The 144,179-nt window shown below is 44.0% G+C and overlaps 1 protein-coding gene across 2 annotated transcripts; it reads right to left on the reverse strand.

Annotated features, from left to right (window-relative positions):
• Positions 1-21,060: 21,060 nt before the first annotated feature.
• On the reverse strand, positions 21,061-78,811 carry LOC144769554 (uncharacterized). Of its 2 annotated transcripts, XM_078653706.1 has the most exons (8): positions 78,657-78,811; positions 63,755-64,099; positions 57,937-59,154; positions 35,856-35,911; positions 33,135-33,231; positions 27,436-27,475; positions 23,249-23,323; positions 21,061-21,640 (listed from the first exon to the last, which is right to left on the reverse strand). In XM_078653706.1, the coding sequence occupies exons 1-8, from the start codon at positions 78,730-78,732 to the stop codon at positions 21,556-21,558; spliced, it is 1,992 nt and encodes a 663-aa protein (XP_078509832.1). In that variant the 5' UTR covers positions 78,733-78,811; the 3' UTR covers positions 21,061-21,555. The 2 variants fall into 2 exon arrangements, with proteins under 2 accessions (XP_078509832.1, XP_078509833.1); XM_078653707.1 differs by lacking the exon at positions 23,249-23,323.
• Between the last annotated feature and the right edge of the window lie 65,368 nt (positions 78,812-144,179).

Consider the following 144,179-nt stretch of genomic DNA (forward strand, 5'->3'; position numbering starts at 1 on the left):
TGGTGTGCTGATACCCGTCTGCCTGTAACGCCATGTTATTACCAAGATCCATCAAAACTTTACATTGTCTCACAATGTTTACTCCAAAAACGTCCTCAGATCCACTCACTGCTATATTGTGTTGTATGGGATTGTGTTGGGGTATACATCCTATTTGCACAGACAGCTAATTTTGTGGCAAGGGAAATGTTTGTCCTTTAATGTCCCGCAGGGCTCCAGCATCATTTTGGGAAGAAATGTTTACATGTTCTGCTGAGTCGTTGTAATGGTGGCTCAAGTATCTACAAGCATGTTGACTCCACCACCCTCAATAATACATATCGCTTGCGATCTATGCTATTTGTCAATTTTCGCTAAGCTCAAAGTTTGCAATTTTGGTGCATTTACTGTGGCTAGTGAAAGGAAGGCTGGCTTGTCAGGGTCCTAGGCGTATTGTATTCCAGTTCAGAGAGAAAGGAGCTACTTCCAGACCTTTTCTCCATTGTATTGTATTAAGTTGAGGGCACAGATTTGCCTATCTTTGTCAGATTTTCACAAGGAATGACAACCATTCCTTGTAGGTGAGCCATCAGTAACTCAGCTGCTGTTTTTCTTTCTGTAATTACCTTTCACTTCATCAAATGTGATGTAAATGTATACAAAGCCATGTTTCTCTCTCTCTTCTAGGCCTTCCCATCTTTAACAAAACAGCCAGGGGACCTCCAGCACAAGCTGGAAGAAGGTTTCTTTGTTTCCACTGGCTCCTTGTAAATTTTGGAATTTACACCACTCCCTTCCATTCTTTGGTATGGGTAGGGGGTTGATGGGGTGGCATGAGAGCAGGGTGATCTTGGGGTCCAGAGAGCATGATCGTGGAAGGTACTTCTTTGTATACTGCCCCATTTTTTTGGGCTGGGCTGTCATAGTTCATGTATAGGGATAGAGGGTCCTCTCTCTATATTTTTGCCATATGTTGGGTAACTGCACTTACCCACCATATGAAAGTAGGGTAAAGTTGTTCTGTCTAAATAAGGCCTCTGCCCATGTCTTTCTATGCTCAGGGGCGAGGTTCATTGGGATAGGAGGGGAGACAAGTTTAAATATTCAGCCACAAAAGGGTTGCATTCTTGCATCCTGCTGTGAATTTGTCTATATAATCAAGGAATCTATGAGCATTTTCCTTGTATGCATTAATGCCCTTGGTTTTATTCACTTGTTCTGTAAACCTTCGTATACATTCTTTTCATTTAGGACTGGAGGGTGGAGTGGCAGAGGGTCACTTTGATGTAAAACCGCCCTTTTAATGTATCTAAATCAGGATAAAGGTTTCTTAACCCTTTCTGTTCTGGTTGGTCCATGCGACAGCTGTCAAAGCTGACCTGTAAATCATGGTATTTCGTTTTTTTCTACTCCAGAAGTTGTTCTTTCAAAATATCGCAATCGCGCTGTGTGTTGAGTTGAGTACAGTAGCTAGACGTTGGGCACCGTTTATTACATTTTGGGTGCTCTCGATTTTTATTGGATTCCACTCCTTTAACACCTGACTGCACAAGGTAGAACTTCCTAAGAGTCTAAGGATTAATGTGAACACATGCAGCGAAGCGCCCCAGTCAACCCTAAATCCTTTTGTTTGTTTGTTTATTCAAACTAAGGAGTTATCTATAGCGATGGCACATAACCTAGGTGACTTTAAGCTTCTAGAATCAGCCGGTCATTCCGCCATTAGTCAGATTGAGGTATAGACCAGTCCACTCTGTGCCCACGCGCGCATTTCTGGGTTGTGGTGGCTTCTCTGATGATATGTTGATGCTAACAGAGGTGGATAAGAGCTTAGGGCGTGTGCGCATGCGCGTGTCCACTGTGTGTGTGCATGAACCTTGATCAGGAGCCTGGCTGGGCCCAGGCCACCGTGACTGGACGCCCAGTAACATTACTTGCCAGCAGCATCCCTCGATGACCATCTTGGCAGGACAGGCCCATTCCGCCTCATGTGCAACTCCTGTACCCCTGCCAAGGACAAGTGATGCAAGAAGCCCACATAAACCAAAAACAGAACAGTGGACGGTCTAAAAAACATGATTCCCTTGGATCCACAGTCTATATTTATGTTTTGTGTTGTGTTACTTTTTCTGGCTTTACCCAAATCTGAACTCATTGGAAAAACATGCAATTTCCTTGCACTTTAAATGAGTGCATATATTTATCGTCCAGACATGTCAATAAATCGTGGTCAACGTTTGCAAATCATGGCTTTTTGCAGAGTACTGCTGGGAAAAATGCACAAGGAAAATGCCAAAGAGGGAATCATTGCAGGCAAAGTGGGTAACAGTGAGTGAGACCAAATGTAGATGCAGTACTTCAGAGGGTGAGCAGAGCCCAGCTGAGGGTACAGAGCTGACCATCGAAGGGTGTGGATCACATTTCAGATCATACGTGGAGTTCTATTGTGTAGGGAAAAATCGTCATTAAATACAAATGTCTCGTGAATTATGGCCCAACACATTCAGCTCAAAATTAATATGATACCACACTCTGTAAATTTGTATATGTTTGAAATTGTGCATTAAGGCCAAGGGTACATGTTATTATCCTTAGTCATCATGAAGACAGGCTGCAGGACATCTTGAGGCATTCATGCTTCCTTTTTTGTTGTTTTAGGATTTTGTTCACTTGCTCGTGAAAAACAGCAAAAGGGATTATCCTAACAACAAGAATAGGTAGTAGTGTTCCCATAGGGAAACGTCCGCACAACTCTCCTAACGATAATGTTATTCAATATGCAATTTGTACACTTTTACAGTCTGGTTCACACAAGATAAAGTTTATAGGAAAAGGGTGCTAAAGAAACTCTGGGCACCTACTACCTCAAGGTGCTATTGACATACATGGAAATGTGTGTCATATAAGCTACAGGGGATTGAGATTCTAATTACAGCACTCCTGATAGTTAATATTATAACAGTCTGGGCATAAAGTGCATAAGGCCCTAGATATGACATACTCTCGTTATCATAGAAAATACCACAAGGGACAAAAACCACAGTTCTATTCAGTGGGGGATTCAAACGAATCAAATAGAAGTTCAAGTATAGTCCAATTTTTTGGTTTCTTCAATCTTTTCTTTATTGGTATTCAAATTTCATAAAACATATTCTCCCAGCACGTAAGTCGCCAACACGTGTTTCGTCCTACACAAGGACTTCATCAAGGCTGGAAAATTTAAATAATACAAAGTATCAATATACAGTCAAATATATACATTTATACATATTTACAGATTGCCATGTTACATTACTATGTGGGATAACAGTAGACCTCATACATTGTAATGCAATTGGTGTGATAATAGATTCCCATATATACATACACAAAATGTATTATATTTACAATCCTGATCACACACCATCTTAAAATCAAAGCACATGGGCATCGTGCATGATCAGAGACCCAAATGAATACAGATAAGCAAACATTCCATATATCTGATTCAGACAAACAGTGTCACTGTGTAAAATTGAAATCTACACCCACCATACATGGGTGAAGTGGAGTTTTATTCGTTCATCAAGGTAAGAAACGCGAACTGTGATGTATTTGAAGCAAAATACCTAAAAAAGATGGAACATAGTTGTCATATCTACAATGGCATTAATAATCCAAAGGTTAGAACAACTGGTGGTATTGAGGAGAAAATGAAACACAAATCAATAGCGGAAGACATATTGTAGGATGGTAAGTGAATCCTCAAAGAGACATTCAACAGCATCAACATCTACATTAAATACAAGAGGAGCAAGAACAAACAGGAATATTCAGGCTACGGCGGTGTGAAAAAATATATAGTCCACAATATACTATTTTAAAGAGGACGGTTATGATGTCAATAAACCATGATTACATAGAAGGAACACCTATCATCAAACTCACCAAACAATAAAATGATCGAGTAGACACCTGCAGTATAGCGTAAGGAACTGATTAAATCTGTCAATCAATCGTATCAACAGTCATGTACGATGAGGCTATTGTATTACTATGAATTAAAGAAAAAGAGACAATATGTATCAGTCAAACAAAAATTTATAACAGGTCTGTGATTCACAAGTTGAGGTTGATAAAATATATATATTTCGCTAAGAATCTATAGCACGACCAGCAAACTAAGAATAAAGAAGTATTTATTCTGCTCGATATGGTACATGTCAACCATCATTACCCCACTCAAAGATCAAATTAGTTAATGTTATCCATGTATCCTACTATAATAACAGAAGTCAATATACAAACGTATAAAGATGCATACAGGTCTAATTAAATATGATAAAAAGCAGCAAGATTATATGAGAACAGTAGCCGAGACACTACCTTACTCCCAGTCAAACGAACCAAATACAGTTTACTGTACTATTTGGTAATAGACTAGTACCAGATTGGTATCATAAGTAGGATTCACCAGATTCCCCACAGAATGTAACAAAGGGTCCAGGCAAGACGGAGTATTCTAATGGCTCGCATAACTGACCGGTGAGTTTGTCCATGAGTGACTGGCCTAACTAGCCATACATGTACAGATACATCAAATGTCCCAATAAGAAACATAACCCAGATTTAGGCGATTAGTGAGCGAACTCACCTCACTGTATACAGATCATTCTGACATTAGTACATATCCTGTGCAGTGGAGATCCAGGTAAATGGTCAGTGGCTCAACCGTTTTCGTAAGCTACTCGTTTTCGCAACCCTGATAAGTTGCTTCGCTAAAAAGATAATTTATATATGAAATGGTAAGCGAAAGGGCCAACAGTTACACCGAGCCAGCTACCGCTACTGTTAGCGGTCCCCTATCCACTTACCCGTAGGTTAAAGAGTAGCGTTTCCACACAGGTCTGTTCACGCAGCAGAAAACCTAGTGCATACCACGGCGGCATTTTATATACTGGCTGCTAAGTATCGCCAGCCGCCGTGTACGGCATCGGCCACTCGGCATAAAAATAAAAGAGGGACTAGCCCTATCATAGATACCCAGCAATGATTGTATCGGCGTCCATCTTGGAGTGTCTCAGATCTTATCGAATACGCGGCATTAATATTGTTTGTACATGATAAGTCAGAACCTTCTAAAGCCAAATATTCACTGTAAGCGCTCGTACCTGCATTAATATATCGTTGATGCGTATCTGCTACAACTCAGCCTCATATTATATGAGGACGGGAAACATCAAATTTCACAAAAGCTATTGGCAGACATGTTGGAATGGGCAGAGAAAGCTTGGCCGAAAATAAGCCCGAAAACTAACCTAATAATACATTACGTTTCATGATCATAAAAGATTTGATCATATGCATAGGACACATAAGACATACAGCTTGTACATGAGAAGAAAACATTTTCAAACAATATGTGCAAAACCCAAAGAAGTAGATATTATTCAGTTAGCACTAGGTTTGCAGTGGACGGGGAGAGCGTTTAATTCCATAAATCAGTCTTTCAGGAAGACATGAAGTTCTCGATCAATATTAAGTCCTCTATCCACCGCCCTTAATTTTATTAACCATTGCGATTCACATTTTCTCAGTGCAGTGACTCTATCACCTCCTCTAGGATTGGCTCTTACCTCAGTGATGCCATGGAATTTTATCGCAATTATTTCAGATCCTGCATGAGCCGTGTTATAGTGGACTGCCAGGGGATAACTTTTATTGTGATTGCGAATCGCTCTTACATGTTCCTGGATTCTTTCTTTGAGAGGTCTGGTGGAGCTCCCAACATAAATCTGACCACATTGGCAAACAATACAGTACACAGTGAACTTGGTGTTGCAGTTTATGAATTGATCAATGTGGTGGGTTTGTTGAGTGTTGTATTTAAAGCTCTTCTTTTTGTCGTCAGCAAACTGACATACACAGCATTGAGTGCATTTAAAGAAGCCTTTGGGTTTGTTAGGAAACCATTGGTTGATATTGCTGGCTTGTACATGCTCATTAACTATAGAGGGACTTATGATATTTCTCAGAATTCGTTCTCGTCTATACACGACCTTAGGTTTGTTGGTTAGATAAGTTTCCAAATCAGAATCCATTCTGAGAATACTCCAGTGTTTATTGATTGTCTTATACACATGATTGCTATGGGAGTTAAATTAGGTAATAAAGGGAATTTTATCATTCCTCTTATCCAATATTTTTTTAGGTTTACGTTTCAAGGTTTCAGTTCTAGGTATCTTATTGTTACGATTATGGGCTTTGTCTAATATTGACTTATCGTATCCTCTTATGGAGAAACGTTCCTTTAGGTTGTCTATCTCATGTTGAAACTCAATTTCCGACCTGCAATTGCGGCGCAATCTAGTCATTTCCCCAAATGGAATGGATGTAATCTGTGATGATGGATGAGCACTGCTCGCGTGTAAAACTGCATTGCAGGCAGTACTTTTTCTGAATAATTTACTCTCTAGTTTGCCATTGTTGACATATAGAGTAGTGTCTAAAAAGTCTACACTGTTTTTGCTGTAGTGTGAGGTGAAGCTTAGGTTGTATGTATTCTCATTTATGTACGTAACAAATTGGTTAAGAGAGGCCTCATTGCCTCCCCATATCAGAAAGATGTCGTCTATAAACCGACACCAAAAAATGATGTGGTTAGACAGCTCAGGGGGACCATATTTCCAGATATGGAATTCTTCGAAAAAAACCCATGTATATATTGGCAAAAGAGGGCGAAAATTTTGCCCCCATTGCTACACCTGAGTGTTGATGATACCATGTTTTGTTATGGACAAAATAGTTGTTGTTCAAGGCAAAACGGGTAAATTCCAGAACCATTTCAGTGTGATGATACAAAGTAGCGTCACGTTTAGAGAGAAAGTATGTAAGGGCCTCCATACCTCTATCGACTGGAATACTGGTATAAAGGGCACATACATCTAGCGTGACCAGCAAGGCATCATCCATCCATACCATGTTTTCTAGTTTGTTGAGGAGGTCTTTAGTGTCCTCTATAAAGGACGGTAGATTACGCACAACAGGTTGTAGTGTGATGCCTATGTATTCAGAGAGGTGCTCTGTCGCACAGCCAATCCCAGATATTATGGGTCTTCCCGGTGGTTTGGCAGTGCTCTTATGGACCTTGGGAAGGATGTACATATATGCTGCCATGAGATTGGGATTATACAGATATTTGATTTCTAGATCAGAAAGAACCCCTGTGCTGTGCCAATATTTAAGCATTCTCTCTAAGCGATGATTAACTTCCTGTGTTGGATTAGATTCAATTCTAGTGTATGATCTGGTGTCCATAAGCTGTCTCTCAATTTCCAAGAAGTAGTCACTTTTGTTCAATAGGACGATGTTTCCCCCTTTGTCAGCTTCTTTCAGGACTGTGTCATTATAGCCAGAGAGTTGTTTAAGGGCTACCCTTTCCTGAGTATTAAGATTATCACATTTGGCAAGGGATACCCATTTCAGCTTGTCCTCTAATTTATAGAGTTCCTCTGTAACAGCTTTAAAGAAACAGTCGATAAGATTATCAGTGACACTGTTTGTCTGAATCAGATATATGGAATGTTTGCTTATCTGTATTCATTTGGGTCTCTGATCATGCACGATGCCCATGTGTTTTGATTTTAAGATGGTGTGTGATCAGGATTGTAAATATAATACATTTTGTGTATGTATATATGGGAATCTATTATCACACCAATTGCATTACAATGTATGAGGTCTACTGTTATCCCACATAGTAATGTAACATGGCAATCTGTAAATATGTATAAATGTATATATTTGACTGTATATTGATACTTTGTATTATTTAAATTTTCCAGCCTTGATGAAGTCCTTGTGTAGGATGAAACACGTGTTGGCGACTTACGTGCTGGGAGAATATGTTTTAAGAAATTTGAATACCAATAAAGAAAAGATTGAAGAAACCAAAAAATGTGACTATACTTGAACTTCTATTTGATTCGTTTGAATCCCCCACTGAATAGAACTGTGGTTTTTGTCCCTTGTGGTATTTTCTATGATAACTAGAGTATGTCATATCTAGGGCCTTATGCACTTTATGCCCAGACTGTTATAATATTAACTATCAGGAGTGCTGTAATTAGAATCTCAATCCCCTGTAAAAGGGATTATCCTGTCTGACGTCTCAAACCTATATTCAGTGGGATCTTAACTAAGCCGAAAACAACTGGAAAATGGTGTTAAGTGGTTGGCAGAAGGTCAGCAGTTACAGGATTGTAGTACACCTTAGGAGTCCACCAGGAGGTTGTGCCAAATTACAAGAAAAAGACTGAAAACCGCCTTTTAAATTAGGAATTTGAGAACACTCCTGAAAAATCATAATTTGGTTGATGTACCTCACACCCTTGCACTTTTCCTGGTCTTCTTTCACCCATTATTGCTTTCAAACCCTCTGCAGCTCTATGTTGGAAAGCAGTGATATCTGCTCTCGTTCGAAGCTCCATCACCAGACAGCATTTTGAATTCTGGATGGGCAGTCCAATTTCTGGGTGTCCTGTTCATCAACTCCATGCTGGGGGGGAGACCCCTCAGGACGGCACTTACTACTATTTTATATGGTACTGAGCGACCTGATGGGTGCGTGCACCTTCTAAGACTGCTTAAACCCCTAGCGTCTAGTGAGGATAACCCAGGATGGTGTGCTGGCTTCTATCAATCAGTCAAAATGCAGTCCTATTCACTAATTACCTTTAAATGGCCATGCTGAGTAGATAAAAACAATTCTCGTCTCACATCTTGCATCTCTAACAATCACCAACAGTAGGCATTCTATTCCTCACTGCTTTGAAGAGGTCAGTTGGGGATTTGAGGTGTACAGTGACGTCATTCACTGGAAGGCCCCTTTAAAGGTACTTCCTTATGTGAAACTAGCCTATGACTGACTTGTGCCTGGGGCCATTCGGTAGGTCCACAACTTAAGTAGAAGTGGACAGTCCATGCAAGGCTTGAGCCTTGGTCCATTAGGTGGAAATGAGTCGAAATATAGCTGAGCCGGGCATCCCAGGCACTACATTTTCCCCACCCCAGATCAGTTTTGAAAGGCCGACACCACTAGAGGCTTAAAAGCTGAGTGCCTAAAATATTTAAGGTGATTTTCTGCTACTTGTGTCTGCAGCTGGGCTGCATTTTGCATGTGTATCACGCAAGAAATACCAGGAGTGGGAACCCTCTTTGTATTGCTTATCAATGTAATTGTTGTCATTAAAGTGCTCAATCTCTCATGCTTTATAGTTTGTTAAGTCAGGGGAAAGCACTATTATTCACCTTAATAGTCTCCTGTCTTCTTACACTTAACTTTGTAGAAAAAACACATTTTGGCAGTTGGTCATGTACCAAACTGAATTTACATGTAATACTTTTGTCCATTGAAAGTTAAGTACTTATGAAGTTCATAAAATAATTAAACATAAAGCATTGCCTTTCGGTAACAAAATTGAGAGAGAATGAGATATTCATCCACTGGGTGAATTGCACAATGTGTACCAGGCAAATTTAAGCTCTAAATTCACACTTGACTAAACTGACTGCTGCTTCACAAATCACTTTATTTCACTGTGTCTCATTTTAATTGAGGGCCAAACTTCAGACCAACGTAAAGAAAATCCATTCAGGATGTACACTCACCTACATATGAGTCAATAAACAACTATGTTGCTCCACAAATAACAACAGTTTTAGCCATATGCACACAAAAAACTGACATTATATTTTATTGTATTGCACCGCTGCTCTGGAACCCAAGGTTCGTGATTAACCTAGTGGTTGTTGTTGGCTGTTGAGATTATTCAATACATTTATTTCAGTGTGGTGGATTAAATTAGTAGGAGTTATGTGTGGTTATTAGTAGTGGGGTTTGTGAGTTTGTGCAGATGGTTGGTGGTATTAGTCGATGAGTTGGAGGAGATTAATTATTACCAAGTTGGAGGATATGATTGTCAAAGAAGGACAGGGTATGAACCTTTGAGATGAGGTGTGAGCAACTAGCAAAAAAACAATATTGATATTATGTCAAATGTAATGATTTCCCTTCTGGGCCCACTTTGGTTCTCGCTTAGTTTAGCATTTTAGACGTCTTAGGCTCCCTCTGCTTGATCTGCATACCCACATATAACGCATTTGTTTTTGCGCCATTATTTTAAGAATACACGTACAAGTTGTTTGTTAATCAGGGACTCTTCTTAAGATATGTCTACATTTTTTGTATAAGGTTGCTGGGATTACATAACAACAAAGTGCACTGTGTTCTTTGCTCGTTCAGCAACAGCTCCTAACATTTAGACATGACACAGTAGCACAGCTGCATCTCCAGCACAATAGTTTTATAATATAAACGGTGTTCCATCTCCTTGGGGGGCAGAAAGGAGAATTCCAGCAGAGGTAACTATTCTGGAACGACAGCAGTGCCTGACATGCTGCCCAGCGTAAAGTAAGTGTACACATTAATAATACGAACCACCTAACGGCATACATTAGGTATGAGGTCCTAGGCCAATCCCAGAGATGGAAAATGTACCCCTGTGCTCACATAGTAAGGGTGAACCAAGACAGATATATAATTTGCAATGGTTGAGATGTTTGTCTCATACAGTCTGTTAGTATGCTAATTACTTTGTTTAGTTGCATCTTCCTAATGATCACAGCACACTTGCTTCATAATAGACTATGATAGTTTCAATAAATGTATTCTAAGCTTTCTTCATGTCTTTATTGTGCTTACTACAGGCATGCATGAGTTACTAAGTGAGAAAAAAAAGTGAGGATCTGTTTCCAAGGTTCCCTTGGGGAATAGAGGGTCATGTTTGAGGTTTCCAAAATCACCTGTTACTCTGGGAATGTTAGGAGTTTGTGTGAGGCACTGTGAGCTACCCAGGATTGGTCCGGCAGGTACTAACTTTGTAGAGCGACTCCGTCCCTACATTCTGGGGTCCTGTTGTCCGAAAACACAGTACTCCTTTCCCAGCAGAATCCGTGCAACACAAAAAGGCACATGACCTAGAGTAAGCTGTAATTAAAAAAGGAGGCATGCAGAGGATGGAAAGCAAGGCGAAAGTCAATCAAAAAAACAAAAATAAAATGGAGAGGCAACAATCTGACGATTTAAGTCAGGGTCAAAATTATATGCAGGGTTTTAGGAAGTTAGAGCCTGGTGTGCGATGTTTTGCAAAACGTGGTTGCCAATTGAGCACCAAATGTATGCAAATGGATAAAATATTTGCAAACCAACTTATGTACTAATAGATCTGTTCAGAAAATTCTGAATCATAATGGGTTGCAATTTGACCTTCCTCATTAATATGCATGAGGCAGGTCGCAAGTTGTCACTCACTATGATTGTAAAAAGCCACAGGCATGGTGACCTGCTGGGGTCAGCAGACCACAATGTCTGTGATTACTTTTAAACAAAGTCTGTTTTCCTAAAATGAAAATGGGACACACTTAAAAAACAGAAATGTTGAACAAACCTTTTTTAGGAGCAGGCAGTGGTGGACCACTGCCTTCCCCCAAAAAAGGTATTAGTGAACATTCTAGAAGGGGAAGCGGGTTCCATGAGGACCTCTCCCCGTTTGCAAATGGCTTGCCATCAGTTCTGAATTGATGGTAAAATATGAATGTTTTTCAGCTGGCTTTTGGTCACAAACCTAATACATTCCTTCACAAATCAGTATTTGGAAGGGACACCCTTAACACGCCTCTTCCGAATAGAGACTACTTAATGTTTATTACCCAATTTAACAATTCAGAAAAACATTATTTAGCTTGGCACAGGATGGGGTGAAGATAGTGTTCCTGATAGTGGAAGTATTGCCTGCATTCTTGTAGCTGAAGGGAATAGACCCAGATACTGAAGTAAAGAGGGAGTAACTGGGCTACCATTAGAAATTCTGTGAGTCCCTTTGTTTGACAAGGAAATGCAGATTGCTATGAATAAGAATCACCTCTATATCTGCCTAATTTATGAAAAATGTTCTTATAGGAAATCCAGCCTTTCTGCATGGTCACTCCAAATTTTTCACCTTTTGCTGGACTATATACTTTTGTTGTCTTTGAACTCTGTGCACTTTATCCCTGCTAACCAGTAGTCAATTGCCTGTGCTTCCCCTTTAAACATGGTTTAATTGACATATTCTTAATTGGTATATTTAACTTACCTATAAGTCCCTAGTGTATAGTACAAGATGTATGAAGGGCCAGAAAGTTAAATCTAACTAGTGGACTGCAGCACCTGTTGTGACATCTATTAAAGTGACATTGTAAACATGGCTCCAGGCCTACCACTGTAGCCTGACCATAGCACTGGAAAAACTGCAAATCGACCTGTCAAAACCTTTTGACAGGACAAAGCGTCCTTTTAAATATTAGTAAGTCACCCCTTAGTAAGCCTGGTAGCTCACAAAGAAGTTGGCATGGAACATAAAAATAGGATGTAGAAATGTAATGTTAACATGTCCTTACAGTGACTAGCTCCCAAAAGCTAATTTTCACTATGGCTGTCATATGTAGAAAAGCAAAGTCCAGTTAAACCCTAATATGGAACTAGCTAGAAAAAAATAACTATTTTTAATAATGACTAAAAATCCATTTAAATTGTGAAGTTGAATTTTTAATAGCTGTCAAGGAAGAGTAACTTTTAGGACGTGATAATTACATGTTTCCCTGCTCCAGGTTCCTGAAGGCTAATTTCCATTTGCTCTCCAACTTCTCTAAGCCAGTGATTAGAAGTTGGATAGGTGTGAAAAAGGGTGCAAAATACCTCTCAGGAGCAAATAATAGGCTGACCCGAATGAGCACAGATGGCTCCTGAACATCACAGAATGTGCAGGGTGGATGTTATGAGCATCCTCGTGAAGGAGTGTCAAATTCGGCTTGACAGACCTTCTGTCTTTAGATATAACACTTTGGGTGCACTTAAAAAGAAGGGAACAGGATGCAAAGGCAATTCTTGTGTATTAAGAGTCTGTCTGGCTGCTGGAAAACCCTGCTTTAGTCCTACTAGACTTCTGTCTCTGGGTTTATTGAGGATGCAGTGGCTGCTTTCATCTGGTGGGTTTTGGTGTTAGGTGTGGGAGATCACTAGGATTACCATAGTAAACTCCCTATTCACACCTTAGCCCCAGAGCCAAAGTTTAGCGTGGTCAAAGATTGTCTCAATCTTGAAAATCCCCAAAGAGAGTAGGGTTGAGCCCCCCGGATGTTTACACTTTTGGTTACGGTGTGCCCAAGTGTCATTTCACCCACTAGCTCATGACAGGCATAAATATGGCATCTCCAAAGACCCACTTTAGAACACTGCTGGACCAGAGAAAGTACATAAGAGGACTGAACCTTCGTCTGTGACCCGAGATGAGCCTTGTACCCAGGATAAAGTAGTGGACTCCAAGAGTCAGAAGGCTGATCTCCTGTTCAAGCTACAGGGATGCATCAAGCGTCATGTTCCCAACTGCCCAGCTGACCAGTGGCAACTGGACATGGACTTGACCCTGTTGTTGGCCTCTGCCCAACACACTGTGAGTCTCTAAGTGCCTCTCCTGAGATCCCGGAGTTTAAACAAGTGTACTCCTACAGTGGATTGAATTTAAATGACTTTGTAAGAAGATAAAATCTGTCACCAGGACGAAACTTGTTCCATTGCGGCCAGTCTCAAATTGCACCTCGGTCCCAGTTTACTGCAACCATTGACTGTCATTGGCACTATGTGCTTTTTGGCGCTATTTCTACTTAAAAAACTTTAACAATTCATATCTCCGGTTTCCATTGGAAGATTTTTTTTTTTATTTTGGTGTCATTTTGTTTATTACATTTTACTCTGTATAATTTGGTTTGAGATTTTTATTGTTATACATTTGACTAATACAGTTTTAGTACTGCATAAGTACTTTGCACATTGCACCCAAATTAAACATGTCTGGTCTGTGATACAGCTACCAAGGAGTTGAGCTCAGGTTAATTTAATGATGTTCAGGTTTCACCCCGAGAAGGATTATGATTATACCTTAAGTGGGAAGTCACCCACCCTAATTAGTAAGTTTTTGTAGTTCCACTCGTAAACCAAGTTTACGTGCTTAGAAGCTCGTTGAATCCTTTAGTCCCTGCTGTATAATTACTCCTCTGTACCGATTATCGAACACCGCTAGACACACAACATGCCACAATTGTGGTGGTTCAAAGCTCAACTTGAAAATACAGCTGGGAGATGAGGCACGCATGCCATCAGCAGCCGTGGTAATCTCTGCTAGAGGGGACCTGATCCAAAACTAACCAGTGTTTTATTGCATATATGACCTGACAAAGTTATTGCAGAGTGCTCAGTAGCAATAATACAAAAGATTGCTATTGGCTGCCAACTCTCTGTAAGGCCACAGCAGGCGTCTATAGATTGATTGTTCGAACACTTGAACTAGTACTCCTAGGTGCCCTAAGTTGGCATTCAGTACTTCACAATGGCCCATATTAAACAAGTAAGGGTCCATTCACATGCAGTGCTCCTGTTCCCCTCCTGACCCGTACCTGCACTTTACTCCCTTTCCCCAGACTCTCTCATTATCATGTCCATTGTAACCCCCTCCCCCTTCTTTCTGCCCCACACCCTACAACTGTTCACCTCTGCCAGACTCAAGTTTGACTGCTCACCCCCGCAACCTTGGTCACTCAATGTCACAGTCCATGCGCCCTTTGAATGTTTAGACTGCCAGCACCCCCTTGTCCCAGAATCCCAAGCCCATCTTCTTGTGGCTCAGGATGCTGCAAGGGCAAAGTGGACAGTTGCCTGGGGCTCCCACTTAACAATGCCCCCTCTGGGACAATAACGTTTCTTTCTGATTATCTATATATTCTATTCCCTTTCTAGACCCCTCTAATTGTCTGCCTATCTCTGTCTCTGACTTTGTCTTTCTACTCCATGCCATCTGAAGGATGTTTAGGGGTGCAGGCAAACATACTTCATCTTGTTTGTGTGACTCTGTTAAACTTTAACACATCATTTAGTATTGTTTGACTTCATATGGGTGTGAGTTACCAAGAAATGAGTAATACAATTTAAAAAATGTCCTTTATAGGGGCCCCCAAAATGTGTATTGCCCATGCCCCAAAATCCTTGAGATGACACTGGAAGGAAGTACTAGCTCCCCACAGGTGCAGCCGTGCAGGTAAGAGTGGTAGGGCCGGGTTAGAGGGGGATTCGACAGAAGACCCTGAGAGAAAATTAAATCAATAATTGATTTTCTCGCGTCCTTGTCTGTCGAAATCCCACCCCACTCGGCCCCACCGCTCTTACCTGCACGCCGCTGCTGGCTCCCCTTCTTCCAGACAGGATTTCTCTTTGAAACATAAACATTCAAGAAATAACCTTCAAAAGAGCCTGTAACATATCTATAAAGGACATTTGATGTATTAGTTGCATGCCAAATCTTTTGATGGCTCGTCTTGCACTTTGGCTCTTAGAATAAGGCCAGACCTGCAGCTTGGCTATGACCCGGTTCGCCCTATGAATTTCCTGCTTTGCTTCCTCTACGCTTAAACCTCAATGTGAGTCTGGCAATTTCACCCCAATGCATACCCTGCCCTTTTACCATTGTGTAACTACGTACAGTCTTTAAGTATTCTACGTGTGTAATGCAATGTCTTCATCTAAGAGTCAGCATCAAATAAATTCTCACTTTATATGTAACCACATTCTGGATGCCCTAGGCCTCTAAAGCCGTGCCCTGCATCCCATGGTAAAACATATGTATGCACTGGCAGGTCTGCCCACAGAGGAGCATACCTGTCATTAAGTCACGCAGCGCAGCCAGCCATCATTCTGCTCTGTGTGACGAGAAAGGGCAGGAATGTGCTGTATTTAACCCTATACAGCACATTCCTGTCTTTTCCTAGCACTGGCGTATAATGTGCTGCCTAGCACCAATGCAGGCACCCTTGTACCATGGTGCAAGGATGCATGCCTTGTTACCAGGATTGTTTTTGTACAGCAAGGGACACCTTCCTGCACAAAACAATCCCCTGAGGCATTTTCCTCTTTCTATATGTGCTGCAGAATGCACCATACGTAGAAAGAGGAAAGATTAGGAGAAACAAACATATTTCTCCACGTTACACCACCCCTAGGAATGCGTAGCAGCTTTGACGCATTCCCAGGTCTACCACTTATGGTAAATCTGGGAATACACCAAAATCCTTAGGTGTTACATGGGAACACCTATTCACCACCCATGGAATGCTCCTTGGGGCAGAGTAACGCGGTGCAGGGATTTGTTCAGAGTTGCGTTACTCTGGATTTCTCAAGCCACTCAGGGCCACGCAAGGTGGTCTGCGTGGCTTGATAAATCGCATTTAAGGGTTGCATTCCTTTTGCACCAGTTGCATGGTGCAAAAGTGACGCACCCTTTCATAAATATGCCTCAGGGTTTCTAGATCTACCACTACTGTGCTGGTGTCAGCAGTTCTGTTCTAAGTGCTTTCCAACTCAATCAGATGGGTCCTGTGCTCTCCATGCCACTGGAGTCAAGCTATCCTGGCTGATGAGGGGAGAAACCCCGAAAACGGTCCTAGGATGCTTGTTTCCAGTCCGGGGAGGACCTGGCCTTGTTGTCCGGTCCAGGTTATTCCCACTGGGCGCAGGGTCAAGACTCATTTGCATATTGCTGGATTCAAACTGGAATGCCATGGGGAGCAAAACAACTAGGGATTTAGGCCCAGATCTCTGTACTAGGGTGAATGTATGACATTGTTCTGCATTCTGTCCATCAATTGTTCTTTTTGCATTTGTCACTCCGAGTGGGACGGGTATGCCTAGACCTAGGTCCCGTGTTCTCCATGCCACTGGAGTCAAGCTGTCCTGGCTGATGAGGGGTAAAACCCCCAAACCGGTCTTAGGATGCTTGTTTCCAGTCTGGGGATGACCAGGCCTGGCGGTTTGGTCTGGATTCTTCTCATTGGGCAAAGGACCAAGACTGATTTACATATGGCTGGGTTCAAAGTGGAATGGCATGAGGACAAAATAAAATGGATTTAGGCCCATATCTACTGGGGTGAATGTATGACATTGTTTTGCATTCTGTCCATCAATTGTTCTTTCTGCACCCTAGCTTGCTAGCCACAATGATCAAGTGCATTTGCCATGCTTGCTTGAAAATGATCGAATGTTATGAAGGTTCATGCTAAAAGACGTCAAAGCGGTGACACAGAGGCCCCCGAATGAAAAGCGAAATAGCGATGTGTGTTTGACCACATTCCCTCTCCAACTCATGTCACTGGCTTTAAGCTAGGCACTGGCAGTTCTAAAAAATAGGTGCTGCGTGGGGTCCATATGGGGCTCTCCATTTTTGCCCTCACCCTCAGGGTGAAAAAAATCAATATTATATACAACAAAGCTATAGTTGTTGGTTATATATGTTATGCAACTAACAACCATTGACAAAGCCAATAGTCATGGCTTGTTGTAGGTGTAATGTTACGTGTTTTATTATTTATCCGGATGCAGCACAGAAGCAGCTAAATACCAGTCCAGCAGCACACTATGCTAAGCACAGATTTGTATCTTATGTGTTCTTAAGCCAAGCTCTTAATTTCTTTGATCCCTCCCTTTTGAGAGACCCCCCAGTTTTTTCAAACCACTTAACGCCCGGCTCATATTTATCTTCGCCTTCCACTCTATCCTGGCCAGACTAACAACAGTCTCTGGCGATAGCCTTTTCCTTGTTTCTGTCCTAGGACCTTACTCTGGCTGTGTTCAGACACCCGGGAATCATGTGCTGAGGCAGCCCAGGCAGCTGACAGTATTCCGAGGCCAGACATATGGTAGACTTTATGCTATACTCATGCCAACAACAATCATCACACCATCCATGGCCAGGCTCTGAGTCCCACGGCTGCTCTTACATCCCTGTGGCTGTGTTACAGCATCGGTCATCCCATCACTTCCCTCCCCAGCCCAGGCATGAGGTTGAAAGAAACAGCTCCTCGCGGCCTGTGACCACAACATCAACTAAGACGTGTTTGGTTGTATGTACACGATCCCACTGGCTCTGCTTTATTGTCATATCAGTATCTAGGATCCAGAGTGGAGTATCTGCTGGTGGCTGCTGTCTGGAGCTTAGAGTACATCCATCCCTCAAAACATCGCTTTGTTTATTGTTTACAAAAATATCGTCCCTTTCGGTGTAGATTTTCTGCTATTAATTCTAATGGGGTGATATTCCTGCAAACGATATTTAGAGCACTATATATAATATTCAGCCCAGGGTGTTCTGCAACCGAATACAAAGATAAAGTTACAAAGTAAAAAAAACAATAAAGTAAAGCCATGAGGGTGCGACCAAGAGTGGGGCTCTGTGGAAGGGGGACGTCATTTAGATCCCAAGACCCCGTCCACCTTGTGGCAGAGCTACAAGCGTAGGAGCTGCCTGCCATGCGACTTGAAGCTTGACCACTGGAACCATTGGATTCCAGGGCTTCCACACAAACTCAACATTTGACTTGAATTGGTTAGAAAAAGAAGCACAGAGAATTATCTGTGGGCCAAAAGGGCCCTGGAACGGCCCTACACTCTGCATTGGTACGGTTTAGGGTGGTATGTATCACATATAAAACCCTATCTGGAATTGTTGTCTCATGTCTGGAAGAAAGATCAATCCTTATGGTCTAGCAAGGTCTCCACGATGGGTGCTTAAAGCAGTCTTTGGGATCTCTTCACGTTTCTCTAGAGTTTGTGAAAGGCGTGGTGTTGTGTTAGTTATGTAGATTTGGCTGCCAATCAAATATGGTTGGTCAACAGTGTGCATCTGGCCAGGTATGTCCAAATTATTGTTCAGTCGATGTTTTTGAGGGCGGGATTAGGTGACTGGCTTCCTTCCTGAGTTGAGTAGATGTGTTTGTCTTTACTGTAAAGTATGGTGTGTGTGTGTGTGTGTGTGTGTGTGTAGGTATCGATAAAGCAGAGACATAGCTGTGATTCAATGGAGAACTGTACAGAGAATGCTAGTTTTCTTTATTATTAACCTCTATATCACATCCCTGCTGTTAGTATGCCCCAGCAGTGCTGCTGGAGTGTCTAGAATGTATGTTTACACACTTCTGTGGTTTCTTTCCAGACCTCAGTCTTACCAGAAGTCTCGGTACTGTGTTCTGGTCGGTTCCCAAACATTGTTGTGTCCTGTGTATTATGTGATGGTTGAGCATTGATTTCTATAGCAGGAGGAGCATGTCAGGCGATATTAGATGCTCAGATGCCAGTTGTTAGTCACCGTACTGTGATTGCAGGGTTTCGATGTGGGAGCAGCGTGGTCGGTGGTTCTACGGTTTGCTTATGACTCTCTGAGGTCGAAGGATGCCAGCTGTCTGGGTTGAGATACAGCCTGTGTGTGATTCGAGGGGGTGAATCTGGGTCTTGTGCAAGGGAGGGAGTCGAGGCAAAGACCAGGGGACAAATAAATCACGTCCAGGGTGACTCAGCAGCTGAGGTCATTATTAATGATGGCAAGTTGCCCCTGAAAGGGGTGAGTTTCCAATTATTTTCAGAGTTTCAGGGCTGATGTTCCAGGTCCTTTACGGTAGCAGGGAAAGTCTTTTTTTCCAGATTTTGAGCCTCGCAGGGTCCTTTCTTCTGGTGCTTTGGATGCCTCCACAGATGGTTAGTTATCTGCCAATTACTGGGGAGCTTGGGATCTACCAGCAGTATTTGCAATGCCGCATGTTTTAGAGATGCGAGTGATCAGTGGTAACAACTTTCTGTGTTTTGAGGGCGGAGTATTGTTAGCAGCCGGAGCATATAATGAATGTTTGTTAAACCTCTGGTTTGTTGGGAGAGTGTCTAACACGAGGCAGCTCCAATGAATATTAACGTGACTTGGTCACAGTGGATATTAATCAATGTGTGATGGGACTGTGTTTTCGTATGACTGTGTGAGAATGCGCCTACTTCTGTAAATGTGTCTGATAGAGGAAGAAAGAGAGAGAAAGAAATAGGGAGACAGCGAAAGAGTGAGAAAGAGCGGTTGTCGTTAGAATATAATTCAATATGTGTTTAATATGTTTAGATGTTGTGTATAGAGGTGTTTTCTGTTTTTTGTGATGATCTGAATGAGAGTGTGTGCATTAGAAGGGAACGACTGGCTGCGTGTGGATCATTAAAGAGGTATTTGGGGGTTGTGGGTGTTCTGTATTTTAATGTGTCTAATTGTGCAGGTGAGTGTGCTATTGAAAGGGAGAGGAAGTGTGCCTGTAAGTAGTTTTCTAACAATAACTATACATGCTGTTGTTCCAGTTGACGTCAGGGATGTATGGTGGAAGTGCGTGTCTGTGCATGCGTGCCTTCATTCGTTCAGGGTTATCTCTAGCTTATCTAGTAGTCATTTAATTAAAGTGATTGTGCAGGATGTGTGTGTGTTTTCGATTGGTGGGTATTTTTGCAAAAAGTTGGTGGATGATTGGTTATAGTTGTGCTTCTATAGGTGCAGGGGTTTGTGTGGCTGGCATTTCCAGAGTAGTGTAGAATTAATCAATATTCTGTTGCTGTCAGCTTCTGATTGGCTATGTGTGTATGTGTGCGTTTTTTTAGCATGATTAAGGGTCGATTGATGTGTCTTTGAGAGGTTTTCCATGCATTCACTAACCTTGTGAATGAGTGATGGTAGTTAAAATCTGATGTGGCTGTGAGTGTGTGTATGTGTGAGTGTGTGTGTGTGTGTATGGTTTTCTGTGTTAGTGGATGTCTGTGAAATATCCTTCTGGATTTGATTGAAGGTCTTAGTTGTCTATTGTTGTCAATTATTGATGGTGATTGACTGGAAGCGGGTTTATACAGCACTTGAGGGTTGTGCACGTTTAACGTTTCTGTCTGTGAAGGGATTCATATGAGATATCTATCAGGCTGTGACTGGAGCTTTGTGTAGCCTGGGTGTTTATGGGTGTTGTTTGCTCGTAGTCATCCTCCTGGGTATGGGTCAGCTGTTTACGACAGAAGGTAGATCTTCACCTGTCTTCGCCTGAGCTGTTATACTCTTCCTTAGCAAATGGTAATGTGGCATGGTAAACAGGGAAATCAATAAAGAGGAAGATAACACATTCTTTAAAAAACTCTATTTATATATTACAAAAACAAAATATACATCCCGCTGCAATCAAGACCGGAATGAGTGTGGTTTTGTTGAACAGTTTGAGAATTAATAAAAATCATTAGCAATATGAAATGCTTTGTATTTAATGATCCTTGAAATTATAGCCTTCCACTCATCACTGCACTCTTAGAGCTCCATAGGATGATATCCTCTCTGTGTGATTTGTGGCTGGTCACTGTAGATTTTTTCACTCATGCTGGAGTCCTTGGTAATTGAATCCTAGAGGTCCATCCCCAATGTGGCTATTGGGAAAAGGATCAGCAGGCTTCTGCCAGTCTGTCAAATTCATTGCCTGCTTTACTCCCCAGAGCAAGACCAGGCCGCTGGCTTTACCTTCCTTGTATGAGTTAGTTCGTGGTGGTACACGCATGACTGTTCTGATGTGTGGCACCACGTGCATATGTGTGACATTACTGACCACACTCAAGAATAGATGATGTTATCAGAGGCTGAAGATATTTTCTGGTTCTTCTCCATCTTTAAATGTCCGGTTGAAGAGCTCCACTGGCCTTCCATCAGCCCACAATCTGTAGAACAGAGAGAAATACATGGCATTAAATACTGGAGCACGACAAGATGTTAGGATTTGGAGATTAATGCTGAGTTGATAAGATCCTTTGCACTCTCAAGCTGTGCAATGTGTGTGTGGGTATGTGTGCAGCAGTACTGTACAAGTGACACCCCAAGTACAAGACTATTGTGTGCCATGTGCTCACAGCGCACTGAGGGCCCTCGTGTATGAGTCTTTGCTGTAGGGCAGTGCCACAGACCTTTCTGCTGCGCTGCCCTACAGCAAAAGAAAAGGCGAGGAATGCACCGTATCTATCAGATACAACGCATTCCTGTCCTTTTTCCCTGCGCTGGCGCACATTGGGCTTTCAACGCAGGCACCTTTGCACCATGGTGCAAGAGTGCCTGCATTACCTAGATTATTATTATTGTGCAGGAAGGGCAACTTTCCTGCACAAAAACAATTACAAGAGGCGGTTTCCTCTTTATTTGTGGGCTACAGAATACAGCACACATAGAAAAAGGAAAAACAAGGATAAATATATTTCTCCTCGTCGTGCCTCCCTTATGCCTCCCCTGGGAAGGCAAATGTTTTTGGTGCTGCCTCAAAGTTGCAATTTCTCGTAAATCTGGGGCAGGGTCAAAAAGCCATGAATGTTCCTGCGAGCTCCCCCAGCAACACCCTTTGCAAACCCCTTTAAGGCAGAAAATGGTGTTAACAGGAATGATACTTACAAGGCAGCATTAAGCCAAAAAAGTTTCATAGTGTTGCCTGGTAAATATGGAGCAGGCTCCTGCGCCATCTGAGCGTCACATAAAGTGACATCCCGGACGAGCAAGGGGTCTCATAAATGGCTGCCATAAGACCAGTCCAACACTGCATGGGAAACCCTTTTCACACAAAGTATTGTACAACAGCACAAAGAGCTACTTTCCAATGTTAACCAAGCGTTGCGCTAGAAAGTAAATCCCAGTTCAAGACTTTGCGACGATTTGTGTCACTTTGTGTGAGAATATACCAGCGCAAACCCTTTATAAAACTGGATCTTTGCATATTGACCCCCACCCCATCATTTTGAGATAGGAGGTTGAAGAAATACAGGCTTCCAATCCATTATATATGCCTTTGCTAGACAGACCCTAGTGCTGTCCTAGCTTGCCCAACAACAGAAAAATATTTAGGAGCGGCCTCACAATATATTCTTCAGATTCGCCAATCATGCCCAGTTCCAGCACAAGATAAATCTGACCAGTCAAAATTCATATAGGATTTTTAAATAGCAGGCTCTTACAGCTGCTGCTGCCTATCCCCATCACTAAAGCACTCACAGTAGACATCTTAATGCAAACAGCATTGGGGTAGAGGGTAGAGGGTAGAGGTTGCAGTCACTAAGTCAGAAAAAATTGCATTGGACAATAAAGGCAGAGTGGATAAAGGCAAAAAGGGAGTCGCGGGAGAGACTACTGACCCTCTTGCCCATTAATTCTATACTTTTTTTTACATGTTTTGCAAAAAAACCATATTATATATTCTACTTGTGTGTTTACCCGGGAGTGGAGTCACTAATGAGTGTAATAAACCCTCTTCATGAAAACCTTTTTTCAGCCCCACTAACATGTGGTACCTCATTTTCCATCCTGGACGTTTATTTCTTCTGATAATTTGATCACTTTCTCCTTGTCCTCGATCATGATCGCCACTGCCGATGAAAAAGCAAAATCATTTGTTTCCACGCCTTAATGCTAGGGCTTTCTTATGAACCCGCCAATGTACATGCATGCCTTAACATGTACTGATGCATTTCATGAGTCAATTGCAATATCGTTTTTATAATGCTCTGAAGTGCACATTTACTATATTACACTGCAAAGTTTCATGTGTATCTAAGGGCCAGAAGCCATTTTATTCAGCATTGTAAGATTGCACATTTTCTGCACTATGTAGTAAGAGTATCCTCATGTTAAGGACTGGCGCCACGAAGCGCTAATTGTGAAAAGCAGAGGGCTGGTTCTAGACATAAAATCCTGCCATTTGCATGTTTGTTCGATTTCTTCAGTAGTTTTAATCACATGCTCACGTTTCTATTGACTCGTAGTTCGACGAAATAGCATATATAAGTGTGCTGAAAGTGAATGGATTTCAGAACTGTATGCTCCAACTGGATAAAAGGAGGAAGCTCTGGTCTGTTAAATGGCATTGTTTTGCTTGCATGCTGGTTATTTTTTGCGTTGCATGCATATTAGCCTTTCATGATTCCCTGAAGTGTTGTGCTTTATTTTACGCCCCATTCTCCCTTCTTACTACCTTTATTGTTTTTTTATTATTATTGTGATTTCTGTATTGCTAAGATTGTATTATTTTAACAAATGCTGTGCGCCACAGACTCTAGCAATCAAAAAGCAGTTGAAAAAGGTAAAAGCTGACTTGAGTGCCCGCGTTTCAGGACTGGGTGTAGAAGTGTGATTGGTGGGAACTGGCTCTCAGCGGTACCCCAGCAGCATGATTCGCAGGAGTGTCCACATAGGATTGGTGGATATTGCCTATCAGGGATACCCAGCAGTACGCCTCGCGGGAGATCCAACGTATGATTGGTCGATATTAGGACTCAGAATTAGGATTACCCTATGGGTCAGACAGCATTAGGTTAGCATTGATTCTTTTATGGTACTCAATTCGGCAAAATGACACGGTAAATCTAACACAAATCATTATTAAAAAATTGCTTAAGGCTGGATAATATACATTGCAGCATGTAATGTCAACCCTGACGGCACTTAGTGGAATCAATCAACGACCCAGGCGCGTGCATGAAGATCACGAAACAGAAGTTAAAGGCTACCTTTTTATCTAAGTCTGCCTAAAACCTACAGTAAAATAACCGCATAAAACAAACAATTCTTTTATAGCAGTTGAGACCGCCCATCGTAGAAGGGGGGCACTCTTATCTAGAGAGTATTGGAATATTACAGCATCGATGTATTTTGCTGAGGTTCCGATTGAACCTAATCCCCCTGATGCTGGATTTTCCTTTTGAAAAAGGTTAGGCGCACTGAACTGACTCCGTGCCCATGTGGCAATAGTTCTCAGCACTCCGACCTACATATATTCCTATTTTGTGGGCTTTACAAGGAAGAACGAGATAATGTTATCCTCTCGATCTTAAGATGTCATAATTTTAGTCAATGCCAAATAGCATTATATTTTTTAAAGAATCGTTCTGACCCCATCACATGTTTCTCAATAGCCACATTCTTATGGGCATGTGTAAGGAGGAGGAAGCTTCTGGGTCCCTAGGGGCATATTACCAAGCAATAGCGATAATTATCGCTATTGCTTGGTTAGAGACAAAATTTTACCGCTGAGCTGCTGCGATTTTTATCGCAGATAAACCTTGGTATTACCAAGGTTTATCGCAAATGCGATAAAAAACGGCCGCAATGCATGAATATCGCTGAAAAGTCAGCGATATTCATACATTACAGAGCTAATGCTCTTAGCCATGTTATCCACCTCCCATTGGATAACATGGCTAGGAACTGCTCAGGGGAGGTGTTAGCTTTTGGAGATATTCGCGCTTAGCGCGAATATCTCCAAAAGTTGGTAATAGGAGATAGCGATGTTAGCGACTGTTTCCAGTCGCTAACATCTTGGCACGCCCACTTTGCATGTCATTAGTGATAAATATCACTGACATGCAAAGTGGGGCCCAAGATGGTCGCTATCTCCTACTAGCTGTCGCTAACTGGTGTTAGCGACAGCTAGGTAATAGGGAGATAATTTTATCTCTGCTTTCTTGGCTTTTAAAGCCAAAAAAGCGGAGATAAACCCCCTTGATAATATGCCCCCTAGTTTTTCGTAAGATTACTAGAAAGTACCCAAGCCGGAAGGCTACTTACCACAGCTACCACTTAGAGAGCTTTCTGAGGTTGTTTAAGACCTCTTAAATCACCATAGGGGTTATCTAGGCTGGTACAAGGTGCCCACTTACATTAGTGGACATCATATACCAGGCCAGCCTCTCACAACGTTGCGCTGCTCGTGCTGTGATTTTGCTCTGAGAGTGTGTTCCACGCTGAAAAATCAGCGAGAACGACATTACATGGTGCGCCAGAGGGCACAGCTACATGAGTTGATTTTTGCTGCCGCTCGATAGATTTTCTAGTAAAGTGCAGCCTTCTGCCGCCAATTTGGAAAAATCTTGCCGGATGTCCTCCTAGCGACCAAAAATTGCCTAGTGGACATCACATCTCACTCATGGTCACCAACTTGCTTTCTCCTTTGTCTGGCACGCAAGAATTAATTCTGCAATGTGGCGATTGGAGAAATTTAGCCAGAACTCGCCAGAATTCCACCAATTCTTCTGATAGAGGAGAATATTTTGTCATCCCTTAGATAATATATCTAGCACATCATGTAATATGCAATGAAAGATTTGTATTTTATGAAGCTAGGTAAGAAGTTTACTGCGTTTTACACAAAGATCCTTTTGTTACTTGCAGTACATAAATTTTAATCCTTCAAATATAGCACAATTAGCTTCTAAGGACATGTGACTCCTACAACTTGAAACCCCCACTGTCGTATGTAACACATCCTGTACATTAAGTTGCACACATATGTATTATTGTGAATGTCTAATGTTTAAGTGTGATGTAAAGCACTTTGACACCCTGCATTGGGTGTAAAAGAAATAAAACAAAACAGTGGTATTCAAATAGTTATTTGTGTAACTACTGGGACAGACCAACACATTTAATTTTGTTACAGTGCATGCACACTTCGTCTTTACGGGTACTGAACAAAGACATGCCTCTCTTAAGTACCTGTAAAGTGATAAGATGTGTGCCTTTGTTTCCCCTGCCTTGCATTTAGTTGTGAGGCTCCAGATAGTTCCCAGCCAGAACACCTGAACAAAAGGAGGCCTAATGGCCCCTTAACTTGAATTTTGTTTTGGGCCAGCAAGCCCCCTCCTCGCCTGCACGTTGCTGCTTGGAACGAAAGCAGACAACATGCAGGCACTGCTGAAAGTGTCCCAGTGTCTGAAACCTTCACCGGGATGAATTGAGCATATGTTAGTGCAGCCCAACTTCTTGGCCAACCTGTGAAAGTAGTGGGTGAATGCCATCTACCCCTGAGTTGTGCCCTGCCCAGCCGCGGCCGGTAGTGGGAGTACCTGCAGGGCGGTGACGTGGGGAGGGGGTGGGGCAGGGTGGGGTGTAATAATGTGTGGATTACGGACCTTAACAGGTAAGTAAACATATAAATAAATAAAACAAATTTTGTTGCGTGCACTGCATCACCAAATGCGATGCAGTGCATGCAATGGCATTCGTTTTATTTATTTATCTGTTTACTTACCTGTTAAGGTCCGTAATCCATACATTACTACCCCCCACCCTGCCCCTCCCCCTCCCCACGTCACCGTCTGGCAGGTACTCCCACTACCGGCCGCAGCTAGCCCTGCCCCTTTATCTCGCTGGTGCAGGGTCCTGCTTTCTCCCTTGGTTATGGGTTTCCTGTCTTTCTCTTCATTCTTCCTTCCCTTTGGTGTGTTTCTCCCTCTCTTGGGAAATGTCCGATGAGAAAAAATAAGTGCTGGTCCCCAAAAATGAGTGCCGGTTGACCCCACAAGGAACCACTGACTCAAATTAAGCACCACATTAAAACATTAAATGCAATATTGTTTATAAAAAAAACATTTGAAAATGTTAAAAGGTGTGCTAATGTACGGGTCAAAATGATAGATTGTGACCAACCAAACAAGTGCTAAAGCTGCGAGCACTTGACTTGCAGAGAGTCACTCCAGCTTACCTCTCAGTTTTATTCAGATGATACTTGTTCCATAATTTACCTAGGAGACAAGGAGGAGGGAGGTCAGTCATTTGAAATGAATAAACTGGGGAAAGTGAGAGCAAATAAACATGAGCTAAAAAGAATCAACTTTCCCAAAATGTATCTTATCGAATGAGCAAGGGAGTGTTTTCAAATTATTAAAGTGTAACATTAAATATCGCTGTCGGCTGCTGTAGATCCATCTCTTCTTGATTTCATTTTCACTGTCAATATCACAGTTTCTACTGTTTGTGGTGACACAGACCGGAAGCGCAAAAAGATTTCCAAGTTTGACATCCGAAATAGCAGTTTCCAATCTCTAACCTCAAAAGAAGCACTACCTTCATTCTAACCCTTTAGAAAGGAGATGTGGGAGACCACAGGCCCCGGCATTCCTTATCTGACGTCAACAGTCCTTTTGTGGTTTGGGTGGTGAATGTGACAGTCACATGGTGACACCAGGTGACACTCCGCCATCCCAGAGGAGACGGCAAAGCCTTCCATATTCTACTTGACAATGGCAAGAATACTCACTAATGGCAATGTCTTTTCTACTCTGGGGAGTGCAGAATTTAGGGACTCTCTCATTATAGATAGAAGCAACTTTATACCTCTGGGAGTCCCAGCAATATTGCCCAGATGTGCCCAGCTGGGCAATAGTATTGCAATTTGCAGTAGTGCACTGTTCGACGCTTGTTTGCGATGGAAGCAACGGATTTTGCTCCTGCCCACATTTCAAGCAGAATGGAGTAAACAGATTGCGAAATAGTTCCAAAAAAATACATGACACATCATTTGATTGTGGAGAAACAGCAATCTGGAACAGATGTGTAGCTTACATTGTTATAAGAACTGTATGTAAGGCATGCCCTGCCATCTAGTGGTTAGACTTTAACAGTTCTCTTGGTTCGGAGGAACAATGTTGATGGTGTGTGTCACTTGGGTGTGTGCTCCTCAAGGCCCAAGACGCTGTAATGTAACCAGACTTTGTGTTCGTGTGCCAGGGAGAAAACGAGAGAGGGAGAGAGAAAAAGAGAATGAGGAGAGATGGAGAAAGAAAGAGAGAAAGAGCGAACGAGAGAGAGAGAGAGAAAGAGAGAGACAGAGACAGAGAGAGAGAGAGAGAGAGAGAAGGAAAGAGAGAGAGAGAGGGAGAGAGAAAAAGAGAATGAGGAGAGATGGAGAAAGAGATACAGAAAAAGGGCGAACGAGAGAGTGTGCGTGTGAGAGAGAGAGAGAGGGAGAGAGAGAGCGATTGACACATACTGTAACTATTACATGTCACACTAGAACTATTTTAGCGGCTAAGCAACTGCTAGCATTAAGTAAATGTTTTCTCTTGCAGCATACATCTTTTATTAATGTGTTCTATGCCCTTGTGTTGCGGCCAGAGCTGTCAGCAGTGTCCTTAACTTGGTGGTGGGATGAGGCTGAAGCAGATGGAATACATTATTAAGTACAGTTTGTCTCCCTCCAGTGAATCCTTCCTAGTGCTGTGTCAAATGTTGGCAGTGTAAGTGCACCGATGTTATTAGATCTGGCAGCTGCGTTTCACCACTGATGCATCATTTAGGGACTGCAGGAATCCCCAACTCAACTCTCTTCCGGTTTGCATCTTGTCCTACAGGCCGTACCCAATGGGTCCCGCTTTGTCCTTTTTCAATCACATCTATAAATGTGGGGTCTCCCAGGGATACGCGTTCTCACTACATCTCTTTTATCTATGTGGTGGGTGGTATACGAATCTCGCTCACTACTGGGGTATGTACTTCCACACAGTAGCGGTCGGCAGTAGGAGTTACTGCAGGGCGGTGACGTGGGCAGGGGGAGGGGCAGGGTGGGGGGTAGTAATGTATGGATTACGGAGTTTTACAGGTAAGTAAACATTTAAATAAATAAAACGAATTTTATTGCGCGCACTGCATCACCAAATGCGATTCAGGGCACGGAACGAAATTCGTTTTATTAATTTAATTGTTTACTTACCTGCAATCATGCAGATTCCGGTGTTTATCACCCCCCACTCTGCCCCTCCCCCGCCCCGCCTGCCTGTCCCACCGCAACGCCCTCCACGGGCCGCAGCTGTAGGAAACTCCGGCATACGGCCGAACGGAGATAAGTACATAAATAAATAAAATGAAATACATTGCGCAAGCTGTAACGCCAAATAGCGAATGAGCGTGCACAGTGTAATTCGTTGTACTTATTTACTTATGTACTTACCTCCATTCCGCCGTATGCCAGAGTTTACTACCCACCACCCTGCCCCTCCCCCGTCCTGCCGCCCCACAGCACTCCCTCCAGGAGACGCTACTGCTCTGACCATCTCTGATCACCTCTGACCACCTCCGATCATCTCTGATCACCTCTGACTATCTCTGACCATCACTGACCATCTCTGATCATCTCTAACTATCTATGATGATCTCTGACCATCCTCCACTAATCTCCTGGCTATCTGTACATATACAAATCACTGATACGTGGGCACAGTTTCTATGTTTGAGGTCCTATAACCTGGTACCAATCGCTGGTAAACCTAGAATCTGATTGTTCTTGAAGCATCTTCTGGAAAACCTTATAAACATAACATAAAGTCGTCAACACAATAATAATCACTGAATGTACTGGGCAACGTACAATTTGCAGCTCTGAAATTACCCTGAGTGAGAACATTACCTACGAGGTGTAGATGCCTCCCCTGCCCATATAGAGTGTGGTTTTGGACTTACTTGGAAAACGTTCTCTGTTTAGCTGCAAAATGGATGTAGGCAGAGGACACAATTTGGTTAGTCCTGGTTTGGAGCTGTGTTTCCCTAACTGGATTTTTCATCGAAGATTGATGTCTTTTCTCTTGAAATGAATTTGCCTCGACTAAACACTAGTAATTTAATGCTTCCTTACGTTCGATATTTGCAAACACCTATCTGTATTCACCTGTAGATTCTTAAAGACAATTGGTAGGTCCATATTTTAGGCATGGACCTACCTTGAATGGGAGTATAGTTCTACCTTGCCTCACTGCAACTTTATTCATTGTGGTACTGTAGTCGGGAAGTATGAATCTATGCTTTTTTAAGCTATGCAATGACGAGCATTAAAGAAACAACTTTTGAAGTTAAGGGTTTTAGGTCCACCGTGTGTGTTGGCTTGAAAGGAAGGCCATGTGCTCTTAAAAATGAAAGGCAGCTCCAAGGGTGGTGGGGTATGTTAACTGTAATAGAATGTGTTTTCATTTGTCAAGAAAGACTTGCACCACTGTTATCTTGAATAAAGACTCACCCTGCTCTGTCTGCTTGCATGCTGTTAACATTGCCAAGTGTGCCTCAGTGACACATATGAGATCTGTCAATCAGTAAGAAGAAATATTTCACACCGCAGATTTTGTCAGCTCTCTTTGTTTATTCAGCCTGACAATTTTGTTGCTTTTGGCTGGTTTGGGGTGAGCAGGGGAGGGCCGAATTAAGAATGACCTGTAGTCTCTAGTTAACAGAAGTAGTTAATAATCCAGGTTGAATCATTTCAGGGGATCCCATCTGTAATGTGATGGAGTGGGGTGGGGTGATCTCCCTCGTCTCAGAGTATTCATTCGGTGATGTTGTTAGACCGGCTAGTGTGGGGCACTAGGCCACCATCTGCCTTGGTACAATAGTGTACGCATATGTCTTATGTCACTTGATCAGATATTAGAAAACTGCATTTAAATATTGTTTATGTGCAGGAAGGGTTACCTTTCTGTCCATAAACAATCTTCCCCCCAACGCAGACACCCTTGTACTCTGGTGCAAAGGTGACTGCTTTGGCGCCAGACAGCTGAACTCAACACCAGCGCAGGGGGAAACGCAGGGGTGCACCACATTCTTGTGAATACAGCACATCCTTGCGTTTTCAGAATGGAGAAGCGTGGCACTAGCAATGTTTGCTTAACACCACGCTTCTCCATTCTGCTGTAAATATGCCCCAGGGTGTTTTCTAAAAGCAGGATTTCATGCCCATTGAAGACTGGGGATCCTGCAACTGGGAAATGGCATTAAAAATAGGATGGGGCTAGTGCATCAGGTATGTGGTCGGGGAAGTACGAGGGTCTGCACTGAAGACTGGGAGACCATAGTTGGGGGGGCATACCAGGGGAGCTAGAGGGCAGTAAATCATCAGAGCACAGTGTCAGTGCAGGGGTTTGGTAAGGACGAGTCGGGGTGAGGACTCTTCTCGACGATAGCTGCCAAAAGTTCACCCCCTCCAGCAGCAGGAGGAGGTCTGCCACTGCCGCGAAGGGCTCCTGAGGCTGCCTTTTTTAATGTTGCAAGCTTTGCACTTTGCCACACTTGTGAAGCTTTAATAATGCTGCACAAAGTTACCAGTTGCGCAATATTTCAACTTCGCTGACTGATATTCCTTTTAAAAGGGCCGACATTTGCCGTGACATCTGTTTTCTGGTGAGGTGAACAAATCTGTTCTAGGATGTTGCCAGTCATGGGCTATTTCGTGTTCCATCCTTTGGTCTAACTCCAATTTATGTGAGTGTAACATAGGTCTGCTATGTGGTTATCTGTTTCTGGGGCATATTTGCTGTGAGTGCGATACATTTTTGAAGGGGTCTAAGTGTTTCATTTAACAGTTGGGTAGACCTCTTTTGCCATGTTTTACAATGGAGAGTTTCAGTGCTTAATTCATAAGAGAATAAGTGCCAGGGACCTAGGTTTTGCTGAGAAGCCAGCAGCACACCGAAACTTGAGGGGGACCTCACTGCAAACTACGTGGGGGGGGGGGCACTTTCTGGACCCAGTCAGGAGCTCTCAGGCCGAAGGCCTGCCACCTGTGCACATGCCGGGGGGGGGACCCCTGAAGCTAGGGTCCCCCGCACAGTGTGGCTATTGTTTCACCACTGGCTGGACATCAAAAGTGAGTGTTGGCGGCTAACCTCCAACCCCAACCACCAGCTCAAAACAAGCACTGCAGACATTGCTGATCTGTTGTCCTTGCAGACCAGTGTCACTTGCTTGTTGGTCTGAAAAGGCCTGAGTGCTGCATCTACTGTTTTCAGATCCAGCCCTTTTATATTCCCAGTTTTGTGATGTAGTGTTCTTAAAAGAGGTGCGTCTATTTTGTAAATGGCTGCTCCAATTTAAGAAAGTGCTGAAGACACACATCTCTATAGAACACTACATCACAGTCCATTAGTAGCCTAAAAATCAGCTACCTCCCCTATCACTTGTTAAGTTTATGCTTAACTTGTAAAGCACTCTGCCACCTTTCAGCTAGTTTCGTGAATATCGCCTACATACATGCATACATACATACACACATACATGGATCTATGCAGTTTCAACCTGATGTTCTCTTTTCACAGTGTCGGTGGAATGGCAAGTGTCTGAATCTCTAAATAACATATAACACGAGCTGAAAGCCTGCTTGGCCCATTCATATATATCACGGGGAGGCCATTTTATAGAACATGCAGCTCTCCAGCTCGGGTGGAAGCCCCAAGGATGGTCATTCATCTCGCCCTCATCTCCGTCGACCCCCATTGCATGAAATACTCATTCATGCGTGAACTTCATGTTAACTCTGTCAGACCCTGATAATATTTGGGGTTATATTCTGCAAGTTATTGTAGGTGTGACACTCCAGTCCCCGCCTCCCCCAATAGAAACATCTCCATCAAAAGGTTCACTTACTTCTCACTCTTAGCCCGAACAGCAGGATGAGCGCACAGAAGCCCACACATCCACAGACCACAGCAATGAGCGAGGCGCTAGAGAGGGCAGACGAACCCTAGGAAAAGATGGAGAGACATCAAGAGGTCAGAGAGGAGATATGTTCCATGGAAACAGGAAGAGACATCGGGTGTTTAGGAAACACAAAATGAGTCCAGAGAGAATTCATTGGGACTCTCTTCCGAGGAACTGCATTATGCATAGACTTCAGGGGCCTCGCCTCAAAGTCAGCGAAAACCACGGCCAAAGCCTCAGATTTGTGGCGAAGCACTATCCATATCTTTTCACAGACATTACAGGCAAAATAGCGATGATCAAATTTCAACTATTATTAATGAAAAGATTACGCCATTTTGGGTCCCTGTCACGTCAACGGATCTGCTCATGCCCGCCTATTTAATAAACATATCATTGGCGGTTACTATGGTTTTAAATTAATACACTTTAATAATGTGCCCAAAATGTATTCAGTTACAGTAACTAAGCAGGAGCCTGGTTGACTATGCAGCTCAGAATAACAATGAGGGAACGAGCTTGTCACCCCCTCATATCCACCAGTATTGAAGGCTCAAGGCAATAGCCCCTCCCACAGTGGGCACATGGGTTTTGGTATTGGGTCTCACCATAGCGACACTAGTTATCGCTTACACAACATATTCTGGGGGATATATGTCTTTTCAATCCGCATGGAGCAGATACAGAAAAATACACACCAACAGCAAACGGTCCCCTCTTCGTTAAAGAGAATAACTCCTGAATACACATCTTCACCTTTGACTGCACCCCATTATAAATATGCAGATTGTAAGGAATGTGAAATATGGTGGCACGTAAAATATTACTTTTTCACTTTAACAGTGCATATATTAAATTAACATGTTTCCTGTTTGAGTCATTATAAATAGACTTTTCTAATGTTAAAACATTTGAAACATTTAACCGAGTCGAACGTTTAGCTGTCAACAGACTTTGTTGAAATACTAATAAAGGTAATTGTATTACTATAGTATTTAAGACAAATTTTAACAAATTGTTAGGAAGTTTTGCAGTCATTTGAGGACAAATATACATGCAGCTGTGCAAAGAAAGTCTGCTTCCTTTACAATTTGTAATTGCCCAGATAGGTTCAGACAAACAGGCAAAGTTATTATTAGCAGGACTGAACCCAGTATGGCTTTGGGGTACTTCTAAGTGTCAAGGCATCACAGTGCTGGTTTACTGTTCACTGCAGCGTGCTGTTGCCAGCTGGATCAATTCTAAGGCACGGAGATCATGATGTTTTCATTTCCGAAATTTTACCTCAAGGGAGAATTTCCCAACTCCAGGAATTTTGCATGGTTTTTCTTTATGACCCACTTGACAACATCAAGTTTTAAACTTTGCGAGCTCGGACCCCAGCAACTTTACAAACATTCTGAGTGTTTCCCAGGATTGTGAGATGCACAGACTGTAGTTGCTTATTCCAAGACAACTGGTTTGCGTTCAGTGTCCCATGGATTCACAGAATGAAATGCTTTGACATGTTGCAGCCTTCAGAGGATACATTAGCGTGGTGGAGTTTGGAGATGGTCCAAACCAATGTGTGATATGTCAGCGCCGGGCCTTCACAGGCCTTGACATTGCTCCTAAACTGAAACTGGTTCCAGAGCACATCCAGGAAACAATGAGCAACTTCATTTCACCGAATAAAAATGCCTGGGAGCTAGAATGAGGTCATGCTCAGAGGATTGTAACAATCCGGTACATACAGTAAAAGAATAGAGTTGTTTAAGAACAATTCTGTGGCCACAATGAGTGCCCAATAAGGCATACGTATAAGCAATAAACACAACTTAGTTGGGAGTAAGTGTAGAGACCTCCTGTGTGGAGTCATGACATCCTTACACACAAGACAATGTCATCGCCCTAGCCATGGCACCTGGCACTGCCTGCAGACCAGAGAGTAGACAAACTACTATTCCCACCTGAAATGGGAATTTCAGGTGGGAAATCTCTTTGCCAGCCACTACCAAGTGGACAATTAGTGCAGTGAGATCTTCTTAGGAAGGTAGGTGCAATTAGCAGAAGCTTCAACGTCCCTGATCTGGGAATTCAGGTAAAAATCCTCGCTAAACAGAATTTCAGACTTAGGATCTCAAAGTTAATTGGAAAATAAATGTAAACATTGGAAATTTGACCAGTTAATCAATTGATGCTGTACTGAGCACAGTCTGATTGGGCCCACTTGTACCATCGGGGTCTGGGCATCTGAATTGACTTTACTTTGCTTATTCATATCATCCTATCACTATAACATTGGCAATGATATTGTATATGGTTTTTTCGGCATTGGTAGGACATTGATGCTGTGCTGTGCTCTATTAAGGATGAATGCCAGCTAGCCACATAGTGCAGAGCTATCCTAGACATTTCATCCAGGATGGGAGAGCTCAAAGGCCTGACACTTCTAGAAGGACGACAGAGTGGAGCCGCAGCTTGGTAGCGTTGGAAGTTGATAAATTAAGGGCATCATTGTCTTCACTCAACCTTCAAACGCATCCCATCATTGTACGTGATGCTGAACTGCGGAATGGTATGACCTAGACCACACTGCTACTGAGCTCACGCCAGTGATCTGTATGATGCTCGTCACAGTGAGGGCCCTTCAGGCGGGGATTACACAGTCACGTCTTTGATACTCACCTCCCTTTTCATCTCGTTTCCAGACAATGAGACATCTGATTTAGACACTGGCGTTTCTGTAAAAAATGGCAAACCCACATGGTATGAGAGACACCTAGTGATACATTTCAAAGGATTGGGAGATACAAGGGAACTAAGATGACTACAATAGTGTATAAGGAATTTCAGAAACATATTACCAACTTTTTTGAAAAATCATAAAAATGCATTTAAACCCTTTATTGTTTATAAATACAGCAGACCCTTGAGTGTGGGCTTAGGCACCATGCTTTAAGGCACATACATTGCACCCAAAGGTTATCACATCCAAATGAAGCAACGTTACAGGTGGCAAAGACACAAATGGGAAAGGTAGCGCCTTATGTAACAGGTGGAGATCTGGCATCAGAACCCTCTAATGGGGAGGGCCTTGAAAGAGACAGCACTAGTATCCGAGAGAGAGTCCATATCTACTTTCCTGTCGTGCAGAATATTCGAAGCATTGGTGACTGAAGGGCATTGTAAGATGGAGGCAAAGTGGGGGGCTGCCTTGAGCACAGGGAGGCGAGGGGGGGCATCAGCAAATTGTGCTAACTTTGCAGCTTGTAACAAGGGAAGATCAGAAAGGGGTTTTGCCAACCCAGTTTCACAGCAGCAGCGGCAAAAGCAGAAACATCAGCACTCCTCCTACCACAGCAATACCTCCACTTGGCCCAGATTACATTCAGAGTGCCACAGAATGGATGGAGAAAGGCGAGACATATCAGAAGGGAGAAGAGAAAGGAGAAACAAAGCAATACAGATAACACATGATGGAGACTAAAGAGAAAGAGTAAGACAGGATGCCTTGGAGTAAGATAGAAAATGGAGTAGATGGAGGGATGAGACGGAAGTGATAAAGAGATCAGTGATACACGAAAGAGCAAGTCAGAGGGACAGCACAGTGGAAAGTGTGACATGTAAACCAGTTCACAGAAATCTGTCTGAAATGGATGCTCCTAAGTCCGGAGTAAATGTCTGACTTTTTCGACATTCACAAAGGTCTGCTGGAGTAATCCTGGGACGATGCGACTGGTACAGTTTTCCTGGAATTCTTTAGTGAAGTTAATCGTGGGGAAATCCTCGGGCTAAAGTGCAAATACTCTTCTTACTTTCGCATTACTCACAGGGAAAATAATGTTCCTGTGAAGAAAACCTGTTACACCTGGCACCATTGGCGTGGATCTCCCTTGCATTTTTTGCTTTTGCCGCTTATGTTTTTGCTGGTTTTAGATGCTTTTGGGCACTATGCCATTGCTGTTCAGTGCCACAGTGCAAGTGCTCCCTATGGTAAATTGATGTATTGATTAGTGACTCCATGATTGGCTTGTTTGGTTTACTTATCAGACCCTAGTACAGTGCACTGCGTGTGCCCAGGGCTTGTAAAGCAAAAGCTGCTGGTGGGCTTGCAGCACTGATTGTGCCAGCCACCGGAACAGCTTGTAAAGTGTGTCTCAGGTCAGCCATTGCAGAGCCTGTGTGCAGTCTGGTACTGCCATGTTGACTGGGCAAGTACTCCCACTTGCCAGTCCCTGAACCTTCCCTTTTATACATATTAGTCACCTCTAAGGAAAGCTCAAGGGCAGGGTGCATTGTAGGTAAAAGGTATGACGTGCCCTGATATGTGTGGCATGTCCTAATAGTGAATTACAGCCATTTTCGTTTTTCACTATTGCAAGGCTACCTGTTCCCCATAGGTCAGAATGGGCAGTTTGATTATAACATCGTATAATCCTTACTCATTCAGGGAACTAGGTGGAAATTCGAGTTTAGTAGGCCTGAACGATAAAAGGCATCTTTTAGTGAAGTTGGTTTTAACATTCTGTGTTTGAAAAAACCACTTTTAGAAAGCAGGTATTTTCTTGCCTAACTATCCAAGCCTGCCTCTGCTAGGTTGTGTATTCCTTGTCTGGAGTTTGAGTGACAGGGGCTGGGGGATTCCAGGAGACAGGGTGAGTCAACACAGGGCTGAAAAGAGAGATCTGTATGCAGATGGGAGGGATGGGTTGCACCTGGGACCTGAAAAGGGCTGTGTCTTCCCTCCACAATGCTGGCTCCACCTCCTGTGGTGCATCTGATGTCCCTGGCCTACACTGTGAAAGGAAAGAAGGAGTCTTGTCAACAAAGTGTTCCAGGACTGACAAGAACTGGTTTGGACTAGGCAAAGGTCTCTGCCTTCTGAGAACAAATGAAAAATTAGTATAAATATTGGGACCCAGACCCAAGGACTTTAGATCACTTCTGGGAATCAAGACAAACCTTTGCTGAGGAGAAGAACCAGGAAGCTGAAGGAGGAGACTACCCCTGTGCTGTGTGTTTGGGGGTTGCCCTGCAGTGGTTCCTTCATTGCCAAAGAAAGGAGAAAAGGACTGAGTGTGCTTTTTATCAACTTGAAGAAGAATCTCTAAGGGCCTGAACTAGAGCTTGCCTCCTGCCTGAAGTCTCAGGGATACAGGACTTCACCAACCAGCTCCCCCCTGAATGCCCTTGCTGGGACTTGAAGTGCCTGCTGTTGTGCTGGGCCTTCTGAGAGACTGTGTGTCACTGGGAGCTGGAAGTGCAACACAACGGCGAGAAGCATGTCGCCGCCACAGTAGCTGTTGTCGCATCACCGAAGAAGCGAGCTGCCGCTGTCATCATCGCATCGCTGAAGCACGGTGCATCACCGGAGAAGCAGGACTCCGCCACAGAGGTCGCCATCGTATCACCAGAGAAGCGTGTTGCAGGGCATGTCACGGCTCCAAAGATCATTGAGAAGCGCACGGCCGTCAGACGTGCACGCATCGCACCAACATTGTCGCATCGTAACCAAGACGCCATTTTGTCACATCGCACCGGAGAAGAGTATGGCATCAAGGTGCCATCTCCCCTGCGCAGCAGTATGGAACTGACGCATACACTCACCTGCGTGTAAGGAACCGCTGCTCACCTTCCCTACGACCCTTTGGTTTTCTTTGCGTTACGCATTCAAGGTACATTGAGAGTAAAGTGTTGCATTTACAACTTGAGAGAACTGAGCTATTTTATAACATTTTAGAGTTTATTTTTGAGTACAGTATTGTGGATTTTTGTCGTTTGGTCTTGGCCGAGCTACCAAGGGGATGAGCAGGGGTTATTATAGGACTGTAGCCCCTTACCCTGACTAGATGCAAGGGTCCCTATTTGGTCAAAGGTACCTACCTCTGCCAACTAGAGACCCCCAAATCTAACGAAACCCTTATCATATTGCACAACCAGTATTGTTAGTGTTCCCTCTCCATTACCTTTATGGGTGTAAATTTGCTCTTGTCCTTGAAACAAAGATATTTCCAGTCCAGTCCAGCAAACGTTTGTGAATACCTAGAAACCTACATGTCTGCGGTTGTCACCTGCTTAACAAACCTTTGAAGGACTATTCCCTATGAAGCAGATTTACTAACACATACTTTCCCACCATACTGGTGTAATATTACAAGTGTGTAAATACATTTACACATGTATATTTGGATTTTGTGAATTGCAAAAGTAATGTGCGTCATTACCAATATGAACTTTTTGAGCTACAGTTATTCAGAACCATTCCAATGTATCAATATCCTCAGATTTCCAAACGTTCTTTGTATAGCATTCGATAAAATGCATTAGAGAATATTAACTGGAATCATAAAACTCAGAACAGTCCATAATTACTAAACCTAAAAAGGAATTAACAGCAGCACTTTGGCTAGGATGCAACCCCTCCCACAGCAAAAAGGATATCTTCATATCACTAGCAATAAACATGAAGAAAATAAATAAAGAAGACAAAAAGAGAAATAAAAAAAACATACTAGGGCCCTATTTTAGTGCATACTGAAAAAAACGTGTTTCAGTAACTGGGTCAATGTCATTTAACACCAGTAATTGATTTAAGTGCTTTCATTTAGTTAGTGTTGTTTTAAAATGGCCCTGAGAATTTCCACAATCTACAACAAATCTCTTTGGTTGTTCCATAGTAGGAGCAGTGGCTTGAGCCGACCTTCCCAGGTACTAAGTAAAATAGGATAAAAATAATGATACAGCATAGAGTTGTTGGCATTGATTACAATATTTACAGGTGCATTCAGCTATAGCTAACTTTGTTGAAGATCTGTTAATTTCCAGTTGGGGTTAATACAAGGGCAGACAATGTCAATAGTGGGACATGGGCACAGGGTTAAATTTGGCATTAAATACCTCTGCAAAATATAGGGAAAAACAAGGATGCAGTTATAGCAGACTTCTTAACGTTTCTCCAAGTTTCCTATAGTTTTATGCAATGAATTTAAAATCACTATGTACATTATATAATGGTTAGAGTTTCCTATGAAGCCATATGATGGTTTCATCGTGTGCTACATAATAATGCTGTATCTTGTAGTTCAAATTATGAGGTTATTCTCTGGTAAACATGTAGAGTGTATTAGGCAGATCTATAACAGAGAAATGTGAGTTATCGGGATATTGCAAGTCACCAAGAAATTCCATGAGGATATACAGGTCTCTGTACTCAAAAGTGACTTGCAATATCTACATATACATATTTTATGTATGGCATGGAGCATTTTATTACTAATACTACATAATCGCGCAAACATAACCCTACCTACAGACCTCTTTAAAATCAACGGTGCCTTTTTCCTACTTGTAGGACATCTCTATGGGTTGCAGTTTTGTAAAATACTCTTAAAATATGTACTATAAAAATAATTTTGCGTTGAGCTTGTAATTTGGCATACAATTTATTATGTCTTTTCCAACACTGGCTATGGGATTATATGTGAGGTAACCTCAAAAGGTATTCTGGTTTGTTGTTATGAACTCCAGCAGCGTAATAAATAAGCATGTTAACATGAATGAATCTGTGTGGTGTAGTAAGAGGGATTTTCCAGAGGAAATAGTTCAGAAAAGAGCTGTAAAATTAGCAATCCTTGCAGCTTTAGTTCTGCTCAGTAACCTGTGTTTACATTGTCCACTGCCAGCAGGCACCATGACGTCACAACTCCGATGTAAAAAATGATATAGCACAAATAAGCATTAAGAAGACGCATGGCGGAGCCGTTATGTCTCATGCCATACAGAAAGTATGTGGCACACAAGATGATATGAGGTGTTGCATATGATGCACGCATTATGTGGCACATTTGAGGAGGGTTTTCTGCAGTAACTATGTCAGGGATTTTCTATGGTTCATAATTATGCTTTCTGGTACACTTCAAGGTTAGGTATCAGCAGTTCAGGGCATATCTCAGTGGTGCCACGTGGCTTTACATTTTAAATGCGCCCTTAAAAACACCGTAGTACTGTAACAAAAGTTTATTGTAACATATTTAGAATCAAATTCGGGACATATCCGTGTTTTCCTGCAATTCCCGGGCAGTGACTTAACCAAAAGCTGAAATAGAACGGTTGCTGCTTAGCAAGGGTAACTTGAGACCTTAGCGGAGTGAGTCAAACCACAGATTACAGAGGGGGATGCCAAACAGGAAGAAAAGGTGGGGGAGAAAGGGAAAAAGAGGGAAAGAGAAAAAGAGAGAGAGAAAAAGAGAGAGGGGAAGGCTAAGAAAGAAAGAGGGAGTACAGAGACTGTGAGGGGGAGAGAGAGTGAGCAGGAAAGAGGGAGTGGCAATAGAGAGAAAAAACAGAGACAGGACGGAGACACATACACAGTGAGAGAAGGGGAGTACCGGAGAGACAATTTTATTTATTTATTTATTTATTTATGCATTTTTATATAGCGCGGACTTTACCCGAAGGCGTCAGAGCGCTTCACATTAGGAACAGAAATGAAACATAATGAAAAACATTACAAAAGAACAGATTGCAAAAGCATACGTTACTTACATAAGGTAATAGTGACAATTGTGAGCAACCAAAATACATGAGGTAGTAAAAACTGTGAGCAACCAAAATTACATGAGGTAGTAAAGGTAATAGTGACAATCGTGAGCAAACAAAATACATGAGGTAGTAAAGGTAATAGTGACAATCGTGAGCAAACAAAATACTTGAGTAAAAATTGTGAGCAACCAAAATACATGAGATAGTCAAAAGTGCACAAGAGGAAATGAAAGTGACATGTGTGCAGTTATAAGAGAAAACAGAGTATAATTTGAGGTATAGTCCTGCAATAAGTGCTAGACACTCAGGCTCAGGAACAAGCGTCACGTGGGCAAGGTGGCACTTGTGCAAGTATCAAAGGTAAAGACATGTGAGAGGTAGCAGCCGTGTGTTGCAAGGGCAGAGTGGTGTGTGCATGTTACAAAAGGGCACCGAACACCAGTACATGTAAAATACTGCAAAAAGGCAGACCCTCCAATCACAGGCATACACTGGGAAGGCACTTCCATGGTCATGGAAAGTAGAAATTATCAGTAGTGGGAAGTCTTCCTCACAAATAGCAAGAGGACGTGAATTACTTTTGGAGGTGTCTCTGGAGGAGGAGAACTTTGAGGTCCCTTTTGAAGGCCTGGGAGGAGGCGGTGGTCCGGAGCTGAGGTGGAAAGGAGTTCCAGATTCTCACTGCGTTGCCTGAAAAGGATTGGGCCATTGTTCTTTCCTTCTTGAAAGTGGGAGGTTCAAGCAGTAGATTCTCCGCATTGCGTGAAAGTCTAGAGCCACCAGAGAGTTTCAGTTTATTCGCCAGGTAGCTGGGAGATGAGGAGTGCAAGGCTTTGTGGGTGATACAGGCAGTCTTATAGATAGCTCTAGCCTCGAAGGGAAGCCAGCGGAGGGTGGATAACATCGGTGTGATGTGATCGCTTCTTTTGGCCCCATAAATGAAACGAGCTGCTGAGTGGAAGACAGACTTAAGTGGGGACAGGTGAGATTTGGGGAGGCCCGTAAGTAGAGAATTGCAGTAGTCTAGTCTAGAGAGGACCAGCGATTGCACCAGGGTTATAAGGTCTTGCTCCGGGAAGAAGCGACGGATTCCCCAAAGAAGGCGCAGTTGGTAGCGAGCAGATTTTGCAATAGAATTGATGTGGGGAGAAGAAGAGAGTGTGGGGACAAGAAGAGAGTCAGAAAAAGAACGAGTCAAATAGAGAGAAGCAAAGCTAATTAGAGTGTGCACAGGCATTTGAAAGCGAGGTAAAGGACTGAGAGATGGACGCATCCGGGAGGGAGATAGGAATTCAGGGGGAGAGAGGCAGGCTGCAGACTGATGTTTACAAAGACAGTCTGACAGAGAGAGGGTAAAGGTCCTCTCTCTGTCTCCTTCTTGGGAGTAATGCTGAAGGTTTGTTCCTTCGTTATACAGATTCCTCCTACTATAGAAATTATTCCCAATACACAACTATAACCAATGCCTTTAAAGTCTGGAATAAGATTCGCAAACACATGTATATTAGTAAGATTAATAGATATACACCTTTGTGGCATTCGACTCTCACTTCCAGTATAGGCTTCGATTTTATAGCAAGAAAATGGAAACTCCTGGGTATCCTTACGGTTCATGATTTCTTGTTTAAGGGTTTTGAAACCACCTTTTCTGATTTAAAATTGAAATATAATTTACTTAATGGAGACCATCTTAACTATGCTCAATTGTTTGCTAAACTTAAAGCCAATGTATCATCTGTCGATTTGTCAAATATCGAATTGCTGGAGCTAATGAGTAGACCCAATATTAGAATCGGCACCCTGTATGATACCTTTATGTTCAAAATTCAGGACGATCTTGAGAAAACCGAAGTAATGTGGGCACGGAAGTTGGAGAATCCTGATGTTGATTTGTATAAATGCATTGAACTTTCAAATCGTCTTCTTATGTCTAGCAACCTTAAAGCTCAGTCATACAAAACCTTGTTTAGCTTGTACTACTCCCCGGCTAAATTGCACACTTGGGGGAAAAGAGAAAATGATCTCTGTCCTAGATGTGCAGTGGGGCCTGCAGATAGTATCCACATGTTTAGTCGCTGCAGTAAGCTCGATTTAATTAAAAATATGATTTCAGATTATTGGGTGGCATTATTTGGCCACAGTCTGCCCCTATCTGATTGCTTATATTTAATGGGCTTCGATGGGTCACTCAAGCTGTCAAGAAGTGAAAAAAGACTTGCTTTTATTGGCACAGCAATACTAAGAATAATTCTATCCGCTCGTTGGAAATATTCTGATCCCCCTAGCTTCCAAATGTGGCTAGCTCGCCTTTTAGCGGTATGCAACTATGAGACATCAATTTATGCTACCAGGGGTCTGAAGGCTAGGAAGCTGGGAGAGGCAATCTGGAGTCCCGTACTACGCTGGAGGGATGGAATAAATCGAACCTTAAGTGGTAGTAAGTAATGTCATGGGGTTAATGTCTTCTGGTTTCTCAAGCTGTTAATGGTTCTTTTTTTATTTCTCTTTTGTGTTCTAATCGAAATCATACCAACTGTTTATTTCCTTTGTTTTTTGTATAGAATGCTGTGTATCCAATGTACTGTCCTGGTTTACAATAAAAAAAAAAAAAGACAGAGAGAGGGTAAAGACGAAGAAAAGGACGAAGGAAGGAAATAAAACGTCTGAAGTTAGGGCAGTTAATGGATCAAACTCAAGGATTTCAGGCTCTGCACCCTTGGCTGTCATATCAACCAGGGTACTGTAGTATCAGAGTGAGGGAACATGATGAACAAATGAGTTCAACATACCACCTCAGTCTGATAAAACAAATAAATAAATACATAAATGAATACGTGCAGGTTTCCGAGGTTTCATTAGGGGCCGTCGCTCACTTACAGCACTGATGCCTCCCATTTACACCACTGGTGCAGCCATTCACCCCAGCCCCGCCCTAAGTTGTGGAAAGGTTTGCCTCTGTCCCTCACTCTCCATCAATAATCCCACCCCTTGGCTTTGGGTCAAGCACCCCACTAAATTCAGTACTCCCCCTCAGTCTTGCACCACAAGTTACAGAGAAGGAGTCTCACATAAAGGGAAACTAATAACTGAAACTGGGTAAGCACCACAATTACTATCCCCACACCAGGGGCAGCTAGCTGTCACCTGCCTTGGTCCCCTCCTTCTCCAGGGGCATTCAGGAAATGCAGGACAGGGGCATCTGACAGCTGCATCAGTGTCAGAATCCTGCCACCAACACTTCTGTCAGTCCTCCAACTCCTGCATTTGCATTTGGGAAGAGGGGAAACATCACCCCCCACCAATCACACACACACACACACAAAAGCAGGGTTCTGTCGGACTCACTTCTCTGCTGAGCTGAGATGTTCATGAAAAAAACCTTTAACAACTGTTTCTTTTTACTTAAACAAAATGCTTATTATGAGCATCGGGAGACTAATAAATAACAAGATAAACAAGAACACCAAGATAACTGCCAAGCTATGGGAGAAATGCAATTTTGATTACTGAACCACAGCACTTTCATAGAGCCAAAGTCCAATTGGTCGCACACTGCTTGTCCTACCATTGGTTGCCCCAAAGCATTGTGGTCCATGAAGTAAGCATCAGCGGGTGCGCCTCTGCCAGAGTCTTGAGCGAAAATCACTGTCGCGTTGGCCATCCCTGGACACGTGTTTCGAGGTTGTTACCTCTCGTCAGCAGGGAATAGGCATGTATGTAGGGGTGCTGCCAGCACGCAGCAACCCCAGAAGATAAGAAGATGGCCTAATCCCTGCTGATGAGGGGTAAATACCCCAAAACACGTGTACAGGGATGGCGAAGATTTGAAGATACGCGAGAATTCGAAAGAAGATGCATCGCAGAGAACGATACTACAATTACCATGGTACTTAGGGGCGATCCCGCTGGTGTATTAGCAGTGTGCGACCCCATTTTGGTGAATGTTTATGCTCCTTCGAGCTTTGAGCTGACGAGCTCGGGAACCCACACCTGCGCGCCTTTGTGTGGTACTATACCTGGTAATATTTGGCAGCACACAGCAACCCCAGAAGATAAGAAGATGGCCTAATCCCTGCTGATGAGGGGTAAATACCCCGAAACACGTGTACAGGGATGGCGAAGATTTGAAGATACGCGAGAATTCGAAAGAAGATGCATCGCAGAGAACGGTACTACAATTACCATGGTCCTTAGGGGCGATCCCGCTGGTGTATTAGCAGTGTGCGACCCCATTTTGGTGAATGTTTATGCTCCTTCGAGCTTTGAGCTGACGAGCTCGGGACCTCGCACCTGCGCGCCTTTGTGTGGTACTATACCTGGTAATATTTGGCAGCACGCAGCAACCCCAGAAGATAAGAAGATGGCCTAATCCCTGCTGATGAGGGGTAAATACCCCGAAACACGTGAACAGGGATGACGAAGATTTGAAGATACGCGAGAATTCGAAAGAAGATGCATCGCAGAGAACGGTACTACAATTACCATGGTCCTTAGGGGCGATCCTGCTGGTGTATTAGCAGTGTGCGACCCCATTTTGGTGAACTTTTATAGAGCCACCTCCACATTAATGTGATCCTCAGCGCCTTACAATGGCAGTGAGTCTGAAATGAGAATGTAATATCCAGTATATGTATTTATGTTTCTCCCTGTTGCTTTGGCCCTAGCTGCTCCATCAGGGTCAATGTGTGGCATGGAATGTTGGAGTGGTGATGATGAATGAAACGTTTGGGTGCCTGGGAGGTGAGGTGTAACAGTTGGAGTATGGGCTGAGCAGCAGGCAGGCTGCTCCTAGTGGGGATGCACTACATAGATTTACCAACCTGCCTCTAAGACCTAGGGAGTCCTTCCGCCATCACTAAGCATTTTACCCACCACCAAATTAGGATGACGGTGAGTACGCAGCGGACGCAAAGTTCATCCGCCGCTTCACCGCCAAAGGCAATCATCTCGATTGCCTGGCCGAGAGTGCAGGGTGCCTAAAATGGTGGCGGTGCCTAGCAGGGACCGTCCACCAAATTAGGATGTGGGTTTTGGAAGGCCTTTCCATGGTGGCAATGCCGCCATGGAAAGGCTGGCAGGGATTGGGTTTCTGGACCCATTGTGGGCCCTCCTTGTTGGGGCACTGGGGGGTACCCATGGTACTCCCCTGCATTTCCATGCACCAAGTGGCAGGCACCAAGTTGTGCCTGCCACATAGCTCATGGAAATGTTCAGCATATCATTTTAACATTGCGGATGGTGCTGCAGCCAGCAGCATAGTCTGCAATGTTAAAAGCCCAGACTGCGCCCACCATCCTAATTGCAGTGGTGAAACCGCCGCACGTCTGACAGGCGGTCCCAACACCGTTACGATGGCGGGCGGACTGATGTCCGCCCGCCATCGTAATGAGCCCCTAAATTACATCTCGGCAGCTTGATCCTCATTATTACAGAGAATCACCATCATTTTGTGATGATCACAAACATCTTAAAATGGTTACAATTCTCAAACACATTTCACCACAAGAACTGTACTTCTTCATTAGGAAAAGAAAGCTGTGCCAGAAGAATACAATTAGAAATTATCTGCCTGGTATACAAGGCCATAAATCAGGACAAACTGTCATACCTGTCAAACCTGTTCACCCTCCCAGGAGACAAAGTAGACGTGGAAGCAGGAACTCTTTGATTGGAAGGAACAAGATTTACAACCGCTCAAGCACACAACCAGTCATTCACTGCAACCGCGCAGCTTTCTGAAGTTCTCTTCTTGTTCATTTGAGGACCAAACATTCCCTTTTGTCCTTCACACAACATTTAAAAACTACCCTCTTCTGGCGTTTTTTTAAATAAGAATGCCCCTCCCCCCATAATGTTCCTTACCCAATTAACCCAAACTCATTTGAGACTAGTGATACTAGCAGTTCTGCAAAAACTGGTAAATCAATACAAATTACACCCAAGCTCCTAGGCGAAGCTGTGATTGAACTTTATCCCTGCACAGTGTTTTGGGGGCAACAGTGCTGGGTTCAAACTTTGATCATGAGCCATGGCCTGTGCATAAGGAGTGCTGCACATAATCAAAGGCCGTGAACCGTTGCTTCTTGGAAAGCAGGACTGGGCACAAAGACGACTCTTGGACCACACAGTTTGCCCAGTAGCTGTTGGGCACAACCAGAAGACAACACACTGGAGTCATGTGAACTGGGAATAGGCCATGGCTGTAAAACATGCCATTAGCTTTTGGACCACTGTGAATTGCCAAAGACCAAGTGCCGCAGTTTTGCAAAAACTAGAGCTGGGCAAAAGGTGTATTCTCTGATCACACTCTGCACCCAGTCACTGCTGAGCACAGCCTATGTTCAACGTCAACATCAATGCTAACCATCTCCTGCACAACTACCAATCTAGCTTCAGCCCACGCTGCAGCATGGAAACGACTACCTTTCACATCATAGACAATGCCATCTTGAACACAGTTGAAGAGGACCCCTCCCTTGTAGTGTTGATGGACCTCTCAGCTGCCTTCAACACAGTTGGCCATCCCAACCTCACCCTGGAGTCTCAAACGGGATTTACCCGCAATGTCCTTCACTGGACCTCCTCCTGCCTATCCAACCAACACCAGTTTGTTCACATGGGTACGTCAAGATCACAAAAGATTCCTATCACTTGTGGCATCCCCCATGGCGCCATACAGTCTCCTATCATCTTCAACTTATACACAGAGCCGCTTGGTGCTCTACTCACTGATAACACCATCAACATTCACCAGTATACCAATGATACACAAGTCTACTTGAAAGTCTCCTCTGCTTCAGACATACAGTGCTCAAACACTGCTTGCAAATCATCCAGACCTGGATGTCCAGTGCCTGCATAAGCCACAAACTAACCAAGACAGAATTCAAGTTACTTGCCAATAACAATAATATACAGTAAAAACCTGGCTCAATGACTTGAACCTTGATGGCTTTGATCCCCAACTTTCAAGTACAAGTCACTTGGATTCACCCTGAACACCAACAGCAACAGAAACACATTGCAAACACATAAAGATGGCCTGGTACCAGCTCTCTCTGCTAAAGAAAGGGAAACAATTTCTTCCAGAAAGCGACTTCAGAACTGCTGTTTATGCCCTCATACTCTTGCATCTGGATGCTGGTAAAGTCCCCATCCACGGCCTCCTAGACTGTCACCACTTAAGGGCATACTTCGCACTGCAGAAGTGCTCCTCCAGGGCCTGAGGAAATATGACCACATTACCTCCATCCAGTTATGTAACTCCATTGGCTCTCCTTGCCGTCTCTGGTGGATCTCAGCACACCTGCAGTGAGGACATCATATCTGGATGTCTGGTGCTCTACCTTTGACTACGAAGAACTGTCTACTTTCATTCAGCCCTGTCAGGGGTGTTATAGCTTGAGCGGGCATATCCGGTGTGCATATTAATTACCTCCTACTACTCTATTCTGCAGGGGTCATTTTTAATTTGACTTATACAACACTAATGGTTTATCTTAACTGCTCAGAACAGTTGAGTTTTGAGTTGAATCCTAAAGGCCATGAGGGAAGGGGCATTACAGATGAGGGGAGGCCTATTCTAGAGACAAATGCCAGCGACTAAGAAGCGCCCGTCACCTCTGCCTTTCCAATTGGCCTTTGGGACATTCAAAAATTGGCTGTGTTAGAACGTACACGGTGTACAAGTGTACAGCATTTAATTATTATCCACAGGTACAAAAGAGCAGAGCTTCCTGGGCATATGAAGATCCGCACAGTGTTCTGAAGCTGATTCTTGCTTTTACTGGTCGCCACTGGAGACTTTTTCACTTCTTTTGTTATTGGTGCTGTTTTTGTAGGCCACAAAAGAGGCTGATGACCACATGTCAAGCATTTTAGTAACTCTTGGTAGGAGGGCAGACCGATATGCAGAAATTTGCTGCAGTTAATGTGTGAATGATATAGTGCCCCAATCATCATGGTTTGGAGTGTTTTCTTTAGGGATGATGGGCAGGGTGTTTTGGAGTAAAGTGGCTTTGACCACTGGAGTTGAAACTGAAATCCACATCCCAATTTATGCCGATGTTCCTCACTGATTTCGATAGAATCAGAGTCCCCAAACACAGTCTGAGCGAGCAGCGTGTTTACATTCTTGAGCAGTTGGGCCAGATGAAGCACCAGATTGTCTGTCTTGAAACAATGCTGATACATCCAAGTCTCTAAGTCTATGAGGACATTTCATAAGGGAATAGGGTTTGTCTCCTGTGGCTATCAAGTAAATGAATGTATCAACCCTGTCGAACTGGAAGAAGTAGTTGTGGATTCCTAGGAAGTCCACGAGGCTTCACATACATTTTAAAGAGGTACAAATAGAAGGATGACTTTGATAGTCTGCATGTGACCTGCCTGGCGAAAAAGTAAAGGTTGCACAGGCTGGTTATTTGTGAGCACTCAGTAAGGAAGGATTTGAGCCACTTTAGAAAGTGGTTGTTGACATACTCAACTGACTGTAAACAGTAATTGAGGATGCTGTGGTCGACAGTATTGGATGCAGCAGAACAGTATTGAGAATCAGCCTGCTTAGTGAGCCTTGATGAGCTACATCTAGTAGGCCATCCCTGACTATGATTAGGGCCATTTCTAGTCTGTGTTCAGGACAGAAGCTAGATTAGGTAGTATCTAGGACACTGTAAGATTCAATGTGAGTTTGGTGGTGACAGATTTTTACAGGACTTTGTAGTGTTAGCGGAAAACCACAAAAGGTTTGCACTTGTTTAGGTCGAGCTTTGCTTTTTCAGTAAGGGAAGTAGTTGTTCAATGACTTCATGATCTAGAGTTCTTTACTAGACTGTAAAAAGCTATTGATAACCTATAATTAATTAATGAATAATTAATTCTTAAAGTATTGTATCTGAATTTTAAGTGCAGGCTGGTAGGAGTGTGTGAGTATAGTGTGGTTATTTAATTAAGTTATAAATAAATTACCATTTTTAAAATTGATAATTAATTATTAATGTGTTTACTAATCCTGTTAATTGTTTAATTGCATCTTATTTTTAAATATCTATTTTATTGGGTCAATTAATGCAGTTCTTATTAAGATTTTTATAATTGTTATAAATTATTAGGGTTATGTTTCATATATATTATGTGTTTGAAGTCCAATGCTGTACATACTGTTGCACAGCCTGCAGTGGAAATACTAAATGTTACCCCTCCAAAGTCCAACACTTTCTATACTGTTACACAGACTCGAGTGGGAATAGTAAATGTTACCACTCTGGAGTCCAATGCTTCTCCTACTGTTGCACATACTGGAGTGGGAATATTACATTTTACCCCTCTGAAATACTACGCCTATCTTTCTGTTGCACAGACTGGGGTGGGAATCGCAAAATGTACCCCTCCGAAGTCCAACACTTTCCCTACTGTTGCAGACACTGGAGTGGGAATAATTCATTTAACCCCTCCTAAGTACAACCCTTTCCTTACTGTTGCACAGACTCGAGTGAGAACAGGAAATCTAATCCCTCTGAAGTCCAATGCTTTCCCAAATGTTGCACACGCTAGAGTGGGAATAGTAAATTTTACCTCTACTGAGTGCAACCCTTTCCCTACTCAAAAGTGCAGGCTAGTTGCCACCTGCGCAGTGAAACACAGAGAGGCTGCTTCAAAGACACTTCATATTTCACTTTAATGCGTTTCCCCAGAGCAGCACGAGTTTGTGGCTGCCCTGGAGGCAGTGCATTCAGTCTAATACAGCACACTCTCTTTGTTAGTGCCGAGCGCACTTATTGAAAGGTGCTCCTGGCGCAAAGAAGGAAAAAGCGCTGGATTGTTTTATACTGCCCCTGGTCATATTTTGGCACACTGACAGGAAGCAGTGCATCATCACATTTCGAACTAGGATACTCACACAAATGCAATTGGAAAATAAAGAGCTCATGGTGGGCCATCAGCAACATGTTGTTTCAAGGGAAGAGCGACCTCAGTGACAAAGCATTCTACCAAGTGTAGGGGAGTGGTCGGTTTATTCCCATAACCTAGAACAGGGTACGACCAAGAAAAGATAGTTGGTCATTGAATTCTAGCAAAACTTCTATACTTCCTAAGCTTCATACCATTTGTGCATGGACCCCCAATACAAGACCACAGTTATCTCCCCTATTTACTTCACCCCAACCCACACCAATGAGTTCCAATAACTCTGGGATTGGAGGAGCTACTATGGATTTCAATTTGGATCATGAGATGCCCCTGAAAAATTAGGAATGTCAGATGAATCAGTAATTCTCATCCTGAAATCCCTTGTCATTCCTTATTTTTACCCATTATTTTAACAGGTGGCTCCATCTCAGGTTGCAACAATACTGACCTACGGTGTTACTTCAGATCATGTAGTTGGGTTCAACCAGTAGCTGTTGTTACAGGCCAAATCAGAAATACCAGGGCCTTTGCATGAGGCCCAACGCCTTCATGATCTTCCTGGCTGAAATAGACTAGTTTCTCACCAGAGCAGAAGCATGGACAGTGTATTCTCCATATGTCATGCAGGCCCCATCCCTCACAATGTATTCTTAGAACAGTGCAAGGCCTGCTCTATCAACCAGCCTATCTGAGTAGTGACAATGTGTTCAAACCTTACAAGCTGGATTTAACTCTGAACATGCACAGATCATAAAGTCAGCTTCCCACTATGAAGAACTGAGAGTATTTGTTGGAGCCCTACTCTACCAGCTCTCCATTAACTCAAACTTGAGTATACCCTGCTGCAACTATGTGTTGTCTGTTTCCTCAAGATCTGTGTTGCCCTTTTTCTCAAGCCTTATTCCCGGCTAAAGCTCTGATGCCTTTCCCTGCTGCTGCAGATCTTGTTTGTGTTCCATTCACTTATCAGCCCAAGGAGTCAAGAGACACAGCATGCCAAGAAGCCTTCTTTAGTCATAACTAGAGACAGCAGGAAGTGTGACCAAGATTAGCTTTTAAGTGCAATGAACTGAGTGGTGACTCTCCTGATGTGCACATAATCTCCCTGTTCCAACGTTTGCTTGTTGGAATGTTCCCCTTCCCAATAACTACAGACCTGTAAACATAGTCTGGCAGTTCCCGGCTGGACTGTTCCCAGGAGGAACAGGGTCAAGCCTGATTTGCATATGGCTGGTTCCAAACTAGGGTGGCAAAGTGAGCAAAAGAGTGATGGATTATACCCAGATCTTGTGACTGGGGGTGAGAGGTTGAAAATTGTTAGCGCTCGGTCCATTCTCTTGTGCTCGCTATGTTGCCCTAAGTGGCCACGGGTACGCCCAGATGTGGGTCCCTTGCTCGCTGTGCCACTGGAATCAAGCTAGCCTGGCTGATGAGGAGTGAAACCCCAAAACCAGTCCCAGGATGCTTATTTCCAGTCCAGGGAGGACCAGCCTTGCCAGTTTGTGCTGAACTGTTCCCATGAGGAACAGGGTCAAGACTGTTTTGCATGATGGATTAAACCCAGATTTCGTGACTGGGGGTGAGTGGTTGAAAAGTTTCAGCACTCCGCCCATCATCTTTGTTGTGTTTGCTATGTAAACATAGACAATCACCCAAAGTGGCCTGAATGGCACAAATTAGCCTAAGGATCGTGGTGAAGCTTGGGGAACACACATCCAGCGTAAGCTGGATATAAAAAGCAATACAAGGTCCTGATTGGTCCCTCTGTGTGCCACCTTCCCAAGTGGGCCAGACCCTTGACTGCTCCTCAGCACCAAGGAATGTCCACTTGACCTGGAACCATTGACCTAGTGTTGGTTGTGATTTTAGTCGTAGCAGAGGGAGGTCTGTGAGATGTCCAAGATTCACAAGTACTAGTACTTCCAAACCCTTACCGGGGAGAAAAAGTGACGTTTTCTGTTCTCATAACTTTTAACCGTAAATACTGAGATACAAGATTTTGCCACCTAGCTCCTTGTTTTCTTTACCTACAAGGTGTACAATGTATATTCTGGGGCCCGATTAAAAAAAAACTGTATACATCTAGACTTGTACATGTACTCTTACACTTGGGTGTAAATGTATAGATTTTGGTAATTCACAATCACAGTAGTACCAACAAGTAGCATCAACAGCGTCTTTCCAGGCTTACTATTGTACACAAAGTACACTCGTGCCTGGGAGAAGCTACAGATTGCATAATCTGAAAAATAATAAGGCATTTTGGTGGAGCTATGTTAATAGAAACTAAAAGAAAAGCGTAATTACACACTGTATTGAAATCGTTTTTACTTAAACCAGTTTCCATTATTTACATAGTGCATAGCATTTTGTTTGCAAAGTAATATTGGTACACAAATATTGTGTGCTGCAAATCTCTGAAATACAGTTCGTTGGCCCTAGCAGGTAGAGTTAATCCTCTTTTTTGACTACAGTGACCAGTATGTCTAAACTAGTATCAGTGAATGCATGACTGACCAAGAGTGAACTTTGTGGATCTGGACTGAGCAAGAGCCTTTGATTGTGCCAGGAAGAGCTTCAGGTTTGAAAGACAGCTGTGCTGGAAAACCCCATTCAACTTTCATTTTCCTAACCTGGATGTAACACTCGATGCAGAAGAGTCTATTAGATTCATTATCACAGTGTTTCCTGATATTTGGCTCCCATGCACAAAAGCAAAACAGGAAATGCCCTTGGGGTGACACAGCAAAATCACAGAAAGGGACCAGACTTATGGGCCCCTGGGATAGAAAACTGCTGAGAGGCCGAGACACTGTGACACTCGCAGACAGAAAGCACAGAGTTTGAGAGACATTTCGGCTGCACGGAGTGCTGAGAGGTCCGGATTCTCAGACCTATCGAGTGATTGGCTTCGTGCAGTTGTCTAAACTCGGGTGCACCTCTGGACAGAAGATGCCAAACGGTGCCTTTCTGTTTGCTGTTTCCTTGAAAGAAACAATATTGAGAAAGGTGAGTGCTGGACAAATGAGCTGGAAAGGGGGTAGGCATCTATTTATGAGCACAAAATATATAATAGGGCATGTTCACCAGCTGATCAGTACATGCTCAGATAAATATACCGGTACAAAAGGTGGTGGTGATGGACGGAGCATCTGAACCAATCAAACACTCACACCCACATGGGTTTAATCCATCACCGTTCTTTAGCCCACTCTGCCACCCCAGTTCAGACATTGCCATATGCAAATCAGTCTGACCCTGTGCCTCATGGGAACAGTCCAGCCCGAACTGCCAAGCCATGCCTTCCCTGTTCCGGATTCAAGATTCCTGGGACCGGTTTCTGGCATTACAGCCGTCTTCAGCCAGGCTTGCTTGAATCCAGTGGCAAAGTGAGCAAGGGACTCACGTCTGAGCATACCCTGCCAACTTATGGCGAACAAAGCGGTACAAAAGGAGGTGGTGATGGACGGAGCATCTGAACCAATCAAACACTCACACCCAGTCAACAGATCTGGGTTTAATCCATCATCGTTCTTTAGCCCACTCTGCCACCCCAGTTCAGACATGGCCATATGCAAATCAGTCTGACCCTGTGCCTCATGGGAACAGTCCAGCCCGAACTGCAAAGCCATGCCTTCCCTGGACGGGATTCAAGCTTCCTAGGACCGGTTTCTGGCATTACAGCCGTCTTCAGCCAGGCTTGCTTGAATCCAGTGGCAAAGTGAGCAAGGGACTCACGTCTGAGCATACCCTGCCAGCTTATGGCGAACAAAGCGGTAGAAAGGGGGTGGTGATGGACGGAGCATCTGAACCAATCACACACTCACACCCAGTCAACAGATCTGGGTTTAATCCATCATCGTTCTTTAGCCCACTCTGCCACCCCAGTTCAGACATGGCCATATGCAAATCAGTCTGACCCTGTGCCTCATGGGAACAGTCCAGCCCGAACTGCAAAGCCATGCCTTCCCTGGACGGGATTCAAGCTTCCTAGGACCGGTTTCTGGCATTACAGCCGTCTTCAGCCAGGCTTGCTTGAATCCAGTGGCAAAGTGAGCAAGGGACTCACGTCTGAGCATACCCTGCCAGCTTATGGCGAACAAAGCGGTAGAAAGGGGGTGGTGATGGACGGAGCATCTGAACCAATCACACACTCAAACCCAGTCAACAGATCTGGGTTTAATCCATCACCGTTCTTTAGCCCACTCTGCCACCCCAGTTCAGACATGGCCATATGCAAATCAGTCTCACCCTGTGCCTCATGGGAACAGTCCACCCAGATAAATATACCATCAGAGAGAGCTGCAGGGTCGAGAACATAGGAGAGAGGATTCTGGGTGCACTGTGAGTCTGGATATGTATAGGGGATAAAGTACCCCCTGACGTACATTTTAAGGATATTGCAACTCATAGATCATTTTCAGAACCATATAGAGTAACAAGGCCTAAGGCCAAATTCCTTTATACGGCTATGGAGCTCTGAGGGGACTTGCAATACCCTTATCGTGTACACCAGGGGTACTTTATCCCATATAATACGTGGTCACACCACCACTCTTCCCACAAACTACTTAAAACTTTGATGCGCAGGTCTTTCACATGAAAGAGCAAGCATGTTTGCAAACATGAAGAATAACAATAAAACCTTTAGCGCAAAATTAAACGCATCAAAAACCTGTTTGATACTTGTTGCAAACAGATATTAGAAACAGTTCAATACAAATCATTTTGAAAAAAAGCTGCATAGTCGTTAATGTGTAAAAACATGCAGAAAGTTTCTAGCTTTTCTCTATCTAAGGAGAGCAAAAAATAAACACATTCTCTCTGCTTGCCATTCTAAACTATTGAAATAGAGCATGAGAAAGAAAAGCAACATTCTGTTTTTGTTGCTTTAAACAGCTGGTTAAATTCTGCTCCATGACCTGACCTGCCTTTCAGCTCAGCTGCTGGCTGTGGCAGCAGACAGTGTGAAGTCAGAACTTGACTTTAATATCTTTTAATATTAGAGTTCTGACATTGATGACTGGGTGTGTCACAGGTCGCCGATTATAAAGATATTAGAGACTGCCGTTTGTACAGAGATTACAGAATCCCATATAATGTACAAGCATGCATCTTATAAAGGTAACCTTGGTCAGTAAGGAACCTCAGCCTCCAAAGGACCTTGAGATAAGGATATCTCAGGGGTAAGGTAGCTTGTGGAGGGTGGGACATTGTAGGAGAGGGGGGAGCTAGACTGTCCTGTGTATGAAGAAGCAATGAAGAAGCAAAGATACACATCAGGTTTCTATTGAAAGGATGATGTGCCGTGCTGTTGGTGGACTAAGGTCCTCCGTCAGCCATGAGAGACTGGCTGCCTCCTCAAGCATCGGAGTGGCCAAATTTAGCTTTGAACCCCGTCAAAACTATTAGAAGGTCTCAAGCTGGCCCATGAGAGAACAGTAACTAACATAGTCATGCTTTATCATTGAATTCTGTTGTAGTTTGTTTTCTGTTATAAATAATGGACTACAAAAACAAGATGGCAATGCAATAACAGGACTAAGCAAGCAATTCAACTGAGATGTAGATCAGGGATTAATCTATGTCTGCATATGTGTGGAACATTACGTATGTGAAACAAATAAATGTAATGTATGTTTTGCTACTTCCATAGTGCTGCACACATCTAATTGAGAACAAATAGACTGCTGGACAGAGCAATAGGGCTGACATAGGACCTATGTGGGATTGAAGTACAGAATGATGTGGTTACATCAGTATGTGCAAAGGACACACACAGCCTGCTGCAGCAGTCGAAGTGAAAACGTGCGCCCTGGCCCTTTTTCTCCTTTTTAAAAAGAAAAATAAGCACTACTACTACGTCATTAGCTGCACAGTTGCACTATGTATATATAGAAACTACACAACATTCTTGTTCTTAGGTCATTCTGAAGACAAGTTCCACAGAGCCTATGCCTTCCAATCAGCTATACTAGGGGTGTAACACGGGCCCCTGAAGCCCCTCCAAAGCGGAGGGCCGCTAACCATTCAGGGGTCCCCAAACTTTCAGGTGAGTCCCATCCAGCGCGAGACCAATGAATGTATGGGAGATATGGGAGACTCAGGGACCCTCATCATATTCTGCAGGGGCCCCATGATTTTGTGTTATGCCACTGAGACATGCTAGGTAGCAGAGAAATATGACTGCTCTGCAATCAATATTTTTTAATTGAAGAGGAAACCCATAATTTTCTGGTTAGTGGTGAAGTTAAAAAACCTAGCCATCTTAAATACTCTAGCACACAAGCGAATTGTAAAGGAAGGAGCCTCCTACCTGCATCTACGATGGCTGGTTTCATGGGCTGCATGGTATGTTGTCCGGTCGGTGCTGGCTGCCTCTCACTGTTGACAGACATCAGGGTGCTTATATTTGCAGTGGTTGGAAAACGTCCTGTTGAGTCCATGTAGGGAGAACCAACCGTTCTTGAGTGAGTCGGCGTACTTGCGTCTGTAAGTTTGGTTGTGCTTTTGTATTTATGAGTCATTGAATCTATGATCGCCGGAATGCTTGCACGTGTTTTTGGTGTGTTTGTTAAAGTAAATTCAGGTAGAGTTCTAGCAGACTGTGCGGTTGTGGGTATGCTATTATTAATGATAGAAGCATTTGTTGAGGCATCTGTTGGTGTGGTGCTGGTAACAGCAATGGTTGCAGAAACAGGAGCTGATATTGTGGCTGTAGCTGTTGTGTGAATGAGTAAACGTGTAGTGGTAGGTGTCTTAAAAGGTGTAGTTGTAGATGAGGTGGTGTCTTCAGCTGTATTTGGAGCTGCTGGTCGGGTAGATATCCCTGAACTTGGCTGGGAAGTTATTGTTGCTGTTTCATCAATTGTAAGAAGTCTGTCTATGGTTGTTGGTGTGGTTTCAGCTGTAGTAATAGTAGTGATTTTTGATTCATGTGTTTGTGCAGTTGTATGTGAAAGGGATGGGGGTGTGGTTGTTGCAGCTCTATGTGAAATTGGTGGTGTGGAGGCAGGTATGGTTTTTGTTGTGTATGTGGTTATAAATGTAGTTGCTGGTGTGGCTTTCACTGTGTTTGTTAGAGTGGTGATCATTGTTGTAGCTGTAGTACTTGTTGGTATGCTGGTAGTGTGCGACCTCATTCGAAATATGCTGGTAGGTACAGTTCGGGCATCTGCAGTTGTTGATACAACTGGAGTTGCAAATGTGGTTGTTGGTGCAGTAGTTGGTATGCTGGTAGGTAAAGTTTGGGCATCTGCGGTTGTTGATACAACAAGAGTTGTGAATGGGGTTGTTGGTGTAATAGTTGGTATGGCTGTTTTCGTTATTGCAGTTGTTGGTATGGTTGTTGGTGCAGTTGTAATTGCTGTTGCAGCTGTGGTTGTTTGTTCTGCAGTGGGTGTTCGTGAAGCTGTGGTCGTTGAGGGAGCCGTGGTTGTTGGTTCCAGTGTGATTGTGGCTTCCGTTGTAGTTACAGATGTTGTTGTGGGTTCTGGAGTGGTTGTTGTGGTTGTTCTAGCTGTAGTTGTAGTAGCTGAAAAATAAGAATGAATCACTCATTGTAAATTTGTAGGGATATTGTGATGCCTGTAGAGACTACAATAAGATGTGAAAAAGAGGACAGGTGAGAGGTAATGTAACAAAAGTGTGTTGAAAAACAAGAGAAAGACATTGAGCGAGGCAGTGAGCGGCGGATGAGAAATTAAGAGAGCAAGCTTTGAATTTTTTAGTCCAGCCGCATGGATCCAAGTGCCCAAGACCTACCGCAAAACACGTACAGGTCTAAGGATAAGCATTTCTAATCCAGTGCAATCTTAACAGTTATACAACTGTTATTTGAGTTATATAATAGCTATGTTCACACCTGGATGGTTAGGGATCTAAACAAGGATATGTTGCCCTGTGGAGGTTTCTGCTCAAGAAAGGCTGACTGGTGAAAATCTCATTGAATCCCAATTGCATCTGCAAACTATCTTTTCCTCCTATTTCTTTTTTGCTAATTTTCCAATCCCCAGGATAATTGTTCTTTGGATTTGTCAGTGTCTATTGGGGGTTGTTCTCTGACCTGGAGTAATTTGCTGGCCATCCACATAAGAGGCCAGCATAGTTGGGCATTCATTCTATCATACAGGCCAACAAGACTTGGAACAAAACATGTGCTTCAATGTAATAGCCAGAAAGATAGGGGCATATACAGATATACAGATAGGCAGGTAGGCAGACAGGCAAGCATATAGGAAGGTGTACACTCATGTAGCATGCTCACTATGCATATCTCGAAATCAGGAGGTTTACTGGATAACCAAAGTCTTGTAAATACCTGTAATGTTGGGCAGTGTCACCTACGTGTGAATCTAATACCCACTCACAGACATGGGGTTTTACAATATGCACTATTGCCCTATTTTAATCCTTGCGTCTTAATTGGTTCTTTAGAGTTGGACTGCAGTGGACTGAACAGCGAGATTTAATTACAACAATACATTACTAGTCCACATAATCCTCTTCTCTGAGTATTTCTTCTCATAATTCACTCTGCTAGTGATTGATGTGACTCCCCAGCACAAGAAAACAATCATTGGCTGAGACAATATTAAACAAGCCTCCACTGTTGCTTATGGCCTCTGCAAATACTCCACTCTCACAGACCTTTACTTTGAGGATTAGATCCTCTCTCTATCCAGACTCAAGGATGTTCCCCATGGATTACTCACACCCACACTGGTTTCCAGACTCTATTCTTGTCAAAGGTGGACTGAACTGTGGGGAGGGCAGGGAATTTTATAACAGTCTGGGTCAGCTTTAGGCACATAGCATAGAATTGTTGAATGGATTAATTTCTTACAAAGCGCAAAGCAGATATTCAATCCAGGTTGTCTCAGCGGCAAAGTACCCTACAAGCCCATTGGGGAGGAACTAGGCAATATTGAAAAGCCACATTTCCAGGTTATTTCTAAATGACAATGACAGCGTAAACACTCTTTAAATAACAGACGGTTCCAATATCTGGCGGACAATAAAGTAAAGGTGAGGCCTTTAGTACTCTTGGGGTGGAGAGAGGCATGGCTCTGGCACATGTTAAGTTTCAAATATGAATATGCTGCTGTACTAGATTTTGTAAATATTTTGGACTGCCCTGTAAGTGACAAGCATGGTCTCAAAAATCACTCTCTTGTACATCGAAAGCAGAGCAGGTCCCAAAGATGGGCACCCTCAGCAGCAATCAAGCCACCGCACCCTTCACCACTTCAGGTGCTGAATGTAATATTTAGGTAACCCCTAAAGAAGGGAATTGCCATAGTCCAGTCTTGGGGTAATTGCGCAGTTGATAACAGCTTTCATGCAGGACACTGTAAAAAGTCAAAACTTTTCTTGAGAGCTTTCATAAGTTTAAATTAGGTTGAGGAGTTAGCCATGACCTGTGAGTTAACAGAGAGGTCATGCTCAAAGCGACCTAGATTTTGATGAGGGAGTTTGGGACTGATCTAGATTAAATTGCCACCAGGAAGGGGTCCAGATCAAGTTTGAGACATCAAGTTTCAAAATGTCTGTTTTGTTAGAATTAAAGTGAAGACAGCTTTGCTACACCCATTTGGTCATGGCAGAGAGACAATCTTTAAAGAGATTTGTTACAGTGCTGATTGATTCATTATTAACCGCATGCGCGCTGCGGCGATTTTCGCGCTGCACGCTTTTTTTCAAAAGCCGCGTTACATGACGAGCTCAGCTCGTCATCAGCATGCGAGCGGCGCAACTGATGACGAGCTGAGCTCGTCATCAGCGCCGAAGGGGTTAAGAGTGTGTCTTCTGCATATGAAATCATTGCGAAGCCAAAGGCTTGCTCAATCAGAGCCAACAGCGTTAAATGCTCATTAAAAAGTGTAGAGATTATAGATGAGCCCTTGACTAAGCTGGTGAAAGGTTGATTTAAGCTGGGTCAGCCTAACTAGATGAAATAGTTTGGAGAGAAAAGAAACTACAAAGTAGCAACAGGAGACAGAGGAATAGACTGTGGTACCTGTCCTTTTCCCCGACCAATATATTAGAACAACTTGGACAAGACCTCAAGCAGGTATAGGTTACGGATATTACCCTGGCACCTGGTCATTGGAGGATCACAACAGGCTGTTGTTGTTAAGAAACCCCTCACCCACCTACCTGGTAGGTGGCATGCTTCATCATCGGGGCCCAGCTGGATCACCGAGTGCGATCTAGCTGTGCTACAACGCCTGTCTACAGCGGAGCGGGATTTTGTGTGAAAGTGAACGTGCTATGTGCAGTGAATTATGAGGTAAAAATGCCTATAGGAAATGCCCTTTTAAAAGTTTTAATTGAAGGGTCCTATGGTATAGGTAAAAACATAGGCAGGATATAGTTGAGGAAAAAATTGTCCCTCTATATCTCACTCAAGAGGTGTAGGTGTTGTGATCATCCAATGACCAGGTGCCGGGTAATATCCCTAACCTATACCTGCTTGAGGTCTTGAGAAAAGAAACTATCCATCTGTTCCCTGTATGCCTTTGTTGGTGATGTGTTCCAGCAAAACTGGATGGGACGCTACATCGAAAGCTGCTGAGAGGTCAAGAAGTACCAGAGAGGTGTGGCCTCCTTAATCCAAAATAGCATGAAGATATTCTGATACCACCAGCAGGGCTGTTTTGGTGCTGTAGTGCTTCTGAAAGCCAGTCGGAAAGTCGTCTAACAATTGATGTTCTTCTAAGGAACTAGACAGCTGTTGGTTAGCCTTTTTTGCCAAGATTTTGATAGGAAGTGGTTACAGAGAAATAGACCTAAAGTTGGCTGGAAGTGCCGAGGGTTTCTTCAATAATGGCACACAGGCTGATTTCCAAGAAGAAGCGATAGTCCTGAGCTCTAAGGAATTATTCAAGATCTCTCAAAGCGGAGTATTGACAGCTTCTGACTCAAGTTTTAAGATTGTAGAATGGCATGCTTCGAGCAGGGAACCTGAAGAGCAGACCATTAAGGAGGCCCTAACCATACTTATAGAAATGGGATTAAATGTAGTTAAGACCTGCCTGTCTGGTAAAAACAGTCCTTGTTTCCAATGTCTTGAAAAATTCATTCACATCTGGCTATACAACAACGTTTTTATAAATATCCCTGATTGTATCATATGAAAGCCCATCTGGTTATCTCCCATGTACCCTATCAGCCTCTGAATCTTAATCATAGCCAGCTGTGGGTACTTATATTAAACTTTCATATTGCACTCCCTGCTGAGTCCTCTCTTGAGTAGACTTTAACTGTATTTCTAACACTCTTAAGTCCCCATCGTACACACTCCAATGTGGCTCTACTATCGTGCCATCTTTGCAGTGATTCCTTACCCACAACCATAACTGCAGCCATCTCCTACTGGGCAATCGATTGCTGAATCTTGACGCCCAACTGTTCTCAGGCTAGAGTGATTCTTTGTAGACTGAAGGGGCTTGGAGTTGCCCCCCACTCTTTAATGGTGTGCACCCTCCCACCACTAAGAGAGCTGTAGGACACTCAGGATTATTGAGGTGCTGCATTTTGACAGTTGCGACCAATGCAGTTACTCCATCAAGCCTCCAGGGAGCCTACGATTATCGTCTCACTCTAATCAGCCATGCTTGTCCTAAGCCACGTGTGGAGCCCACACTGTCACATGGATCACCATGAATGACCCAGACAGATTCTAACACCCTCTTTGAGTTACTCCATCCTAAGTAGCTGGATGAACTTTAGCCTCCCACTCATTGGTGTGGGTCAGAGCCAAGTGGATCGCCTTGGGGCCAGGCCGTGCATGGAATCCAACTATATTCAACAAATGTCTCCCATTGGATGAGACCCATACTCTGCTCTTCCAATAGATACCTATTTTTCTCACCTCAAGTCATCCTGTGTTCCACTTGAAATACTCTCACCGTGCTATTCACTCGCCATGTTCTCGGCCCCCGGGCCTTATTGGGCTCAATGCTTGTGTATAACTCTCTGATGCCTTACCATCTGTCTAGGTGGCAGGGAGGGTTGTGACAGTGAGCCACAAGCCCTCTCCCGGCAAACCAATGCACCCCATCCCCATAATTATTCATCCCACCATCACCCATTCTCCTCAGATTTCTTGAAACATGCAGGATTAGGCTCACCTCTCATCATCTTCAGCTCAATGTTGTATTTCAGGTCATTAAACCAGCCAGGCACATCGATGCGACAGCAGTATGTTCCGCTATCCCCCTCGTTAGCATTCAGAATGGTCAGGGACACATCCCCTCTGGTGAGCTGGCCCAGGAGCTGATAACGGATGGATTTTGTCCACGTGACCCTCCTCTGGTCTGTCTGAATGAGTGGATCACTGCACTGGGAATAGGGGCAGGCCCCGCGTCCCCAGCAGACTGGGTTGACATCACGTGCCGTTCTAACGGTATAGCTGCAAGGGAGTGTGACTGGTTGTCCAACCCACCCAATCACAGTGACTGCAGATCCCATGGAGACTAGAAGAGAGAAAGGAAACATAGCATCAGAGACTTTCCTTCAAAGACACCCACATCTTGTAATCACGGTGAGAGGGGTTAGTTTAATTGGTTATTGGTAAAGTTTGTACAATGCAAATGGAGATGAGCTTCAAGAATCATATAGAAATAACCCAAAAAACGTTCTACATACAATGAAAATGAGAATCAGGATAATGTTTGAAAGAATTTTCAGGTATTCAAGCAAGATGGACTCCTAACATAGGTTACAGTACAACGTCATTCCGTAACATGCAATGCATACATAAGCTATGAGTCAATGCTCTTAAAGTGGGACTTAAAATTGGCATGAGATTCACTGTCTTTAACCAAAAAACCTTAAAAAGAGCCAAATGCGCTTGCTCATTCAAAGAGCAGACTACGGCACATACGAACAATGAATCATGTCTTACACTATACTTACCGCCTGAATATCTCCAAGAACGACATAACAGAGTCTACTCTTGAAGATACAATACACATGTCCACATCTTTATAAATGAATAGATAGGAATCCTTCACTAAACGACACCTAAATTGAGTCACTGGAATTTTGCAGTAGCAGAGAACCAAAGTGTGTGTTTGGATTGCGTCAATTATGCAACAGAAAAGGAACATTAAGCAGCATTTTATGGCTGACCAAGTGGCTTTTTTATTTTTTGTCGTTTTAACACACATTAACTGAAAAGGAATCCCAGCACTACGCAAAAATCAAATGTTCCTTAAGAAAGAAAAGAGTATATGATTTCAACAGATTCATTTGTAAATGTTTCTCAAACGGATTTTGCTTTGCATGAAGCTGTCAGAGAAAGTTTTGTGTGTAAAGCACACACTCTTGCACTCAATAGAAAACAACCTTATATTATGTGCACACTTCTTGTAACTGCAGACGTGAGAATTTTATTCAGAATGATGTAATTATGTTAAAGAACCGATCTTCAGTTTGGGTTTACATTGTGTCCACCCTAAGGGCATATGGAAGCACCTTTGTCTGGGAAGAAACAGCATCGCCAAATAATATTATGATTACATATGTGAAAAATACATGACCTGTCTTTGAAGATATTGTAAGATTAAATAGATAAGACATTAAAAAGAAAAATATATTTTTGCAATTTTTCTGCATTACTTACTGGTAAATGCCATTATCCCTAATCAAGTCACCATTGTCCCAGTCCTTAACGAGATGAGGCGGCCCGCAACCCACAGGCTTGTACCGCTCAAATCTTATTTCTGTTTTATGAATGATATGCACATTAGGCTCCTCCCCTTCTAAACATCCTGTGTGTAACAAGAAGACCAAAAAGCATTTGCCAATAGGTCTCACCTATGAGAGCCATTGGTTATGGCGATGTTTTGTCGCCATACTGTACAGCGGTGCGGATACTCTGCAGTGTGGCTTTTTTAAAGAAATCATGATCAATGGATGCACCGTGGCCTTTTTTATTATTATTTTTAGCTATGCTGCACAGCAGTAATGCTGCTATACGACCAGGCTACAAAACCATTCAATAATGCCAATGCTATACAACAGGAACAAAAGGCAATGGCAGGGCCAATAGCCTTAAAGGCAAGACCTATTGGCTTTGCCAATGCTTGTTATGTTTCGGCACATCATCTCTGCGATTATGAGCAACTTAGTTAATCTCCCCATGTGTGAAATAGATTAAAAAAAAGACATTTGCCAAAAAATTCTATCGAATAAAGAAAGTAATTGCGCCCATGTCTTCATGATAATACATTTTGAAGCAGATAACCTCTGTTGTCACAAAAAAACAGATAATTTCTTGTCACAACAAAAGTCCATTTCAAGTGAGAAAAGGGCCTCTTTGAAGTAAGTGTGTCATAATAAAACATAGTTACAAATGGCAAGAGGTTCAACAAGGACGACAGGGAAGAAAAGTAAATTAACGTAGTACCAAAGTCACAGCAAGAACAGCCATCAAGCTGAATTAAGCAGTACTTGGTCCATGCTCCAGCTGAATGAAGATGAAGTGAAGCCAGGACACATTGCCCAATTAGAAGGCAGTAGAGAAGCGTGACAATGAAGACAACGAATGGTAAGCAATGGCTGGGCTGCTTCGGGCAGTTATCTCAGTGACCCAAAACTGTTCTCCAACTTAAACACGTCTGGTACTGAGAGAGATAAGAGGCATCTCTTTGCTTTCTCAGCTAAGACCTAATCACACCGTCACTCAGAGAGAAAGGATACCAGCCCAGCTAGATATCTGCCACATCAGATATCATGTCACAATGTGTCAAAACTTTGTGACGTGCCATTTTACATATCCATGTTACAAACGTTGTTTCGTGCCATGAAGACTGTCAGGGAATGACATTGTAACGAACAAGAGCCGGTGTCTGAAGACCTACTTAGATGGCATTGTTGCTCAGCAATTCCCAAGACCCGAGTTTGCAACCCTAAACCTGTCTTCACTCAGCCAGTAACTTCCATCTCTCCGTCAAAATCCGCAACTATAAAAGGAATCCTAAAAATGCATTTATTTTCCGCTATGTGGTTACCATAAAAATGGGCCTGTTAGAAGTTATCTGGTTCTGAGGCTTAAAAGAGAGGCGTTATTAGCATTAATGGCAATATTTCAGAGCGCTGCGTTATGATTGCCCTGTGTGGGGGAGTGTTGACTCTGTACTCCTAAACCCATTGTCGCAGCCAATTATAGTCCTACATCTGCCAATGGCCTGTTCCATTTTCATTTTATGTTTTTACTTTGGAAGTGCGTGGCCTGCAGGCGGGGGCACCAGGCCCTAGGATGGCAGGGCTGAGGAGTTAGCACACTACAGGAACATTCTGAAAGCAATAGGGGTGATGGAAGCAGTCAGGGTGGAGGCGACAGGGTCACAGCTACCAGGTATCTTCACAGGACTGATACTGGGACACAAACAGAGCAGGGAATCTAAAAAATGCCCCTTTTACAAATCAGAGCGAAGGCCACAAGACTGGAGCTAAACTAAGAAGACAGGCTCTGTGAGGGAACTGACTCCTGCTGCTCTGGGACTGACTGCTCTGCGCCCACAGGCAGGACTCACTCACAGCTAGAGACAGGGTAGGCCGAGTGATACACACCACCAGCATAGCCTGCCCGGAGTGGCAGTCCTCAGTGACTCTCCCGTCCCCCCTGAGATTCAACTATTGACAACTCTGGAGAATGAAAACCAACCAGTCCAGGCCCTGCTTTCATAAGCAACCCTCCTCCCACGGGCATTGCAATCTTCCTCCATCCAGCCGAGGAATCTGGAGGGACTCAAATAAACAGTGCACAAGGTCAGCGTGTCAGACCTGCCAGACCTGCACAGCTTCTTCCCTAAAATGCTGTTTCAATGCACTGTCCCGGACAAGACAACACCGAGCTGTTGTGCTGTTCGTACCCCTCCCACACAACCCAGTCCCCGGCCTGCTGAAGCATCATTTATTCACAGCCCTTGCAGAAGAACCCTTGGATGTTCACGTAACCTGCAAACTCTGTCTCATTCCAAACCCGCTTTAAATCAAACACGTTCTACTCAGGAAAGTCACACAACAATTACAGGAATGCTTGGTATTCAACAACTGACCACAATCTGCAGCCGGATTCAGGCCTTCAAGAGGCATCAAGACCACCCTGGCATGGAATCAGAGAGGATCTCTTCACCATACTACACAGGGACCAACTGGGACCTGGGATCCAGAGCTGAAGGGACCAGATCACATTTCATATCTTTATACTTTGCCAAAGGCAAAAGACAGATCCAAGATCTACCAAGCGCACAAAACCATTAGCCATCTTGTGCCTCTATTTTAAAAACAATACCCGTGGCACTTACAGTGACGCCCAGTCTGACCTCACTCTAATGACTCCTCCTGGTGGAGGACAGGTGAAGGACTAGTCAATCCATTTTCCACTATGCACATTGCCTGGGAGACATGAGCCTAGAATCACCAAAGCCCTGCAAACCACACTACCCAAAGCGGATGTCACATATCCCTTCCCGCCATGCTCCAACCACTGAGCAGGCTGAGTTCAAATACACCAAACCAGGAGGCAGATCCTTGAGCAGCAGGTCCCTGGTTTCAAAATGCTTTAACCACCAATCACTGAGGGTACAACCAAACTACTGGCTTTCAGGACACATCTATGTGTGCTTTATTCAGACAAAGCTTTGAATACTTACACTGCTCCATAAGGCCTCTAGGTTAGGCGTGGGCATAACTTGCACAATTTGCTGTAGCATAATTCTGCTGCATTGCTGCAAATTTATGAAAGACTCCGTGCAATTATGCGAGAAGAGTAATTCAGCATTTAGCGCTACTTTCTTGGAACAAAAATGTCTCTTATGTCCAAAATAGAGCTGAGGATGCATTTTATGCTAAAGAAAGGTGCTAAATGTAACAGAACACGAATAGCAGCGTGATTTTATCCCCCTACATTCTCCAGGATTTAGCACTATTTAATTTTCTTAGTGAAAAATGCACGCTCATGTCCAAAATGGGTGTGAGGATGCATTTTGCACTAAGAAAACAGAACTAATACAAAACAACATGGACAACACTGCACACTAACTGAGTTCATTGTTTCTGTGCTTATTTTCTCCCCCAAATTACTCTTGATTACGCCAGCGGAAGTATTTGCGTAACTATTGGTAATTTCATGTCAAAGAGTAGCATGGAATTACTGGTTAATCTGATTGCTCCGTCGTAATTCAAATTAATCCCATCTCTGCTCCAGATTTCTTTTGAAGAGGGACCGCCCCAGAAAGCAAAACCCATTGCCTGCCGCTGACAAACTAAAGAGAACAGAGTTGTGGAAACACCTAACAATGGGAGCAAAGAGCAGGTACCTGCCCCGGGCCCCAGCGGGGAATTGGTGCAAAGAGCAGGTGCTTGCCCCGGGCCCCACCGGGCAATGGGGGCAAAGAGCAGGTACCTGCCCAGGGCCCCACCTAACAATGGGTGCAAAGAGCAGGTACCTGCCCACGGCCCCACCTAACAATGGGTGCAAAGAGCAGGTGCTTGCCCCGGGCCCCAGCGGGCAATGGGGGCAAAGAGCAGGTGCTTGCCCAGGGCCCCACCGGACAATGGGTGCAAAGAGCTGCCCAGGGCCCCACCTAACAATGGGTGCAAAGAGCAGGTGCTTGCCCCGGGCCCCAGCGGGCAATGGGGTCAAAGCGCAGGTACCTGCCCAGGGCCCCACCGGGCACTGGGTGCAAAGAGCAGGTACTTGCCCCGGGCCCCAGCGGGGAATTGGTGCAAAGAGCAGGTGCTTGCCCAGGGCCCCACCGGACAATGGGGGCAAAGAGCAGGTACCTGCCCAGGGCCCCAGCGGATGCTGCTGATACCTCGTCTGCCCCAGAAACACCACGGGGGGTGATTTTAAAGTCCCTCTGCAGCCCGGGGTCGGTTCCAGGACAGGGCCGTGTGGTGAGTGACCGCGATGTTGACCCCAGCACAGATCTGTGACACAGAAGTGAAAGCGGGGCCGTGGAAGGATGGTGCGGTTGCTGGGAATGTTGTTCCCCGCACCGGGCTATTCTTGGGTCCAGGGCACGCGGCCGCTGCTCTGAGCGGAGGTGCCGAGCTGGTGCTTTCGATTCCTCATCAGATGAAAGCTTGGATGTGAGCTTTCTGACACTGCCGAGCTCAGCAGAAGTACCAACAACACAGGCCGGGCCTGACTGTGGAGCTTGACGTCGCATGCACAAAAGGCGACAGGAGGGATGCTTGCAAACAGTTCAGACTACTGGCAAGCGCTCGGGGTAGCATTCCAGCCCATCACTGTTCACAAACTGTGCCACCAGACAGATGCACGATTTATGCAAACTAGATCTGACACTTCCACTGCCAGCAAGCCCCCCTCCAGAAGGGACGACAAGCAACTGCACACCGATTATTCGGTATAGCGTGGAGACTGTGGCACAGCCAGGGAGGGACCTATGGCTACATATTCGTTAATTGGGCGGCGGCAGGCGCCATCTTTGCCCAGGCCGTCGAACCCATGGGCAGCATGGCTACCGTAAGTGCAGCAACGTGCGTGCAGTTTGACTCCTTGAATGTGTGCCTTGTCTTAAAGTAGCCGCGTGCCTTACACTTCACTAACATCACCCCCGCAGACCTCTCTTCCGGGCATGGATGTTTTCACTCACGGGGCACTCTAGCTCAGAGGGTGCGGCTGGACAACACCCTGCGGTGCCCAGATGTGTCACGGCTGGAACGGGAGGGCATTAAACGTAATTCCACTGTTTTAGAAACTTAGAATCACCGTCTCCCTCCAAGACCTCAAGCGAATCCGAGAACAACAAGGCGTGTCTGTGTTTTGGTCAGTTCTCATCAAACCCCGCTGTAAAAATATGTTTTGTGGTCCTGCCTCTGTGCAGAGGTACTGCAGCCGGCACTGCAATCCCACGCACGAAAAGCCTGCAGCCCGTCTTCTTCTAAAGTCGGAGTAAATACAACACAATTAAATGAAAACCAGGACGTGTCTGGTTGAACTGGCATTATTTTAATGCTGACGGGAGGGGCAGGTCACTTTCATAGCCCTTTACCCGTGCTCACCCCAGCCCTACCTTGTCATCTGCCGCAGTGAAGGCTGTGTTTAGGAGTTTGTCATTGCGCCCGAGCCGCCCGGCAGGTGGGCAGCAGACTGCCTCGCTGCTCCCGCGAGCGCCCCCTAGCGGAAGCCATGAGGGTAGCAATCCACAGACTGACAGGTTCTCACTCTCCTTCGGGTTTTAGTGCAGTCAAGGGCCGCTCTCAGGACACCGCAGTCAACGGCACTCTACCTCCAGCACTAGACTGCTCGTCTGTAACTAGAACACAATGATTCTCCTCCTGACGAATAAAAGAGACCCCAAAAGTTACTTCTCCAATGTTAAAAGAGGCCCCCAGACGCCCGCCGGGCTAGTTTGGTTTATCGCTCGCCCCGTGTCATCAGTGGAACAGTTACACCTCAGTCGGGCCTGCAGGAGGAGAGCAGGGGATGAAGTCTACAGGGCTTACTCCTGTAGTCCTCAGTGTGAAGGTACACCTCTGCCAGAGCAGGAGGTGGAGTCTAGATGGATCTTCCCTGTGAAGCTACACCTCAGTCTCGCCTACAGATGGAGACTGGAGATGGAGTCTACAGGGCTTACTTATGCAGCCGCTAGTGTGAAGATACACCTCCGCCTGAGCTACAGGCTGAGAGCAGGCGCCGGAGTCCACAAGCTCCCACGTGCAGTTATCCGTGTGAAGGTGCACCTCGAACAGGAGATGGAGTCTGGGGGCTGACCCCTTTGTCAAAAGTGTGAAGTTACAGCTGGAGCTACAGGCTGCGAGCAGGAGGCAGAGTCCACAGGGCGGCAGTGCTCACGTGCAGAGTGCAGCTCCTGCCGAGGAGGACTTACTCTTCGAAAGCCTTCTCCAGCCCTTTGAACCCCGCACATCACCATAACACACCTTGCACCAGTGAAGGTGAATCAAGACACGCCTGCGACTTATGCCTGTGCAGAAGCAAGGGTGGATGCTGGGGCAGGGGTCAATGATTGCTGCCCCTGTGACACCACTATATCAGCCAGGAGCAATTCTTTTCGTCATGTGTGCACTTCCTGTGAGCCCCTAGAGGTCAAATGCTATGAGTTACCTCTTCCTGCAACATACTCCTAGTCAAATAACATAATATCCCATCTAGCGAACCTATTAAATATTCATTATAATGTTCCTAGAATGTTCATGAGAAACCTACATTGCTTCCAGGTGAAACAGTAATCTAAGGACCATGGGGGAAATCCACTTATTGAAAGTAGTCCACATGAGAAAGCAGTCACACCTCTTCAGTGGTTGGACTTGTACAACTGCCAACCATGTTTACCGCCAGGTTATTTAAATATTCCATATGCCAACTTTTAGAATTTTAGGTACCCTTCTTAACCTCTCAAAATAGCTTGCTTGTCATTCCAAATTCAAGGACTTAGAGGCTATCGACTGAGCAGTTATGTGATAAAGAAGCATCAGGGGTAGACTCAACATTGAGGTCAGAATGCAAGAACAGCCGAGTCATGGGTAACAGTGAAAAGAATATTGTGGCTAATAATTTTAACAACAATAATCTTAATATTCATTGCAATGATGATAATAATCGTCATATAAAAATGACTTCTATAGCATAAACAGATTACAAGGGAAACTTCAAAATTCAGGTAAGAAGTTCTTCAGAGCGAGAATAGTAAATGCTTGGAAATGATTACCTACAAATTCAACATCAAGAACCTGGTCGAGGTCAAACCCCAACTATCAACCTCCATCAAGACACTCAGATTCACCCTTGATTCTGACCTCACCCTGAAATAACACGTCACCATGAAAACCAAGAATAGCCTTGCACCAGCTCTCTCTGTATAAAGGAAATAAAGGGAACTGTTCCTCCCAGAATGTGACTTCAGAACTGCTGTTAGAGCCTCTTGCTTCCATATCGGAATGTCCTAGTGCACAGCCTCTCAAACTCCATATTGGCCTCCTTAGTAGGGCCATCATACAAGCAGCAGCACACCTCTTAAAGGACTTGAAGAATTATGGCCATATCAATCCCAATCTGATGGAACTCCTCTGGTTCCCCCAGCTGACCTGCACCATCTTGCATCTTCAAAAATAGCAGCATCATCAACAAAACCATCACACTGGCACATCTGCCAATGTGGCTGACAAACTCGGCACCTCCGGTGGCTTTAGGCACAACGACAACCATGTCGCCATCAGAGTGGAGCTGAAGAAGTGCACAACGGAAAAAATAAGGCAGCCATCTCTATTTACACACCCAGAATCTGGAACAACAGCCTTGTATCAGAACTGCCCCAATCTGACTCCACTGTAGGAAAGTGCTGAAGACACACTTTGTTAAAAACACTATATCAACCCGAAGTAATAATTACTTCTTGATTGCACCTGTGTTTCTGTCCAGCTCTCTGCTTCCTTTTCATTGGGTTTGTACAATACAAATATCACATAAAAACATATGCAGAGTGGCAAAATCTGAAGCCAATTCAAAAAACCCATGCTGAATGAGACCATATCTGGGTTCTAACTGTGTGTAGAGGGCTCCCCTGCCCCTAATGAGGGAACTTATCTCATTCGTCCTCTATTACTCATCTTGCCTGCTGGCTTTTGGTGGGTCCCATAGCAAAACTTTAATGCCTTCCACTCGCGTCTTAGCATCAATCATTTATTTAAATTTAAATAAGCAATTTTATCCAAAGGGCTGATGTAAAAATAGTAAAGAAATGTGAGAACAAATGAGAAAACTATGACCCTGGCAAAAGAAGAAAACTCAAAATCAGGCATGGATCAGAACTGGGCAAAAGATGTGTCCTGCAGACAATGCTCCTCTGGCAGCTTGGTAGATGTGGAGGAGGCCATTGAGATATGAAGGAGCAGGATCCCATGTATTTTTTAAAACAATACATTACTAATAAAAATGAAAGTGAAAGAGCCAACCAACGCTGACTTGGTAGATCATGAAAATGCATCAGGCCAAGTAATGTGCAAACAAAAGAGAGTAATACAGACTGAAATGGAAGGAGAGAATACTATGGAAGGAGAGGATATAGTGAGTCAGCACTCTCACCCCCACCTTAATCAGAGCACTTGATAAGAAAGAACAGCAGCTGGTGCCATTCTAAAAGAACCAATCAGAAGGGTGCATCCTTCATAATAAGTCCTATGCTGTGCAGAAAGTTGCAGGTTCTGGGAGCTTGTGCAAGCAGAAGCCAGCTGGCAGTATGCTCCAAATACGGTCCATGTCGCTAAGTTGGTGGCAGAGTGAAAAGGCTTCTGGGCGCTAGCGACTCTGGAGGACAGGACTGACATTCATTTCCATGTCAAGCCCTAAAGGCTCAGTGCGCACTAGAAGAGGCCAGGCTTCAACTCTGAGATGCCAACCTAGGCCTGGACTCTCCCTTGTCATCCAGCACCCACACGCTCATGCTGACGTCTTCACACACTGTGCAATACTAACCCTGATACTGGAACCCAGGTAGTTAAACAAGACTTAAGTTACTGACAGACTGGGCAGGTGTGAGCCATCCCCAAAATGTTTACTGTAGAGAAAAATAATGATCCATCAGATACCTTTCATAATTTAAGTTCAGGGCACCCAACCATCAAAAGAGTGCAATATCAAGATACCCTGTGACAGAGGTCCCTTTAAAAGAAGGAGGAAACATCACATCCGAAAAGTTCCTTTCTATGTCAGGCCGCAGAGGCCCTGTGACTGTCTCTTAGGCTTCAGACAGTGTACGCCTTAATGTCAAGCCATAGATGTCATATGCATGCATGAGCAGTCATAGATGCCATGTGCCTGCATATCAAGCCATCGATGTCATGTGTCTGCATATCAAGCCATAGATGTCATGTGCCTGCATATCAAGCCATCGATGTCATGTGTCTGCATATCAAGCCATAGATGTCATGTGCCTGCATATCAAGCCATCGATGTCATGTGTCTGCATATCAAGCCATAGATGTCATGTGTCTGCATATGAAGCCATAGATGTCATGTGCCTGCATATCAAGCCATAGATGTCATGTGCCTGCATATGAAGCCACCAATGTCATGTGCCATGTCGTCATAGATGTCATGTGCATGCATGTTAGACCATAGATGTCATGTGCATCCCTGGTAGACCATAGAATGTGCATGCATGCATGTCAAGAAATAGATGCCACGTGCGTGCATATCACGCCATAGATGGCATGTGCATGCATGTCAGACCACAAATGGCATATGCATACATGTAAGGCCATAGAAGGTGGATGCGTACAAGTCACGGATATCATAAGCCTGCCTGTAAGATGCTGGGTGTCTGTACGCCAGCAGTAGATGCCATGTGAATGTATGCCATGCCTTGGGTGCAGTGCCCCTCTGAGCCTGTCCGTAGACTTTCTCTTTGTACCTAGACAATAGGTTAGGACTCTTAGCTGAAATCCACAGATATATTTATCCCCATCTCTTAAATATGTGAAATGTTAACAGGAGCTCTGAACTACGACCCCCTGCCACCCACCCCCGTTCTGCACGGGTCTCGCAGTGAACTCTGCTTTGAATTGATATTTTAATAGCTCTTGGATATCGTGCCATCCCAGCCCCGAAGGGCATCAAAGCTCTGTACACGAGAAGCTTGGCAAGTCGACGTATAATTTACATATACACGGAAATGAGATACGTAAAGTCTATGAGTTCTGCAGGGCCAGGAGTAAAATCAGCACACCTACCTGAGGGGATGAAAGATTAGAGATGTCTGCACGCAGTTAGCACCAAACAGCAGCGGGTGTTTCCTTGTCCTAACAGAAAGATGTATGTGTATCATGTGTTCGCCTGGCAGTCTCTGAACCCGAGACTAACACCCCGGAGTCAGACTAGGGGCGTCCTGGCTAACCACGGAAGCAGCAGCACCAGCACCGCGGCCTGTGAGGAGACTCCAGTAACAAACACCGGTACTGCCTAGACGTCACATCCGGACAAGGGACTGACAGCATAGTGAATGTGATGTGAACTTGCAGAATAAACCTTTTCCTAAATATCGGTGTCTCGTGAACTGGCGCATCTTTACCTTGTGGTCCCGAGAGAACACGGAGTGTGTGTTGAGGGTGCACGCAGGGTGCAAAGTAGGTTATGTTGCAGGAGGGGAGGCGGGGGGAGGGGGGGGTGGTCGGGTAGCCGCAGTGAACGGGCAATGCGGGAGGAGACGAGGAACCCTAGAGAGTGTGTTCACAGTAAGACAAACCACCTCTACTAGCGGTGGTTTAAATCGCAGTGGGATAGAAATGATGAAGCTAATGTAAGGTGCGGAGGAGGGACTCCTGGGCAGTTAAGGGAGCCACCGATGGCGCAGCGAAATACAAATACAATATAAAAAATACGTTGTTTCATGACAAATCGAGCAACTACTTGGAAAGTAAGTGCGGGGTAATTCAGGAGCAAGGGCGGGAGGGCATGAACTCCTCTCACAGTGAAGGTGGGTGGAGGATGGTCGGTGAGGCTGGTTCTCGCCGGGACAGCATTTACTTCACACTGATTTACAAATAAAGTGACCGGGGACAGGGCAGAGAGAAGTCTGAGGGAAGGGTCAGGCAAAGGCTACCCATGGCAGGGGACGCACCCGGAGAGGGGTACTTATCCCAAGGAAGTATCGGGGCCTTGATGGCGCTGCATCAGTGTGGTCAGGATGCATTAGTGGGGGCAGTGGATAGAGGCATAGAAGAGGGATTAAACGCCTAAACCCTCCGTCACCCCCTCGGTCACCTCTGACCTGGAGCGACTAAAGGGGTCACTGCACACTGGACCGCGGCAGATCCGCGAGCCCATTGAAATGACCCTTCCATCTGCGTAAACCAAAAAAATGTTTTTTTTCTAAGAACTGCACCACACAGACTTAAATCTGCCACACGTGTTACTCTGCTGAAACAATCAGCACTTGTAATCCCTTTCCCTTGATGAGAGAGAATGCAGACTTCGTTTACAGATGGATGTGGCGTACTGGCCAGAGCTGCCGACTTTGGCGCTGGGGGAATCCAGTTCAAGTCTCGCGTTGCCTCAACATCCTGTGATTCTGGGCAAATCACTTAATATACCCGTGCCTGTAATGTAACTGGAGCTCAGGTAATGCGCACCAATACCTTCGGGTCCAGTTCGCGCTATATAAAGCTGCAAAAGAATATTACTCATAGAGATATTGGGGGTCTGAAATGTGATTTGTTACAATGCCGTCTACTTCAAAGAGATCCTGCTGGTGTTTCAACCCCAGGTTTCTACCCGACCAATCAGTACTCAGCATTTTCAGTGTCCCTGAGACCTTGGCACATAAGTGTTTCCCTTAAATCAATGCCTGCCTGTGATGAACATTGTTGGCGTGTCTGAGTACTTTGCATGTGTACCTGGGGCTCGTGTATGTTTCTCTCACTATAGAGCGTGTGCCCCTTAGAATCCCACCCCGTGGCTTGGAGTTCACCAGTGTCCTTGTAAGCATGTCCTGGCATCCTGGTGAACTGACCACCCCCAGTGAAACTCGTGTATATCCCTGTCAGTACTATCCTTGTGCCTGAGGACATCACTTGGACCCTGGGAATCTTGTGTGTGCTCGAGATCCCTGCCCTGTGACTGAGGATGCAACGTGTGACCCTGGTCACATCACCTGCACTCCTCCGATCTTCACCGGTGGCCATAAAGAGAACAACAACACCTGTTTCCCTGCAGACAGAGCCTGTGTACCTGATAAACGTGTATAGTCCAGGTCCCCCTGAGAACATGACCTGGGTTCCGAAGAACACCACAAGTGCCCGTGGGAATGGTAGCGCGCCCAGGGATCCCATGTGTGATCTTAACTATGTCTCCGGCACGAATAGCAACACTCTGTGCATCCTTGGCACCATCACCTGCGACCCTGCACGGGGCCTTCCCGGACGCCGAGGACGTACACGGGACGCTAGTTTATTTGCTGAAAATGCAGGTCTCATTAAGATGTGTGGTCCCAGAGGCGACAGGAGCATTCCTAAGTAGATAGGCTTTTGAGATATGATTATTGTCATTGTGCTACAGATTCCGTTTCAAAGCGCTAGGGCCATTTCCAAGGACCACGGGTCACCTCCTGAGTATCAGAGTGGGAGTGTGGCAGTGAGTGGGGATACGAGCCTGAAAGGCAGTGACTTTCCCGTGAACTGACACTCTCCTCGCTCTCACGCAGACATTGTTTGTTCCAGTGTGCTCGGGCCCTCCACAAGAACACGTGTCTTTGGGTTTACCGCTCACTCCCCCGTGTCACTAACACGGGGATTTGAAAGGGTTAATAAATGTGTGGAGTGTGGAAATCGACACTTAGCAGCAATTAAGTGAAATGGTGTTGTTCAACCGTGAAGCGAGAGCCCCCCCACCTCCGAACTAGGACCGTGTTCAGAGGCGGGACGGAGGCGCAGCGGCCGGAGGAGCCAGCCCCTCCGCTTTCCAGGGATGACATTACGGCTCTTACTTCACTTACTGTTATTTTGGCTGCGCTGGAGAAACATTCCTAAGCAAGAGGCCTCCCTGGGAGGCCTCGCCTCAGCCGAAGGTTTGTGTGAGAAGGGGCCGAGGTACTCCGATCTCTGGCCCTGGAGGGAGCCTCGAACGCCCCCGGAGGGAGCCTCGAACTGCCTCTCCTGGGAAAGGTGTCTATCCGACCCACCTGGGAAGGGACCCCAGGACGCCCTTTCTGTCACTCCTGACGAGACAGCCGCCCACCTTCCCTTCTGAAGGGAGCCTAACGACATGCGTTCGTTACTGCCCCTGTTTCCCTCAAATGCCCCACAGGCCGTCACTCTGTCACCCCTGGCGAGGCAGCTCGCGTCTCTCTCTCTTAGAAAGCGGCCCTGGCCTGCGCTGTCCTCCTGAGGAGTGGGTGCGTTACTGCACCCCCGAAAGAAGGGCCCCCAGCATCCCTCCCCGTGTCCGTCATCCGACTGCCCCGAGAGTCATGGCCAAAGAGTTGCAGGGCAATAGAAAGTATTACAACCCCTTCCCCTCATGCCCCTAAGTTCCCTTCTTACCCATCATTGGCACCAGCAGAAGCAGGGTCCAGGGCGGCGGCAGCAGGGCTGGAGCCCGGGCCATGCTCACGACCATCTCTCAGGAACGGAGCTCGGAGATGCCCCCTCCGACCGCTGAGCGCTGCTGACTCGGTCCAGATGTGTGGAGAATGCCTGTCACTTGCCCACCTCCTGCTGTAAAAATACACTCACTGCCCCGCCCCCCGCCCTCCCGAGGGGGGGCCGGGCCGGCGGAGACAGTGATAGCAACAGCTGGACCCAGCCTGTCTCGCACCGTGAGGGAGGGGCAGAGACCCCCGGAGAGCGGGGAGACCGAGACATGGGGGGGCACAATTGAGGGGGCGGGGCCTGCGAGTTCGGTGCCAGGAGCGAGGGAGTCCGGGGGATAGGACGGTACTAGTTCGAGGTGGACTGAGTGTTTGAGGCGGGGGGTGTCAGCGGCTGGCACATTCCGAGGTAGTGACTTTAATGCACTGAAAGAACACAGAGACCGCGGAGCCCTGCGGATATTAGGGGAGGCTGGTGGCGTAACACAGACCCCTGCAGGGGGACCCCCCAAACCTCCACCGGGTGCCTTCCTCCTTGAAAGGGCCATGACTGTCTATGAGTTATGAGTGACTCGGGGTCCTGCGCACACCCTGCAGCTGGCTCCATCACTTTGCGTCTGCCTCTGGTGGGAGAGGGATGCCAGAGAAACGGGCGGGGCATAGCGGGAATAACATGCACGGAGCCTGGGGCCGGGAGCGAGGGGTGTATGAGAGAAAGGGCTGCAAGAAAGTCGAACTAAGAGGGAACTGAGGGAGGCAGAGGAGGCGATGATACTGGGAGAATGAGACTGAGAGAAGCCGGTGCCTGTTTAGCCGGCAAAGGGTACATAATGAAGTTCATCTTGCTATTTAGCCGGCAACTTGTAAAATAGTGACTTTTTTGATTTTTACTCAGCTAAAACGTAGAACGTGTGCACCTCTGAAACAGAGAGAGAGGGAATTAAATGAACTTGAAAGAAAGGTTCGGGAGACAGCGGGACTAAATGTGGGTGCAGTGATTAATTTGTAAACATAAAAGTGCCAGGGCTCTCATCAGGAGGCAGCTTGTACCAGCCCATTTCTCCTGTGAATGCCGCTTAAAACAGAGCCAACTACTAACCATGAAAGTGGGAAGTGTATGTGGCGTAATGGCCAGAACTGCTGATTTAGGAGCTGGAGAACCAGGTTTGAGTCTTGGCGTGGGCTCAACATTCTGTGATTCTAGGCAAATCACGTAATCTCCCTGGGCCTACCATAAATGAATGTGAATTTGTCTGTTACTGGTGCTCATGAAAAGAGTCAGTGTTGATGATTAAGTGCCGGTGCTGAGCACCGGAAATCACCAGGTCAAATTAAGCACTGAGTGGGTGGCATGCAGAGAAGGGATTGTGAAGTGACTTGTATATATATACAAGTCACTTCACAATCCCTTCTCTGTATACATACATATATATACACACACACATATGTATGTGTGTGTGTGTATATGTATGTGGGCACGTGTGTGTGTGTATATATATATATACATATATGTATATATATATATATATATATATATATACACACACACATACATACATATACGGGCTACTGTACTGGAGCTGGAGTATGGAATGACTGTGATAAGGAGGAACTAGAGAAAGACTCAGAGAGAAGGAGAGCGGGTCGAGCGCAGAGGAGGGAAGTGGTCTGGGAGAGGGGGCAGTGAAAGGCAGCGGTTTAGCAGGTGGGTAACTTAGCATGACCGGGAGAGGGGGCAGGGGGAGGCATGGACATGCTTATACGGGAGAGACAAAAGACTGGTAGAGCTGGTCATGCCAAAATAATTGAACTGAATTGAAGTGGGCTGGGAGGAAGAGGACCGAGGGGGCGGGTGGACTAGAGTGGATAGTGGCAGGGAGCGAGAAGGCTATCCTGGCACAGAAAAGAAATAGACACATGAATAGAGCAGGGAGGGACATGTTAGGCCTGTACTGAGTGAGACGCGGCTCGGGAAAGAGCGAGGGCGCTTTGGTGTCACCAGTAGAGTCTAGTAGTGATCTTGGAATCCCTGGGCTCCTATAGGGGAATTTATCACTGAGCAGAGTCACGGTGGGCTAGTCCTTGTGTTTTAACAGTGAAGTGAAGATCTGCATGTTCTGGTATTTGTTTAGTGATGGTGAACGGTGTGTTGCGCAGGTGTGCCACCGGACTTTTCCATGCAGCTCTTGCATCAACATTGAACGACTGACCCTTGCCTGCTGGAAGTGTTAGTGTTAAGTGACACAGCTCACCAGCGAGTGAGCAGTGTTGCATGTGTGGGTGTAGTCGGGTCTAGCTAGCGCCTTCTAATGTTTATGTGAGACAAGTCTGTGCAAGGTGTGTGCTGTGCTCTTGGGCTGCCAATGCAAAGCAACAATAGGCCTTTGGTACCACGCGGTGCACAGGAGCATGTGCTCTGGCCTTATTCAGATGTCCTGTTGGCTCTTTGAGAGAAAAGTTCTGAGGTGACAACACTTTGCCAACTACTTGGATTTAGTGCAATGTTGTGCACATGGCAGGGCTGGGAGATCTAGACTGGTACCGAGAAGGACTGGGCCAGACTGGGTGCTAGGCTGTTTCTCCAACCCTTGTTGGGTGCTGGAAGGAACTCTGGTTATCAAATGTGAGCTTACATACTCTACACATCAATCAAGATCTTTGGCACTATTGAACGCAAATGTAACCATAGACTCCCTTCATTTCGATGACCTTCCTCTATTAGGTATGGTCAAGTATCCACGGCTAACACTGTCAAAGAACGGCCACAAAAGATTACAGAGAAAGAATATAAAATATATGTTATTACACTTAATAAAGGTCAATGGTGAGTCAGGGCTCTACCTTTAAACATAATCGCTATCTAATATATGTCAAAGAAATCTGAGCCCACACCTTGGTCAACAAGGGGACCCCAGGCACCCAGTGAGCTTTAAGCTATAACACACAAGTACAGAATGCAAATGTAAATGTTTTCTTACACAGGGCTTTAATGGACAGCTTGTGAGGAAACCGAAGCAGAGAAGCTTTGCCGGTGCAGAAAATTAAATTTTAGGATAGTACACACTTGATCTTCAAAGTGATACAAAAATGTAAACCTTTAGACCGGAGCAAGCTATTCAAGAATTTCACATCTATGAAGTTAGACATGAAAGCGTGCCTTTACATGTCAAAGACAGGCACTATTTGGTCTAATGCAAAGATTCAGGTTAATCTATCTGTATTTAATCTTGGAAGGGTCTAACAATAGTCGTAGATCCTAGTATCCATTGTCTGCAATAGCTGGCCATTCCCAGTAGTGTGTGTATGCAAGAGACGGTGACTGGTCTGGGTAACTTACGCATGTCTTCAGTGCTATCTGCAGACAGATGCCTCTTACCTGCTGAGATGTCATGACTTAGATAGCAAACATGGTGAAGACAGAATTGTAGAAGCTTTGTACTTTTTCTTAGATAACTCGATAAGAAGATACAGTCATCTTGTATTGGCCCAATGAGTCCGACGTAACCAATAAACCATCTGCACATTGAATTAGAGTAGAGGCCACTGAAAAGTCGACTGTGTCCAGATCTTTCTTCTGTGCTTTAGAGAAGATAAATAGTGCCTCTTTAAACCCTCGAGGGAGCCAATTCTACATAAACAAGCAAGACACAGGACAAACCTGACTCAATAATATGAACCTTGATGGCTTCAAATCCCAACTCTCGCAAGATATCAAGTCACTTGAAATCACCCTGCACACCCACCTCACCCTCAAAGACCATGTTGCCAAAAAAACAAAGATGACCTGTTACCAGTTCTCTCCGCTAACAATTTCTTCCAGAAAGCAACTTCAGAACTGCTGTTGAAACCATTGTAATGACCCATTTGGGTGGTAATATTGCCTTACTCTATAACTTCCCATAGTCCAGCACTGGCAACCCTTAGCAGCATCCTAAACACTGCAACACATCTCATCGGAGGCCTGAAGAAATATAATCACATCTCCCTCATCCTGAAGGAACTCCATAGTATCCCTTTGTCTGTTTGTACCCTCTCCAAAACCAGCTATATCTTTTAAAAAACCCTCGCTTATCTTGTAGTCAAGCTCACCAGCTCCGGTAGTCCTCGGAACACCTGCTTCTCAGACATCATTAGACTTTAGATTAAGAAATGTAAAAAAGGAAAGACCAGAGGACAAGCCTTATCCTTCAATGCAGTGATGCACAAAGGATCTCGAACAATAACCCACTATCCACCAGTACTTCCTCAATGCTGCAACAGTTTAGGAAAGCGCTTAAGACTCACCTTTGTAAGGACAGCTTCATCACATTGCATTATCCGTCACAACTCAGCTTCCTCGCCTATGACTCATTGACTTTAAAACTGCCTTTGATCATGTAAAGTCCTTTATTGCATTTTGGCTAGATTTGTGCTATAGTGCTATATGACTCTTAGGGTGTAAAGGAATATTGGAGAAGGCTGAAGAAAGAGCTACTATTGAACAACATTTGGCCGTAGCTAGACTAGACTGTATGGTTGCAAGGTTAGGAGCAACATAAAAAAGATATGACCATAGCATCAATAGCTCACCAGTCTTGTGCAAATTGTTACATGGTTCTACAAGGCTTTTTGATCAGGAAAATGGAGGTGCTACACACACTTACACACTCAGCATGCTGTCCATCAATTGTTCTTTTTGCATTTGTCACCTTAAGTGGGATGGGTATGCCCAGACATGAGTCCCGTGCTCTCCATGCCACTGGAGTCAAGCTAGTCTGGTTTATGAGGAGCGAAACCCCAAAACCGGTCCTAGGATGCTTGTTTCCAGTCCAGGGAGGACCTGGCCTGGCAGTTCAAGATGGACTGTTCACATGGAGAACAGGGTCAAGACTGATTTGTGTGTGGCTGGGTCTGAACTGTAACGGCATGGGGAGCAAAGAAATGATAGATTTAGGCCCAGATCTCTTCTGTACTGGGGTGAATATATGACATTGTGCCGCATTCTGTCCATCAATTGTTCTTTTTGCACACACTTACAGTAGGCACTAGGACTCCTTGTTTGAGTAAAGCACTGACAAGTAAGGTATGATTTCTGCTTCCGCTGCAGAGATTAACAGGTATTGACAATGCAGCGCAGTTTTTTTCCTTGGATTTATCTTTATCTTTTCGTGCTCGGCGGACAATACACATTAAAAACCGTTTTCTTGTTCTGATCAAAAAGTAAGAGACACCAAAATAGGTATGTCAGTGATATATTTTGGTGAATTATTTTTACATTAGACATTATCTGTGCAATCGGTGGTCTGTTTATACAGTTATAACTTAATTTTCATTCTTTTGTGGCACCTTGAAATACATACCATCACTAGCGCGGTAGCCAGTACAGTTTAATTCACTCAAAAGGTCTCTGCACAACAGGTTCGCAGAAGGGTTGGGACTTAATGAAAAGGCGTGTTGATCTGTCATAAGACCCAGGGATTTGGAGAAAGAATCAGTAATATGGTGGTGGACACAGATATCTGAGATACCAACTGCATCAGTGGACAAGCCAGAGAGATAATGAGGGTAATCCACAGGCTCTTAAAACAGTACAGCTAGCAGCAGTATCCATAAGGCATGAGGTTGACTTCCAGTTAACAACACATTTTAGAAATGGCCCATTTTGATCTACTGGGATCAAGAAGCTGACTGAGCAGTTGGCACCTCTCAGGATGGCCTGACAAGTATAGTATCAACTCTCAGAGATGGGTAAGCTCAGGTTGCTCAGCTGGGAGGGGTGCTTCTGAGATTACATCGGGGCAATCACATTCCCAGTGAACCAAATGCCCACAACTGAAACACAAACAACCACCACGAAGAGCTGCATCTCCTCAGCCCCTCTCTTGACTTATTCCCACTTTTCCTCCCCTTGCTCCCTCCTCTCATTTGATCTCCCCATTCCTCCCAAACCCTCCCTTTCAAGGTCTGTTGAAATGTTTGCATTTGTAAAGACATCGGTATATAGTCAGTAGACTCATTTTTTATTTCCTGCACTGCCAGACAATGGTTAGCAACAGACATCAGCCCAGCTAGACCCTTGGTGCCACCTTAACAAATGGCACAGAGCTGCTTCTGTGCCCTGAGGAGCGGACCTTGAGCACAAGCATCACGGACAGCTCCCTCCCTGGCACTTTAAGCACAGGCCTCTCGTATCACTGAAAAATGCTTAATCCTGCTTCCCCAAATGTGAAACTTTCAAACCATTGACCAAGGAAAGTCCCTTCCTTTCTGTTTACCTTGAGTGCTCCCCCTAGTAAATTCTAACCCGGGAACAATAGCGCCCACCGCCAACAGCGCCCACCGCCAACAGCGCCCACTTCCCTCAGAACGTTTCACTTCTTTGGGTCGGGTCCGGACCAAATATTATTAGAGGCATGTGAATAATTGAACATTTTACAGCAGTAAAAGATGCTCTTAGGGTGGACTAATCTTAAGGACATTTGCACAGGACCCTCAGGGGGTTAATCCCACCGTCTTTATTGTGAAATTTACACAAAACTTGCCGGATTCAGCATCGTTTTGAAAGGCAAAGTGCGGGTCGTAATATTCCTTAATTGAGAATAAGCAGTTATTAGAGTCGATAGAGGAACAGACTAAGTTTATGTTTGAATATTGTTACTTATGTGCTTAGCGAAGGAAGACAAACACATTTGTGTCCTGAAACAGATGGCTTGATAAAAACTTAAGCCACAGAAGCACGTTGATGATTCCTTGTGTCCACAATAAGTCTTCACCGAACAATTCTATATACAATACCAATTCATAATTGCACAGTGACAAAATCGACTATGTGAATGTCTCTAAAGACTGATTAACGTTGATTTTTTGTAACTCTTCCAATCTGTGATTTGCGATTAAATAAGTGTACATATTGTTTGTGGTTATGTTTCTCGTACTGAGAAATTAATGTTTTACAAAATATATATTTTTAAAGACTTAAAAAATAAAGGATACAAGTATTTTTTTCTTAGTGGTTGTTGTCAGATGTGGAATTACTTTACACCTTTCTCACAGGTTACAGGTAGTGGCTGAATGGAGTGGTGGATTTGTGAGATTTGGAAGATTTATGATCATGTTGTTAGAAAGATATCTTGGGGAGCCCATTTGTATTTTCAGAAGTCACGAGAATTTCAGGTGCATCCTCTATCTCTTCTCATGCATTTGACTCAGCCCTGCCAAGTGCCATGCATCAGGCATTATTAGACAGTATTTTGCAACTAAAAACAACGCCACTTGAAATCAAGCTTTAATATTGAAATACTTTTATTCTCTTTTCCATCTGACTTTGCATGTAAGTTGTTCTGTACAGCACACATATAAAGTGAGAAAAGTTTTACAAATTTGTCTAGCATAGTATTTTGTACTGGATGGGTACTCTTTCAGTAAAAAACCTATGCTGGACTCAGGCAGACAGAGCGCAACTGGATCCGAACTTCAAGTTGGGGAGGGGGAGGGGGGCTAACACTCACAGCCAAGGGCCTAGCACTGGTAGCACACGGTGCAACAGTCTTTTTTGGCGCTTCCTCCCCCATTTACTATTTTTTTTTATTTCAAAATATTTGATTGGAATAATTTTGACATATACCAGATACAAAGAAAAACATTTGTCACAACAATTATTGGCTGTTACTGTTTGGCTTGTGGTGGAGCACAAGAGAGAAGGAGAAGAGCGAGAGAGAAGAGGGGAAAGAAAAAAAAAAAAGGAGAAGGGGGGGGTTTATCTCCCCAAGTGGGCATCCAGGGCCGCCCACATATCACCTCTGGCCCTGTGGTTTGCGGCTTGGTGATTGGCGGTGATGTTGTCTGCCCCTCGTAGGAATGTTATCCAGTTGAACCAACGTTTGAACGTTGCTTTGCTCGTGTTTTTCCAGTTCCCTAAAATTGTTTTGGCGGCTGCCGTTAGCAAAATGTCAACTAGTTCGCGGTTCTCCTTGGAGTCGAGCTCAGTGGCCAGGAAGGCCGTGGTTATGCCTGCTAGGCCTCGTTGTGTGTGGCAGCCTGTGATCGTGTCTATGAGGTGGTATCATTTGTGCCAGAAAGACTTGACTTTGGGGCATTCGTATAGGACGTGGGCCAGGTCACCCCTGGCATTGTGACAGTTCCAGCAGTTGTCGCTTTCCCTAGCTCCTACTTTTTCTAGTTTGGCTGGGGTCCAGTGTAGTCTGTGTAATAGCCAGTATTTAGTTTGGGCCAGTTGTGGGGTTATCTTGTTTTTGGATGCTGAGGTCCATAATCTTGCCCTTTCGTCTTCGTTTAGTGGTCTCTGTAACTCCCCTTCCCAGAATGTTAGTGTTTTGTTGTTTAGTGTTGTGGTGCGCGGTGTGATGAGTTTGTAAATATGGGCGATTTGGTGGCCTATTTTGTTTAGATTTTGTGAGAACTCTATGATGGTTGGTTTGTGCTTCGAGAGGTTAGCTTTTGTGAGGGCTGCCTTGATTTTGAGAAAAACATAGAACTCCTTGTTTGGCAGTTTGTGCGTGCGTTGCAGTGCCTCAAAGGTAAGTGGATTGTTGCCCAGCTCTAATTGGATCAGTGTCGTGATGCCGCTGCTGTACCACTCTTTGTTCTCCAGTATCCTCCCTTTGTATGTTACCTTGGAGTTGTACCATATTGATTCCCATTTGGAGCCTTTTACGCTGACTCCGAGTTCCTTGTCTACCCTAAGTAGCGCCATCTTTGAGTTCTTGATGATTGCATTCTTTGCCTCCGGGTGTCTGTTGGCCGTTAGCGCCATGAATGGGTCTGCCACCCCCAGGATGCCAATTTCCAGGTCAAGCCAGACCGGCACGTACTCTGGTGTCGGTGAGATCCAGTGTATCCCTTGTTTTGCTAGGCAGGCCGTTTGGAAGGCCTTGTAGTTCGTAAGGTTCAGCCCCCCCCTGGTCTTTCTTTAGTCTAAGCTTTAATAGGCTGATTCTGGCCCTTTTGCCCCCCCCAGAGGAATGAATTGATTGCCTTGTCTATATTTTTGTGGAAATCTGAGGTCAGGGTTAAGGGCAGCATGCTCAGCAGATAGTTTAGCATTAGTGTGATCATCATCTTGATCGTCTCTACTCGGCCCCACCAGCTGATGAATTTGGGACTCCAAGCTTCTTGCTTGCTTCTGATCTTCCTCAGCATTGCCTCCTCGTTGTGATCTAGGGTCGTCCTGAGGTCTCTTCCGAAGAGGAGGCCGGGGTACTTCAGGGGTTACTCTTAATCCACAAATTCCTTTGATACCACTCGCCAACAATGCACCTGATCTCTCGATAGCACCTTTCTGACAAACATTTCATTTTTATATAGTGCTACTTATAGTTTCCTCACACTCATTTCTGTGATCTACATGGTACACATTCTTTGTAGCAAGCACATTAACCCTCTGCACTGTGTGGGCGGCAGGAGTGCCCATGTGAGTGCACGGTAAGTGATGCAACAGTGTGAGAATAGGGTAAGAGGAGTGACTGCAGGGTGAGAGAGGTGACCATACCTTTAATTATTTTATTACTGTAGTTGTTTTCCTGGCTAAATGTTTACAATTCAAGTAAACCCATAAATAATCTGAAATTCTCTTTTCTTATTGGTGCTTGGTTGACTTTGATCATCTCTGCCAGCTTATCTTTGGTTTGACTCTGTCCACCCTAATTTTATGCCCCAAATATACCACAGAAGTCTTGGCAAGAGTTGGAATATTGCATAGTGAACCCACTTTTTCCTCAATAACTCTCATTGTGGCCTTTCATCACATTGCTTCACATAACATATCACCTACAGAATATCACATTCTATATTCTGCGTCCTCAAATAATCTATAGTCAGGCATACTGGAATGATGCAGCAGGGAAGGGCCCAATTATGTGGTAGTTTTGGTAGTGTTACTTCATTATGTTTTTATTTTTACACTTGTAAACACTGTGCATAGGTTGCATCTCATTAGTAGCAGTTTATCACCCACACTGAGCAATAAACAACAGAAAGGTGACCAGTTAGTCTTTGTAAGGGGCCTTCAACTGTGCGCCAACAAGTGTCAGTGCGTTTTTAGTAACTTTTGAACCGTTTGAGCTAGAAAAATGTTTTGGGTTATAATCTGCAGATTATGCTGCAGATGGATTACGTGCCAAATCTCTAATGATGCGAAAACCGCAGCGGTCTCACGATCACATATTTCAAGTGCCACTGCCTATAGCTTCAGCCATGAAAACACTGGGAACCAGACAAAACAGCATTCTCTTAAACTGGAATGTCACCCAAAAGGAGTGATGAATGATGCACGTGGCCTGAAACATTGATCGATGGGATTTAATGAAAGTGGGAGATTAGTCAATAGGGCTGAACGTGTTGTCGCTTGACTAGAAAATAGCATTTTCTTTATATTTACAAGTGGATAACAAACAATACCCTTTCCATGCATAAACAAATGGCGCCATTGGTTTTTTGTATTATTACCAAAAGAGATAACCATTCAGGGGACTCATTTGATTAGATACAAGCCCCTTAAACATTTAAATGTACGCTCCACATCCTAAAATATGGAATGCTCTGTTTTGAAAACTGCTCCTTTCTTTAGTATTATTGTATATACAATTCCCTTTAATATTCCTAATACTCAAGTCAATGTAGTCAAGAATTTACCTTTATTCTCTTCTCCATAATGATTTCCCTTTTTCCTAGACTCCTATTACCAGCTCCACCCTACTGGGCTCTCATTTTATTCATAGACTTCCCTGGTCAGATGCATTGTATGTTGCAACACAGAAGGTCCCCTCTCAGTCACAAAAAGTTCGGACTGGACTGTTCCCATGAGGCACAGGGTCAGAGCTGATTTGCATATAGCCAGTGTCTAACCCAGGGTGGTGTGGAGTGCAAAAAAACAATGGATTTAGGCCCAGATCCTTGTACTGGGGTGAATGTATGACATTGTTCTACATTCTGTCCATCAACTGTGTTTTTTGCAATTTTCACCCCGAGTGTGCTGGGTATGCTCAGACGTGAGTCCCAGGCTCTCCACACCACTGGAGTCAAGCTATCCAGGCTGATGAAGGCTGATAGCCAGAAACCGGTCCTTGGATGCTTGATTCCGGTCTGGGAAAGACATGGCTTGGTAGTTCGGACTGGACTGTTCCCATGAGGCACAGGGTCAGAGCTGATTTGCATATAGCCAGTGTCTAACCCAGGGTGGTGTGGAGTGCAAAAAAACGATGGATTTAGGCCCAGATCCTTGTACTGGGGTGAATGTCTGACATTGTTCTACATTCTGTCCATCAACTGTGTTTTTTGCAATTTTCACCCCGAGTATGCTCAAACGTGAGTCCCAGGCTCTCCACACCACTGGAGTCAAGCTATCCAGGCTGATGAAGGCTGATATCCAGAAACCGATCTTTGGATGCTTGATTCCGGTCTGGGAGAGACATGGCTTGGTAGTTCGGACTGGACTGTTCCCATGAGGCACAGGGTCAGAGCTGATTTGCATATAGCCAGTGTCTAACCCAGGGTGGTGTGGAGTGCAAAAAAACTATGGATTTAGTTTTCACCCCGAGTGTGCTGGGTATGCTCAGACGTGAGTCCCAGGCTCTCCACACCACTGGAGTCAAGCTATCCAGGCTGATGAAGGCTGATAGCCAGAAACCGTTCCTTGGATGCTTGATTCCGGTCTGGGAAAGATATGGCTTGGTAGTTCGGACTGGACTGTTCCCATGAGGCACAGGGTCAGAGCTGATTTGCATATAGCCAGTGTCTAACCCAGGGTGGTGTGGAGTGCAAACAAACGATGAATTTAGGCCCAGATCCTTGTACTGGGGTGAATGTATGACATTGTTCTACATTCTGTCCATCAACTGTGTTTTTTGCCTTATTCAAACGTAGCACAATATCCTATACCAACCCCACTATCAAATCATTTTCAACTGATCGAACTTGATACGCATTCAAATCTGTATTCCACTATAGCTTCTACTTCTAATGAAAGTCATCATTGCCAATATGGGCGTCGCCTATGCTCACTTCAAACCATCCTTCCTTTTCCCTAATTCCCACAAAAAATTGCACTCATTTTGCAGTGGTGTTCTCACGCCTTGTTTATTGCAACTTTCTTTTCACCAAACTCCATAACAACCTAATCATGAAATTTCAGGTTTTAATACCAAGCAGCAAGGCTCATATGTTACCTAAAATGCACAAACTACGTCACCCCAGCCTTAAGATCTCTTCTCCGGCTACCTATAATAATGAGATCACAACTTAAAACACTGCTTATTGGTCATGATCCTGGTTATATGTCCACCCCTTTGCAGGATCACCTCTCCAGACTTCTGACATATTTTTCTGTAATCCTGCTCATGGACCAGCCCCATAAATTCAAAAGATTTGGGGGCAGATGATTTGACTTTCATGGCACCTACCTATGGAACCCCCTGTAGCTACTGAGAACAGAAAAATACTTCCTAAAGAGTTCCTTTCCGCCTTCGGCCTGGTTCTGCTGACTTTAGGGACACACACAGACTGACCCATCTTAGAACTTGTACCCCAGTCAGAGGCCTAAGAATGATTTTAATAGCTCAGTCCTCTACATAAAGATGTTTACATCTTTCTGAGTCATTGGTTCATTATTAGTTTCCCCTTTACCGCTGTTTCCATGCTATGTTGTATTTGCATGCACTGAAATGATAGTCGATTGATGGCTTACCCTCCAACGCTTCCCCCACCCTTTCAGAACTCTGAGACTGGTTAGAGAGCTGTATCAAAAATCTAAATAATTACATAAAAAACATGCATAAATCAGAATTGGATATTGAGATGAGCCTATATAGAATTGTTATTGATGAGGTCCATAAGATTTTTGATGCAGACAGTATAATGGGCTGTTAGGCGTGGGGCCAATCATCCGATTGCCTGTTGCCTGTGAATGAGCCTTTTGATATCTCCTCTTCCAGTGATGCAATTTTATTTTTCACTTATTTTAAAGTACCAGCACAGATTTTCCTTGACCAGATTCCGCCTCGGCACTCTACACTTTTTAGTGGCATTCCCTTTGCAAAGTGGATGGTTGGAAAACCTCCCCCTATGCTCATGCGATAATATCTCATGTCAATATAAAGTACCTTTTGTATTTTTCTGTGCCCTCTATCACTCTATAAAAAGAAATAACTTTTTTCTTCCTTTACATGTGAGTCTGTAGATCAAGTTCTTATCAAGATAGTTTTAGGCTTTTGTATTCAGTGGAAACACATGGAATTTGTTATGCTGTTATCAACTTTATAAGGGGGGGGTCTGTCTATTAGGAAACGCTATGGCTAATTGATGTCCTGAGATTTTGTGTTGATATTGACTAACGTGCTGCTGTAATTAGCATTTCTATAAAAACACACTTTGTGCTTTTTTATCTTTTATAACTTATGGTGATTTTTGAGGGGATTTGGCCGCCAATCTTTCTGAATTTTATCAAAGTGTTATTGTTGTAACCTACTTGTGTATATGTAATATGCTTTTATGATCTAACACAATTAAATAAAGTTTTAAGGCTGAGTTGTTATTGATGAGATCATCAAGGTTGTTGATACAGAAAGTATCATGGGTTATGAGGCGTGGGCACTCAAGGAGGGATGAGGTGGGAATCATTAAGGACTTGTTGCTTCTCTCTTCCTGTGGAGCAGCACCCCCAAATCATTATGCGTGTCCAGGAAAGTAAAAGAGGTTTGAGATCAGAAGATTGTTTGGGAAATGCTGCCCTCACCCCGCAGTCATGGAAGCTGTTCATGAAACCACAATTAACAAGCCTGCCTCGAGGGCCATGGTGATGCCAGTGGGGAGAAGGAGGTAAACCCACCCATCGCAAGAGTGACCTTGGCATGAACAATGATGCAACATTCCTGTCCCTGTGCCTTACATGTCTGAGACTCGGAGAGACATGGCGGCCATGTCCTCATTAGAGATCATCAGGAAAGGAAACGATTATGGTGCAATTAAGGAGCAGCAGATTGTGGAAGGGCGATGTTGTTGTACTGTTAGTGTAACTGCACTTCCGCCCTCAGGGAAGGTGCGCTAAAGAAGCTTTTTTGCTGCTTTAAAAAAAAAAATCAAAGTGAAGTTTCACTGTCGGGCTAGTACAGCGGGTTGGGGGTGTGGGGGGCGGAGGGAGACCGGAGCAGGCTAGGGGAGGGAGAGACTGGCACAAACTGGGACAGAGAGGGAGAATGAGAGAGAGAGAGACAGAGAGAGAGACACAGACACACACAGAGATAGAGATACGAGTGTTATCTTAAAGATTTTGGGGGCAAGACTGATTTGAGGGGGGCTCTATAGGGAAGACATTTTAATTTTAATACCCATTTCCTGCTAATTCAAGCCTGCATAATGCAAAACAATAATACATTAGATGTTCAACTTTAACAGGATCACAAATCAGTTTAAAATGTCTTGTCTGATTTTGTGGGCCCCTTGCCTGGGGCCCACAAAATCATTACAATGACACTGGGTAGAGAAAGAAAGGTATATTTAGGAAGAGTGTGAGAGAAATATAATAGACAGAAGGTCACTTTCCCAGGGGACGCCTTGGAAGATGGTGGCCTACTTTGCCCATGGCTTAAAACTTCTCTGATGGAGAGAGGGAGACTATCACAGTGGGGGCGATTTGTGCAGCATAGTCACAGTCTTAGAGAGAGATATGGGGGCAGAGCATAGATTGGGAGACATGGGAGCAGGAATAGACAGGGAGAGAGTATTAGCACAAACTATGTAAATTGATACTTGTATAGCACACTACTCACACGCAAGGGTCTCAAGGCGCTTGTACGAATACCGCTGTGGAACCCATCCAGGCTTTCCCTGTGAGGTGTCCACTCCTGGGCACCCCCAAGGTGAAGGCCAGGCATCCTTAGCGTTGTGGGGGCCGTTGTGGAGATTAAGCAAGCTATTGCCCAGAGTTGCAGAGTGGGACTCCATGATTGGAATAGGCACCGAGGCGAGAATTATCAGGTCTGTGGAATTTTTGAGCCCAAGACCCACGGAGGCGGGGAATTGAACCCTGGTCCCGGGCTAGACCTCTGCATCAGGGTCTGCCGCTCTAACCATTGAGCCACACTTCTCCACACCTGGGAAATTGGGAAAGACAGGTAGGGATGGCACAAAGGAAGAAACAGGAAAGAAGATAGTGCATGGAATTGAGACCAAAAACAGGAAGAGAGACTGTTTCGCCTTGGAAAGACGGCAACAAATTCCACTTGCTAAGGGAGCGTGGGTAAAAGAGAAATCGAGACGGAGATAGACAAATAGAGAGTGAGATTCAGACAGGCAGAAATAGAGCCAGAGAGAGAAGGAGAGGAAAGAGAGAAAGACAGGATAAGACTGGGCACTGATGTGGAGAGTTTAACCCTGATACAAAGTAGGATTAAGTACCTTAAGGGGGAGGGGCTTGAAGTAAAGGAGTCATTATGCTCTTGATGTCGAGGTGCAGCAGTGTGGATTGATGCCCTTTAGCTCTGTAGATGTGGAATAGTCATAGTGAGCGCGTCACTGCTCTCCACCCCAAGGTAAACTGGCTTGCAAGGAAACATACTTGGTATTGCTGCAAGATGTACATTTTAAAACGCTGAGTATAGCTTTTCAGAATCCTCAAACGTTTTTATAATTAACTGCTTAGAAAGTGGTGTAATGGCCAGAGCTGCTGACTTTGGGGATGGAGAACCAAGTTTGAGTCTAGGCGTCGGCTCAACACCCTGTAATTCTGGACAAATGTAGTAATCTCCCCCGCTCAAGAAAAAATGCAATGTGTCCTTCTGTAATACAACTGGTGCTCATGTACACTGCTTCAGTACCTTCAGGCCGACATATACAACAACAACAACAAACTCTGAAAGTTACAGCTTTGCAGGAAGTGGTCACGATGACATCTCTTCACCTCGTGCTCGAATATGTATGCAATTAGCTGGCGCTGGGAAGAAATCATGACCTACACATAAGCAAATTAACTGGGCTCACTTTACACTTCTATCATATCCAGTCACAGGAAGCAAAGTCACCCACCACTCGGTTTAGTTCCCTTTAAATGCCTTAGATGGCTACAGAGAGTTCGGGTTATCGCTGGCTCAGACAGCACTCTGCAGTGTAATATTTTTTTACCTCTGCTCTCCCCTCTCAGGGTCTGGTATTTCCCTTGTGTTTGAAAACAATGCTTAGAAGCAGGTACAGCAGGTCATATATAGAATCCATGCTGGTCAGTCTCTCATTGGACATGTTAAATGCCTCTTCCCACTCAGTATGCTCCCCTCCCGTCCCATCTCTCACTCTGCATAGCTAGTACACCAGCACCTGCAGCTGATCTCATGGTCATATCCAAATGTGCAGTACATCATCTGAGCTGATTTGTCACTGTCAACATTTGAGAAGGAGTAGCCACAAAAACTCCTTAGTGAAAGCGTTCAGCCAACCACTCAAACAAACCCAGCTGAGCTACTTCAATTGTCATAGCTGCCTAGTGACCATGTCCTCTTTTCATACTTTTTGCCAATACTCAGTGTTAGAGACATGGTCTGTGTCTGTCTTTTTGCTTCTGAGCTCCTGTTTTTGTTCCTGTTTTCAGGACATCTGGCACTTTACCACTGCTGTTCGGTGCTAAAGGGCAAGAGCTCCCTGTGTAAATTGTATTGGTGATTGATTTATCCATATTTGATTTACTGGTATGTGCCTAGTAAAGTGCACAGCATGTGCCTAGGGTTTGTAATTCAAAAGCTACTAGTGAGTCTGCACTCTGCAGCACTGATTGTGCCACCCACATGAGTATCCATGCAACCAAGTCTCAGACCTGCCATTGCAGTGTCTGTGTGCAGTTTTGAACTGTCATGTCAAACTGGTAAGCGCAACCACCTGCCAGTCCCAAATGTTCACTTTTACTACATATAAAGCACCCCTAAGGTAGGCCTAAGGCAGTCCCATGGCGTGGTGTAGTGTATTTAAAAGATAGGACTCCTACTGGTGTGTTTTACATGTCCTGATAGTGATATACTGCTAATTTCGTGTTTCACTATTGCAAGGGCTATCTCTCCCATAGGTTATCTTTGGAGCTGCATTGGAACCTGTTACAAGTGTAAATTCCAGTTGAAAGAGGTAGAGATTTGGAGTTTGGGGTCCCTGAACTCACAATTTAAAAATACCTCTTTTAGTGAAGTGGTTTTTAGGGTGCATGTTTGAAAATGCCATTTTTTAAAGTGGGAATTTTCTTGCTTTACCATTCTGTGCCTCTGCCTGCCTGTGAAATCCACGTCTGAGGGAGGGTGACAGTTGGGCTGTTGTGCACTCGCTCTAGACGGTTACACAGAGGGAGCGGAGATGTGCTCTGCATATCCTCATGGCCCATCACCAGGCTGATGGGTCTTCCTAAGATAGAGTGGTGGGAGTAATTGTCAATGACGCCTGGATAGGGCTGTGCCTGACCTAACACACATCTGTCTCCACCCCTATAGTGTGTCTGGAGCCAGTTCAGGGAAGGCAGGGTCTTGTGCACTACAAAGACTTTCCTTTGAAGTTTGCCTCCTTCAACGACAGAAACTGGTAGAAGTACTGGAGCTGTGACACCATAATTTCAGAACACTTCTGGACAAAGAGGACATTCTGCCAGGAAGAAGTGCTGGAGAAGCATTCAGGAGGGCCTGCCACTTTGCTGTTTGCATTGCTGTGTTGGCCTGCTGCTTGCTACTTCTGTCCTAGGTGTGTAAGGACTGGACTTTGCTTTCTACATCCTGCTTTCCAAGGTTCTCCAGAGCTTGTGCATGCTTGTCTCCTGTTACGAAGTCTCAGGGCCATCAAAGACTTCACCTACCAGTGACTGAGTTCTTCTTCTGAAAGCCCTGACTTGCCAAATGGTGCCACAGCCAGTTCCTGGGCCCTTGAAAGTGGAATCTGGTAAATCTGAAAAGAGCATCGACGACTCTACTCCTAGCGCCTGATGTGCGGCTGAAAGATTACCGCAAGCCGAGTCCAAAGCCCTGTGTCAACAACATATGTGGCACCCGCTCCTCCTCCGATGCAGGGCAGGCTGTGTGGCTGAAGGATCAATGCATCACCTACTTTGCAACTGTGAAATCGATGCAGCACCTGCTCGACCGCCTCGACACAGCGCATCTGGATTTTCGATGCATTGTCCTTGGGTACCATGCTCTTCATCAACGTGCTCATCAGTAAGTACCTGAGGCCGCATGTCCGGAGACCGACGCATCACCTTCCCTCACAGTAAGGAACCAATGCATCACCTCCCCTGATAGTAAGAAAATGACGTATCACCTCCCCTGCACTGCAGTAAGGAACCAATGCGTCACCTCCCCTGGCAGTAAGGAACCGACGCATGACCTCCCTTGGGAGTTAGGAACCAATTCATCGCTTTGCTTTTCTGGCACCTCACCTTCCCTGTGCCTGTTTTTGTCTTTGAATTTTGACGTATCCAAGGTACATTGTACTAAACATGACGCATTCATAGATTCCTATGGACTGAACTACTTTGAGTCATTTTAAAGTGATATTGTTACTTGTGTATGATGGATTTTTGTCATTTTGGTCTTGTTTTATTCAGATAAATATTGGTTATACTTATTTTTCTAAACTGAAGTGGTGACCTTTTAGAGTGTTTTCACTGTGTTTATGTGTGTGTATGTACAAATGCACTCATTCTATCTAGGCTTGACTATGGTAATGCCTTATATCTAGGTGCACTGAGCTTGGCAACTGCGAAACTTCAGATTGTGCAAAATTGTGCAGAAAGGATGCTTATGGGGTTCTCGAATCGACACTCTGCAAGGCCCGCTTTGCATTCCCACCACTAGCTCCCTTTTCAGGAGAGAGTCAATTTCAAGGCTCTGTGTATCACCCATAAGTTTCTGGAAGGGCATGGCCCACCAATCAATCATTCTATGGTCCAGCCCTACCTGGCGAACAGGTAGCTGCGTTCAGCTGAGGTCCACATGGCGGTTGTACTCAGAATTAAGAAGGCCAGAAGTGGCGGCCGGCTCTTCTCGTATAATGCCGCCAAGCTTTGGAACTCCCTTGGAGTGTACTTAGGCATGGAACCTAATTATCTGGCCTTCCGTAAACAGTTAAAGACGTGGCTTTTCCCCTAGGTGTTTGCTTCTGCCTCAGTTATCAACTTCTACTATAATACTAAAGAAAAAGTGGTTCTGTCGTGTAACTCAATTCATTTGTACAATGTATTAAATACATGAAAGGAAACTGCATTAGTAACCAAAAGAAAAAACAACTTAGATATGCAAAAAAATAAGCTGCACAATTTTTAAGGATGGAAACGTCGACGTTACAGTCTCCATTAGTCCACGCAATTTTCCCAAACTCGAACATGAAATCATACCTATTGTTGGGACTTATGCATTGAGTCTTGGACTTCGCAAGATAAATATCTCCCTGCGCCATGTATATGTTATTTATGTCACTTTTGTACAGCGCTATGTCACTTATCACTATCAGTCACTAACTGTACGTTACAGTTAATTGTGTCATCACCGCATGTTTTGTGTCACAGACAGCCATTTCATTGATTTGCCTACATAAAAGCAAAGTAAAGAAATTGATTTTTTTGCATATATAAGTTGTTTTTCCTTTTTTGTTACCTGGTTACTAATGCAGTTTCCTTTCATGTGTTTAATCCAATGTCATGTATTTAATACAATGTACAAATGATTTGAGCTACCCGACAGAAACACTTTTTATTTAGTGCATTTACCCAGGTTCTGAGGGTTACTAGGTTACCCCATTATCGTTAATGGTCAGTTATCAGCTTCAGCGCTGGAATGCCTCCGGGTAGCCAAACGCAATAGAAGTGCTGTTTCATTCATTCATTCGTTCATTCATTCAAATGCTGTACACATTGCCTCTGAGATAAGCCTGACTGTGCTTGTGCCAAGCTATCAAGGGGGTGAGCAGGGGTTATCTTAGCTGTGTAACACCCTTACCTTGAGAAGAATGAGGGTCGCTACTTGTACAGGGTGCATACCACTGCCAACTAGAGACCTCCATTTCTAACACTCAGCATGACCTTTTAGAGAGCATTACAATGGACATTGAGTATTTAAAATTAAACTTGGAAATTGGAACTACTAGTCCCAAAATACAACATGATGTAGGTTAATAAGTTAGAACTAGAATAAGGTGTCACACAGAATAAGGGGCAGCTTATCATATAAACATTAAATAGCAGAGAGCCTTTTAAACTAAAAGAGGCAGTAGCACTAAATATGAACAGAAGTCATCAAGACTTAGGACAGTGAGAGAGACACAAAGAAGGATAAAAGTGACGCAAACGTAGGTAAGAAGGGCAAAAAGCAGAGGGTGAAATGAGCAGAGAGAAAGGAAAGTAATAAAAGAGACAAAGTGTGATGGAAGAGTACTAGGAGGGGTAGAGAGACTTGGATAACGATCATCAATAGAGTGGTGGAGAAAGAGGCTCATAAGATTCTGAAGGAAGAAATTAGAGACACCTGTAGTTCTGAGGACCACTAGATAGCAAGGAGGAAGGGAAGTGAAGAAAAGAAGAGTGTAAATTAGAAAGATTGAATGAGGGAAGTGGTTACACAGATGTAGGGGGACAAAGGAGGAGAGGGAAAGGGGGGATGGAGGCAGGTAAGAGTGAGGAAACAAGTGAGCACATGAGGGAGAGGGGAAGAGAAACGAAAAGGGATGACAGGTGAGAGATAGAAGAGAGGAATTCGCAGAAGGAAGGAGAAGAGCTAGCGAAGCAGAGCAAGATGAAGAAACAAGGGAGAAGATGGAGGCTGAAGAAAGAATAGAAAGTGGACAGGATGAGGAGAATTAAAATTATGAAAGAGTAGGGAGGTACGATGGAAGCAGACAGGGAGCAGAGAACACACAAAGGAGGACGTGAAGCTAAAGTAGAGAGCAGGGAAGTGACAAAGGGAGAGAGGGAAAAGTAAAAGACAAAGCAAAGGATGGAGAGAGGAGGTAAGAGAAAGGGTACTAGGATTGTTGCTGGTCTGTAAAGAGGGACGAACAGATAGCCCCTGCCCGGTACTACCTTAGTAGAAATCACCAGGTTGGAATTCCTAAACCACAGTATTAATACCACCTGTGTAGCTCCAGTATCAGGCTGTGGGTTTATTCACTGATTGCATTTTGTGCCAGGAGGCAAGATGTTGGGCCCTGCTGCTCTAAGCTGGCTCTAGGCTCTTACCCTATGCTTAAGTCTTGACAGTCTTCCATGCAACCAAATGGGCTCCCAGTTTCAGCTATGAATACTCTCCATACCTCACAGGATCCCGCCTCACATACTACTGACGGCATCGCTTGTGTCAAATGTTTTCAGGCTGTTGCAGCTCAATTTAAGGCCCCTTTTAAACCATCACATATAAGAAAAGGATGGACTTACTGACATGGACGCAACTGACGTATTCATTCTCAATAAAGTGTCAGACTAAAGGCCTTGAAATGTCACAAATAATAAACACTCTGCACACATGCAAAGTCACACACAAGCAAACTGAAAACTTGGCAGCTCTGCTCGGGGTCCCAGTGGAGGTAAAATGGGTCCCGAAGGACGCCGTGCAGGAGTTAACTAGACAACAAGAGGCACACTGGGCCCCTTATCACATAGGTAAGTTAACGTTGGCATTCACTCTAGTATTTGTGTGTAGGGTCTGTTCTTGGCATCAGACTAGAGGTGAGTATAGATACTCGGTGTCCCAGCAAATGGGGCGCTGGGGTGCATTCAGGTCAGTGTGGGGAGGTCAGGCCCTCAGACTTGTCCTGTCGCAATTACTATAGTAGTTAGAAGTAGAATGCCTTATGTATGTAGGTGCACGCTGGGCGCTCTTGTAAGGACTCGACTGTGCTCTCAGTACACGTTCCGTTCTTCTTTCTTGGCACTGGAGACCGCTTCTTTCCACCCTCTCCCCACCCACCCGCTTTGTCCAGTGAGTTGGTACTCAAACTCCCCTCGGGCAGGAGCTGAGAATTACCTGCCGGCGGATCCCCTCTACACTTTGCACTGACGGAATCAGAGCAGCGACGCATCACTCCTGAATCCAATCTCGAGGGGCGGGGCGCGCGAGGCCTGGAGAGAACTAATCAACTTCTCCACATCACGGAGGAGACAGGACCGGCCAGACGTCACCTGCCTCGATTGCATCAGTCTGATCTGATTCCATCAGGCGGCACAATGGACCCCGGCGCAAGAATCCACGGAACTATTAGAACTAACACCCTCTAAACTCTGAGCAGGTACACCCCCCTACAACACCCTCACAAGTAACTAGAGTTAGGTTCAAAACCTGCAAATTCACGGGCTCAGCCTTTCCCTTTCCAGTTCTCTAAGAATGTAATGATCTACCTGATCTGCTCTCCCCGGCCTCTCTTCCGGTCAGGGCCTCATCTTGCCCGCCAGTACTTTATTGCCGTAGGCGTGCCCTCATTGTTTCCACTTGCAATGTGCTCACTCTCATAATCACACCTAACTTCTATCAAGTTAATTCACCACTGGAAAAACAAGTGGAAACTTATCAATCGGTTTCCTCAGAGTACTAGACTAACCCAATAGCCAACACATTTACAGTAATAAAGAAGCAATGTGTGAACCACTAACTTTGGGTTATTCGACCGACTCATAAAGCGCCTCACCAGCTTGTCAGGAGTAGCAAGCACTAGACACATGAATTACAAAATACTACAATGCTAACGCTGCACCTGTGACTGAGGCGCACAGCTCATGTACAGGAAGAGAGGCACATCTCTTTCGACTCCTCCCACTGTATGTATTTTACAAGAATAGTTTTCAATAATCTTTATGGGGACAGAGTAGTTCTGTAAAAATGCACAACAATGTCCATAGAATTATCATTAATTGCCCGATGGAATCAACATGAGATATCCACCAAGCCATAATGAAAGTACTGTGCAACCTGCGTAAAACTGACTATCACTGACAGCGAATAGACGTCAAGCATTGCCCCGCTAAAATACCCTACAGAACCAATACGAATGTAGCGCATCAGAGAGCATAACAGCTCATCAGTAACTAGTGAGTCAATCAATAGAACTTGGCACATGAAATAGTCATCAGCACAGACAGTGTAGTACCCTCCTTGCCAAACGCAGCACTAATACCCGCCCTCGCCTGTAGAAAGAGTCGGTGTCTCTACCACCACCAGGGTGAACGATTCCTACAACCAATCAAATGAGCCCCCCAGTCCTGCACAGTATTCCCATGGAGGAGAAGCGCTGGCTGCTCTGTGAAGATGAGCTGCAGTATACTTACTATAGCCACCAGTCAGTAGCAACACCCTACATCACTCACGCAGAGCGCAGCGTACACTACGACCAGGAGTTCCACAGGATATTGCCAATACTCACTGTAATTCCAGTGTCATAACAACCCTGCCATAAATAACACAAATAGCTTGTCATTGCCACGAAGAACAGAGGATATCTGATGGATTTCAGAAGACAGCGATGTAAACTCCATATGCTATTGCCTTCATGTGACCCTGTTATAATTGGCGTACATTTCACAGGACATTGACATCAAATACACAGACTTCATTGTAATGGATTGATCATGCTGTGGCCATAAGCAGATGAGGGTATTAGAATGAATTGCTGGGACACTGCATGAATCGCACAAGTTTCTGCCATTAATTTAATTGGAGATCACCACGAGAAGCTGGAATGATTACAAAGAGATCAACAGGACCATATCGTTTTTGTCATTACTGATAAGCATCGGATTCCGGTGCTTTCCCAATGCCAGTTTCCTATGAAGGAGAGAGTTTCGAGCATGTTCTGCCCAACTTATTGGGTTCTTCCTGTTTTGTTTAAAGAAGGTCCAGGGTTTTATGGTTCATGCCTCCCCGATTCAGGCCACTACTTCTTCATAACTTCCTCAAAAGTATCCGAGCGAGGAGTGCTGTCGCGCTTCTCTAGCTGCACTGCTGACAGGCTCGTGGTCTTGTGCAACTTCCTTGTTCTTGATTCCATGTACCTGGGATATGAAAATAACTCATGGTGCACTGCCTCTTTCTTCTTTTGCCCGTCCTTCCTCCCTTTAGATACATGGTCTCCTACACATTCAGACTCGTCATTGTCAGGGTAACCTTCTTTCCACTTGATCATCCAGCACCGTTAAGTCAGCTGAGAGAATGTAGGTGCTGGGCCTGTAAAATATCCCCAAGCAGTGTTTCCCATTCTCTGCCTTTGCCTGTCCTTCTCTTGCTTTCATTGAGGTGCACCCTTTTTAAACTTGAAACCGTGGCTCTTTCATACAGTGAACCTGTGTTTGGGGGTACAAAGTTTGCGCCCGCCAGGGTCATGTGACTCGTAATCAGTGCAGCTGTCAATAGACCACCCCTCTGCATGATTCCAACAAGTGAGTAACGCAGGTCCAGAACCATTCAAAGGGTTCTTTTTTTTTTTATCCTCATTTGCGTGCATGGCTCCAATCTATCAAAGCTAAGAGCTGCCACAGAGTAAAATATTAGGTAGTGTTTGTGTGCTGTCTCAGCGTATAGCTGGCAGGAAATTTATTGGGGAGGGGGGAGACCAATTCCCAGCAACACAATCCACAGGCCATACGAGATCTTGCTTAGGGCTGTTAGATGGTAGATAGTGCCCGAGATACCGAGGCCCCTATGGCGCCATGGCGATTTGCCATGGATGCAAGGGTAGACAATGCACGCATTAATCATAGGACCTGGGGAGAAAAAAAAAAAAAAACCCAGGCTCATCACTACTACCCTAGCATAGTCCAGAAAGCTCTCCTACTAGGATTCCCTTCCCTGGCCAGGTCAAGTTTGGAAATCTGAAGAAGCGATGACTGCCATGCATGCATAGTGGGCGGTTGAGCATCTTTCCAATGCCTGCATATCTCCCTACGTGCCGCCAGGATGGAGTAAAATAGCAGATTGGAAACAGCATTACGGGCTTTACTTCTCAGGCCGAAGATGACAAGAACAAGGTCTATGGAGATGTGTTCCCCTAAAGACAGGGATAACTTGTTACCAATTGAGTCCCAGAATGTAGAAATGTTTGGACATTCATAAAACATGTGGATGTCAGATGCGGCGGCGAACCCGCACCTTGGGCATAAGACCGGGCCCGTTTGAGAAAACTTTGTCAGCCTCTGTGGGGAATAGTATGCCCTATGTATTGTAAAAAGATGGTTCCTGCGGAGCCACGCAGGTTTAACTAGGTCCCAAAGTGCTACACAGGAGGCTGACCAAAGTTCCTCCACGTCTATGCCTGGCATTGAGTCGGCCCATAATGATGTCGGTAGACAAAAGTTACTATCCATTTCCCCGATGATCTTAGTGTACCAAAGTGATATTTCTTTCTTTGCCGTGGGGCTATCCAACAGGCACGACACCAATTCACTATTACCGCCTATAGGTAAACTGCTAAACCGGGTTGACTGCTCTTTATATGTCTGAGTCCAACTTGAGATCTGGATGTATTTGAATCTCGACAGACTTGGCCCGACTTTGTTAGTTAAGTAGTCCCATGGAAGCAGAGATCCATCCATAAACAGGTCTTCCCAAGTGCTTATTCCGGCTTCTCTTAGTGGTTGTGTAAGTGCATCTGTTGTCCATGCAGGGGGAGCGGGTAGGTCCCATATAGGAGCCTTCCCTGAGTAATACCCCACTTTGATTGCTTGCCTCGCTTTGTACCACGTAGATGCAAACCCCTGTAAAACTTTCAATTTTATTTTTTTAAAGAATTTGGGGTCTCCAAATTTAAACAAAAAACCAACCTGTCCTACTCCTTCACAGTCCAATAAGGTAGAGAACATACGGCCCAATCCTGTCACTGCTGGTGTTTTAAGTAGCATGCGTGTATGCGAGAGCTGGAACGCCCATGCGTAGACCTGAAGATCAGGTCCAGCTAGTTCTCCCTTCTCTCTGCGACGTCTTATTTTTTTCCAAGAAATTCTTGGACTCTTGTCGTTCCTAATAAAACTAGTAATCGTGCTCTGTAGCTTTGAAATTAAGTTAGAATCAAAAGAAAGTGGAATAGAGTTAAACAAAAAAGAGATCTTTGGCAAAATACACATCTTCACCAAATTAACCTTGCCTAGAATGGTAAGCGGCAGGTGTGACCAGTCTCTCATAAGTTTTCGGCACTCTGCTGCTGTTTTGGCAAAGTTTAATGAAGCTATCGAGTTAAAGTCTTTAACTATATTTATCCCCAGGTAACGTAATAGAGGTTTTGATGTTTCATTATTAACAGTTGAATTGATGTTCCAGGACATTGACTCTGTCTTAGAGGCATTTACCTCGTAGCCAGAAATTTTTCCAAATTTGAGAGCCAAGTCAATGATCTCTGGATATGCTTCGTCAAATTTTGTCGTGAAAATCATAATATCGTCAGCATAAAGTGCCACCTTTTTATCCCAGCCACCAAAAGAAAAGGATTTGATAAGTGTGCTGTCTCTTAAGATTTGAGCGAAGGGTTCAATGTATACATCGAAAAGAAGGGGAGACAGGGGACAACCCTGCCTGGTTCCTCTAGTTACCCTAAATGGCTCCGTTAGGCCCCCATTTATCAGAATTGAAGCAGAAGGACTTCGATATAGCAGGTTTATCGCTCTTCGGAATCTATCCGCAACATTAAACTTTCTCAAGGCCTCCGACAGGTACAACCAGTTCACCCTGTCGAAGGCCTTGGTAGCATCCAACGTGAGGACAGACAGAGGCAAAGCCTCTTTTATAGCTACATCTATGGAACCTATTAGTTCGTAAGTAAGCTCGCATAACTGTCTCCCTTTTATAAAGCCTTTTTGATTGGAAAATATTATATCAGGTGCTACCTGGCCAAGCCGTTTGGCCAGTATTGTGGCAAAGATTTTATAATCGGCGTTTAAGATGGAGATAGGCCGATATGAGCCACACTCCGCGGGAGGTTTTCCTGGCTTCAAAATAAGAGTTATGGAGGCATTATCCCAGGATGCAGGTGGCAATGCACCATCCCTCAAGATTTGATTAAATAAGGTTGCTAACATTGGGGACACCTCTGCTATCAATTTTTTATATATTTCGCTTGGTAGACCATCAGTGCCTGCCGCCTTTCCCCCTTTTGATCCCCTTATAGCCTTCTCTACTTCAGCAATACTTATTTCCTCTTCCAGGAAGCGACTCTGTTCTAGCGTTAAAGATGGTAGGGAGATATCTTCTAACCAACTCAGGATGTCATTATGACTGACATTTTGGTCTTCATGATATATAGATTGAAAGAAGGATTTAAAGGTTTCTCTGATTTCTACATCACTGGAAAAGGTGCCCCTCTCTGATGTAACGGAGGCTATGTTGTTTCGAACCCGATCTGATTTAATTTTCCAGGCCAGTAGTTTCCCTGCCCCTTCTCCATACTGGAAATGAGAGAGTTTGCTTGCCTCCCATCTCTGTAAAACACGCTTCTCTAGGATTGATGATAGGCAGTTCTTTAATCTATCCATCTCTGCAAGTTTTAAAATTAAGTCATGGTTATCTACTACCCCATCCTTGTCAATGTCAGTCTGAACAGTTGAGATGTTATTCTCAATAGAAGTTACTTCATCCATATACTGCCTTCTTCTATAGGCCACCCTGTTCTTCACGATGCCTCTTAATGTGCACTTAAATGCGTCCCATACAGTGCCTGCTGGGGCTGAGCCCATGTTAGTGATGAAGAAATCATGTGCTTCTGATTGAAGAAATTCTATATCCTCTGTTGATGTGAGTAGTGATCTATCAAAGGACCACAATCTTGTAGGAGGCATTGCGCCCAATTTTAATTCAAGCTTCATTGCGGAATGATCAGAAAGGTGTGACGGGATATAGTTTACTGAGATAATATCATCAACCAGAACTCTACTGGTAAGGATAAAATCTATTCTAGACCTATGTCTATACTTGAAATTTCTAAATGAAAAATCCTGCCTCTGGCCCTCCCTAAGTCTCCAAATATCGACATACCCATATTGGTTCATTAATCCTATAAGACAATTTCTAGATTTAGAAGTAATTTTCTGTCTGCTATTAGGAGATTTATCCAATAGTGGGTTCAGAGTAATGTTGAAATCCCCCGATATGATCACTGGGTCTGGGAATCTCAGCAGGTGTTGAAATAGGGATTCCAATGCTGAAGGGTCATCAACATTAGGTCCGTAGTAGCCTACTAATGTTAATTTCATTCCTCCTATCTCTATTGCTGCAATGGCCCATCTTCCTCCAGAGTCTACTTTCTGCTGTATTATTTTAAGACTGATGGATTTCTTGAAGAGAATAGAAACCCCCCGCGTATTTAGTGTTTGTGATGTTGAGATCGAGGATTCTATCCACCTATTCCTTTTAACTAACTCGAGCATTTCGCTTTCTATTAAGTGTGTCTCCTGGAGGATAATGATCCCGGCATCGGCGTCTCGGAGATATTGCATGATTTTATTTGCACGAGGCCTGGTACGGAGACCATTAACATTCCAGGATAACATCTTAAGCCTACTCATAGTGCTGAGAGTATAGGTTACTTTGTGAGACTGTCAATTTATGTGGATTCATATTGTTTTGCCAGCATTGAATAAAAACATTTATAGTCAAGAACTTACAGAAATAAAACGATTGGAGCTCATTCAGGAGTGTATATTTTTTCCTATTTTTCTTGCGCCCCTCCACCCCCCCGTGTCCTCCCAAAACCCCCCCTCCCCTGGGAAACCCTTGTACTCACTAACCGGAAGTTTCCGGAAGTAAGTGCCCCTAGCTCTTCCCCGACCCCCCCTCATGTGCCTCTTAACCTTACGCAATATCTCGCCTTTCAAGTATTATTGCATGGTTTGCAAGTGTATATTTTATTCTGAGTACATATATTTATTTTATTTATTTATTTATTTATATTTATTTTAATTTTATTTTTTTTCCTTTATTTTCCAGGTTCCTTGTCACTCATGTTATATTCCCTCATTAGTAGATTCTATTGTTATATCCTCTTCTTATCTTCCTCTGGCAAAGAACTTTTTTTTAATTAATTAATTTATTTTTTTGCCCCATGTTTAAGTGTTTGAATTATGTGCATATATTTTATTGTGATTAGTCCTTTTTTTTTTTTTTTTTTCTTTTTCCCTACTCTTTTAATTTTTTTTTTCTAAGCCTGAGCCCATAAGAGTAGTCTACAAAGCAGGAGATTGCAACTAGAAAGAGGCTTTGATAGGTTGAAGAGTTGAAGAGTTAAGTGTAATTTGCAACTACTCTGCTCAGCTTGCCCCCCTCTCTTTCCTGCTGCCTAAAGACAATAAAAGTTCATCTGCGGCCTGCACTGATCTAATGTTGTACATCTTATTGTCCAGCATTATCTTAAGGGATGCAGGGAAACCCATCTGTACAGTTGCACCCATTTTACGAAAGGCATCCATTCTTCGGCCTAGCTCCCACTGTTTGTCTAGGGTAAATCTGGACAAATCTGAGCGAATCTGGAAGTTAAAGCCTTTGCATGTTAATGATTTTTGCTTTAACGCTATGTTTAGGATATGCTCCTTCAAGGAGTATGTATGGAAATTGACGAGAATTTTCCTGGGTTTGACCCGCTGTGGGTTGCGCCTGAATGGATCTCTATGGATACGTTGAATGTCAGTCGCTAACTCTTCATTGGAATGCGTGAGATTCAGAGATTCTTTTAGTAAGGCGATAATGTAGCTCTTGATGTCAGTGCCTTCACTGCCTTCAGGAACATTCAAGATGCGTATATTACTTCGTCTTGCATTGTTTTCTAAAACCTCCATTCTCTCCGATAAGGCCTGATCTTCCTTTTTTAATTTCGAGATGTCATCCTGGGTGCCCTCGGCCCGCATAGAGATTTGTCCCACCGTTTCCTCCAAGGCTTGGGTTCTCACCGACAGGCTACCTATTCTTTCATCCAGAGACTCGCAAAAGCTCCTTATTTCTCTCTGATTAGAGGCTGACTCAGCAAAACCTTGCTTAATCTCCGCCGATAGTGCTGCAAACATCTGTTGTAGCGAAGCTACTGAGATTGGTGCTGAGTTAGAACCTAAGGCGCCATTTACTTCCTGACAGGGGACAAGATTATCGCCCTCAGAATAAGAGGCAGGTTTAGTGATCAAAGGGGGTTCAGAAAATATCCCAACTTCAAAGTTGTCTTCTATATTGTCCGAGATGTTTATACTGAGAGGATGATTGCAGCTGTCTTCTGAAACTAAGGGTGGAATTGCTTCCTCTACTCTCAGCACGGTGTCTTCCATGACTAGACCTGCTAGGTTTTTGAAAGGAACTCCAACCCCGTCCAGACACAGATTTTCTACAGGCTGCGGTGTGTCAGTGGAGCCAAGAACTGCCTGTTGAACCTGGATGTCTAAAGAGTTAACCGGTGCTGTCGCTAAGGCCGAGCCCTGATCGATTGTGGTCATATCTCCAGACCCTAGATTAAGCTCAATAGTGGAGCTACCCCCCTGCTGATGTTCTTTGCCAATTTTCAGGACTTGAGGAATAGCTTTGAAGTATGAGCGCAGAGACGGGGTAATCTTAGATATAGAGGTAGGAAGAGGTTTCGCCTTTCCGCGTTTTCTCCCCCTTTTTGCTTTAACTTCAGTGGAGAGGTAAGATGAAGTTTCCTGGTCTGAATGTGACTTTGCAATGTTTTGAGGGCTCTCTTTAAGCTCAGATATCCCCTTCTCAGCTTTCTCCTCTATGGTTTGCAGCGCGCCTTTACCCCTCCTTTTGCGCGATGTGCTAACCCCCACCAAACCCTTGGCTGCGCTCTTACCTTTCTTTTTCCTGTCAGGTTCTACAGCGTTCATGTGAGCCAGGGATAGGTTAGTACTTACAGGATCTCGATCACCTCTGCTAACCTTTACCTCTTTGGTACAATTATCGCCACCGCTGACTATTTCCACGTCCTCGAGTAAGGCTCCTGTCGGCTGCCAATGGGGGGAATTGACTGAAGAAATTGGCGGTAGAGTGCTGTCGTAGCTTACACTGCTCAAGTGGGAGTCCCCGCGGAGGCTCCGAATCTGCCTGTTCCTGCGGAGCTCCAGGGCAGCTTGTTTCCAGCGCAGCAGTACAGGTGTAGGCTTCTTGCAAAAAGGGCGTTCACCGCTGCGTTCACTGCTGCTGTTGCTGACCTCGGTCTCGCTGCTCACCTCCCCGGCTCCGTGGTGTACGCCCTCCTGGGCTCCGCGGTGCACGTCCTTCTCAATACACATCAGGCTGCGGCTTTGGTTGTACGATCATAAACCCTCGGTTCTCAATTCCGTGGTAAGCGTCTGGAATTCACTAATAAGCACTGTTAAATGCGCATAATATCCTTAGTTGAAAAAACACTCAAACTGGCGAGCTGAACACGATGATTTGGCACTTGAGAGCAGGAGACGGAGCGGAGCACTGCAGCAGTCAGCCGACTGCCGCCATGTTTCCCATCACCCAGCCACAAGCCCTCCCATTCAAAGGGTTCTTACTCAACCCCAGGTAAATGAATATCTGTGAGATATGGAAGACTTGGGGATCCTCATCACCTTATGCAGGGAGGCCCCACCATTCTGTACCACGCCCCTGGCTTCCAATGCGCTTCACCCAAAGATTCAAAGCGCAGCCAGACTCAGGGCACAAGAGGTCTAGACTGAGCAAGCACCACTATCTGGAGGGGTCTTTGTTATCCTGTGAGTGAGGTACCAGTGGAGTTAATTGTTCAATGTTACCCTCTCCTGGTTGCCTGTCAAGGGCACCTTCACCCCCATTACCCGTCATGAAATATCAGGTGCAACTCCAAAGTGAAGTCAGCTTTCCAACTCTCACAAGATGTGACTGAAGCGAGCTGTGCAGCTATGAGAACCGAACGAACATACACTGGTCTGAACTATAGAGGCATCCCTTTGGAATGGGAAACCGAAGCGTGTTTATTGTCATCATGGTGTTCTGTTCGCTGTGATCTTTACTGTGTCTTAAATGTCTGAGTTCCACTGTTCACAAGCTATATTGAAGATTGTTCCATAATGGAGCACGACGAAGGTTTCCAGAGAAGGGGATTCAAGTGGGTGTGTTGAGTTGGTGTGCTAAAGGTCACTGATTCAAACCCACTAGTATAACATTTATTATTTCATGGTAGCCCCGTAGAAATAAAGGCGGACTTCCTGTCTCTTTCATTTCCTCTCACTTTAGGTGAAAAGACCGCTCAAACACAAGTGTCCCGTAGAGCAGGACAATATGTTGGCCCAGTAACTTCAACATGCATGCATCATATTTCTGCTTCATTCATTATTATGATTGGCCTCCACGTCATAACGTGCAAAAGAGTGTTAGTCCAAGCTCTTTGTAAAGGGACTCCTGAATGCTTGAGAGCATTTAGCTCCAACTTTTTCCTGGAGGGGGAATTGCTGCCCGACTGATTCTAATCTTCTAGGGAGCGGAATCAAGATGCCCATGGCTTAAGTATGGATTTCTAACCCCACCTTCTTGATTGGGTGGTCTATAGTGCTACTTCTGAGTAAAGGAGGCCTAGAAATGGCTTAGCTAGCATCCTTGGTTCCCAGAAGACGTGCATCTCACTGATGATCTGAAGTGAAGAGTCGGAGCGGCAGAAGGCCGTGTGGTGGAAGAAGCAGTGTCAAGACTGCAGCTCACAGTCAACAATAGATGAGACACAGTAGAGCTCAAGACCATGCCACTGTGTGGCAAAACACAACTATAGACCTCTGTATGAAGAGGTCACAGTGGGAAGAGCCAACTGCGGGCTCAGGTCACCAGGGATGAGCGGTCCATGGACTGAAGTATGCAAAAGAACATGAGAGGAACTTCTGAGAACATCCTGGACCCTATTCTGAGGACAAACCGGGGCTTTTGAAGATGCATCGGCTGCAGGTGGAGGGAGCGGGAGTTGCCCTGAGTGGTGGAAAGCAGGGACCAACCCACCCAACAGAGGAACTAGAGAAAATGGCGAGGGAGAAGGCTTAAAAACATGAATCATCACCCCCAGGTCAAGAGGCAACTTTTGAAGAAACACATGCCGGAATGCTTGCAGAACATGCATCCTGGCATGCTATGCTGGCCAACTGTGCCGGCTACAGTCAATCATAATTGGAATCATAAGGAGTGAGCTGAGCAGGCTCATACAGAACTTACTAGAGGGAGCCCCCTAGGGGTAGGACTGGGTGACTCACTTCCTTCATCTCAGGCTACAAGTCAGAGTCGGAGAAAGAGATGAAACAGTCCAGGACTATCTGTTTGCCCCAGCGTGACATGTTTGGCACCCACGCTGCCTGACGAATTTATGAACAAAGAAGTATGGAGCTGTAATGGACGAATGTGGTAGAATCTGGGGGGTGCCTTCACTAAAACGAACAGTGAGAACAGCCTATAAATAAGGGTAAGGACATACAGCATCAAGAGATGGTACACTGAATGATAGCCTTAGTCAAAGAAAACTGACCTACCTTACATATCGGCCTGGCCTTTGTCCCTGGCAGGGTTAATCTCTGGAAGGTGGAGTCTACTTGGACATGTTATGCTCACGGAACACTTTGGAGATCACTTTGCAGCGTTCTTTACCCAGCCTTGAGGGATGCCTTTTTCCAGCCCACCAGCCATACTGCACACCTACACCCGCAGGTGTCAACATAGCTACTCAAGGGGGAAAAAACATATCAATCAAGGGTTTGTTGGTGACTCCCCTGTCACAGATATAAGAAACATGCAAAAGGGGAAAACCTAAAAAAAAACGGAGGTGGCTCCCTCCTCTCCCAACAAATGAAGTCCTCCATCATGAGGTGATCACTAGAGGCTCTACTTTAAGATCTGTGTGACAACTTCAAGTCAGAACTGAATCAAGAAATTCAGGATATCAAAACATACATCAGCACCTTGCAGAAATGTTTTCCTCCCTGTAAGGTCAAGGACAACAGATCACAGGAGCAGGTATTGCTCTAAAAAAAAATCTTTGTGGTGTAGTAGTGGAACAAGATCTCCTTTTGTTAACTGGAGGATTTGGAAAATCGCTCTTGGTGAAACAATGTTACAATCTGCTAAGTGCCAAAAGGGGCGGAAGGAGGAGACATTGAGGGCAACAAACAGAAACTCCTTAGCGAACTGCTAAGGTCCAAAACCTCTGTGATGGTAGAACTTAGTAGAACACACAAGGCCTCAGGCCTTGATTCAACAAGAACTCTGGATATCCTGACAATAGTTTACTACTTCCATGATAAAGAAAAGGTTATCGGCTGGTGAAGGAGACAGATACATTACCTACAACAGTCACAGAATTGCACTATTCCATGACCGTGTTATTGTGTCGCTGGAGAAATGGCAGCCTTTCCAGGCAGTTACGGACTGCCACAAGGTAAAAAAATCCTGCACAGGTTGGGGCACCACTTCTGACTGATCTTCTTTTGCATGGCCAACAACACTATAAATAAATTGAAAACAGTGTCCAGTAGGTAACAAAACATGAAACAACAAAGAAATACATAGCCAAAGAACATGAGACGGGTCATTCTATAGCCACATCTACACCTACCACAACCCTCAGAGAGCCTTTGATACCAATAGTGACTAAAAGGGAGCGGGTTTTGGGTTTCTCTGCATCTTCTAAACTGAAATTAGGACTACAGACAGAGCTGGGGTCGAGACAGAGGGGGAAATACAGAGAGACAGAGGCTGTCTGAACAAGACAGGAGTGTAGAAGACCCCCAGGCAGTACAACAATGGAGGGTGTGGTCTTACTAAACCTACTTTATCTTGCGCTGAAAGCAAATGCCTGTGGAATTCCTTTTGTTTTCTACAAGTTTGGAGAATAGTGGCTTGGGATTTGGGGAGCAGGGAGATGGTTGGGACCTATTTCTCCAGTACCGGGACAGTGACACCCTTACACACTGGAGTGACACTAGAGACACCACACAGTGCCATTGGGAACTGGCAGCTTAGACATAGTAATGGAAACTGATGAAGCCAATGGTCAAACTGTAATGTCAGAGGACTTAACTCCCTGATAAAGCATGTAGCTGTCCTGAATAAGCTATAAACAATAGGGAAGACATCTGCCTCATGAATGAAACACACCTGCTTAAGGCTCATTTACCCTAACAGAGGTTTAAATAGTTTCCCAGTCAATACTTTGCCTCAGGCCTATCAAAATCCATAAGGGTGGCAATACTCCTGGAGCAGGCATCCAGAGTAAAGGTGACTTCCTGTTTGACGATGGTAGTGGTCGCTGGGGATGGTCTATGCATAGCCTTATACCTGATAAATACATATTCAGGTGAAGTATCAGACAGCGCCCCATGGAATGCTTCTATGGCAGTGTGAGGCGATGTCTTATTGTGCACTCAGCTAGACTGGATAAAGGGGAAAACAGGCACCGTTAGAATGCCAGCTACAAGAACTAGATGGTATCTGCAAAAGTACAAGTTAGATAAAAGTGTGACACAAGAGTCCAGGTCTAAAAACTAGACACAGACAAAGCACTATTATGTGGCAAACAGAGAATCTATGGGGGAGGGCAATAGAGCCAGCAAGCTGCTGGCATGCAGGTTGGATATTCCATCACACAAAATTGGGGACCTAGAGTGCATAAAGGTCCAGCATACATGCTCCACTGTTAATTATCAAAGGTTAAAGGTATGCTTTTCCTAACGGGGACAAAGGACAATGGGGAGTAGATCAGAGAAAAGGGTAGTAGTTCCTTTTTGGAAATGAGGACTTCACACACCCTTGTGGGTGTCATTCGTCATCATCAGGCCTGGTCCTCATCGGGCTGGTGCTGCAATGCCTAATGGGCACCCTCAAGGGGGCTCTTTATTGGAGATCTTTTTCTAAAGCTGTGATGTGAAGTGCAAGGTAAAGATTAAGGAAACGTAGGTGTCGATGTAGTGATTAGTGACTTAAAAAGGCTAGGCAAGTCTCAAATCAAATTTTAATCCATGAGTATGCCTGATTTATTAAAAGCGTGATGCCATCAGTTGGGACATTGATCCTTGATGACTTATAAGGTCAATATGTTTCATGATGTCAATTAGTCATGATGTGATCTAGGGCAATTCCTCAGGACCGTACACATTATAACTAATTTACACAGTGTCTGGGACCAAGGATGCAACAAGTAGTGTCTAAACACTAAGTACCCTGTAAGTGTACCTGTAGAATGTAAAATCACTGACCCAATGAGGGTGATGTCATCACCTCCTGGAGGGAAACACTGAGATAAGCTCTAACATTTTTATCATGGTCATCCATTGGAGAACTTCACCAACGTCCTACACCTTATTATGTGCCTCGGGCTTTTGCATTCTGCAGGTACACTTATAGGGTACTTAGTCTTTGGACGCTACTTGTTGCATCCTTGGTCCCAGACACTGTGTAGATTAGTTATACATTTTACAGTCCTGAAGAATTGCCCTAGATCACATCTTGACATGAAACATGTTGACTTTATAAGTCACCAGGGATCCTTGTCCCCACTGTTGACACCACGTTTTTATTAAGTCAGGCATACTCATGGATTTAAATTCGCTTTGAGACTTGCCTAGCCTTTTTTAAGTCACTAATCACTACATTGAAAACCTAGGTTTCCTGAATATACACAAAGGGCCCTTGACTTGCACTTCACATCACAGCTTTGGAAAAAGATCTCTGACAGAGAGCCCCCTTGAAGGTGCCCCTCAGGCATTGCAGCGCTGGCCTGATAAGGAGCAAGTCCCATGATGAAGCATGACTTCTGCAAGGGTGTGTGAGGGCCCCATTATCAAAAAAGGAACTACTCCCCTTGTGGTGGCTCCATTTCTCTGACCTACTCACCTTTGTCCTTTGTCCCAATGCAAGATGGATAGCCACTGAACAGGTGCCAGCGATTAGGGATATGTCAGGATGCCTACGCAATGATGACCAAAGTATTCCTTGGTCCTTTCATGAATTATACAGAACACAAAACACCTCGGTGGTTCTATCACCCAAAGAAGTGGTAAATTGTCTTCTGGGAATTCAAGCACAAGCACTTATAAATGACCTCAAGGAGGGATTAGACAAACCCTTACAATTAAATGAGCTTATTTTCGGCAAGCCAAAACGGAAAGAATGGAAGTGCCCTGGGCACTGTTTTATAAAATCTTCTGCTGTGAATTGGCCCCATTTCCTATATGCCTTTATTATATATGTTCTGTGTCATTGGGGGTACAGAATCAATTGGACAGGCAATGATATTGGTCACCCTTGCTAGGAAAAGATAAAACACTCTGCACTTCTTATAGCCTTACTTAGCTGTTAAATGGTGATGTTAAGCGATTTCAGAGCATCCTAGCTGGTAGACTTAGGGGGAGGGGGATTTAGTGGACCCAAATCAGTCAAACTTTATTTCAAGCAGAGGTTGCTATATCTACACAAAGAAACTGATAATATCAATAGGACACGTGAAAAGGCACCTTTTGTTTCCTGCATGCCGAGAAGGCCTTCGACCACGTCAGTGGGAGGTTTCTGGAGCACACCCTTGAGGTCTGTAGAGAAGCCCATAGTTCAGCTGCTGGGTGCTTTGTGCTGTGATCACAGTGAATGCTAGCACTTCGGTGCAGGTATAGGTGGGTAGGGGAACCAGACAAGGATACTCCCTGCCATGTTTTCCCCCTAACAATGGGAATGCTGGCAGAGAAGATTCCATGGCATGCAGACATAACAGGCATTCCAGTGGGGAGGAAGACACACCAATTGGCAATGTATGAGGACGACGTAGTGGTGTCCCTAACAGCTGCAGATATGCGTATCCTAGCTTTGATGGTCGATTTAGAACATACAGCAGTATCAATGTTCAAAATAAGCCTCAATGAGTCTCAAGCGCTAAACCTTTCAGAGCACATGAGGGGCATGAAGCAGAAATTCTAGTTTCAATGGTTAAAAGATTCAGTGGAATATCTGCAAGTACAACTTGTGCCTACGTTGATGAAAATGACGCAGATGATACAATGGGAAACACAGACATGGCACTCAGGAGGGCTATTTTGGTGCAGACAAATAGCAGCCGTAAATATGATGATTCACCGTCAAATATTATTCCGATACCAGGCCCTTTGTATCTTTCTCACTGCTACAAATAGTCGTTTTTGTGAGGAATAAAGCATGTATAGCTAAGTCTTCAATGAAGTGGGCACCTAAAGATTGTGGCTTGGGCATTCGTGAGATATTACCAGGCTGTACACGATTGCTACCTGGTAGAGTGGGGCAAGATACGTCTGGCAAACGTGTTTTGTGAATCACCCAATACTGGCACTAATATGAGAAAAACCCTGTGTCTCCCAAAGAGCAACAGAGTCTCAGACTTATATTCCTCGCTGATTACTACAGCCACCCTAGTAGTGTGGGACAAAGTGCCAGTCTAATGGGAATAAACAAAATTCTCCCCACAACTGACACCTCCCTTCCCCGTTTTTGGGGAGTCATGATTTCACCCAGACAGAATGGTAGAGATTCTTTTCAAATATAGGCAGCCCAGGGGTGTAACATGATAGGGGAATTATTCGACAAAGAGGGCACCATAAATGGAGAGGCAGTACTATGGCCTTCCGGAATCTGAAAGATTTCACCACTCACAGGTTCAACAGTGAGGTATGCATCTCAAAGTCAGATCCTGAGCCACAGGCCCTCCTGCCATACTCAAGCAATGGCTCTTCATGAAAAACGATAACGCTATTGCAGACCACCGCTGTTCCACTTATGGCTACAGAATGAAAAAGGTATACATCAGAAGACATAATACTGGACTCTATGCCATTGCATTGTTCTTGCCATCATAACGAGGTTCCAGACATTCATTATATTGGGCATAGTGAATAGATGGCACAGGCTTTATGCACAGCAAAACAGATAATCCTGTCCCTCTTGTGAAAATAATGAGTTCCCAAGTTTAGTGAATGTCTGTTTAAACTTTAGGCCTACTGTGCATGGAAAAAGTTTCATACTGCCTATCAGGCTGGGGACAAGGCCATGAAGCTGATCGGGCACCCGATTTGAACTTGCTGTCCAAGTAACAAGTTACATGTCAGATACCATAGGGTTTTAGTTATATACCTAAAGCAGTGCCACTGGTGGCGGCCTCACAAGCAGGAGACTCCCAGTCCCCTCAAAGCGAAGACTCATAGTAAGAAACACATGGGGTCTCATTGGGATTATTTTTGATAGTCTATCCTCGTTATTGGTGTATGGATGTTTGGAACTAGGGTAGGAGTTGAGGGGGTTACCGGGAGGATCTGGTTCAGGTGAGGCTACTCCTTGCATCCACTGGGTTTGGGCAAGTGTATGTGTAAGTTCAAAACAAATAAAGACATTTGAACCATAAACCCTAATCTTCACTTTTCTCTCTTTATTTCTCCATGGCTCAGTTCAGTATACAATGTAAAACCCAGTTGTGGCAGCTATCTGGAAGCAGCAGTGTGGTGGGGGAGGGGGGAATATTGGATTAAAAAACACTGATTATACTGGTTAAACATTTAATGCATAATAAACAGCTTTTATCTTTCCATGAATTCCAATCTAAATATAAGTTACCCATCACGTCTTTTTCTAAGTTTGACTCTTTGAGACTGACTGTATCTCAACAACTTTCTCTTCTCTCTGATACCTCTTCCTCTTCACTTGACTCTTCTATTCAATCGTTTCCTACTTCCCCTTCTGTTTGGGCCTCTCACATTTACAAAGACCACCTTTCCCCGTACCTAATCGTCCCAAAAGCAAAATTGAACTTTTATGGGAAACAGACTTGCAACATAATTTTTCCATACATCCATGTAACTCAGTTTGAGCTCGGATTCACCATACTTCATGTAATGCTAGTACCACTCAAACACTTTATTATTTTTATCAGAGACTATTTTTCATCCCTTTTGCTCTTTCCAAATTCAGCCCAGACCTATCTTCTAATTGTTGGTCCTGTAAAAATACTCCTGGCACATATCTTCATTCCTTTTTTCTCTGCCCCTACATTTCCATTCTTTGGACAAAAGTATGCAAGACACTTGCCTCTATTTGCTCCACTAATTTCCCTTTTGATATTCATCCATATTTTTGGGTAGTAATTTTATATACGCGGGTTGGGTGCTCGAAGGCTTGGCTCATTTATAGATTTATCTATTGCCATTGCCCTTCAGGTTATAACCTCAAATTGGAAAGATGCCTCCAAAGTCTCCTTTTCTACCTGGTGGAATCTTTTATGTCACCATCACAGACTAGATAGAGCTTTGGTAACCACATCCCAGAAGCTTATTTGTAAGGAGGCCTTCTGGTCTCCCCTCACTACTTATATTGCTTCCTCTGCATTGTATGCCAAGGACAATAACTTTGTTTTTGAGCCGGCGTGAGTGCTGCGCCTACTTCTTCCTGCTTCTCTTTATATTGTTCATTCTTTATGAATGTTTATTGCTAATTACGTTTTTTGTGATATCAGTCATTGGAAAGTGTTACCAGTTTCTATGATAAGATTGCTGATACCTCTCTCTTTCATCTCCTTTCTTCCTTTACTTTTTTCTCTCCTTTACTTTTTTCTTCTCAATTTTTCCCCTCCTTTTTCTCTCTTCCTTCTTTTTCTGTTCTTGAAACTCAAAAGCAAAAATGCTCATTTTATTATGGTACAATATGGTTTTATATCCCTCTTATATTGGTTTTTACCCTTGCAGTTGTATGATGTATTAGGTTTTTCACCATTTGATTCTTACTTTTTATTCCTCGTTATTCGATGGATATGTACTTCATGTTCTTTTTATACTTCTGTACCATGTTTTCTCTATTTATTTCAATAAAGCTTTCAAAACAAAACAAAAATGACCAAAAAAACGTACCTCCCGGACGGCTTGCTGGCCCACCGCCTCTTTTGCGTCCTCTTCCCGGCTTCTTGGGAGAAATAGGAAGCTCAAAGCACCAGGGTTCCCAAACTTCCTGCAGCCAATCACAATGCTGCAATGCAACGTTGTGATTGGTCTGAGTGCCTTGACGCATCACTCAGCCAGGGGATGGAGGGATGGGCATATTCTCCACACAGGCTGTAATGCAGCTGCATGGAGAACAGGGAAAGTGTGCATGACTCTTTTGGTTGGCCCGAGTGGGCTGGCCAAACTGCCACTGCGCACTTAGGAGTGTTCTACGACTCCTCCCCTGCTCTGCAGCCCCGCCCCCTCATGCAAACTGCTGCCGCAGCAGGACAAAAAAAAAGATTATAACATTAGGTTATTATCATTTTATTTTTTATTTTATTTTGCTGCTTCAAGGCAGTGGGGCGATGCTCCTCCGCCTTAGCGGAGATGCTGCCACTGGTAAAACCAGTAATCCTCACTCCTTTGATATATATTGTCTTGGCCTTGCCACTGATAATACTATATTTTCACACAAACCACTATTACTTTATAATGGGCTAGTATCCTTTTCACTGTCTCTAAGGTCAAGAAACTGAATGCAACACTAAAATTGTGTTCTGTTGCAGACAATGTTAAATGCTTCAATGTTCTTCAATATCCACTTGAAAACGAGATTCCTGGGATTTGTTTCTCTAATTTATGCTAACAATAATAGCAGTAATGACTTGAAATTATATGCTTTATGCATATTTTATGTTATTAGCAGCACACAAGCCCCAGTCATTGGTCGAGCATGGAACATAATATCAGTCCTGTTGAAACAATAGAAAAACGAACATTACATATAACACAGTATATATTATAATAGTGCAACAGAATAGAAATATACAGTATATCATTCTAAAACTTTCACTTCAAATGAATATAATAGTCAACTTAAATCTTGCTAATATTGATGATAACATTGTGACTGACAGTGTCCGTTTCAGAAATGACATCAATGACACGAGGGTCTTTCATATTTGGAAATGACCCTGAAAGATCAGGCTTGACAGCTCTTTTCTCAAAGTAATGTAGAATACAATCGTCTTAATGTCCAGGAGTATGGGGGTAAACTCCCCAGGCACGCTTTGAGTGAATGAATGTTTGATAGTGCTTTCATTCTTAGATCCTAGTGTATCAAGCAGAAGATTGCCCCTGCTTCGACGTATTCCTCGCCCTCTTGTAATGGTGCAACGGGGCAAGACAGTTTTTGGTTCCCACAAAGATGCCTTTACACTCCTGAAGCAATTTCGTTTTGACATGTTCCATGGTTCTATTTGGAGCTACTTCAATGAGGTCAAATAGAGGGCACGCAGTTGAATGTTTCTGCTGCTGTGGCCAGTCTGGAGGCTGCATGAAGGGCTGATGAAATGTCAAAGTCTATCCTGATCACACCCAGTAGATTTCACGTGGCCCTTATAGAGTACAGGGGTCCCAAATTACCATTCGGAGGAGGAAAAACAAGCAGGTAGTGTCCTATGATTCCCTACTATGCTTGCTCAGAGTTGGTCTACATTAGGAACACCCCATTACCCGTCAGGGATACAGGAATTTGAGTGAGTTCCCTTCATCCTTTTCCCCAAGCAAGGGCCCCCAGGAAGTCGGTACTCATATTTTATTAGGTCTTCTTTAAAGCCACTAAGGTGCAGAACACATGCAAAACTATTACAGCAAATATCACACGAAATTACGCGAGTTACACCCACCCTAAATAAAACACACTCATTGACCCAGACTAAATAAGCACGAGATAAGATATGTAAAACTGTATTCCAGGACAGCTAACAATTAGAACAATGCACACTCCTTTCATTCCCTTAAATCACATAAACACAATTAGGAATGCAAATTCAAATATCGCTAAAACGTTAGCATCAGTAACAATTAACAGCTAACATTCCTCTAGACTACTTATTGCAAGAGAATAATTGGTTTACCAAACTCTAACAATGTTGCACAACATACAACAAACTGCAATACTTATAATTAACACTACAAACCAGCTATAGGTTAAACTAAGGAGCCCGTCAGAGCATCAGAAGCCACCATAATCCCCTAATGATGGCGGAGCCAGGCTTGCATCCACCGTCGAGATTATGATAGCACTTTCTGACAGCCTTTTCATGTTGGCCTTTCCGAAATGGAAAGGCTGTTGTAAAGTGTCTTTGGGGTACCTTCCCTTCTGGCCTTCCACTTTGGGCCTGGGGGCGCACCTGTGGTTCCCCCTAAACATCCCTGCACCATGTGGCAGGCATCACATTGTGCCTTGGGTACAGTGCAGGTATGTTTGAAAACCTCCATTTACCCAAGGGCAGCTTGTGCTGCTGGCCTTTGCCACCCGCCGCACAAGCTGCCACTGGGGAATGGATGTTTCCGACCACCCACAGGGAAGTCGCATCCAAATCCGGCAGTTAGATCCGCCGACCTATGATCGATCGGTTTCAGAAAGCAATGGTGTTGGCGGATGCAAGTCCGCCCAACATCATAATTAGACCCTATATAGCTGCAACACAATGCAAAACTAGTCCAGTTCTAGAAGAAGTGAATGTGTGTGAAAGTCACACTCGATAATCAAAATTTGTTCGCTGATATGATATGTGGGCATTGTCAGATTGATGTTTGCTAACATACAAGAAATATCTGAAAGTGGCCTAGCCCCAAAAAGCAGTTAGGACTCTGACATGCAACAACTTTGAGAGGTATTCCATTATTTATTATAATCAATAGTATACGATTTCATTTCATCAAATTCAATTTGCCATTTCATACAGTTTGTAAACACTGTTAGCTTGGAAATACAAATTATATACGTTGTACAAACAACATTTTTTTACAATACAATTCAATACATAACCCGATGCATTTCGGAACTATGTGTTCCTTCGTCGGGGGTTCTGTTAAAACACAAAGATAAAAGGAAACTTATTATTTTAGATGCCTGCTTTAACATAATGTTTTAGTGTGTGGGGGTCAACACTTAAGGGCATATTTAGTCACTGATGAGGGATAGCGTGTTCTTACCGAATTGTAAAGTATTGAAATTGCTAAAATACACGATATGCCCTTGCTCATTACTGGGATCTACCTATAAAAAACACAAACCATAGTTTTATGGACCAGATAAGGACATGAGTTTTATTTTAGCATCCAGTGTACCACCGGAATGTTAAGGCTTACCTGTATCCACAGGTGATTTTATGATAGCAATGGCGACCTAGAAATATAAATGAAGTCTATTCAAGTTCATGGAATAAGGCTTTCGAAAATATTCGGTTTTGAAAAAGTAAGGGACATAATCATTGCTTTTTGCAACGTGTGACTAACCTGCGTGTGACACGAGGTAGTCGAAAAATTCAAATAGTTGGGACTCGGTCCAAGCGATTACTGTTGGTAAAGAAAATGATTACGAAATTATTACAATCCGATGATTTGTAACAATCAACAAGAAACCCTTGGGCGTGTCAACTTACCCGCTGAAGCGGGAAATTTAGTCAAGTCGCACGATGTATAAGAGAGTCCATTCAATTGTAGAAGACTGCAAATGAATAAATAAATATCGTATTCAATGATACGTACTATTTGTGATTTGGGAATGTACTAAATCTGGGAATCTGTTTTTCTTACCCGCACGTTTTCTGAACTCCATCGGTGTGCTCCTCGCCAAGACGATGCCTGGGTGAAGAGTCCGTTTACGATGTCAATACATATTTGATTCAACAGCCTCGAAAGAGGACTAGCGAAAGATCGCTCAAGCGACCAACTGACGACCATATTGGAATGTTGTGTATTGAAAAATAGTGAAGAATATTATTGATCCGAATATCATCCACCTTATATAAAGATGAAGTTAGAATCCTTTTAGGTGTATAATGAAAAAATATTTGATTTATTAAAGGCGGTGCCTTATAAGATGGCTCATATTATATCAGGATTTATGAGGATTGACTCGAGTATATAATTGAAAGTGGTCCATGAAGGAAATTGTAATTGGGGCTTGAGTGTTTCAGAATATTTCTATGTGAAACGCATGCAGGTATCGCGTATTTAATATCGCGTATAGAACAACATGGGTCTAGTCTTTATACATTCATGTGTTCCATAGCGGTTGCAAAGATTTTCATTGGTGATATCACAATCTACACATTTATGCTCCAGTGTTAACATGACACATTACTTGAATCAGTGTAAACATAAACACACCATCATTGTTAAAATGTGACTATTTATGCACAATTGATAGTCAAAACATTCTTACTGGTGTTACCCTTATATACCAAAGTGTAACTGTTCAGTAGTGTGATGCAGTGAGTACTTGTGTCCTGAGCCTAACTTAGAGAAAGCATGCCATCTCTAATTTGTCATTGAGAAAGAAAGGGGCTAGAGTTTGCAGTTTTTTTATCCAAAAGACTTCTCTTTGTAAAAAGATTGTTGAATTGTCTTGGCCAGATTTTTGTGGTACCATTTCAATTATTTGAAATTTGATTTGTGCTATCGTGTGGCGGTGTTCCATCCAATGAAGGGCTAACGGTGATGTTGTATTTTTATTCCTTATCCTGCTCTTATGCTCTGATAGCCTGATCTTCAATTTACGCTCGATTTTCCCCACATATAAAAGTCCACATGGGCACTTGATCATATAGATTAGATGTTCCGAATCACATGTAGATGTATGTCTTAATCAAATTTTCTCCCCTGTCCTCGGGTGTAAAAGGATGTTTCCAACAATAGCATTATTGCAATTCCAACATTTGCCTGTTCCTTTATGTATGTTTTGGCTTCCATCAACTTGTGTTTTGGTTTGTTTTGTCAAAAGTTCTTTTAAGTTATGTGCTCGTTTGTAAGCAAAAATGGGTTTCTCTTTGAACAAAGCTCCAAAATCTTCTTCTATCTCCAATATTTCCCATCGATTTAGAATAATTTTCTTTATGTCACGTGAAACTGAGGAATATTTAGACACAAAAACCATGCGCATTTTTGGTTCTTTGGTCTTTTTCTGTAAAAGAGCTGGTCTTAACATTTCATTTACCCTTTTGATTTGTACATCAAGGCGTTCAGGATGATATCCTCTTTCTATGTATCTTTGTCTTTGCTCTGCAAGTGCTTTATTGCAAGCGGTTGGATCTGAAGAGATTCTTTTAATTCTCATGAACTGAGATACAGGCAGATTATTGATTAAAGGCATAGGATGAAAACTCTTATGTAGTAGGGCTGTGTTTCTGTCCGTCGGTTTTCTGTACACAGCTGTATGAATTGTGTTATTTTTTAACAAAACCATTACATCCAAAAACGGCAACTCTCGTGCATCCATGTGATAAGTGAACTGAATTCTGGGGTCCACTTGATTCAAGGTTTTAATATGGCCAATGAATGACGCATCTGTTTTATTCCAAATTAGAAATATGTCATCAATGTATCTTTTGTAGTAAATTAGGCCTTCCTGCCATGTTTGGTCTACACATGCTCCTGGGAACCCCATAGCTGTACCATTCAATTGGAGATAAAAATCATTCTGCCACATAAAGTAACTATTCTCCAAACAAAATTCAAGTAATTGCAGGATCAAATATTTCAATGTTGTTGGTTTCTCCTCTTGTAACAAAGCCCACTCTATTGCTTCCAGTCCTAGAGCATGAGGAATAGACGTGTATAATGCAACCACATCAATGGTGCATAAAATCAAATTGTCTAAAGGTTCAAGGTTAATGGTCATGAGGTTTCTCAAAAAATCAGATGTATCTTCAATGTAACTTGGCCATTTCTGGATAAAAGACTGTAGATGAAAATCAATGAATCTTCTGATGTTTTCAAAGATAGACTGGCGTCCAGACACAATTGGTCTGAAGGGAGGGTTATTTAAGTCTTTATGAACTTTCGGAAGAAAGTATAGCTTTGGTCGTCTCGGGAAAGGTTGCCACAAGTACCGTTTGGTGGAGATGTTAATCCAATCTAACTTCTCTACCTGATCGAGAATCGCACTCAGTGCATTAGCTATGTCAGTTGTAGGGTCTTTGTCTAGTTTAGTGTACGTCTCATTATCCATCCCATGTTCTGTGCCTTTGGCCAAATAAAAGTCTGAATCCATTACCACCACTCCTCCACCTTTGTCCGCTCTCTGTATAGTGATTGCATTGTTTTTGGCCACTGTTTGTAGAGCGCTGTATTCTGCTCGAGAAAGATTTTTCAAATTCCTCTTATATTGTATCGCACTGAGATCCGCTTTGACTAAAGTTTCAAAAGTATCCAGGCTTTTGTGTGATATCGGCGCAATGAATGTACTTTTAGGTTTGAACTGTACCGAAGAGTTGTCTTCAGAGTCAATGGGGTTTACCAGTGTGAAAAAGTTTTTTAGGCGAAGGATTCTCATGAACTTTTAAAACGATATCTCAGTTTCCAGTTGCGTCGTATGATAGGTACTTACGAATGTGAGTCCTTTATTTAATACTTGAATTTGAGAATTAGTCAATGACTGTTGTGAGATATTGATTACGAGATTTTCCCTTCGCTCCTTAAGCCTTTCTTTTTGGTTTCTTTTTCCTTTTCCTTTTCCTCTTCTTGTCTTTTTTCTGATAATGTGGGTACTGTATGTTCCGGAGGTCTGCTTTGTGCTCCCTCCTTGTCTAAAAAAGAAGATATTGTCGAAGATGTCGCATCTAGCATTGTTGTTACATCAGTTGTTTTTTCGGTTGGTTTCGACTGACTGGCTGGTTGTCTTGAGATATTAGTATCGCTGTCAGAAATAACACTTTCTTCTGAGGAGGCAGGTTGTGTCTTTTTACCGCTATATCTTCTTTGAGCATACACCTCAGCCCACGTGTATGCTTCATTTAACTTATAATCGATGGTATCCCATTTAAATTTGCGAAGTTTAGTCTCCTGCAGTTCTTTACCATACTTGTCTAGCCGTGTATTCAGATCTTCCAAGAATTTTCCCCAGGGTTCAGTCTCCATCCTGTCTGAGAGTTCTTTTTTGACATTATATATTTCTTCCTCGAGTTCACTTATTGTGTTTGACAGCTCTTCAATCAAAATGAGGATTAGGTCTAGTGAACACTTGTTTAGAATACTGTACCATTTATCCATGAATTGTTTATTATTGTTCAGCCTAAATAACATTGGACGTATTGCTAGCCTTAATCCTCGTAGAATTCTCTTGACCCGATGATATTGAATCAAAGTCGAGGCATGCAAGCGTTGGTTAAGCTCACGTCTTTTTAAATACTCTAGTTGACGTAGTTGCTGGGTGACTGATCCACTTTGGGCATCAAATGTTTTAGTTTCCTTTATCAGTTTATATATTTCCGCGGCTTCATCAGCCGTATAAACTTTAGTAGTTGGATGGAGTTCAGAAAACGTGCGGGTAAGAAAAACAGATTCCCAGACCTAGTACATTCCCAAATCACAAATAGTACGTATCATTGAATACGATCTTTATTTCTTCTACAATTGAAGGGACTCTCTTATACATCGTGCGACTCGACTAAATTTCCCGCTTCAGCGGGTAAGTTGACACGCCCAAGGGTTTCTTGTTGATTGTTACAAATCATCGGATTGTAATAATTTCGTAATCATTTTCTTTACCAACAGTAATCGCTTGGACCGAGTCCCAACTATTTGAATTTTTCGACTACCTCGTGTCACACGCAGGTTAGTCACACGTTGCAAAAAGCAATGATTATGTCCCTTACTTTTTCAAAACCGAATATTTTCGAATGCCTTATTCCATGAACTTGAATAGACTTCATTTATATTTCTAGGTCGCCATTGCTATCATAAAATCACCTGTGGATACAGGTAAGCCTTAACATTCCGGTGGTACACTGGATGCTAAAATAAAACTCATGTCCTTATCTGGTCCATAAAACTATGGTTTCTGTTTTTTATAGGTAGATCCCAGTAATGAGCAGTGGCATCTCGCGTATTTTAGCAATTTCAATACTTTACAATTCGGTAAGAACACGCTATCCCTCATCAGTGACTAAATATGCCCTTAAGTGTTGACCCCCACACACTAAAACATTATGTTAAAGCAGGCATAAAAAATAATACGTTTCCTTTTATCTTTGTGTTTCAACAGAACCCCCGACGAAGGAACACATAGTTCCGAAATGCATCGGGTTATGTATTGAATTGTATTGTAAAAAAAATTTGGTTTGTACAACGTATATAATTTGTATTTCCAAGCTAACAATGTTTACAAACTGTATGAAATGGCAAATTGAATTTGATGAAATGAAATCGTATACTATTGATTATAATAAATAATGGAATACCTCTCAAAGTTGTTGCATGTCAGAGTCCTAGCTGCTTTTTGGGGCTGGGCCACTTTCAGACAGTTCTAGAAGAAAGCATGTTTAGTTCACCCAGGACATGCTTACTAGTTCTTCCTTCATTTCTTCATTCAGGCTGCAGGTATTTTCTGAGTTTGTAAATTCTTTCCAACATCTAGACCATTATGGAGCTTCAGGCTATTTTAGAGGCCATTTTAGAGGTATTTAGGGTTTGCATATAGAGAGTTGTCCCCAAAAGGTAATTGAGGGGGAGTGAAATAGCTATTGCGAAATTATGAGTTTCCAGGATGCAAAGGTCTGCCCATAAGCTAATTTGCTCGCCACTTAAGCTCATAAAATTGTCTGTGAACTCCTGGGTCATCCAAATCTTAACATATGATTGATCTTGTGCCTCTGCCTTCTTTATTTCTCTTGAAACACGTGTTTCTCATTTTCTGTGATATTTTATACTTCTTGTTTCATTATTTTTAATCTACGAATATAAATGGTGTGGATGATCTGAAAGATGTTCTTCTTACGATATTGGTATACCATGTCCAAAAAATCCTCTGGTGATAGTTTGTGAACTTTCAGGCTACACAAGGAGCACAATAGATGTTGATGCCTCTAGAATTCAACATGTGTGCTATTCAGTTCTTAGTACATACCGCTAAGAATTAGGTTGAGCTGCATAGGTGAGAGGAGGCACAATGCTACATTCTAAATTTCTGAGTTAGCCAACACTTCAGAACCTAAACTACCTTTTTTGTTACTATGCGTAAGGTTCTTTCTACTGTTGTCTCGGCTGTGGGTCCATTCTGTGTTGGACTGGTTCCCTCCAAATCCTCTTCCTTTTCATCACATCTGTTTCTTTGCTGACAATCTAATTTGGTTCGAAATCTCTTCCTGTCCATCATGTGCAATGTTTGATTGAACTCCAGCAGGGCTAAAGAGAAAGCAGCCTGTGTTCTGGTTGGTAGCACAGTATGTTTTCTTCTTGAAGCAGGCTATTTAATTCTCTATGAGAATCCTTGTAAGCAGGCGTTTTGTCTCAACACTGATGAAGCTGATCGGCCTGTGGAATATGCTAACATTATAATATTGATAATTTTGACCACAATATTTCTCACCAAAATATTTTGTACTTAACATTATTAGTATGTAAATTTCATATTTTGTGGTCATCGATTTGTCCTAATGTTTTTGTACTATGATATTTTTGTGGTTGATCTTTTTTCATTCAACCCCAAAGACTCTACCCATATTTTTGTGAATTTTACTGTCAAACCAAGTTTTACAAGTCATCCTATGTTTTATGCGGTGTTGATGTCTATGTGTGTAGTTCTTCAGAGACTGAAGGAAAGCTTTAAGCAAAAGCTCATGCGCATCCGTTTGCACATGTCTTCCATGGGATGCAGTGGGTTTCCATTGCTCTTTTTCAACAGGCATCATATGTACGTACTTTAATAGGTGTTTCCCTGATACGGAACATGACCTCATGAATTCTAACTCTTTGGAGACTTTCCACTCCCTTGATGCTTCTGCTGTCATTTTAATTCCTTTGTTTTGCTACCATCACCTTCCAATTTTCCATTCATGTCTCCCATCACCATGACAATAGGAGACAACCTGCCTTTGGTCTTCTTAACCATAAGCTTCTCCATGGTTCCTAAAAGCTCTGTAAACCTCTCCTCTCTTATGGATGGGAACTAGCATTGCTGATCCTTGCTGACGTCATTCCATTCCTTATGACGTGGAGCATTTGGCCTGATGTGTTTTGAGTGATTCTGGCCTCATTTTTTATATAAACCAACCAACCAATATCAAAGCATAGATAATAGCATTAGATGATAGTGATCTTTGAATCCTATGGCTGCATGAACTAGGCATGTTTATTTCCAATTTCTGGTTCACTGTCAAGGGACAAAGCTTTTGGTTGTTTTCTAATATTTTCCAAGAAATTTAGCTCACCCATAACTGGTACTATCTTATGTTCAGTGGGTTCCCTCAAAGACAAGTCAAGCAGCCTTTCATTTACTTTATCTTTTTGTTATGTGCTTTCACTTTCTCTTTTCACAACCTCCAATAAGTGTATACTTTGCGCTTGCACCTTCTTTATTTCTCCCACCTTGTATTTCAGTGTTTGCTTTCCTGCACTTCTATGAACTGCTCTACTGCATCCGTAAAGTATGTCCCAATGCTCCCATATCTGATGTGTCCCCTCCACCACCTCGACTCTGGCTCCTCTTGCACTGCCGTCACCCCCAGCAGTACTGATCCAGAGAATATGTTATTGTGGACTTGTGGGGTCACAGTTATGTTATGTTATCAAGTCTTGTATAGCGCTCAGCATATCCAGGCTTGACCTGCAGATTCAACTGCTCCAATCAACATCGGACCGAGGGACCAGACAGGGCTTATCATGATCCATGCTACAAAACCACTGAGACTTATTCTTCACCTCCCACTAGCACTTTAGTTCAGTCCTGCACCTTCCCTTATTCCCTGGCGTCCCGCCTCTCCCATGTCCCTCCCTCTACGACCACTCTGGCCATAACACCTTAGGGATGCTTCTGCAAACCCTCACTCCGGCATCTCGAATCTCCACCTGACTCAACTGTGCAGATACCCAAACCACTTCTCTGCCACTGCAATACCCAGGGACGTAGCTATCAGTGGTGCAGGCGGTGCAGTGGCACCGTCAGCCATAGCTGGGAGGGGGCCAGACTGCCCTGCACCAGCAGTAGTTTGTTCAGTTGCCTTATGCTCAAATTTATTCAAAACATTGAGCCTGCCTGGGGTCCAGCTCTTTGATCACCCATCCTGGAAGTGGAGTACGGTGGGGAAGAGCTTAAGCGGGAAATGGAGAAGAGATAGAGACAGAAAAGTGATGGAAGAAAGGGAGAAGGAGAAAAATAAAAAGGAGAGGAGGAGAGTTCAAATTTATCAACTAGGAGAAGGGAATAAATCTGAAAGAGAAAGAAGATAAGGAAGAGCATATGGAACGAGGTCAGAGAAAGGAGCAAGTAAGAGGGATGTCACAGAGTGAAGTGGGGGAAGAAATAAGGATGAGAGTGAGAAAGAAAAGAGAAACAGAGACAGAGGAAGTAGACAAGAAGGAAAGAGTAAAAGGGAAGTGGGTCAGAAGAGAGGAAGGAAAGAAAAAAAGAGGAACTTTAAGATCCATATGCAGGGCTGCATCTATCATCAGTGCAACAGGAGCAGTGACACCGAGTATAGGTGTTTGAGGGGCCCACTGTGAAAGAAATGTTTCATAATTAAATGTCTTGCTCACATATTAATATTAACATGTAATACACAAATGTATTTACGGTGCACCTTTCACGTTTTAACCAATTGTGGTTAACATAGCCCGCATATTAACATGTGCAAATTTCTCTGACACACTTCTTCCTGTCATGTATCTTCTTTTTCTCCCTTCAGGAGAAAGCTGTGCCAGCAACTTCAAATTATGCATTTCTTGTTTTGTTTTTCTCATATGTATGTTTGAATTTACATAGTCCTCTGAGCACTCAGTGATGAGCACCTACCAGAAAACCTCCTGGAATGAATGTATCTTCTTATGTTGTAGATAACTGAAGTTTAAAGGATACAGAGAGAGAGAGAGAGAGAGAGAGAGAGAGAGTTCATTGTGCTTTACCTTGTGAAAATATTGAATCTGTACTTTAACCAAATTGATCCCCTTCATGAGAACCATTTTTAGGAGTAGCAAAATGTGGAAAATTGATAATTTAATGTAATGCAATGTGGACTTAGTTTTAAATTCCTTTCTCCATTGTCCAAAAGAGCCTTGCTAGACTCTTAGAGTGATTTCTCTTTCCTATTGATTAAGAGAGATGCCTTCCCTTTTTGCTAGAAGAAGCTTTGCTTGATTAATAGACCCTGCCTTTCAGAGGCTTTCCATTCTCACGCCTTAACCTGACTTCGCCTGAACTTTCCCTTACTTTCTCCTAGCTCTGTAGTGTAGGGTTTACCTTCATGGGATATTGAGTCTACTTTGTGCCATTTTGAGACAATTTTATAATAGTTTGTGCTCTCCTTTATGATTTTAAATTACTCTGGAGTATATTGAATAATAATATCATGTATTGGCTATTGAATATAAGCAGTTTGATGATTTTAGTTTGTAAACCTGCTAATCTTTCATACATCGCCATTGTTTGCAAATCTAATGCTCATTTTTGTGAGGCCTAAAGTGCGTTGCGTTATTGAAATGTAGTGATTGCTATGTCAACTGCAGCCGGAACTAATTCTCCACTGGCATGAGTGCAGCTTGGACTTGAACTTGCACCAAAGTTTGCATGGTCAAAGGGCAGCATCAACTGTATCCCATGTATGTCTGCATTTTAACACCTCCCCGGGTGGTAGGTGAGGAAAGCGGACACAGGGCCCTTGCTCGGGGACTGTACCTCACCTCTCCTGGACCTAGCTCAGGATTTAAGAGGCCCGCTCTGTCCGTCGTTACCTCCGGCGTTTTGCTGAGTCAAGGGGGAGGCCTCGAACAAGACGGATGCCATTTGCATCCCTTGAAGCGGAGGCGATGTGATTGTAGGTTGTATTCATTCCAACCTGATGTCGGGATTGGCAGCAGCACAAGAATAAATAGTCGCCACTAACCTTGTTCTGATGACCAGCAGAAACGATGTCTGATGCTAAGCCCCCAGTCCCGCCCAGACACGAGCCCAACAGCGGAATACTAACCCTCTGCGTGACTTCATGCCAAGGGGGGAAAAGGGGAAGTGGATAAAATAATAAACGGGCTGTGGTGGTCTTCTGTGGGGTCCCTCAATATTCAAGCCAATAGACTGCGGGGTATCTGAAGGAGTGTCCACACTGCATAGGGGAAATGACAAAACAGAAGGATTAACACAAATCCTCTGGTAAACTATAACAAGTCCAGAAACCTTCTCTACTACTCACCAACAAGGCACCCAACCCAAACTGGTAATTCCGGCTCTTTGCACTACGGTAGACATGACAAACAGGGAAGTAGTTGTTAGCTCGTAGAAAAAGTCCTGAGTTATAATACCTCCCCAAGGACAGTCTACGTGTGCCACCGGTTAACAGAACAACAGGAGTGTACTCGAAATGCAGTTCATCAAGATTATAGTCTTTTGTTGTTCAATGCACAACACGAGTTAAAAAAATAAATGTCTGTTTGTAATGCTCCTCTGCGATGTACACAGCAAAACAACATCCATCCAATTAGGATTCCCCTGTTCACGTAACACTTGCCGTTCAGAGTCTGTCAGGAACTTAACGTATAAAACGTGACTCTTACTAAATCTGAAAGGGATTTCAGCGAGCGCGTCTTTAAACATCAGATGCGTTCCCTAATAATAACCATCCTTACCCGCAAATGCCGGATAAACACTGTCCGCGCGTTTAAACGACACCGCGGCTATCTTTCAACAAGGCAAACAAAGGATTAATATAGACACGAAGGAGGCGAACCCGCACTCCTTCCGTAATAGTGCTTAACGCAATTGAGGACTTGCACACGAAATCCAGGAACAAAATCTGAATTGTTTATCCAGGTGTAGCAGGCTTCTATCTTCCAGCTGAAATCCGGCGGGGATCACCATCCGCCATTTCCAAACTCTCCAGGTTGATTGACAAGCACCTTCTTCATGGGAGGGTGGTGCTCTTGTAAAGTCCGCCCTGTAACTCCGTATGTCTGCCCCTTAGCATGCTGGTAGTTGTAGTGCTTCCAGCCAATATCCTTCATGCTATGTTGAGTACACAAGCAACGGGGTACCCTGGGACGGTATGGCTTGCGCCCTCGTGACCACGAAATCGCTACAGAACCCCCTCTCAAGGACCGCCGACCCGGCGGTCGACCCGGCCTCCCCGGATACAGGGCATGAAAACGTTCCATCAGCTCTGGACAATTCAAATTACCCACGGGCTCCCACGTTCTTTCCTCAGGTCCATAGCCTTTCCACTCCACCAAATACTGCACCCTACCCCTAACCAACCGAGAGTCAAGAATGGCCTGCTCCTCATACTCCTCCTGGCCATCTACCTCAACAGGAAGGGGTCTCTCAGGTAATCTCATACTAGGAGGGCAGGGTTGAAGGAGTGGAACATGGAATACGGGACGGAGCTGCCATGAATCAGGAAGGGAGAGTTTCATCGCCACGGGGTTGATAACCTTGACTATACTGTACGGACCCACATATCTTGGCTTCAATTTGGTAACCCCTTTGATATGGAGATTTTTTGTGGAGAGCCATACCTTATCCCCCACCTTATAGTCAGGTTCTAAGGATGTTTTCCTGTCGGCAAAACGTTTCTGTGAGGACTGTGCAATAGCTAAACTGTGTTTTGCAGCTATAAGTACCGCTCTAAGATGTGCATGATGTTCATGTAAACTGGGAACAGGAGAGCGAACAGGCCAATCAAACGGGAGAGTGTTGAGGTGAAAACCATGAAGACAAAAAAAAGGAGAACAACCCAGAGTAGTGTGCACAGCGTTGTTATAGGCAAATTCTGCCATCCATAACAATGAGGTCCATTCCATGTCGTTTTGCAGAGTGAAACATCGAAGGTACTGTACCAGCGTCTGATTCAGACGTTCTGTTTTCCCATCTGCTTGGGGATGGTAACTGGAGGAGAGTCGTGCGTCAATATTCAGTGTTTTACAAAGCGCCCTCCAGAACCGAGATGTGAACTGAGCCCCCCTGTCAGTTATCAGAACACAAGGGATACCATGAGCCCTTACGATGTGCTGGAGAAACACCCCCGCCAGCTCCGCAGATGTGGGTAATCCTGTCAGCGGTACGAAATGTCCCATCTTTGTTAGATGGTCTACAACAACCAAAATCACAGTCTTTTCTTCACAGGGTGGCATTTCAACTATGAAGTCCATTGATAGCGTATGCCAGGGTTGTGGAGGGATAGGCAAAGATCTGAGGAGTCCTACAGGTTTTGCATGGATAGCCTTTCCTTGTATGCAAATAGCACAGTTCTTGATATATTGTCGTACATCATCTCGTACACAGGGCCACCAAAAGGAACATTCCACACTGGCAATGGTTTTATACGTACCCATGTGTCCACCCAACATGGAATCATGGGTCCAAGCTAACACTTGCTGACGTAATGCTTCTGTTGGAATAAATAAAGCAGTGCCATGATAGGCAAGATCATCTTTTTCTGTGCGATGCTCCGGATCTTCCTGGACCCATTCCAACGCATTCATATCTGCGAGAGCGATCTTCACTTCCTCCACGAAGTCCTGTGAAGACAAGAGGGCTACTGATGGAGTCGAATCACCCACTTCCGTTAATATGAATGGAGGTTCGACGTTATCTGGTTCTTGCAGTTCTTCCGCTTCACCTATGCGGGAGAGGGCATCCGCCTTCCCGTTTTGTGGCCCAGGTTTATACTTGATGATGAAATCAAAGTCTGAAAAGAACAATGTCCATCGTAATTGCCGGGGGGTGAGTGCCTTGGCGGTCTTCAAAAATAACAGATTCCTGTGATCTGTGTAAATTTCTACTGTATGCGCCGCACCCTGTAGATAATGACGCCATTCTTCACATGCTCTTTTTATAGCAAGGAGCTCTTTATCTGAGATGGTATAATTAAACTCGCAAGGTGTAAGCTTTTTCGAGAAAAAGGCTACAGGATGGATTTGGCTCGTCACAGGATGACGTTGAGATAGCACACCTCCCACAGCATATTGAGATGCATCCGTTTCAAGTATGAAAGGCATTTGCGGATCAGGATGACGAAGAATTGGAGCCTGGGTGAATTGCTTTTTTAGGAACTGGAACGAGTTTGTGGCCTCCTCACTCCAAACAAAGGGGGTATTTTTCCTCAAAAGGAGAGAGATCGGATGAATGATTTTAGAGAAATCCTTGATGAATCGCCTATAGTAATTTGCGAAGCCGAGGAAGCTCTGCACCGATTTGACATTCTGAGGGGTGTTCCACTTTGTGATCGTATCAACTTTGCTCGTGTCCATTTGAAATCCCTGTGCATTAATCACATAACCAAGAAAAGAAACTTCCTGAGCATGGAACAGGCATTTCTCAAGCTTTGCATAAAGCGAATTCTGCTGTAATTTGCCAAGCACGGTTTTCACATGGGTTACATGCTCCAAAAGGGTAGACGAATAAACCAAAATGTCATCTATATACACGACGCAAAAGGTTTCCAGACATCCTCGCAACACCTCGTCCATAAAAAACTGAAACGCGGCAGGGGCGTTACACAGCCCAAAGGGCATCACCCTATATTCGAACAACCTAAATTTTGTCCGAAATTCCGTCTTCCACTCATCCCCTTTTTGGACCCTGACCAAATGATATGCTCCGCGAAGATCGAGTTTGGTGAAAAAGCGGGCTCCTTTCAGCTGGTCCATGAGTACCGGTATTAAGGGGAGAGGGTATTGATTCTTGATCGTCACACGATTAATGGCTCTGTAATCGATGCAAGGTCTTATTTCGGCACAGTCCTTCTTGGGGATGAAGAACATAGGGGAAGAGGCTGGTGAGGTTGAGTGTCTGATGAAGCCAGATGTAAGATTCTCCTCAATATAAGATTTTAAGTATTGTGTTTCTTTCTCGGTCAAGGCATAGACCCGACTGCATGGAATGTCTGCTCCGGGCACCAGTTCTATTCGGCAGTCATATACCCGATGGGGAGGCAGATGGGTAGCTTGTTGTTTATCGAACACCGGAAGGTATTCTTTGTACTCCTCGGGAAGGACGGTAGCGCAACAATAATGTTCTTGAGCACATTCAGTCGCCAGACACACTGAAGGTGTTATGCCAGGGATGTTGGTGATAGGAGTGTCCTGATTACAATGCTCCTTACAATATTCGGATGAAAAGGTAATGGTACGTGCCGCCCAACTGACTTTGGGATCATGAAGAGTCAACCACGGCATGCCCAAGATAAGTCGAAATTGAGGAGCGTCAATAAGATCAAACTGAATATATTCCTGATGGTTTTGCTTATTCTGCATTAACAGAGAACATGTATGATAAGCCACAGGACCAGAGGACAGAACAGTTCCATCAACTGCCTTCACCAACTCAGGTTTTTCTTTCTTTTCGCAGACGATTCCGATTCTCATGGCGTACTCCTGATCGATGTAATTTCCGGTAGCACCGGAATCAAGCAATGCGTCGATGTCCAAGGCATCTTGGGAAGTAACCCATAAAGTAACTTTAAGGTTCATATGTGCTACAGCTGGATGTAACGTATTAGTGAGCACAGGTGAGATCATAGGAGGTTGATAACCCAAGGCAGAGACCTCTTCTTGTTTTGGGTACTTTAGTTTTCCGCCGGTTTTTCGGTCTGTACGAGTGCTTGAACACGAGGCACAAAGGATCTTCCTGGTAATGCATTCCTTGCTCTGCATTCCTTAATAAAATGTCCTCCTTTACCACAATACAGACATTGTTTCAATCTTCTTCTTTTCTACTTTTCCTCCTGTGAAAGGGGGCCACGGCATAGGTTCTGTTCCATCAGATGTTTTAGAGCGGTCTTCTGTTGGGCTTTTGATGCGAGGATAAAAAGAACGACCATCTCTTCTGTTTTTATCCCCTTTTCGTTCAAGGAGTCTATGATCCAACTGGACCGTCAAATCTATAAGTTCTTCACATGTGTTAGGGAGCTGCACTACTTGTGCCAGGACGTCCTTAAGCTCCCCTCTCAATCCTTGATAGAACAGTGTGATTCTTTTATCAGGAGGCCAGTCGGTTTCTACCACTAGTCTATTGAACGACGTAATATATGTCAGCAGGTCTTGGGAGCCTTGACGTAAGGTTACCAGTTCTCTGTCAAGGGTCATCATATGGGATTTTCGATCAAAAAGTTTCCGCAACTCCAGACAAAAATTAGGAAAGCTGTGCAACACAGGGTCATTTCTCTCCAACAAAGGAATAGTCCAACTTGCGGCATTGCCACCCATGTACGACATCATAAATGCCGTTTTTGCAGGATCATCATGAAACACCCCAGGTTTACACAGGAAATGTAATCTACACTGGTTTAAGAAAGTCTCGAACTTTCTGGGGTCCCCATAAAAGCGCTCAGGGGGAGCCAATGGAATACCCACGTTTTGTATGACATGTACTGTATGGACAGGATCAGTTGGGAGAGATGTGGAAGGGGGATTTACTGGAGGAGTAACAAAAAACTCCCAACATCTTCTGCTCCTAGAGAGGGAGTGTGTATGGTCGAGACAGGAGATGGCAGTGTAGCAGGTTTAATATAGGGAGTATTCAACTACTAGGAGTCAAGAGGGGTAGAAAAGACTGGATCGCCCTCCACTCAATCAAACACTAATCAAAAAATGACCCAGTCCTCAAGGCAACGCAGAAATAAGTCAGGCTGTAAACAGTTCTAGATCGTCCAGAGAGCACTCTAGTTATATCTCTATTCATAGAGATTATACCACCGTTTCAGGCTGTTGCCAACGTTAAAAATTGAGCCCATCTCTGATAAACAGAAAACCATCCAACACAATACAGACATTCACTCAAAGGGACAACATTTAGGAAAAGGTGTGAATAGCTAGATGACACCTCACGGGCGCACCACCAATGGGGCCCCTGGTTGGTACTCACCAGGTTAGCCCTGTTCTCATCATCGGTGTCAAATAGCTTAGCGAAAACGTGTCCAAGACCCAAAGTAAGAAAAATAACAGTGAATGGTGCAGTGTACAAACAACATATATGTGACACAAGACTAACAGCGTTCAACATATAACACACACTAAACTGCGCAGCAAGATATTACTCGTACTTTATTGATATCTTTTTGTTGCATTGCAGTTCAACATGTAATATAAAAGGGTGGGATATGAATACTACCTATCGCCTCATACTCAACCCGCAGCCGACATGTTTCATTGCCTTAGGTATAATATCAGGCAATTTCTTCAGGGCCAACGTATATTTACGATGTCACTGCCAGCGGTACTGTGCTTCTAAATGCTGGAAATCAAAAACATAAGACACACATATGTATATATGTGGGCATCTGCCTGTAGCAATACTGCATATTTAATATCAACTTTGCACCCTGTTATGGATTAAAAATGCTTTTTACCTAGATAAGACATTTGCTTTCATACCGTTACCGCTCTGGCTCTGTGCAAAAATCTCAGACCCCCTTCCGATCGGTAAGTAGGGTCCCGCCTCCCTTCCTGAGGTGCCTGGACAAATGACACGGGGAAAACGCCATACGGGCGGAAATTAACATCAGCATGCCTACTCTCACCGTCTATTCATCACCAGGTTCCGCGTTTGTATGCTTACTCGCGGAGGTCCTGCAAACGGCGTTTCCTCAACACCGGAGCATCATGGGTTGGGCTTGCAGTTTATTTATCAGCGTTTCTGTGTAGCTAGACTCTGATTGGCCCAGCACCTCACGTGAGAAACAGGTCGATGATTGGGCCTTGTAACCACGTGACCGCTTGCTCGTTTACAATGTCTATCCTGTTACATCCAGCTTGTCATATAGACCTACACTCGCCCGAGTGGGATATAAACAAGGGGAATTACTTTGTACACAGATGTGGATTCACAGATGTAACTTTACACAGATCGAAAGGACGGCCGCCATCTTGGAACAGTCTATCTCAATGACATGTCCCTTTGAAAACTACAAAAACATATCGGCCATCTTGGAATATTACTTCTATATTCAAAATGTACCTGGTTTCCAATGAAGGCACCATATTCCTGACAGTTACTTGTCACCTTATCAAATTCCCATTAAGATCGTATTACTAATGGTGTAGTACTGGGGTAATGTCATGGCGTTGACTATAAGCTAGAGACATATTACAGTGTGTATAGGTAAGTTCACCAGGGTTAGATAGATAAGTGAGAATTGGCTATCTTAGATGTTTCTTGCTACCCATCAAACCAATGTGAAACCGATACTTAGACAATTCCTATTTTTACAGTGTGTTCTAGAATTATTGAGCCAAGGAACAACTAGATCATCGTAGTTTATTCCATTCTAATAACTCATTAAGTCCCTGTTGTTCACTAGATTCTTGGAAAATCCAGCGCGCTTCTTTAGTCGCCAGTCGTTTCTCCATTGATTGTGCATCCCCCATGACTCTCTCCAGAACAACCCATGTGAAGGTGTGCTTATTGCGATGACAATGTTGCACTAGTTTTGTCGTTAGCTTGCCCTGTCGTATCGTGCTTAGATGCTCTTGAATGCGCAGCTTGATTTTGCGCGACGTCAGCCCGATGTATTCAAGGCCGCATTCACAGCTCAGCCTGTAGACTACATTCGTAGTATTACAATTGCTAAACTGATTTAACGTCCAGGTTTTTCCGGATTTTAGTTGGATGGTGTTGCATTTATTGGTGATATGGCACACAGAACAGTTGCCACAGGGGTAGTGGCCATTAGGTACAGTCGAGGCTTCTGGTTGTTTCTTCTCTATCATCCTAGTATGGACGAGTTTGTCTTTTAAATTAGAGGCCCTTCGAAACGCGAAACGCGGAGGTGGCATCTTATGGTCCTGTGTGCTAAGAAGGGACCAATGCTTCCTGATGGCCTGTCTGATTTTTGTGGCTAGTGGGTCGTAGGTCATGACCACTGGTATGCATTCAGATTTTTCTTTTTTATTTGACTCTAGGAGTGCTGTCCTCGGTGTATTGAGCGCTCTCTTGTTGGCTTGACGGATTATTTTACGTGGGTAATCCCGAGCTTGTAGCCTGTTGCTCAAGTCAATAGCTTGTTCTCTGTAGGTCTCAGTTTTTGAGCAGTTCCTCCTGTACCTCATAAATTGACCCACCGGGAGGTTATCCCTGAGGGCCCGAGGGTGGTAAGATTGGTACGTGAGGAGAGAATTTCTATCTGTTGGTTTTTGGTGAACCCTGGTCTCAAATTTTCCATCTGCTGCCTCAATGTCCAAGTCCAGGTACACTGCCTTCGTACGGTGGTAATTCCAAGTGAAGCGTAAACTCCTGTCTTGCGTGTTCAGCCAATTGAGAAACTGGAGGAGACAATCTTCCTCTCCCGACCAGACGAGGAGCACGTCATCGATATACCGCCTCCACAGGCGTAGGTGTTCCCTGAAAGGGTTTTGGTCGGTATCGATGACGTGCTCCTCGAATTGCCCCACATAAATACAAGCCACACTCGGTGCCATTGTAGCCCCCATCGACGTTCCCGTCACTTGGAGGAAAAGCTCGTTTTTATAGCCAAATTTTTTTTTCGTTAAGGCTAGCTCTACACATTGTAGGATAAAACTCTGTGGAGCATCGTAGAACCACTCTTGTTTGCTGATTGCTTTAGCAGTTGCTAATAAGGCCGCTTCCTGGGGGATACACGAGTACAGAGACTCGATGTCTATAGTCACAATATACTCTGTGGCGGGGTTGTAGGTCATTGAATCAAGGACATTTAAAATATCTGCTGTGTCCTTGACATAGGAGCGTTGAGTTATTACCGATTCGCGTAGGTAGTAGTCTGCGAATTGGGACAGGGGTTCCAGGATTGACTGAATACCAGCCACAATAGGCCTGCCAGGAGGAGGCCTGGCAGGCTTGTGTATTTTTGGGAGGACATAGAAGGCAGGAGTCCTAGGGTTTGTGTTAACAAGGAACTCCGCCTCCCTTGTACTTATCCACTTCTTTTCCTTCGCGTTGGCAACGAGATTCCTAATCATCTCTCTTAATTCAGGAGTAGGATCTCTAACAAGGGGTTGATAGTTAGTTCTGACATTTAAAAGTCTTCGGACTTCTGCCTCGTAGTCAGATGTATTTAAAATCACGATGGCACCGCCCTTGTCAGCATTCTTGATGGTTATTTTGTCGTTGTTCTGCAAAGATTTAATGGAATCCCAATTTTCTTTCGTCATATTCCTGAAGCCTATCGACTGGTTCTTATTCTCAATGCCTTTAATTTCCTCTAGGACTTTTGCTTCGAATACCGCGGTTTCTGGGCCAAGCGTAGCGGTTGGCGGGCAAAAAGAGGAGGGTTTTCTTAAGTTGGAATTGAAACCCTTACTTACTTCTGTAGGTTGTTTACAAAAGAATTTTTTAAGTTTGATGCGGCGCATTGTTTCGTGAAACTCCATCCAACATTTGAAGGCATCATGGTTAGGTGTCGGCACGAAGCCTAATCCTTTGTTTAGTACTTCTTCTTCTCCATTCGTCAAATTATGGTCCGAAAGGTTTACAACGATACTCAACCTAGCGGTTTCTTGCCCCGGCTCCGGGTCATCCTCGGTGAGGAGGTTTGCCATTGCTGTTGTTGGGGGGGTCGATTTCCCCGTCCTCTTCCTCTTCCCTGCTGTTGTTGGAATCCGGGGCCTTTGTTGGAAGCTTGGCCCTGTTCTAAAAAATTCCTCAGTAGCGTATTCAGATCTGTGTTTGTTGGTGCAGATTGGTTAAATCTCACTCTGCTGGTACTTGGGGCCGGTTCAAGTTCCTCCTCGCTAGATGTATTTGCGAAAGACCAATTAGTGGGAGTTCTTTTTTGTTGAAATCTATTCCCCTTACCACCTCTACTGCCACCACCTTGTGGTTGTTGTTCTTGGGCAGGCTGGTAGTAGGAGTCGTTGGTATATGGGAAAGCCCACTCGTGTGTGTAGCGTTGCAGGTTACGTTGTAAACCTCTGATCTTTTGTGTTACCATGTACTGTTTGTATTCTTCTAGATCTATTTTGATCTTTTCCAGTTGTTCCTTGGCATCAACAAAACTACTATCACGGTTTATGGCTTCCTCTAGTTCAGTGATTTCTTTTAGAACTTCTTCACTGAGACGTTGGGCTGTACTGATTATGAGGATCAACCAGTCTCTTGTACATTTATTGGCGATGAAGCTCCAATCGTTACGGAATTGCTTATCGTCCAAAAAGATACGCGGTTCAATTCGAACAATCAGGCTGGCAGGGGAAGCGCCTGCTTGATAATACTCTGACATAAGAGCTCCATGTAGAGCAATCCTTATGTGTTTCTTTTTTAAAGCACTTAATTTTTCCCACTCTTCCCTTACTTTATTTGACCCAGCCAGGGGATTATCACTAAACAAAGAGGGGCCCGCTAGAATTGCCGCTATTTGTGCCTCGGTAAATGCTAAGCAATTTTTCTCCATTACAGAGACTGGGTGCAATGCAGAAGAAAGGCAGTGTTAATGAAAAAACAGCACAGGTTTAGCAATTAAAATCAGAGCAAACACATGGGGCTAGTCATAAAGACTCTCACGGCTAAGATGCCGTACTCACTATATTCAACTACTAGGAGTCAAGAGGGGTAGAAAAGACTGGATCGCCCTCCACTCAATCAAACACTAATCAAAAAATGACCCAGTCCTCAAGGCAACGCAGAAATAAGTCAGGCTGTAAACAGTTCTAGATCGTCCAGAGAGCACTCTAGTTATATCTCTATTCATAGAGATTATACCACCGTTTCAGGCTGTTGCCAACGTTAAAAATTGAGCCCATCTCTGATAAACAGAAAACCATCCAACACAATACAGACATTCACTCAAAGGGACAACATTTAGGAAAAGGTGTGAATAGCTAGATGACACCTCACGGGCGCACCACCAATGGGGCCCCTGGTTGGTACTCACCAGGTTAGCCCTGTTCTCATCATCGGTGTCAAATAGCTTAGCGAAAACGTGTCCAAGACCCAAAGTAAGAAAAATAACAGTGAATGGTGCAGTGTACAAACAACATATATGTGACACAAGACTAACAGCGTTCAACATATAACACACACTAAACTGCGCAGCAAGATATTACTCGTACTTTATTGATATCTTTTTGTTGCATTGCAGTTCAACATGTAATATAAAAGGGTGGGATATGAATACTACCTATCGCCTCATACTCAACCCGCAGCCGACATGTTTCATTGCCTTAGGTATAATATCAGGCAATTTCTTCAGGGCCAACGTATATTTACGATGTCACTGCCAGCGGTACTGTGCTTCTAAATGCTGGAAATCAAAAACATAAGACACACATATGTATATATGTGGGCATCTGCCTGTAGCAATACTGCATATTTAATATCAACTTTGCACCCTGTTATGGGTTAATATAGGGAGTCCCTGTACCCTTACGTGACAATCCTGCTACCTCTCTGCGCAAGGAGCCTATTTCCTTATACAGCACCTGGTTCTCAGTCCGTGATGTGTGAACCTCTTGCTGCAAAGCTGCCAAGCTTTCCACCACAGAGGCTAACATGACCTCCATATTCATAGTCTAGGCCGGCGTGTATCCTTGGGCTTGTCAATCTGTCGGGATTGGCAGCAGCACAAGAATAAATAGTCGCCACTAACCTTGTTCTGATGACCAGCAGAAACGATGTCTGATGCTAAGCCCCCAGTCCCGCCCAGACACGAGCCCAACAGCGGAATA

This window comes from Lissotriton helveticus, chromosome 7, assembly GCF_964261635.1.
Source record: "Lissotriton helveticus chromosome 7, aLisHel1.1, whole genome shotgun sequence".
NCBI classification, from domain to species: Eukaryota; Metazoa; Chordata; class Amphibia; order Caudata; family Salamandridae; genus Lissotriton; species Lissotriton helveticus.

Bases quoted from the DNA above. Each gene is read 5' to 3' on its own strand.
- LOC144769554 (XM_078653706.1), bottom strand. From the start codon at position 78,732: ATGGTCGTGAGCATGGCCCGGGCTCCAGCCCTGCTGCCGCCGCCCTGG. The intron at 23,324-27,435 runs GTAAGCTGGAGT...TTTCATCGGCAG, and splicing joins CATCTGAATAAAACTGAGAG to TGGCGATCATGATCGAGGAC. The intron at 21,641-23,248 runs GTACCACATGTT...TCTGTTCTACAG, and splicing joins CGTCCAGGATGGAAAATGAG to ATTGTGGGCTGATGGAAGGC.